Genomic DNA, 139702 nt, shown 5'->3' with positions numbered 1-139702 from the left:
AGTTTGTTGGGGAAAACGCTCCCGCATACGCTGCCATCAGTTTCCGTCCAGCCACAGTTCTCTGGCTCTGCAGAGGCTTCGTCAACCAGGGCCGGAGCCACGGTTTCTGTTGCCAATGCTCGGCTGGTCGCTGCTTTCCGAGCCCTCTTACGCCGCTCAGGAACTGCAGCAAGAGGCTGAGGCTCCTCTCCTGCGCCCTCCATAGTGGCCTCGGGAGAAATCTGTCTCTCCGGAGCCGGCTTTGGCATCGGGCCGGATGAATCCACCAACTCCTCGCGCACATCCGTCATAATGACGTCCTCTTGCTCGTCCTGCTGGACAGGTCGGGAAGCGGCCCGGCGAGCGACTCGACGTCGCTTCGGTTCTGGAGCCATAGGACGGTACTTAGGGTCCGGGATGTCCTCCCTCACCGGTTCCCTCTTCCTCTTCCCCGTTTCCTTTCTCTTTCCCCCGGCGCCGTTCAGGATCTTCTTCGCCCTGTCCAGAACTCGTTGCGATTCCGGGCCCACTTGCCAGAGGAACTTATCTCCTACCAACAACGCCTCGTCCCTCTCGGCAGTGAGTAACGTCCGGCCATATCGCACGAGTTCGTACATATAACGGGGTAACCAGGTATCACCCCGTAAAAACCCTAGGCGAGAGATTTCCCTCCCTAGCTCCCGTTGCGAGGCCTTTTGCCATCGCTTTCTCTCGTCGGCCCTGAAAAACAAGAGCGTGTCATTGGCATGAGCCTCATAGCTGTAGCCGTTTTGCAACAGCCACGCTACCTCCTCAGCCGTGAACCTCTTGCAAAAGTCCCATGGCAGTGAAACCGCCGACGGGACTTTTCCTTCCCCTCCCTGCACGCGTAAGAAGAGTTAGCTTAGCCTAAGGTACTTTGATTAAGGATATCCCCGTAACTATCAGAAGGGGAACGTTTCACGCTGTGTTGGACGTTGTAGCTTCTATAGTCCCGAGATTAATCGCTGGAGCAAAATAAACCCATAGACACGGATTGGAACAAAATATACATCTACCTTCAATCTTTAAGAGGGAATTTAGGGCCACAGGGCTGAAAACCAAGCAGAAGAAGGTAAAACAGGCAGCACAGAAGGTATGTTCCGTCTACAAGACAACTTATACGCTACAGAAAGTTCGGTGTAGAGAGGCAACGAAGCTTCGACGCGTCGAGAAGTCGAGAAACAAGCAACTGATTCTTACTTACCTTAGGGGGAGCTCTAGTCAAACGACTAGACAGGAACCGACGATGTTGCTCGAAAACGAGCTTGCTATCCCGTAGATCCGGGGCAATGGATCCGACCTCGTGCCGGAGAGCATGCTATGCTCCCCGGAGCGGGTCGTCACCAGCCACCGGGTCGGGATAGCATGGTGACTGCCTGTCAACCAAGGTTTGTGCACGCTGCCTACTCCCCTTGAGTGGCATTGTGCTTGTGGTAGCCGTCATGGTGATCGTGAAGATGGTAGTGATAGTATTGGTGGTGTTAATGGTTCGAAAGTTGACAGGGTGGTGAAGAGAAAAGGAGAAGGAGGAAATTCTAGGAGTACTTGAAGTGGAGGGGCTTTGTAGCCGTCAAATTTTTAGAAACGCAAAGCCACAATTGAGCAACTCAAGCTGGCCACCAGGCCAACCTTTGAATGTTTATTTTCTTTTGTGGCTGAGCCATGTACAAAACATCTCTTACCTAGTATGTAATACCTGAGCAAGTGTTGCAGTATTAATGTCTATTGTTGTTCCATGGGATAAACAGGAACTCGAACGTTGCTGCCCAGTTTTTTCGACAGATTATAGAGAATCATAACAGCCTGGTCTCGTATAACAGCGTTCATCATTAACTTAAAACTGCGAACATAACTACTAGCCTTAATGGCTCAATAGTTCCCACAAGTATTGATGTCGTTGAGGAGTCCGGCAACGCGACGAGACAACCGCGATCATGACCCGAGTATTTTTATTTTGGAACAATGTGTTGTTGTGAGGTTTTAAGTGTTGTAGATTGTATTGTCTAATCTTATCTTTCTTATCTAACCTAAAGAAGCTAGCGGCATAATGAGCCTCCAGATCACGTGGTAGTTTTGAAGCTCAACACACGGCTCCCTGAAATGGATCAGATTTCCCGGATTTATCTTTGCGCCAGAGAAAAATGAATCGTCTAAACCGTATGAAACCCTAGTCTTGTATTAAAACGCTTCGACACGCTGGTGATATATCTATACTGGCTATACACTGTATAACAATTTAGCACAGGTACTATTCAGTCCCCAACAATGCTATTAGATTAGTTATATAGATAGTCTTAGTGCCACCTGTTCCATCCATATAACGACAACATGCTTCCTTGATAACGTGTTTAGAAAGCATAAAGCTCAATGAAAATGCAGTGTTATATTTTCTGTTCTATGTAAAATAATCATAAAAAATGAATAGAAAACAATGAAGGATTGAAAATCCTGATACTTGGCACTCAATCCCTGGTGCGGATCGGGGCATCATATATATCTAGGTAAAAGATGCAAATAGAAAAAAATATCCTTTCATTGTATATCTTTACCGAGCACGACATTAATATGCTAGAGTCGTATTTGCCGAATCTTGCCACTCATAATCACGAAAGGGCTAGATGGCCACCTGATTCCTTTATAGGTCTCGCAATATGTCGAATGGGTTGTAGTGTTGTATTTTTATAAGCCACAACAGAGGCTTGCGTGCGGTCATGTGACAAGGGACATTTGGGGGCTAAGTTAGGTACTCAAAAGCACTTGGATGGAGGGTCGAGCCACTTGCATTAAGAGCGTCCTGCAGACTACATGATCGATCTGGGATGCCCAGCAGACCAAGTAAGTATAACGAGATCCCTCCTCGTTTCTGTTCTTCAGTCTTGGAAGATTTTCTTTGATCTAACTTATTCTTTTAGTTTGCAGACGAGCTGTTGCCAGCTAAGCCATCGCTATGGCGCTCAATCTCCAGCTTTGCATCGGCCAGCCGCAAAAGCTTCAAATTTGGCTGCTGGCAAGAGAAACCCAAAGAAAAGATGCATTCGCAACCTCATATCGAGAGTGACATGCTTGATGTCTACATCCGATAGCGAACGGCCTCTTCTTGAGGCTAAATTAAGCAGGAAGATTCCGTGACCATTCGATTTGATCAGGCCAATCCCTTCCCACCCAACCGCCCAGCTTTGTAATGACGAAAAAGAGCTGCACGAGGCCAACATCCATGCCACCCAGCCCAATCCCGATTGGGACTGGCTCGTACCTGAACAGCTTAGCTAGGGGAAGAAACATGTCAAGAACGACGAGCTACCTGTGTTTTTGAAGGAAACGCCGCTTTGTAAATGTATCCGGCTCTTCCTGACGGATGACCTTGGGTTCCCAGTTGGCCTTTTCCTTTTAGCTGTTTGATGCCCCTCTTTCGGTTTTCTTTCCTGAATTCCAATTTTCCCTCCCATACATACAATTTCCCATACCACCGCCGTCCTACCCACCCTTTTTTCCCGCCCATCAATTTTCATTGAACGAAATCGGCTGCCATAGCTTTGTTTCGTACTAACCCAGCTTACCCGCTAACACTCCTGGCCCCCTCGAACAGTCTGAAGGCTCAGCTTCCCGTCTTAAATAACCCCAATTTCTCAGACCTTCAATCCAAATCTTCGCCTATTCAACAGAAAAAAGCGGATTATTCTTAAAATAATCTTAAAGGTGTTCCATTTACATTCTGGGGAACAAGAAGCAATAATTAAATCGTTAAATCCGGACTCCCCCCCCCTTCTTTCAACATATGTAAGTGTGTTCCTGCTTGGGATTTACTGCCCCGTCTTCCACCTCCGATCTCCCGTTCCCGTCTTTATGGACAGTTTGTGTGCATTGCTTGTTGTTTGCTGCTATCTGCTTGTTCGCTCGGGTTTTTGAGCTCCACTCGCTAAAGCACCAATTTGCCGATGCCGTGTAGTACTGCTGGTCACCACCACCCTTAACCTAAACATCCTGGTTTTTTTTCTGAGCTTGGATCAAGTCGAGACGAGACAAAAAATCGAATCTAGATACTCAAGAGGAAGGGAGGATTCTATATATACAGCCACATATACCTAGAGAAAACTCGAGTATATAGTATATATACAACTCAAGCTTCCTGCTTGGATTCGTATCGTAGAAGTCGCTTCTAGTTCCTGTTTCTCCGAGTTATTCGGACAATGCTTCCTCAGAGCAACTGTTCTGCTACATCGTTTGAAACAGAAGCTCTTCCTCGTCGCTACCGTCGAACCGTCGCCTATATCAAACATCTACGCTGATACAAACCTAACCAACGTTACCGCATACTTATAATTCGCCACCACAGTCGCTAAGAAGACCGCTTAAAAGGCTCTTTTTTAACGGGCTTATAATTATATATCTGTCCGTTTAAGATCTGAGCTAGGAATCTCTTCGTGGAGATTAAATCTACTTGCTATTGAAGTAGTTAGCTATAAATCACAACTACTAGGCCTTTAGCCCTCGCTCAGTTGAAGTATAGAACAACCATCACCACAATGTCGATGCTTCTTTCAACATCGTCGTCCTCACCACTCTTCCGGTCCTCAACCTTTGGAAATGCTCCTCTTTCTCCCTCGATATCCCCCCAAAACGAGGATATGATTATGGACTGTCCTGCTTCTCCTTCATTTTTTGGACGAGATATCCCTTCCACACCCACAACCCCAGGGGCGCACCGTTCCTCTTTCAGACCTCCAAATTCAGCCAAGCGCTCCAGACGAAACACGCATGCACATAACGATCCTTACCCCTCTTTTCAAAATCCTCGTCGTCTAAGTGCCATTCCATCCGATAACGAAGTGGAAGCTGCATACCGCAATATGTCGGACTATGAAACCTCGGGCTCGATGCCCGGTAACAACAAGCGGAAGCTTCCTACGAGGAGTGTCTTCCAAGATTCCGGACTGGCACCTCCTCAATTGGCCCCGCCGCCAACTTTTCTTCGTCCACCAGTCCCTACTACTATTGTGAGGCCGAGTGAGGCTTCAGCAGCTGATTTGAACAGGTCCCTTGCACAAGCCTTCGTAAGTAATCCCATTGGTATCTATGTGCTAGGGAATGTGACTAATTCGTTACGTCATATAGCAACTACTCTGCCTCGAGAAGAAGGATGAATCTTCGGATGCTTCTTCCCAAAGCTCTCCGCATGCCTCAGTCTCGACCGCCACCTCCTATACCGAGGACTTCCCATACCACCAAATGACAAACCAATTCAACCAGCCACAATCGGCCCTACCTGATCCCGAAGAACTTTTGAAAGAGATTGTCAGGAACTCTCTCCAGAGCTTGCACGCTCTTCGGCTCGCAAAGGCAATGGAAAGAGATATCAGGTCAAGTAAAACAAGTGTTGATGATGGAATGGATATGGAGGGCCATCACCAACACCACCACCACCACCACCATAATGACCATACGGGCACCGCGATGCAAGTGGTCGCATATCTCGAGCAGAGCGTTAGTACTATAAATAGTGCCCGGCAATACATCGTAAGTTTTATATCATTTCTCCACCATTCATACTTTGTTCTTTGTTGAAGCTAATGCAATCTGTAGGAGTTTGCCGAAACAACTCTTTGCGACAGAAGAGATCAAGTCAGAGATACACTCCTTAAAGACTAAGACGACCATCGTATTCTCTCTGTTCTTGGTCCGTCTCGGGGCGTTTATCGATCTTTGATTTCGATCAGCATGCTACATAATTGTCCGACGCATATAGAATGTGTTATTATGTCCTTTTAGTGGTGGGGGTTGGAGGAGTTTGATCGTTTATTTTCGGCGCAAGATAGGCGATCGCTTTTACGGGTTTTATCGATAGCTACTGTTATCTTCTATGTTTAGTTGTGGGAAATATCGGGTCGGAGTCTTTAATATCATTTTTTTCTTTCTCGACTTGCTTGCCATGCAACTGCTTTATGAATCTCCATTCGTGCTTTTTGTCATTCTCACCCACGGCCTTGTCCTCCGTTCCCGATGTACCATCATCGCGTCGTCGTCATTTGATATACATACCTCCTGACATTTGCTTCTATGTCATCGTTTATGGAGTTTTCTTCCTTCTTCTTTTGATGCTTATTGTATCTTGGGGCCTCGAATGCTTTTCCTGGTGTAAAAAAAAAAAGTGGAGAGGATATGTTCGGTGTCTTTTTGGCTTGTGTCTTCATTTGATTCGTGGAGTTTCTTTCTGTATTAAGCGTGTACATACATATTTAAGTGTATGCGCTGGATATATACCGGCGTACAGTCATTACTCAGAGTGGTACATGCCTGATGAGTCCCTGAGGGTTTTGGTGTTCATACTATACATGTACAAGAGACAGATAACAAAAATTTATTTGAAATTATCATGATATCATAGAGGGGCAATAGCTAATATTTAGTGGGTAATAACGGATCGGAACGGTTAAAAATTGCTATCCAGAGAGCTCTATGGGTTTATTCTAGTATCGCGTATTTGGACATGTCGTGATAATATAACCATCAGATAAGTGTCGAATTTCTTTCCGCCTGAGAAACTTTACTCTTCCGTCATTGCGGGGCCGGGGTTCGCGAATTCGGGAAAAATATAATCTCCAATGCTACTCCGTATGTACTTATTAGTTACCATATCATATCAGGTGTCGATATATAGACTAAATTAACAACTACAGAGCTATAGTAAAGATATTTCTTTGTCACTTCAACAATCAAACTTCACTGCTCACTCGCTTGCGCATTCCGAAACGAGCGTCCGTCTACAGCTCAAGTACCTTCCATCCATATCCCGCAAGTATTGCATCTGCTCTAGAATTTACTCTCTAAGATGATGTCGAACGACTGCAGAAAAGTAACAAAACTGACAGGGTTCAGTCCCTTTTCTTCGGTCATTCGACAAAAAAAAACAAATAGTGGGTCGTCTACAACCAAAGGGACCCTGTTCATGCTTGAACTTTTGAGCCCGATTACCTAGAAGTACCCCACGTTTGCCGATACCAAAACTACTTAGCATTCGGTGTTCAAGACCGCGCGCCTCATGTAGATATGGTATAGATACCAGAAAGCTTGGTAGATAAAGGTACTTTTGGTAGGAAGCATAGTTTGATAGATCCTGCCTGATCTGATGGGATGTGGGGTCAAGGCCGCCCTCTCTTCCCATGCTGAATGCCTGTCGGGACCTGTTTTTATCAGCAAATAGGAACTCAGGCAAAGATCCACCGCCTGGAAAATCCCTGATTTGGATTAATATTGCAGCTTAGAATTGACATGCGTATGGTTATAACCAATTAATAACGAGCTACGTTTCTTTTGGGGGGGAAGGCTCTTTGGCCTTGTAGTATGTACATTTTATTGACGTCGGTGAAGTAACTTTTATTTCTATTCGTTCGAAAAAGCTCAGACCCTTGGAGAGGATTAACTCAGATGTTCCACAGCAGAGAACCTAGGGAATGAAAGAAGCAGGGACCGGTTCTTCTTCTTCTGATAGGGTCGCACGAGGGAGCTTGGTGGGAAGAAGTATTTAATTTGAAAATGCAGATGCAATGCAAGGAAGTCATGCAAAAGCTCATTCGATGCGCATGCGATGCCCAACATTGGGAGAAAAAAAAAAAAAAAAAAACATCCACCCTTAAGCTTCCCTTTGGAAAATCATTTGAAGTATTTAATATTTGTGGCATTCAACAAAAAACTGGAAAAATAACAGCTGTCAATATTGTGTAAAGAACTATTTGGTGACTCCAACGATGTTCGTGCGATCGAAGTATGTCTAGTTTTCGTTCTGCTTGTTTTCTTCAACTGGCCGAAAACTTAAACCAAAAAAAAGGCCTCAGAAGGCTGATGATCATGAGAGTACTTTGCGATGCTGGAAGCCCTCCATCCCGACCCGCTGGTTCCAGGTTCCTCTTTCTTCTCTGCTCCACAAGCTTAAAAAGAAGTGGTCATGTTATACATGCGTTCATCTGGAAAAATTCAACAATTAACTGAACGAAGCGAAGGTCAAACCTCGGAATTCGACCGAATTCCTCCCACGACACTATCCTCAATCTTTCCTAGTGCCCGACACAAAAGGGCCATTAAGCAGCTCTCTTTGCGGGGTTTCTAGTTAGATCGATTGGTGCTTTTTCTTCGAATGGCTTAGTTATTGAAGGAATTAATTAGAAACCCCATCACGAGGCGCATTTTATCCAAGCCCTCCGTAGGGCCCTTGTGATCTATCGGATGAGCATGCCCGTGTATGTATATGATGTACCCGTACTGTATACTAAAAGGCAAAAGAAAAGATGCGAAGGAGATGAGAGGAGGTATTCGATGGCATGCAGGAAGTTATGCAGATATTGCATGCACCGCAGAAGCAGAAGCAGCAGCAGCTCATTGCAAAAAGTGCCTACCTGCTTGACTTACGTAGATATCGAAACAGTCAACTTTAAGTTACTTATTTTTAGAGAAGAGGAAAGAATGTTGGTGACAGAATAAAACATATATGTACCGTATGTATACAATCTCCACTGGGAAGGCGCAAAGAAGTAAATATGAGCCCCCCCGAGTAGATGTATGTAATGTACGAGGTAAAGAACCCTCTTTTTTGGGTTTCTATGTGAAACGTTTGGGAAAAAGACAGGGAAGGTACTACGTAAAGTATGTAAAGCTACCCACGCCAAAGGATTGGACATGGCAAAAAAGGTGATAGATGGTCTGATGGGATGCGATAGCTTTAAAGCTCCGATTTCCGCTCTTTTTTTCTTTCTCGAAGGAAAAAGAAAGCTTAAGCTGGATATTTAAATTGGATACTCTTTTTAACAGCTTTCCACCATTCGATTTGCAATATTAATTTGAAAGTTCAGACGAATATCGAATCCCGATCGACTTTTTGTTCCAACGAATTATCTTCAACAACCTGACTTTCGTTAGCTTTCGCCAGGGCTTCCGGTTGGTGTTCGCTTTTTTCGGGTTTACGGTTCTCTTGACATTTCTTCACTTCGCGCAGCGCAATACCGTTTAAACACGTCTCGTTTGTTATCAATTCATCGTCTAAACCTTAAGGGGATTTATTTTATACTTGATATTGGGTATCGGTGTTTATTATTCTCCCACGATTATACGGGATTTTGAATCTTGTTCTAAACTACTTACTTCCTTACCTGCCGTTCCGTCGTCCGTTTTCTCCGCTCCAGAGTTTCATCTGATCCTTAAATCGCAGTTGGGGAGTCCAAGCGCTTCCTGTTACTGGTGTTTTTAACCGTAATTCTTCCTGTGGTGTTTTTTTTGGTTGAATTCAATACGTATACGCTTCGATTTCTTAATCTTCCTGCTACAGTGTCGAAGGGGTTGTTTCTTTTCTATCGACTCTTTTTTTTCGGGTTTTTGACAGGTTACATACATCCAATCCTTCGCTGTTAAGGGTCCTTTTTCTTTTTTGCCATTTTGCCCTGTGATCTTTTTGGGGTTCCCGAATTTCCCATCTCAAGCGAGATTAAGGCTTAAGACAGGAGCCGGGCCTAGGTGGGTGTTTTAAGGTTGCTTTTCGATTCTCGGCTTTACATAATGATGGGGTTGTGGCTTTGCTAGAAGAGATGGTTACGTTTCCTTTCTGAATCTTTATTTATTTATTTTTTTGCTTGAAATTGAATTAACTACGACAGAGTATCTTTTGTAAGTCTTCCACAGACAGTGCATCTTGTGGACTTTTCCTTTGGGTTTTGGTTTGGCTGTTGGTGTTTTTTATTGCAAAGAGAGAAAAGGGTCCCCGATAGTTCCAGGGGAGTTCTTTCGTAACGGAAACTCTGGGGGAAGAGGAACGTCAGCAGAAATCTACCGTGGAGTTTTGGGAAGTTATTATTTTATTCTAGATTCGAAAGAGACGAACGTCAATTTATCTTTTTTCTTCTCTTCCCTCTTTCTTCTATTATCTGTCGGATATTCTACGATCACTTTTTCCAAAATCCTGGGACGAACATATACCGAAGAGTTACACCACTATAGGGAACATGCGAGGGAGCTGCGCCGTAGTTGTCGCCGCATATCCCGATACACGATGGCCGATATTTTAACGATGACCGAGGATGTTGATGTTGGATTGAGGGGGGGAGGAGTAGTAGTAGTAAATAAAGCGCTGGAGTGTCCCGGATATCTGGATCTCTGCAATGATATGGATGATGGTTTACCCCGGTACGATGCTTTTGCAACAGTCAGTTCCAAGGTGGTGGCAGCGCTAAAGGTGAGTAACTCCTTTCTTATTGTTTTTTTTCTTCCAAAATTCTGGATTTAGAAGGTTCATAGTTGGAAATGATGTTAATGGGGGGGAACAACAGGGAAACTTCACTACCACGACCATTTGCGAGGAACCACTTCCTGCATACGATGATGTAACTTTACCGCCATACTCAAGCTTACCTGAGCACCTCGAACTCGATACCCTTCTTCTCAACCTCCCTCCACCTCCTCCATACTCACCGATATTTCCGGCGATAATTGCACCATGTCGTCCAGATTGGACACAGGAACCAACGAACGTTAGATCACACGCCAAGAAAAAGAAGGGCGGAAACAAAAACAGTGGGAATAGGAATAACTCGGTATCTGGAGGAGGAGGTGGTGGTGGTGGGAATGACCCTCCTGAGACACCTATTAGTCCAAATACCCCCGGTGGAGGGGCCGGCGACGATGGTGAGGATGAACGACGAAAGAAGGAAGAGGATGAAAGAAGAAAACAAGAGGAAGATGAAGCCGCGCTAAGGCTATTGGAGGAGATGGAAGAAGAAAATAGAAAACAGGAGGCGGCAAAACAAGCAGAGATAATGCGGAGGCATGAAGAAGCTGCGGCTGCCGAAAAAGCGGCAAGAGCGGCAGATATGGAAATGGTGCGGAAAGCTCGTGCGGAGAGGCTAAAACGGGAACAGGAGGCGATAGAAGCTAAAGAGCGGGAAGAAAGGGAACTTCTGGAAAGAGAAAAGAGGGAGAGGGCGGATAGAATGAGGTTGAGAAGAGAGCGGGAGGCAGAGGAGGCGCGAAAAGCGGAAGAGGCAAAGAAAGAAGCTGAGAAACCGTCCGGTTTGGGTCGTTGGTCGTTCTGGGGTGGTTCTAAGAAAGCGGCGGTGGTTGAAAAGCCTCCAACCCCGCCACCGCCGGAGCCAGAACCAGAACCAGAGCCAGAGCCAGCACCCCAAGTTGATCCGGTGCCTATTAAGCAGAACACCAATTCCTTCTTGACCGCAAATATGGCAATGGAAGATAATGGGGAGGACAGTTGGGGATTCTTTGGTTCGTCGCATACTTCAAAGAGAAGCTTTGGGAATTCATCTTTCAAATCGCATTCCCCAAATCCTGCGCCGGTCGAACCGCCGCCTGTCAAGCCTGAAGATGAGTTCCCCGCGTTCAAATTAAAGTCGACGAAAGACCGATTGAAGACGTTCCAACAAGAGCCGCCAAAAGCCCCCACACCGCCACCACCACCTCCTGTAGAACCCGAGCCAATTGTCGAGGAGCCAAAGGTTGAAGAGCAAAAACCAGAGAAGCCAAAGGTTGAAGAGCGACGACTAGGGATGTCCAAGTTCGAAGAGCGACGACTCGGGACCTCTAAGCTTGAAGAGCGACGACTCGGGACATCTAAGCTAGAAGAGCGACGACCCGGAACATCTAAGCTTGAAGAGCGGCGACTAGAAAAATCGAAGATTGAAGAGCGGCGACTAGAAAAATCGAAGGTTGAGGGGCGATTTGGTTATGGGAAGCCTAAAGTTGAAGAACAACCACCCGAAAAGCCCAAGGTTGACGAACGACGATTTGGTTATGGGAAACCCAAGATTGAAGAACAATCGCTCGAGAAGCCCAAGGTTGAGGAGCAACCGCCCGAGAAGCCTAAGATTGAAGAACGACGATTTGGTTTTGGAAAGCCGAAGGTTGAAGAACCGAAGGTCGAGGAGCCGACAGTCAAGGATCCGGCTCCGGCTCCGGCTCCGGCTCCAGCTCCCGTCCTGGAAAAAGCCGATGATACCCCTTGGGGAAGCCGGGTCAAGAGGAAGTCTCAGGTCCCAGCTCCAACAGAAGAAGCAAAAGCGACACCGTGGGGAAGCCAGCTGAAGCGAACAGCGAAACCTACCGTATCAAATATAGAACCATCCAGCAGGTTACCCGTCAAAAACGAGTTTCCGTTCAATACAAAACTTAAATCAACGGGTAAAGCGGCTGAGTTGATGGCGGAAGGAAGACCAAAGCTTCGGAAAGCCGTTAAGGAGCCCACTCCTGAGCCCGAACCGGCGCCCGTGGTTGAAGAGCCACCGCCACCACCACCTCCTGAGCCAGAACCGGAACCTGAGCCTGTTATACCGGAACCTGAGCCAGAACCAGAACCGATCGTAGTAGAAGAACTTACGATCGAAGATCCTACGCCGACATCTCAAAGGAGAGGATTTTGGGGGTCCTATTTTGGTGGTGGGAGCAGTCCTACATCGAAGGTAAGTCACACATATCTGCGCTTTCCCCAGCAAACTAAACCGTGCATCGATTTCCTATTTTTGAGTCTTGCGTTTGTTGAGCCCCTCCCATTGAAAGACCATCTCTCGTGCTCGTCATAAGACTTGGGCGGATTGTTTGTGGAATGAAGAGAAGTGAGGAGATAGCAGCGGCAAGAAGCGAGGAATGCCATAACCTCATATTCTCCCGCAATTGGCCTTTTCCATTAGGTTCCATAAGCCATGCAAGCGCTCGCAACATTACATCAACATTGTGATTGCAAGTGCTGCTGCTGTTGTGTGCTGCCATTGCGAGAGTGGCGTTTTTTGATAACAGAGCCGTGCAGTGGCTGGAAACGGCAATTTTACCAATCGGGGAGGCTTTGCGCGTGGCACCGCGTTGTCATGGTCAAGTCGATCCGCTTGGCAACACAGGCCCCAGCCGAGTTATATTAAGGAGAGACATGGCCACGCAATTTGCAGTCATCCCAGTCAGCCAGAACTGCAAGATTAAGATCCTGCGATCGGATCTGAGTGGGCCGTGTCTGTCATACCGTCCAGTCTGCGATTCCTTTTCTTTCCAACTATTGAATATCTCTCCGCATCCCCTCGCTCAAATGATTCCCTTCTTGCATGTACTAGCCTGATTCGGCTCCAATATACGCTTCGACTGACCACAACCTTTTCCCGTTGGTTTGAACTGTAGGAGGAACCGGCATCTCGTCGACAGTCTTTGGAGGAGTCATCGTCCGCGAAACAGCAGCTTGAAGACCCGCTTGCTTTCGAAGATCCTAATCCCGAGGAACCCGCTATCCCTGAACCTCCTCCGGCTAAGGAACCGACACCTCCGCCGGAACCTGTTCTGGAAGAGCCTCTGAAGAAAATCAAGAAGGTCGTCAAAGAAGAGAAACAGCAACCTAAGCCGACTCGCGCCCAGCTACTGAGGGAGGCAGCAGCCAAGGAGAAAGAAGAACGGGAACGTGCCGCCGCTGAAAGGGCCGCTGAAAGAGCCGCGAAAAAGGCCGCAAGAGAACTAAAACGAGCGAAGAAACAGGAGGAAAAGGTCGAACCAGCACCACCGCCACCGCCCCCTCCCGCCGAGGATCCGCCAGTTGAGGAAACGAAAGAGGAAGAAGCGCCAGTAGTAGAACCCGAACCCGAACCCGAACCCGAACCAGCACCGGAACCCGTACCAGAACCTGTATCAGAACCGGCGCCTGAAGAGCTAGCTAAAGAAGCAGTAGGGCTAAAGGTTGTCGAAGAGGTTGCGCACGAACGTGATATCCTTGAGTTCGAAATACCCGACAGTACGGCTTCAGGAGTAGACCCATGGGCGCTCTTCGGAGCGAGGCGGCGTCCAGCTGCACCCAAAGAAGAAGAGCCAGCACCACCAGAGCCAGAAGAGCCAGCACCACCAGAGCCAGAGCCAGAGCCGATAGTCGAGCCGGAACCTGAAGTAGTAGAGGTGAAGCCTAAGATCTCTAACAAGTATGTATCTTCATTACATCCCTTCCCTTATATCTCCTCCTCTATTCTCTCCTTTTATTCCTTCCTTTGGAGTGTGATTGTTGTCATTCTGTGGTTACACAAGGCTCCACTGCAATCGTTGATGGCTGACGCATAATGTGTTGTCCATTTTCAGGGCTGCCAAATTACTGGGCACGAACGATCCCCCTCCGAAGAAAAAAACGACGGCGGCAAAGACAACTTCAGCAAGTACCGCCAGGTCTGCCTCGAAAAAACAAGAGGGCCTTTCGCTCTTTGGCTCTCAGCCTGCTCCTGCTCGTAAAAAGACCGTAGTTAAGAAGAGGGAGCCCGAGAAACCACCAGTAGAGCCGGAGCCAGTCCCAGAACCGCCTGCAGAGCCGGAGCCAGCACCTGAACCCGTACCTGAACCCCCAGCAGAAGAACCGGTCGTCGAGGAGGCCCCTCCTCCTGAAGAACTTAAGAAGAAAGCCGTGGCGACACCGAAGAAGATTGAACGTAGGGCCACTGGCGGACTTTTTGGAGGACTGTTCGGTGGCCCTGCCCCTAAACCGGTGACAAAGAAGAAGAAGGTGGAAGAACCCCCACCACATCCACCTGCTGAAGAAGCCCCTGCAGAGGAACCTGCGCCGGAAGAGCCGGCACCGGAGGAGGCTGCGCCAGAGCCAGAGGCCGCTCCGCCAGACGCAGGGGATGACGAACCAAAGGAGGACCCTCCAGAAGAAGACGCCCCAGGCGAAGATGGTATGCGAATAGATGGTCTAATCCCTGGCCGAGACGTTAAATTAGTAATAGATACTGACAACATGTGTAGCCCCCGCGCCAGTGCAGGAGAAACCGAAAAAGAAGATAACGGCTGGTGAGTTGGCGAAGCGACAACGGGAAGCTCGCAAGAAAAAACAAGAAGAAGAAATCCAAAGAGCCATCGATGCAGAGCTAGAACGTCGAAAGGCGAAAGCGCAAGCCAAGGAGGAGGAAAAGGCCGCAAAAGAAGCTGCCAAAGCCGCCAAAGCCGCTGAGAAACAAGCTGCTAAAGCTGTAGAGAAACAAGCCGCCGTCAAAGCTATAGCAGAAAAACCTGCAGCAAAGACAGCGAAGTCCAAAGCGTCAGTCGCCAGCAGCAGCAAAAAATCAAAGTCAAAGTCAAAGCCAGCAGAGCCAGCAGAGCCAGAGCCAGAGCCAGCAGAACCTGAGGAGACTCCTGTCGCAGAGCCAGAATCTCCTGCTCCTGCTGACGATGATGTACCTGACGTGCCAGATGAAGCTGCAGGCGGTGACGTGGCAGCCAGCGTGCATAGCAAAGGTAGCAAAGGCAGCAAGAGGAGCAAGTCGTCAAAGAACCCATACGCCCTTCCTGAGCTTATTATCGAAGACGATGACAACGATGATGACAACGATGATGAAGACCGAGAATTCCCTCTTCCCAAGACACCCGGCGGGGGTATAAATGTCTCGCAGTTCCTCATCCCGGAGACCCCAGTCCCACCTGCCAGATTCGATACCGGAGATAAGAAACATCGCAAAAAACGCGACGAGACCGAAGAGGAAAGGAAGAAGCGACACAAGGAACATAAAGAGAAGAAGAAGGAAAAAGAAGAAAAACGGCGTAGTAAACGACACGACGGTGACGACGAAGCTGCTGCTAAAGAGAAACGTCGAGAGGAAAGGAAGCGAAGAAAGGCCGCAGAGATGCCAGAAGGAGAAGAAACAGCTCCAGAACCCGTCATCGAGGAGGAACCAGCTGCTGAGGAAGCTGCAGCAGCGGAAGAAGATGCTCCTATCGTAGCCGCTGAAAAGCCCGAAAAGCCTGATCTAGCCTTTGACGTTGGAGATGAGGACGAAGATGAGGATGAAGCCGAAGCCGAGGAGAAGGAAGAATTCGAAGATGCTGACGAGAAGAATGGCGATGAAGAAGAGGGCGAGGGAGAGAAGGAGGATGTGGAGATGAAGGAGGCAGCGGTTGTTGAAGAGGAGAAGAGCAGTGGTGATGACAATGAGGAAGCTGCCGAGGAAGAAGAAGAGGCCGTTGTTGAAGAGGCTGCCCCTCCAACCAAGCGATCCAAGTCCCACCATCACCACCATTCACATCACAAGCCATCCAAAACAGAGCGCCTTCTTGGAGAGACCACAACCGCATCAAAGCTTTCTCGCAGCAAGTCATCCAGAGATATGCCAAAATCAGACAAGCCAGATATGAAGCGATCGAAAACCTCCAAGTCTCGTAAGGAGGACGAGCTTGACCGTGAGGCTCGACATGCAGCTCGTCGACGTGAAAAGAGGGAACAAGAAGCTGCTCTTGCCGTTTCCCGCGATGAAGAGGAACGTCGTGCACGAAAAGCTGCCAAGGAGGCAGAGCGTCGAAAGGAGGAGTTGAAGCGTCAAGAGCTCGAAGAGGCCGAACGCCTCAGACAGGCGGCGTTGGATGCAGAGGCTGAAGAAGCTCGCATCAGAGAGGCTGAGTTCCAGGCTGCTGCAAAAGAGTATCAGGCGAGAGCTACCTCAGCTGGTAGTCATGCAGCCAAATCTCGTAAATCGGAGTTCCGAGAGCGTGGTGTAGGAGCCCCATCTGAAGAGAAGGACCGAGAAAAGGAAGCTCGTCGTGCTGCTCGTCGTGAAGAACGGTACAAAGATCTTTCACCCGAAGAAGCCGACGCCAAGAGAGCTCGACGGGACGCTCGTGCCGCTAGAAGGGCTTCACGTCGCATGTCTTCGCACGAAAACTCAAATGACGAGCCTCTCAATAATACAACTAACGCCGGCCATCTCTCTTCTCGCAGCAACAGTGACAAGATGGCCGACCGTCCCCTCCTGACCAAGGAGGAAGAGGAGCAAATCCGCAGAGATGCCCGCCGACAAGCCAGAAAGGAAGCTCGCGAACTTAAGGCTGCCAAGGAAGGTGTTTCTAGACACCACTCCTACCATGCCGACCGCTCTAGCCGTCGATACGGTGAATCTCCTGTTTCAGATGAAGAAGAATACGAAGCCGAGAGACGACCGGGCTTAAAGAGGTCGCATACCAACCGTCATAGCAGATACGAAGATATGGATGGGTATGCGAGGTACGATGATGACGAAGCTGATGTAAAGCCAAAAGCTGGCAGGCTCAGTTGGTTCAAGGGGAAAGTTGGGAAGCTTTTCTGAAGGAGTTACACCATCATAAACATTAACAACGGCATCTACAAGGTTACCGGCATTTGCTTTTCCGTTAATGTTTTCACTATTTTGAATTTTCACGTTTAACTGCATCTTGGAGCATATGGGGACAGGTCCTTCCTTTTTACTTCCCTTCTTATACATTCTTCTTCATCAAAGGGTTTTGGGTTCTCGGGTGGTCGGCGTGTTTTATTTACAACCGTTTTCTTTTCTTCCTTTTCTTCTTCTTCTTCTTCTTCTACTTTTCCAGTTATGGATCTCTTATACGTTTTCTTCTTCTCGCGCAAGCACATTTGATATCCAGGGGATACAAAAAGTTTCTTAATGCATAATGGTCATCCTTTCCTTTTTTTCTTCTTCTCTCTCGTGCGTATGCGGGTGTTTCTTGGCCTCTTTCCATTGTCTATACATTATTATATTACCCTGTACGCAATGTCGTTTTTATATCTGTTTCGAGATATTTCTACATGCACTGCCAGCCTGTCCGTCTGTCGCTCTGCTCTTTGCAATTGCTCTCGCATGTGAGCGTTTTGCTTTTAGTGTAGACCATAGTCTAGTGTATAGGTAGTAGTTCTAGCGGTGCTTCACAGTCAACTTAACTGGCGACCCATACACTATACCTATATATATATCTACTATCTATCTATTTACCCATTTGCCGTGCATGCATTATGGTGGTACATTATGAATGTCCTATATAAGATAACCCCGAACAAAGCGTCTGTCCACGTAGCTACTCAATGGTATATATATTAGGTATATAATGTCTCATCAATCTTCATCCTGAAGACCGACGACTAAATCTAAATTGCTATAGTCTCGCAACTTCACCTTTCCATGCCACACCCAGCTCCTTACAGATCTCCATCACACACCCTCTGATCCCATCCACCTCTTCTCTATCCGCGCCATTATTTATCGCCCCGACTAAGTGAGGCTTTAATTGTGCATTGACGTCCTGAGGGATCAATGCTGCTATTAAAACAAAACTAGTTTCTCTCGGTGTCAATACCGTGCCCTCAGAGAGTATCAAAGCGTATATCCATGTCGCAAGGATTTGTAGATCTGGAGACGACTTTTGGAGGTTTGCGAGCACTTTTTTGGAAATTGTAGGACCGTAGAGAGTGGTAAAGAAATCTGAACCACGAGCCAGGAATGGCAAAGTGGGATTTGTGGGGAACGTTGTGGGGGATGGTGGGGACGATGATATTGGAGTTGGAGATGGATCCTTATGGGCGTTTAGAGTGTTTGGCGGGAGGGAATTCGGACGAGAAGTTGGATACGGTGACGAAAGGGGGTGGAGAGATGAAGAAATCGAAGGTGAAGAGGATGATGATGAGGAAGGGGAAGAGGAAGGGGAAGAGGAAGAGTATTCTGGGAGGGGGTCGAGGAGGTGAGGTTCATGGCATTTGCGGAGGTGGTAAAGGGCGTTTATTGCCTATTCTCAACCACTCATATTATATTAGTACTCCATACTAATAGTCTCCACGCATATGATTAATGATTGCAATGCAGAAGGTAATCTCACCTTGGGAATCCCTCCGATGGCTCCACTCTTAACTAGGCCCTCTCTACACCGTCTTAATATCCTCAAGGCACTTTCCCTCCCTTCTTCATCGATCATTCCCAGTTTTCCGGGATTCCGAGCCAACCAGGCTCTTTCCTCCTTGACATACGCGGCATCGGTGCTACCGGGGATAGCGCTGTGTGTAAACGCATGTGACAGAACCGGGGCTATGAGTTCGGGTTTGTTACAGATGCTGATGGTGACGAGGGTTATGTAGTACCATGTTTGCGAGGGGAGGGATGGGTAGGTTCGGAGTTTTGTGAGGAAGGTGGTGGAGAGTCCTGTCATATTGGTCTATAAGCACTGATATATGGTACGACTTGGCTAGTATATTATAGCAGAAGACTAGACGGCGACTGCAATCACGACGAAAAAGCCGGAGATGAGTTACTGTTTCTGAGAAATATCAGCGAACAACCGGAATTAAATTAAATGTGACTGGGGGATTCAAGATATTTCTGACGGATGGATGAATGAATGAATGAATTCTATCGCATTGTATTGCATTGCATTGCAGACTCTGATTTAAGCCGAGGTTACTTCGAAGCTTTGAAGTTTTATATTGATTGAGCCTCGCTTGAAAGGAATGTTGGATTTTTGTAAGGACAACGCGCAGCTCGGGCCGGAAGGTGTCGGTGGGGGTCTTGAAATACTAATTGTCGGGTAGGTTCGGATTTCAGGCGCTATGTATAAGTGTAATCAAGTAACCCGAGTATAAGCAAGGATTCTTTCTTTACTTCAAAATTACTACTAAAAAGAATATTCTATACAAATGGGGTCAAGCGGTTAGATAACTGGCTCCAAAAAAAAGCGGAAGCAGTGCACAAAGGCAGCCCCGTAGTACCCCATGAAGCCCGAGATAATTAAATATTTCGATGTGAATGGCTTCATATGACGGAGACAATAGTATAGATATCATATACTAGTGGACACCCTTATATTCGGCTGGCTCTTTCAACATCAACGTCATAGACACGCATGGGGAAAGCCAACTCGACCACATGGGCCACGGGATCGATGCATGTTGATATCGCCTCGCCTTGAACCCAGAGTAGCCACGCTTATATATATATATAGTTATTATATTGCAATACTCTAGACATTTTACAAATTTTAATATAGGTTAATGACCATGGTCATACAGAACGGAGTCGACCTCGAATCATTTGGATTATGAGGCTAGTTGAAGATGAGTTTTATACACTGCACTCTTGCTATCGATCTCTAATTATTTATATGACTAGCCAGTCGCAATGTAGTGGCTCGGAAAGTACAGAATAGGCTTCCATCTATATATACTAATACCTACTAAGTTTGAAGACACACGTAGGCTTTGACTGGTATCGATAGCTACATGTATACACCAGCGATTAGGAAACAAGTTTGAACGCACACGGTTATGTTGTCTCGTGCCAGCTCCACACAAACAAAAATTCCAGGGTGGTCATATTATGTGAATGAGAAGATGTCTAAACTTTTCATTGAAAACTTGCAAGATAAATGGTATGATATCTTCAAACATTCCTCGACGTCTTGCCATTTAGGCTTGTGTAATTACAAAAACTCACAACCAATAAGTATTTAAGCAGTGATATCCGATATTGAGCCCTGTAAACTATTTCATTCCACTCAGTTCTTGGCAATGATTTGAACATATATAATTATAAAGGCGGTTCAAACCCGTTGGCATCTTCTAGTCTTGGGTCGACTCCTCATGAGCTGCGGTAAGAAAGACCCCCCAATTGAGGTTTTCAATTAAGCTCTATGAACTAGATATATCAATAGCAAATCGAATATAGACGTCACATTATAGCCCTCCTTCCCTCGTGTAAACAACAGTTGCGGAACAACCTGATTTAAGTGGAAAAACGCATCCGGCTAATGGACCTCAAGAACAATAAACTTTTGGACCGCGTAGTCAGATGAACACGTGTTTCTAAGCTAGTCAGAAAAGTTTTATGATATTCCGACTCAAATTTAGCCATTGTGAGCCTTGTAGCCCTGAGAGATACAGACATACGGGACGACCAATGCCCCCACGGGAAGAACGCTCCACGAGGCCCATGGACCGAGGACCGAAGCATGGCACGGGGAATGTGGTACTTTATTCAAAAGTACCTTCGGGAAGAAAAGGTACTTCTCCCACAAGTACCAGTTAGAAAAGAAAACCAAATTTGCATGGTCGGGTAATATGGCAATAGATTCCGATTGTCTGTCTGCCTCATGCCTGAGAGAACCTTCATCCAGTGGAGCCAGCTAGCCCAATGCCGCAGAGAAATCGCAATCGCAATCGCAACTTGGCTTCCGCAATGCACAGTGATATTACATCCTTAAAGTGGGCTTCTGAGAACAAGAAGCATGGGATCACACCGACAATCAGGAAATCCCCAGTCTGTGCCCTGCAGCAATGGCGGAGGTCAACTGATTCATTGGACCATTCCCTCAAAGCGGACAAAAACCCGCAGAAGAATATCAAAAATCCAGTCTACCCGAATCAAGATGTCCGCAGACGAACAACTCCCGAGTCAATGCCTTATTGGACGGCGAGTTCTCGCTTTCAAAGCTTTTTCCTTTTGGTGGAGGCTGAGTGCATGCAGCTTCTTGACCGGTCGCTGCATAATAACCTTTCGGAGTCCTCGTTTGAATCCAGTTAGCCAACCCCGTTTTACTAGCAACAACACAGTTCAAACGTAAGTTTTCCAACAAGGCTTGTGCTTTAACATCCCTGATGCCTGCCAGCCCTACGAGGACAACCGGTGAGACATTTATTTCTTGTCGAAGAATGTCGAATTGTCTGCCTTTCCTCATGCTCCATGCTCCATGCTCCATGCTTCATGCACGGACGGGATAGCTTTTCTTCAAGGGTTTTAGTGAGTTGGTCTTTATTGGGAGATCATTCGCTTGTAGTATACCTCGTTCCATTCGGTTCTTGGGAATAAGATCCCGTTCGTGCACTTGGAGCTCTCCCTGCAAGGAAAGGAAAGGATAATAGATAAGGTTCTGGAGCCAGGTAGCTTGCAAGTTGGCAATTCGGCATCTCCGATAAAACATGGACCAAGAAGCCCTAATGCTCCACCCTTCGCATCTTCATGTTTATCAACCATGACATTTTCTGGAAAACTTCCAAGTTTCAGACCTAGTTCTCGCAATATTGTGGCCCCATGTTCCCTGTAGTTGGACTCCAAGAGTTCAGACTTGCAGCTTTTGCTTATGTTTTCCATCTATGAAATCGCTTCGGATGTGCTGCACGTAATAGATATATTCGCATATATGCGTATCTTCTCTTTCTTGGCTCTTTCGCAAATTATCATGCATTTCAGCCCTACAAGACATTACTAACGGGTAAAATCATAGATAGCGAGCCAACCGAAGACTTGAGACATAGAGGAAACCGGGGTAGCATAGACTGGCTCAAAAGCTTCGGTAGTTTGAACATACATACGCTCAGCTGACTAAGTCTCGATCCTAGATCCATGGCATCTGTTAAAGAATAAGAGTGTCAGCCCACAGTTGAGGAGTCTGGCGACGAGGCAAGTGTCAGCCTTACTATTAATATTATTTGGCTAGAGCTTTTATTAAGTCAGCACACATGATAAAAGATGGTGAACATATCAGCTCTAAATAATTAACCGAAGCTAAATATTACATCAAAATATAGTCTCGTTCCCAGAATACATGTATAGGTGTTCAAAAGTTTTGTGTAATAATAGCATCAGCAAATCATAATACCTCCTTCATAACATTTCTTCTACATTTAGATTGTTTTTCGCTTTTTTAGGTCTCAATACTATTGATCATGACCTAGCCGATGGACTCAGCTCGACCAGTTGACAGTAGACCAGGGCTCTACGAGGCGGGGGTGCGCGTCCCCCAGATCTGCAGACTAAGAACTCTAACCATCAACCTGGACCCAAGGCAGACTAGCCTGCAAAAGCGGGGCCTACTGGGGCAAGTGTTAAAGGTTATACCGCCTTGCATAAGTGTAGAACAGCATGTCGGAATCAGACAAATGATTATTGTGGAATTCTAGAATTGGATCGGTTTATCAGTCAAGAAGATTGGCTAAGCTGCCGATTTGCTAGCATGTTAACAATTCTGTTTGTTGGTATTAATCTAGGGGTCGCTCACCTCTGCATATGCCTTGGTGTCTCAGCCCTATGAGTTAAATTTAAAGAAAAGAAACATCACTGTCCCCACAGTATCCACTAGTTACTTAGCTTTCGAAATAGTTATCTAGATATATTTGCTAGACATGATAAAGTCTAATTTATGAGCACATCCGATATAGCCACACCTATCACCGCCTTCTTGCTACTGCCTGCATACGCATGCTGCTGCTAGCCCTATAGAAATAAGTGGGCCAGCTGGCACCAGCTGAGTGTCCTTTATTAATATACTACTTTACACTAATTATACCAACAATAGCATGCAAAGCTAGCTGTCCATCCGAGGGAAGCCAACGTGTAGCGACGGTTGGCCCTAACATAAACCTACCTCATGTCATCTAATCCGGCCGCCATGCATGCACCCAATTGATAGTACATGTGGCTAGAGTGGAGCTTCGGGCTATCAAGGGAGCGATAGGTTCGCCGAAGTTCTGCATAACTCTCCGCCACACATACACACACACGCACGCACGCATATATGCACCCGTCTCCTTCGGGCTCCCACACCGACATTCTATCATATATATCCGAGAATACCTAATATTTCACCTAAGCGAGATGCCTGTATCTAGTCATGGCAGCCCCAGCATTTAAAATTAAAATGTGAATGCAATGACAAATACTGACACTTCGATCGGTTAGAGCGTTATAACGTTAACCGAGTGAGCGGCGTTCCAGAGACGGAGGGACCTGAGGAGGGTTGATTGAGTAGGTTGCATATGCAGCTAGTTAGGACGTGTTAGCGGGTTAGTCCTCAAACCCAAGCGATCTAGGCGTAGGTGGGGGCTGACGAGATTACTAGAGTCCTGCTCGCTTTGCGGTGCCTTCGTGCGTGGGTTTATCTATAGATCTATTCATGAAGCGACTTGTGTGTGAGATTATCTATTCACCCTCGATATCATCGATCGTACTATTCGTTCCACTAGAATAGTAGCCCAGATCACTGTGAAGTAACATATTGGCCTATTGAAGTTTCCTTCTGATGGATCTTAAATTCATTTATCTCCAAATTAAGACTTTTTATATGATGTCTGAGTTCACGGGCCCGGGTTGCGTCTAGATGTACAGATAAGAGACGAGCCCGACGTCCAAGATACATTACCTACTTAAGTACATATATATCTTGCATGTGCGTATTGCGCCACGGAATTACAACTATCGCGATATCATTATGCCCAATAGGAAATAGGCAGGTTGATCAATTTAAATCAAACGATCCCTTACCAAACAAGTTGATTCTCGTAGTCGTCGGCATGCCAGTTTTCACTGAGAAACGTTATGTACTATTTTGTTGTCAATCAATGTATTTCGTCCTAGTCTAGGAGCTGAGGTTCATCCTCAAAACAGAGAGAACCGAATAGATTTCGACATACCCGATCAAACAAATAATTTATTAACAAAGTTCTATTTCGATCTAGAAGAGAAACTATTCTCTTAGATTGCGAATACAACATTAGCTATATTCCGACGTCAGAGATTCTGGACATCGTTGACACCGTAACCCAGCCTCAAAGAATGAAGACTGCCTGGGCTGCGATAGAAGTAGATTTAACTCCTTGATCTGTATACGTGCTATTTTGATGAATATTTACAGTGTATTTAGAATACTATCCTAGTTGATCGACACCATGATACCACAGGGCACCCTAAAGCCGTATCCTATGTACTAAGATTCCCATTATAGAACGGCCAATTGATCAATTGATTAGTAACAGATCCAATCTTGTTGACGATCGATTGATTCAAGAAGGCCGGTCCTATAATCCCATGACGAGAAATTTCATATAGAATCTAGCTTGACATCAGCCGTAGATACCTTACGTTACGAGTCAGCACTCCGCAGATCTATTTGTCAGGCCAGTCAATTGATCAACAGGTCTCGGAGAATTACAACTTTCGATCGGAGGCTAGGGAGCTCAACGTATATGCCCATTGCCAGATCCAAGTTCTCGTCCGACCGTCCCTCGGCCTATGTCCGTATCTGTGCCTGCGTTTGTATACATGCCATCCCTTTAAACTTCCTAATAGCGAAGTGTCTCGGAAACAAAATTCATCGTTCGTGTAACTAGAGCTTGTTAGTTCCCTCGCGTTCGAATTTGGAACGAACCATGTTGATATGCGCCCATGCATGCGGTATTATACATGTTATTTTCATGTACCGCGAATATCAAAAAGCTAAGCCCTGTACATCTGTATGATACCGCGGAGGAGGTAGGTAGCGAAGACCCGTATTTTCGTACAAACGGCTGTAGAAACGTATCGCACCTTGTGTTATTCGAGAAATCTCCCGAGCGAGGCACATAGCCTTCTCCTAGGCTCGGTTCGAAGTCATACAGAAATATCTAATACAGTTATAATATCACGGTAAGGAGATCGTTGAATCTGCAAACAACTGTTTGATCGAAGAGTTTCACGAAGTTGAGACAAGGATCGTATATGTTGCACGTTGGAGGTTACACAAACAGGGATTTCTTATGATATGAGAATGCCAAATGGCGTTTCACAGAAGATGTTGGTGAAATTTCTGCTCGCCTGCCTGAAGTAGGAACCGTCATTGATCATTTGATTCATGCAGTCACATTAAAATTCGACGGTTTATGCATAATACCTCCTCAATGATGTATTTACTTCCCTAATTATTGAAGCTTGCATATTCTGATGTGTTTGATTATGTTCGCCTCGATCTCGTATGCCGATTCCTGGGTGAATCGGCCCTCGATACCATTATTGGAATTTGAAATGCGAGTCATTTGATCGAGTATCTGGTTAGGGTTTCGATCGGGATAATGAATTGGCCCGTGTCCGGATCCATTGATCGATCAATATTATGCATATCTCAGGGACCAGGCGCCGCGAAAAGCCTCATATGCAGAACATGGATGTAAAACCTCGATTCCAAAATTGTGCAATTGTCAGATTAGCAAAAAAACAAGAACAATAGTATTATCATTATTATCATTATTATTATTCTTTATAAAAAAATAAAAAATATAAAAAATAATTGTGAGAATATCAATGGCTGTATTGGTTCTCACATTGTAAAACCTGTAAATGACTCGCACAAAGCAGTCACGGCACTGTAGCTGTTGAGGATCAAGCACCTCCAATATACACGGCTGCTCTGTGTAACACAAATATGAAATTGATATCGATAGGTACTTGTGCTTTGACAAAACGTGCAGGCATTGCACGGATATCGCAGCCGCTTTAGCCTTTACCCGTATTTATTCAAGCATGAAAATCGAAGAAATCCAAGAGAACACTATCCCGCAAAAAAAAATACTCCATGTCCTCATGATGCTACAGTGCGCTGATCTTGATACCATTTCATCACCTATGAATATGATACGATGAAATTTCGAAAATGTAGACATCGTTTCGAACAAGGAACTATCACAGGATTGGAGTCTTTGTTGGGATCTCTGATTACAAAGCAGACTGTCACTTCAGCCTTTTCTTGCAAAATGAACCCTTTCCGAATTAATTATCCATGATGTAAAGCAACCTCAAGCGGCATGGATGTCTAGGCTGCCATGTTTTCCGTGTTGTTACTCTGCAACATCATTCTAGGAAAGCCGTGGTGCTTTTAGGTGGGCGAATCGAAGTTTTTGATTTCCAAATAGCCCAGACCGTTATGCCTAGATATAGCGAGTCATTGTAGTGGGGTCTATAGACGCAAGGCTGCTGGCTTGTGTGAGCACCTCAAAAGGAAGGCGCGAACAGCCGGGAAAAATCTTCGGAAACGTGATCGGTTCTCAGGTTCATGATGTTGATTGCTAATTGCATATTGTTACTGGGCATTGGCTTGATCCATTGAGTATTTTTTTTTTGCACCCTGCCAATCTGCCAATTTGACGCTCGTCAGGCGCTAACCCAGGCCCTCGATGTGTCCAAATTAGTTCGGCTCAAAGGATTTGCAAATTTGGTATTTGAACAAGCTCGAGTTTCGAGTTGATGTTGTTTGGATTTGTCGCAATTGCCTAAATATTTGAGTTTTCTGACATGTCATGATCTTGCGGCTCTAATATTATTAGAACTATACGAAAATTCCAAGAGAAATTTCAAAAGACAATACCTCATCCGATAAGGAGGAACCACATATCAAACAATCACATGCTGCTAGCCAAACTGTGATTGCCGATTTGCCATCTGCTGTCCCGCGTTCTTACAGATCAACTCCTTATATTAGATGAGCTATAGAGCTCCGCCACACCGCACGGTACCTGTCTAAACTTCGAGGTTCTGGATCCGGAGTTGAAGATGGAACTTCCCAGCGGATCCTCGAAGCTCCGAATTGCAACATCATCTCTGACGTTTTCCTCAACCTGTAACGTTTGAGATATCACTAGAAGGAGACTAACTTTTTCGCAAAGTAGATATGTACATACATGTCTTTCTCCTGTGCAACTGCTGCGGCAGCTCGCCAACGTAAGCCCCTTGTTCTCCAGAGTATATTTGTGGGGATCCGATGGTCGAGCCGCCTTTCCACTTGCTTAACCCTAACACTGGAATTACGGCTATTAATGATCCGATAAGGCTTGTTCGCCGAGAGTTTTAGATTTGCTTCACGCAGTAATTGAGAACGTAGCAAAGTCGAACTATGGAACTTGCCGTCCATATCAACGGCAGGATTTTAACTCTGATTCTTTCGCGCTAGCAAACATTTTGAGTTTAAGGCCTTATGGGATGGGATACAAATTGCGAGCTGACATTTGATAAATAGAGCTTGGCTGTTGATGTTCTAAAATCGAAGTGCAGATAAGCCGCGCAGATACGAGAAAGCGGCTCTTCACAATTTCTAGGAGCTTAATCCACAATGAATCCTGACTATTGGGAATGGAAGGGGCTAGAGCCATCAAAACCGATGGAAATTATACCTTTGAGGTTTGAAGGTAATATGAAAAAGAATAATAGACCCCACTTTTCAAGTCACCTGGCTCTCACCGTCGCGATTCATTTCCGTTTGATCGAACCAGATCAGACAAGATGTCCTGGTGCATTGTAGGCCGGGGTAGCCCTGGTTTCTTCGGACTATCAAAGGTCTTGCCCACATCATTAGAGGCTCTTTCGCTCTGTCCCATCGAGAGCACCATGCGTTTTGCCAATGCTGTACGAAATCCGAAAAAGTCGCTCTATGATGGACCCTTTGCTGGGGTTCAGTTATGCTATTAAAATGTCTTACTGACGGATTCTTTAGTATTCGCACATCTTTTGTTCGTTTTCGGGATTTTGTGGATCCCCGATTACGAAAAATTGTTTTCAACCTTGGGGTTCCCAATATACCTCGATTACTGATAGTTCCTTGAGCCTGAAATAAAATACCGACTCAATAAAAGCGCGAATATTGCTCTTAGCCGCCAGCTTGGAAGACTTTATGTTGACTCAACCTCAAGTCTAATGCCAAAAATCGAGCTTGATTATATCATAGGTGCAGAAAGTCACTGTGAATCGGGAAGTTTTTTAAGCCGCAAATAGGTATTCGGTTGGGTATTGTAACCGTGGGTTCCGCGGGCTTATGGTCTAGACCAGTACTGCTATCACGAGGCTCGCAAAATATCTAAACCGAAAGCTGTGACTAAAGCGTATGGCATAAGTTAGTTTATCGACAAGACTTCCTCATTCTTGTCCTATATTGCTAATCGTCAAGGGTATCCAGCCTGTTCTTCCGTCAGATCCTGAACGGTTTTATCTTGGCATTTCGTACAACCTCAACGAAAAGTGGGTCCGATGACCAAGGCTAGACATTTTACGTCGAGAAGACATCGATGCCAGTGGAAGAAAAGTGCCGTTCGTAATTGATCTGACAAAAGTTTGGAAGGTAAGAGCGAAGGGTGGTCAAAAAAATGCAAGGCCCTACAGCCTGCTCGAGAGGATAGACCGTCTACACCTACCAAACGGATTTGTGAAGTGTGACGGTGGAATGCGAGCCAATTGCGCCAAACCTCCCCCTAGTCTATCACAGTTCTCGTCCCGATGCATATATGCATGTTGTGTCTATATCAGAAAATCCTCGTAACATGATCAGAGGATGCGTGAAAGCCCTGGCATCCTAGGGAGAAGGCCAATAAGCACCGTTACCTGCAATTACGGGAGGGAAAAATCAATAAAATCAAATAAGTAGTCTGGGGGACACTCACCTCTACCTTGAGATAAATAAGATAAAATAAATAAAGAATGGCTGCCAAAATCTTCTGCTATCTCTTCCTCCCTTATCTCGAGGGAATACCTCCCTACCTAGGTTGTTTGACAACCTGCAGCACTGGCGGCTCAAACGGTCATTTTTGTGCAACCACAGCTTTGACAGGTTGGCAGTTGCGAAGGAGTTAGGTATTAGATCCAATGGGGGTACCATGATTTTCTGTTTGTTAGCATCGGCCTGTTGGTCCAGTTTTTTGAAACGTGGAGGAGCACAAGGAATATCTTCCGTTTCTGTAGCTGGCCCTTTGCCAATTTCTACAGAAGCTCCTGCAAAACAAGCCGCAGAGCCTCAGGGTGGATAGTTGTGAATGCGTATTGGTCGCAGGACCCACAAAAAGCCAATGTGCACATTTCAGAGTATCTCTAGCTGAGGGGTCGAATTCTTCCAGCCTGGCAAATATTTCGTATGCCCAAATAGGCTTGTAGACTTTTTTTACTCCGAAACCCCGCAATCTTCATGTTGCTGTGAGGTCTTGTGGTCAGTCAATGGTACGTAGTATGAAGGAACTCGACTCGACTCGTGCTGGTGTGCCTGAAGGCAAGGTTCCCTACTCTGTACAGACAACTTTGTTGCACTAAGAGATGAGAAACCCTGTGCCGTGCGGGGTGTAAAAAGGAAATGATCCTTGTCACTATCAATTGGCTAAGGTAGCTCAATATTAAGTAAATTTGGCAATCGAGACGGTGCGGCGATGAGCGAAAGCTGTTTGATCAATGGAGTGTGGGCTATTTGAGCCTCAGCCTGGAGCAAACCTTCGGTGTCACAGAAATAGAGGGCGGGAGAACCTGTATGGCTGTTTGAATGTTGTCTCTCCAGCTGCAAGCCTTCGCATCCGGAATACTGCGTCTCATCGACAAAAGTCTTCGATTTGGAGGATTTTGTGCTGCATCACTTCTGCAGGACGGTACAAGTGGTTCAAATTTTTTTTTTCTTTCAATTTTGCAATTTTGGACAATCCCGTATCAATCAATCAATCAATCAATCAAGGGAAAAAAAAAAAAAAAGAAAAAGAAAAAGAAACAGCAGCTTCAAAAACGCAACTAGCAGCGCCAGCAACAGTGACCTATTCTCTCGACATAACCAACTTTCTGTCCATTGCAAACTTGGGCTTTTTTTCTCTCTATAAGAAAAAAAAAATACGACCAAACAGCCAGTCCACGCTGCACATATGCAGGTCGAATGCATAAACAATCATTGTTGCATCAAAGCTGTCCGATATCGCTCTGGCTCTCCGGTCCCGAATTATCTTGGTCTCGACGTTTGCTGGGCCTAAACAACTAGACATCGTAAGTGAAAACTTTCTCTTCGTATTGCAACGGCGATTGATATCCATCGTCCCCCCCTCGTGCTTTTGTCAGCAATTACATAGTAGCTGGGGGCTTAAATTTGGATGGAAGTTTGCAATATTATCGACCAAGACTCTGGTATGTATATTGGCATGGAACAAGAGGCTGAGGGCATTCTGCACTCGATTTGCAGTGAACTCTTCTCCCCAATTGCAGAAGCCGCCTTGCTCAGGGAACCAATTCTGGAATCCCTGTTGACAGATGCTCGCCTCTTTCACTCGCGACATTCCCGTTTCCTCTCGGTTGCGTCCTTGTTGCTTTCCACCTTGAACATGTGAAAGGTTATTCTTGCCTTCTTTATTCCGCTACCGTTACTCGATTCTCTAGCTTCATCCTCAGTCAATCATCCTCGCATGAAGATTTTTGCGATGAAAGGGCAGTTAGTAATATGGTTCCCCATGTTGGGGCTGCTTTTATGAAACTTGAAACCTTCATCATCCTTGGCTTCCCTTGTCAGGCAATTTCATACTTGCATGAGGATCGTTTTGAGGCAGGAATTGAGAAAGGAACAATTAATTCGTCTTACACAAAGTTGCAAGCTCGATTGTTAGTAAACCTTTGGATTCTTCCTCCCCTTCTTCGTTTTATTTCTTTTTCTAAAGACTGCACATGCCCATCCTCTATACGGTGTCTACAGTTGAGACTAGCCGAGCTTTCATTTCTTTTGCCTGTTCCACCAAGAAGAAGGACCGGCAATTCCTACCATTTTTATGGCGAGGGTGTTATATCGTCTCGCTCATATTGGCTTCAATTCGCGAGTGGTATGAGACCTGACTCGAAATATGGGGCGAGATGCTGTGATGTCTCCTTATTTTTGGAAAAAGAAGTACCGTCCCGTTTGCAAGTTGGCGGTTACTCCACGTATCCACGTCACATCGGAGAAAAGGCCCCCGTTACCTAAAATAATTGGGGTATAGTCAAAAACCCCCTCGTCTTTTATTCCCTGCTCTCCGACGTCAAGCAGATATACCGGGTTCGCATCCGGGTGCTTTCCAGAAAAGTTGAAAAACTCCGAAGTCCACGGCTTGAGCCGTTGTTTCACAAGTAGACCATCATATTGTTGGTCTTGCGTGGCACTTGTAGTTGGCGTGAGTGAAGTGCTCAGATGGCCAATACAATGTCTCGAGATACTTGTTAGTTGCCACAGCTATGCAGCTCGTTTGTTACTCTTCTTTAGACACCGCCACATCGATCGTGGAGACGATGCAATGTCAATATGAAGCTGTGAACATCGTGCCTTGTTACCGGATTTGATTTCGGCTGGTACTCCCTTACTTTTCTGCTTTTCCGCTTTCCCTCATATCATCCTCTTGAGAGCCGTTATTAATTGCCATGGTGTTCGCAATTCGCCATGACGTCGGTCCCTTGCATGAGATGCTTTATTTCTGGGGATGCCCGATGTTGAAAGAACATGTTCCTGTCCAACCCTCCGAGCCAATATTTGTTACAAAGTCCTTGTGACATTTACGGTTTAGAAGCTTTCCATGAAATAACACTTCAAGGATATCGAGTGGACCGCTTTTGGAGGGACAAGGCATATTCCCTGCGCTCAAACCTCTCTCGACACAATCGAGGGCTCCAAAGGTTTTGCCAATTGCTTTTGCCAAAAAAGTGTTTCCATACATATTTCGTTCTTCGTGATCACCCTGGCTTCGAATCGCAAACGGCGGCTCCTAGCAGAGTGATACTACGGACAGAAGCACAATGAGCTAGTCTCTTCGGGGTATTTCCCTGGGGGTTTAATTACTGGCCTGAAGCCTGACAAGCCCTGCGCACGCTAAAGGTCTACCGAAGGCCATAATAATAATTGATGGCACCTTGCCTTCCTGCGGATATTAACGATTTACCAAGAGGTTCAGACCTGCGGATTTGATCACAACCTATCGAAGGCCTCCTTGACAGCCTCCTTCCCATCTACAATTTTCTTTTTTCTTTTTGGTGATTATAACAGTCTGCGGAGCCTCTTCTTCCCGTTGTTATAATACTATTGTTCCAACCTCCAGATCTTTGCGCGCATTTTCTTTGCAATCTTAAATGGTCTAGCTGTTTGGCTGGCATCAACTCACATTCCTGCTCGACTTCATGCAGGTGAAAGGCTTTGCATTGAACACATCGAACGAAAACTCCAAAATCGGACGGCGAAGAATTTAAGGTATGCAAATATTTTTCCTTTTACATTGCAACGCATGAGCATGCTTTATCCGATGAGGCTCAAATCGACCTTTTCGTATTGTCTACGTTATAGACGAGAGCCTCGAGGTTGGATCTCGAAAAGGGAGTTCGATACCAGACTTTGGCAAGCCACCATATCGCATATGCCGACGCGTAGCGGTGAGGCTCATTCTTTCTTGGGTCTTACGCTGCTTAGATATATACTCGTATCGGTCTGGTTTCGATTCAAGAAACTTCTCCCGTTATTTGATATCCTGGCTCTGCTCTCTCCGAATGTTGCTCTCGCATCCGTCTTAGCGAGCTGCATCCTGCATTTCAATTACTACAACAATTTGAACTCCTTTCGCTCTGCCCATTTGTTCTTTGACATTGTATTATTTATTTTCTACCATATCCTTTGGTGGATCACATCGATTGTTCTTTATTCATTTATTTCGCCGCTAGTTCGGCGTCTCCCATATTTATTTATAACTTTGGAGTTACATTTTTTTTTATCCCCGTCGATATCGTACTTTTGATGCTTTTGTGAGGCTTCATTGCGCGAGTTACCAATCCTTACAACTTTAATTCCTAACCTTCTTTTCGGCCTTTTCCTTTTTTTTTTTTTCTTTCTTGCTCAATACTAGCATATTTCTTATATCAGCCTCCTAGCTTTGAATCTAGTGGCCTAGTCTTTGCAACGTTGATACGCCAGAGGTATCCACTATTCTTAGACCTCGATCCCTATCCTGAGGTACTTTGAGCTCGAGACTCTCTTTCCCCCTAATCTCTGTTCTGATTCGTTCTCCGTCGCTTCTGCTATCCCTGCAGGCACAGCGCAGCGACTGCCACGAAACCTATTCAGGTGGCGTTTTTCTGCGTGGCTTCCTTTACCATTACCCGCTATCACTGTCCCAGCTGAATTTCTCGCAGCTTTTACCGAAACGAACCCAAGAGAGTTAAATGGCCGTAAGGCCTAACAAAAATTTGGGTTTGTCAACAGTTTGCCTGCAGCGGCGTCGACCCAAATCCACGCACGCACTCCGGGCTAGGCCCGCGGGTCTCACATCATCGACCGTGGGCTATGCCAACGGCATTTGTGTCATGACATTGAGCTGCTAGGGGCGTGCAACAGACCTGACCGACGGCTTTTTTCTAGCATGGGAGTTATTTTACAAATAACTGCAGCTTCTACCTACCTACTTCAATTTGAGCTTTATGAAATTTCCATATTATCAGCCGCATCCGGGGAAGGAAATCGTAATGGGGATTTGAGCTAACGTTAACAACTGGGATAGTTTAACTTGTGTAAAGACTAGCGCATCTGGTAGGCCAGAGCCGCAAAAGCAGCTTGTCTCGACTATATCATACAATATCCTCCTCCTTTCCCTGAAGGCTGGAACCAAAACCATAAATTCCACCATAGAAAAGCGGACCAACTCCTGGATCGAATAATTCTCTTTAGGTATATATTATCGAACCATTCCGACAGGCAGGTTTGTGAACTAGAGGGTACCACAATTATTTCCCCTTGGGTAAGATATCTGTCCTTGTCCTGCACGTCCTTGCAACATCAGTCTTTATTTTTTTTTTTCATTTTTTTCATTTTTTTTATAATTTTTGTGGCAACGGTTTCCTAATCCGATGGAGGAGTTGATAGAGCCCCAATTATCGATCGATCTTTCCGAGCTGCCGCGTCTTCCGTTCGATCCAAGCACGAATATATTAATCAGCTGCCTTCGAAATCTACATATCTTCCCTCCATTCAAATAGTTGCTATACTTCCTTTGGGTGTTGGCCGGAAAACAATTGATAGATGGAAAATCGATAACAACGCAAATATATACCAAAGGAAGTCAGCCATGTTGCAATTGGATACTCGACCGTCGAGTACTTGGACATCGTCCTCGACATATAGTAAGTTGTATATACCACAATGATTCTTTCTTCGTTATTGTTTTTTTTTTTTTTTAACGTCCCTACTTCCCATACTTTCCCTCAAGAACGATGATGCCCTGAAGGCATCTCGGACCGGGTATTCCCATTGGTGACGAACAAGAAACAAGGCCACCTGATTTGATTTTGGAAACCCTTTTTTTTTTTTCTCTTTCCCTTCTAATGGTCGGGAGATGCCACGGTTTAAAAATCCATACAGGAGCTTTGACAAAGCTGCAAGATGCAGGTAGAGTCGAGCAACCTGGCCAAGCGTAACTCGGAAAACCAATCCAATCCTGGCTGGGATCCTGTGGGAAGGGATTAATCCCCCCAAAATCTACCAAAAGTTTTCCCGGTATTTTTTTTTTTTTTTTTTTAGAGTTTATGTCATCCAAGATATCGCCATTGGATTCATCGAAACCCAAGGCATGGCTATTCCCTTTAAGCCTCTTTTTCCGATACCCTTGAAGCTACCAGATCTGAGGACAAAAAGTTGCACTTTTGGCTCTGGCCGAAAGGTTCGTTCGCTTTGCGTGCAGATTTTAGCGAACTGACCAGGCCTTGACATGACGCCTGTGCCCCCCCTAACTAGCATTTTGGCTGTTCGTCATCCTGTATCAGCCCTGCTACCCTGCTTTTTACAGAGCCGCCTCTTTTGTCTTTCCGTTTGTTCGTTTTCTTTTGTCCCTAACGAGCCTTCCTAAACGAAGATCTGAGGAAAATTCCGGTGTGGGTTTGCAGATTGCAGACTTGCATACGTTTGGTCTTCCATTGCATGCTCGCTGGCCCATCATACCTCATGATCAATCTCTTACGAGATTGATTGCATTTAATATTGCAAGTACCACATCACACAACCACAGTTGTGGGCCAAGACCCTGCCCATATGATGAGGATGTATGGGAAGAGGCTCGCGCTTTTTTACCCCGTCGCAGCTCGCATCGATTCTTATGGCTTGCCAGAGGAATTGCAGCGGGGGTATCCTTCTCTAGGACTTGAGTTCTCTATCTGTGACTCCAACTCTAAACGGGGGGGTGTTTTTTTCGCTCTCTTTCTCTTTCTCTTTCTCTTTTTGACAACTGAAGCATAAAGGAACAGGAAAAAGAAGAAAGAAAGAGAGAAAGAGAGAAAGAAAGATAGAAAGAAAGAAAGAAAGAAGAAGGGACCTTTAATTTTTTGTTCCCCGCTTCTTCTCTCATTTTTTCCTATCATGAAAGTTTTCCCCAAGGTGGTGTCCTGCTGCCATCCATTTCACCCACCCACCTACTTTCTATAAAACTTACACCATACTTACATACTTGCATACATCCATACCTTTTGCTGGCCTTTTGCTTATCGTGCTTTTCTTTCCTTCTTTTTTCCTTCCTATTCTCTTCCCCCCCGATGGCTATCTTGGCAATTGGCCGAATAAGATCATAAAAACTGGTTCCAAATGGCCCGGCCAAGTTAAGTCGATTTGATTTGGCTTGACTTGGAAGCACGAGCTTTATTAATATCAGTGAACATAGTATACTACACTATACTGTTTGCCTAGTTTGGTATATAAAATATAGAACTAAGTCAGCCAGGAAGTAACTTGACTAACGCTAAGCCAAACTCTGATAGATGCAGACGGTAGAAGTTTGCCGGCGGAATTTTCCTTGTCGACGACATTGCAGAAGAATATCAATAGTGGAGTCTTCGATTTATCGAGACTGTTGGCTAGGAGTCGTCCCCCGACCACTACCATCAGCGATAGTATGCATCATCATCATCATCAGCTATATCAACATCATAACGATAGTATAGCTGGAGGGAATAATAATAGTAATAAGTACAATACGAGTGAACATGAACGCCGACCATTGACGGAGCAGAAGACGTATAACAATAATAAGAAAGAAAGAGAAGAAGAGGAAGAGGAAGAAGACGCAGAGCTTAATAAGATTATTATCAGCCGCAGAATTCTTAGTCTCGAGAGGGAAAGGGAAAGGGAAAGGGAATTAATCGCCAAGCCCGTTCAGCCCACCCGAAATCCAGCGACTCCGCTCGAAACTGAGCCTGAGACTTTAAACCTGCCTCCAATCCGCCTAGCCTCCTCCAGAACTAGCAGAAGCAGAAGCAGAAGTAGCAGCAGCAGAAGCAGCAGCAGAAGCTTTAGAGCCTCCTCTTCTCCTTCATCTTCCCCGTCTCCGTCCCCTTCCCCGTCAATATCGCCATCCTTGCTGCCTAGCATCGAAGAGCCTCATCTGCCTTCCCTTCGTGGCAGACTGCATTCGGCTTCGACTTCGGCTTCGACTCCGACCGACAACACAAGTCCAAGTCCAACACAGTCTTCTTCTTCCAAATCTAACTTTGATCTGGTTAATCCCGCAGGTCTAATAGGTCTAACATCGCTGCCGCTGCACCTGCCGTCTTCGGATCGGATCGGTATCGATAACGACGCTACTATTGCTGCTACTGTTGCTGCTGCTCTTGTTGACGTTGACGTTGGCTGTCGCTTGCCTCCCATTCTTTCCGGCGCTTCGACCACTAATCCTGCTCCTACTGGTGGTAGTCGAAGTAGACATATTGCAGATTCTTCGGACGGACGTACAAGCAAGAAACGTACTTTGGAAGAGTACCAAGGCCATTCCGATCATTTCTCATCGAGACGTGCTCCTGCTAGCATCGTCCATCCTCTATCGCAGTCGTTGACTGCGGATAGCATTGCGAATCCCTCCTCGTCAGGCCTTCCCATCAGCCTTGCTCCGATAGATTCTATTTCCGTCTCTGAGAGCCAGCTGCAGCCTTCTCGCTCTTCTCCCCCTAATCCTTCAGGTATATACCTACCCACCTATCTACACACTTATCTACCTAGATATACATATATCTATCCATCTATGCCAATATCTCATAAGTAGTATATTCTAACATTTCTATTCTTCAGCAGTAAAACCCGTCTCACGTCGGCTTCACGAAAGCGACCTTCCAAACAGAACCGACACCGATAATTCTGTCGAATCAACCATCGTCCTGGCCCATCGAGCTGTTACAGCAATTAAAAACCAATCATTGCCCCGCCCTAAAACAATTGGTCCGACTTTTACCATAGGGAAACAACCTTCTCACCCTTTTGGGGTTGCCGGTAGACCGCATGATGGGGTTATGGAATCAGAGGACGAGTCAGATTCCGCATCTACAACTACAACTACGACTTCGACTCCCTCTCCTCTCAACAAACCTAGAATGATGCCTTGGGACAGAAAGAAACCCCCTCGCGAGGAGAGTCCTGCTTTAGATCAAAACTTCTTCCCTGACTTGGACCCGGCTCCTCTTTCTGGCTCTATTATACGCCCAAATTCGAGCCCAAAACGTGGACCCGGCCAACCTGGAATAGCATCTTTGATCAATCTTATGGGGGGGAGCACCGAGAGGTCTCGTATGATTGCAGCAGATGTCCGGACCGATCAGCCTTTGCAACCAGTCGACTCGGAAAGTGAAAGCCAAAGCCCAGAAGATACCACTGGCGATGCCGGAGAAGCTTCGAATGATTCCACCGGACAGGAGGCCCCGTCGACAACCACAAATACTACGAATACTGTCTCACAAACTATTCCTCCAATCAACAGATCTATTGACGGGCACCCGGGGGATGGAGATGGTGGGGAAGATCCGAATGACAAGCGGTCGCGAAAACTCAGCGAGCATGAGCAGGATAACGGCAGTGAAAGTATAAGTTCGGGCCGTGAAAAGAGAAGGAAGTTGGAAGAGCTGGCGGATGGTGTACCAACTGAGCCGCAGATTCCCGGTAAATCTGACCAGGATGCAACTGTAAGCAGCCCCTTTGGGCTTTCAAAAGGACCCTCACCCCCACCTGTCCCATCTGGGCCTCCTACTGTCGAATCCGTCCCTTCTACGACTGCAACATTGGATAGTGGGCCCGCATACAGTGAAAGCGAAACACCTGCCACAATGTGTGGAGCATCTGATTACTATAAGTCCCCAGTAGAGACATCATCCAATAACACGTTACCACCCATTCACTCTCCTTCGAACCATTCGCCAGGTAGGCAAAATATGTCGCCGAGGTCCACACATACGACGCTTCCCAGCGTAGATAACCTTTTCACAGTCGCATCTGCCGCTGAAAAACATTCTATGGATCACCAGCAAATACAACAAAATCACACATCTCACAATGGCAAATATTCCAAATCAGTCGTCATTCAGCATCTTAAAATTGTCCCAAACTCTAGCCCGAATCCAACACCGAATACCCGCGCCTATGTCGACGGGTTTACCAGGGGTATCGCATTTAATGATCCTGCACAGAATTTTAGGACAATGGTGCCTCGGCCGCGACAATCCCCTACCGTCTCGCCCATAGAAGGCAGAAATGCTCCAATTGCGCCTGCGCCTGCGAATAACTTTTCAGGGCAAGCTTCTACCAGCCCTTTAAATCAGTTTACACCTACACCGTACTTCCCTCCCAAAAACTTGAATCGACCGGAGCACCCTGCAAATCACGCGACTCTGCCGCCACTTCAAACCGATTGGTCCGGCTCACTTCCCCCATCTGAACCAGGATCAGCAAGAACGCCAACCTCCAAGAAGAGGGCACGAAATGGAACCCCAAAGAATGGGTCTATCGATTCGTCTCAGAACTCTCCGACAGTTGCTGGCGGTTTCAAATGCAACAAAGAAGGGTGCACGGCCGCCCCGTTCTCAACCCAGTATCTACTTAACTCGCATGCCAACGTCCACTCGGAGGATCGTCCCCATTTCTGCCCTGTCGCCGGATGCTCACGCGCTGAGGGAGGGAAAGGTTTCAAACGAAAGAACGAAATGATACGCCACGGCCTTGTTCATCAAAGCCCTGGTTACGTTTGCCCATTCTGCCCAGACAAGGAACACAGATACCCTCGGCCTGATAACCTTCAAAGGCATGTGAAAGCTCACCATAAGGATAAAAGTGGAGATGACCCACTCTTGAGGGAGGTATTGGCTGTTCGACCGGAGGGTGGCCAAAGAGGGAGAAGAAGAAGGCTGGGTCCTAATCCTTAAGGGTCTCATACTAAATCAGCGCCACGACTTTTTTGAATGACTCGTTTTATAGCATTAAGCCTGTTTCGAAATTTATACGCCATTTTAATTCTTGCGTTCTATCGACAAAAAAAACCGTCTCTTATTTTTTTGCCGCTGCAAAAAAAAAGCATTGGATTGTTTCATCTATATTTTTTTTTCTATCTGGCAGAACTCTTTTCATGAGGACACGAACTTTTGATCTTGCTACTTGTGTGTCGCATTGCTCCCGCTGGCCCCTTTCTATTTTTGATACATATATATACCTATTCCTTGGTTTATTTCTTCTCTCGCTTGGATTCAAAATAGTGTCTTGTGTTCTTTCCCCTCGAAAAAATACCCTCGCTTTTTTTTATATATACAGGGATTTACTTTCATTCTACTGCCTGCTTTTGCGATCATATATAGGAGAAGTTGGTTCTATGGGGAGTGCTTTTTGTCTCTTAGTTCTGTTAAATGCTGTTTGATACCACTTGAGATTTAGTTTTGATTTTTGTCCTATTGCTCCCTTTTGTGAATATCTCGTTTGGATATCTTTTCTCAACTACATGGAAATTTTTATAGCGATGGAAATTTTTGCTGCCCTCGATAGAGGGTCTAGTCTATGTTATTTACAAAAAATTTATCTTCTCTCTCGTAATCCTTACATTTGCCTCCCGCTTTCTATTCTTGGTAGGATTTTTTGTCCAATTGCGTAGGCAAGCGGAAGTACCTCGTCAGATTATGTGTCATTTTTTATTTTATTTGTTCTATTTTATTTTTATTTTTTTATGGAAAAATTCTTCACGGATCCGGATCAATGTCGCGATTGTGAGAATTGAAGTACCAAGTAAGCACAAGCTTTTTTTCTTTCTTTTTCTTTTCTTTTCTTCGATGAATTAGCCAGAATATCGATACATCAGTCGCAGCTCGTTTTTTTTTTTTCAATTGAGCTCGCTTCCATTCATTCGCATGCAATTTGATCGTAATAGCGATTGGGTAGTGTATGCGGCTCTGGCAGATTTTGAATGGGTTGGATAACGTTATCAGTACTTTGACTTAGCCTGGCCTGCATGTACGCGAGGTGTCTCTCGCGCTCAGATGGATGTATGTATGTCAGATTAATATATTCGGATTTTTGTGGAACTGGAGCGCTCGAGCTCGGGATGCTTCTTGAAGCGAGCGCTCGAGCTCTTGTTTTATCTTGTTTGTTTTCTGACTTCTTAGTGAGGATCTAATATATCTTTTTTTCTAAAAAAAAATAAAAAAAATAACGATAATAATAAAAAGAAGCCGCAAGGGGGGCCGATATGTCTAGCTGTGGGAATAGTACTTCTAGAGATAAGATGTTCGGTTATGACGAGGTTGCATACTGAATACGCACAATTATGTATTGATGTGCAGATATATATGGGGAACTTTGGGTTTGCTATAATGGATGTACTGGTACTTCTTTTTAGTATGACGGTCTTGTGGCTGTTTGTATTGATACCTATGGGATTACTACACTGCATCTTCCTTTTTTTTTTTTTTTCCCCTCAAGTTCGCGGAACATAAGCTTACTATATGTATAGACAGCTCTGATAACTGTAAGGATATGTAATATAAAGATAATCACGTGGGGTTCTTCAAACTTCAAGATCTATCTAGGACGGTTTTGGGGGAGTGGATATGTATGATAGGATTGGTGATTATGGGCACATGTGATGTGTCCCAATAGCTGATATAATGCGTGAAGATGACATTAAGGCTGGTAGCGGACGACAGTCAGGCTTTCAAGAGCGCAGGGATGGTCGAGCATGATCAGATCTATGCTTGGTAGTCTGGTATTTATTTTCATAAGTACTTATATATATCGTATATACAATTGTACAAGTAGATGTTGCAATTGTGTAGCTTGGTCCTCGTATCAATATTCAAATTTACACAGACTGTGGGGTCTGGGTTCGTCTTACGAGGTTGGTCAATTGAACAAATGTTAAATTCGGCGGAGCCCTCGAATTGATAGATTGGGATTTCGGATCTAGCATTGATGCAATAGTACTTCTTGTGTCCGAGTACTATAGTTTGGTTTGGGGATATACTATAAATGATGTATTCTACCGTCGCTTGTGATTATGATTGTGTCAATCTTCGCGCTGGTAAGTTTAAATTTCATTAAGCCTTAAATCAAATATCATATTTGACATCAAAATTATTAGTAATCCCGTGATACTATGCCGTCTAAATATAAATTCCCAATCCTAAATATAAATGTCACTTAGAAGTTATTCTATTTCCAACTGGCCCAGTTCAAGCGTATATATGGTAGAAGCCTAGACTTTTGACGGTAAGGCAAATCCAGGTTTTACATAGTCAAGATTTATATATATGAATATTATATTGAGTGTTTTTCACAAAACTTAAAGTGAATTCGAAGTTTTAACTACGCATTGACTGGTGATCGAACAGCAGACCCATCATCTACATAGTCAACTAACTAGTACAATTGGAGACTAGGCCCCAAGCTCGTTTTGCTCCATCGTTGTTAGTTGACCAAGAGTCACACTAGAACGGCCCATAACCTCACGCACTGCAAGGTCGTTGTCACGTAATGAACATGGAAACGTTATGATAATACCGGATAACGGGGTCTAAAATGGGTTTGGATTGGTTTTAGCTAGATCCTTGGGTCACGTCAGACGATATTGCAATATCTTAACATTAAATTAGTAATCCTGTTCGATTAGAGAGACATAATGTAAGCTAGTGATCAATTGAACTTTTCCGAACTCGCGGTTGGAGAACCGAAAATCCTCAAAATAAAACGTTATAACGTTATGATATTTTCGTTCTCCCTGGACAATACAGCAAAGAAGGCCATCAATACCAGGAAACGACGGATAATGTGTTTATTTTATAGTTCGAATTTGACTTAAACTACATGGGTCTGGGCTGACGATATAAATTATGCCTTACTGTTATCATGCTTATGATCGATCTTGGGAGAGTTAGTATGAAGATATTATCGTAGAGGCCTCGCGCAGCTTCGATGTTGACTTCAATTTTATCGCTATTACAACCCCACCATGCTGGCTAGAATGTCACAGAAAGACTCAAATTTTCGCTCCAAGGCGTTCATGGGCCCATCGCAGTGACTATAGAATTTCGGGCCTGGTATGCATATGTAGGTGCTCACACAGGCTATGGCAACTTTTGATTCGCTTGGATTTTGTCAGGAGACCAATTTGTGCACTCATAATGATATATTGACAGGGACCGGTAGTGGATAGGGCAAACCAAGCCCCGAACTGGTAGTGTCCTCAGCTGCCGAAAGTTCCGATATGATCCTGATTTGCTACAGCTGCGATATCCTACATAGGGAATTATATGGGTCTAGCGGTGTCTCGGTGCCCCGAAAATTGGGTTACGGGCTTATGATAAACGCTAAACGTCCCGTGATACGGGCCCGATAACGACATTTGATGCAAGAAGGTTTACAATAACGTTAGCTGAGACTCGTTGGCGAAGTTTGCTTAGTCCGTCGTCCCAACTAATCGCAAATATCGAATCGAGCCTAATAGTGGAGCCTGTCATAGAGGCATCCTATTCATTCGTGTCTAACGCCATTTGGATATTCTCGGCTCTATATTTTCCTCCAGGTATCGTAAAGAATTAGGCATCGAAATCCGCTGCTATTGAACTCTCGATATACTGAACAGCAACGTTAAGTCACGATTCCACTTTCAACCATCTTAACCCCCCACCCTTTCCCCAGAGCGATAGCAAACACGACTACCGACAGAAGCGCAAATATTCCCGAAATCCTAACTCCCAACATTGCTATACTATCCCACTTCTTCCCATCCCCCTTTGAATTCCACGGATCTGTTTTGGCATCTTCAATCAGTCGGTTCAGCGGAACATCAATTATCTTCCCATCGATTCCAATACCCCTGATGGTTTCAATGGTTTGGTCAAAATCATAGAGTACTCGTAACGCTGACTCCTCCAATGGACATAAATCATATATATCCGCATTCTCGAGCATATGCTTCACCTGTCTCATATCCCTATCTCCCATGCAACTTCGAAAAATTCCCATTCGTCGTCGTAGAGTCACGATGGATCCATTCCATTGCCAATTCGCCACGCCTTCGATATCCCTTAGTCGGGAAGCTAATCTAACCCGAGCCGATGTGTTACTGTTACCCGCTCGATGAGACTGTGGAGATAGAGTCATAGATTCGTCGGAGAGGAGATCGGCGATACTATTTGAAAGGGAGGTGTGGCGGTTGTATCTAGGTACATTCCCATAGCAGGTACACAATGCTCTAGGGCGTTTTCCTTTGAAGCTCCATTTCCAGGTTGTCAAAATAGTTCGGAGTTTCTCCATTAGGTTGCTATTTTCTGAGGTTATATGCTCTGGGTGCAAAAAAAAGGTTGATCAGAATAACCTCATTTGTAGGGTACACCAGTATGGAGATGTCATATGATTTCATACCTCTGACAGAATCCGGCCAGCCGCTGGCATCAATATACCTTCCACCTCTCGTAAAACCCACCCCTCCTGGTCCAGCCTCGATGGCTTCCTTGCCTGAAAGATTCTGCCCAGCCTCAACAATCAACCTAGCAGTCAACTCCACATACCCTTCCCCTTCCCCGAAAGTCTTCCCAATAAACAACCACCCTTCATACCCAACCCCATTCATAACCTTCTGAAAATACTTCAACCATGGTGGCGCGATGAGATTGCTAATATCATATTTGTCCCATATAATCGCAATATCATAGAAAGTATTCCATGATATCTCGTTAATAGAAGGTAGAGATTTGGTGTTTAAGTGTAAGAGGTTCAGAACTATTGATAGTGCATGGGGACAGTCATCTTCTAGAGTGATTGATTTACACTCTACCCCCAAGTAGACAATCTTTGAAGGTTGTTTGAAGTGAGGAGAAGGGGAGATTATTCGTGAGAAGATTGGTGATGCTTGTTGTAGGGACCAGGCTGTTACGTAGTACTTTATTATATCGGAAGGTGAAGAACTACCATAGTCGTTGGAATCAGTGTGCTCGTTTGGCGAAGGGGGTGGAGACGATGAATTGTAGAGATGGATTATCAAGTCTATATTTGATGATATCTGGTATTCAGTCGGCATGGCCGGTAGCTATATTTTTGGTTAGAAGGGGAGAATTCAAAAATTGCGTTGCTGGTGTTGGATATTTTGCCCGGACGTTCAATGGGAGAAGATCGTTAATGTACTGGACCGTGATATCCGGTGCCGTTAATCATGCCGTTTAAGCGGTTTAGACGAAGCTTAGATGATATAGAACCTGCCTTTAATATTTGGTGGATACTGTTGAGGAATGCGACGGGATTCAAAACGCCTCTAACAGATCGCGCGTTTCCACATCAGAGGGTGGTATCATGGTAAGGTTACGAATCAAAAGAAAGGCTGTAAATTTAAGGAGGAAATTTAAATCGTGTTCAAGAATTAACCATCATGGAAAATGAGAAAATTGTATGAAATTTCTAAGGGAAAAAAAGAGAAGAAAAAAAAAATCCCAGGTTTCTAATAACGCCCAGAACACACAGGTTGAACGCTTTCCCTTCCGAACAATTAAAAGTTAAGAGTGACCATGGAAAGCCCCCGTTAGAAGATACAAATGCCGAATGAGAAAATACTAAAAAAGATCCGAGTAGATACAATTGATTCCAGCCACAGAGCCAGCCCTGTGAAATTTAAAGCCAGGACTGGGTGGGATAATACGAACTAATGGGCACAGTTATGACCAAGCGCCACTTGCATGTTCCCGCGAAAACTTGAAAAGAAAAACAAAGCAAAAACTGCTATAGGAAAGCAGTGGTCCGGCCGGGTATCTAGCGCCTTCCCAGGGAGTAGCGTCCATTTCATCTATTTTCTCTTGCCCGCTGCTGCTCTACTTGTCGATCTTCTGGTTGGTGTTGTCTCGGGTTCAAGTACTCGTCGACTTCTAGTTGTCATTGGTAGTGGGGTGTAGTTTATAGGATCTTTGCCTTTCCCGGTAACGGGAGGCGATTTTTTTGGCGTTGACCTTGTTGTGCCATTCCTGCTAACCGGTCGTTGTTCTCCATTCGATTTGATTTCTTCAGGAGGGCTTAGAGCGCTGGATGCATCGGATATGCTTTGGTTATCCTTTTGCTTCGGTGAACTCCTTGTGCTCCGTTTGCTGGGAGAACTCTCTGTTTCTGGCTGTAAGGGTTCGGCTTCTTGAGATGCTACAGCCGCAGCTAGTTCCTTCGAAAGTTGATCAGTCGCTCCTTGTGAATCTATCGCCATCGATATTGCGGGTTTGATTTCATCACTGTTCGATACTGCATTACCACTTTCTAAAGGCGTATGGAACTCCGTATCTGTGTTTTCGGTTTCCATATTGTCTTCATTGGTGGGCTGTCCGTTCACTTCCTCCTCCTCCTCCTCCTCCTCCTCCTCTTCCCCTTCCCCTTCTGCCACCTCGGCAGTAGCCTCTTCGTCGGCGTTTGCTAGCGCGTCAAGGTCTAGACTATCCAGACTCAGGCGGTCCTCTTGGTCGAGGTCATCATCAGGAATCGAGGTTAATGGGCTATCAATGCTCACGGCTCGATCATCGACTGGATCCACCACTTCATTGACACCTTCTTCTAGCTTCGGTTCTGTTGTGGCTGGAACTTCACTATCGATATCCATTGCATCAGGGTCATCCGTCACTGCAGACTGGGGAATATTCGCGTTATATTCCGCGGCTGTTCCTTCCTCCTCATCCTCAACTTCAACCCAAACATATCCTCGTCCCCTCCTCTGGGCTTTATTCATCGCCTGCTTGGTCTGGCTCCTCGTGCTCCCTATCACGACTACCTGCTGCAGGTCGACCTCTCGGGCAATACTAGCTCTACCATTCGGTTTAGGTTTCGGTGTTTCTGGTTGCTGGATCGGCTGCTGTGGCTGTGATTCCACATATGGGATCTTTTTTGTGCCTTTCGTCGTTCTCAGGCTCACCCTTGTCCCTGGAATCCATGCCCCAGCATCGATAGGACCCCGATTTCCACTCCTCGGCTTTGTTGCATGATTTATACCATTGCCAAAACTGATAGCAGACCCAAATTCTTCTGCGAACGGGCTGACAGCCTCGGAAGTCTCAGATGGTTGAAGCATTTCTATGGCATCCTCGTCAAGCTCACTAAGGGGCGACATATCCCGTACGACATCCATCCCCATCCAGCGCTCCTCAGAGAGTAGAGTTGCGCCCAGAGGGCTAAACGGTTTGGTGTACCACGGGATACCTACCAGCCCCTCTCTTTCATCATCCTTATGGTGAGCCTGGGACAGCGAAGCGGTAGCTGATTCTAGTGCCTCCTCGGCTGCTCGGTCATTCGCTTCCTGTTGTTCGTTTGCCTTTGGATTATCAATATCCATCTTGTCACCATCGTCGGCATTGGCAATTTCCCCCGCGGCCGCAGCGTTTGCGGCTGCTAACTGAGCTTGAAGTTCGTCATCACGCTTCTTTCGTTCTAGAAGAATTTCCTGATATCTTTCATCAACTTCGCCGGCCATACGCTCGTTCGGATCCTCCCTCATAGCGAGTTCTTGAAGTTTTGCATTCTCTAACATAGGTTGGATGACCCGTAAAATCCTTCCAGCAGTTTTACCAGCAGTGTCACCCAAGGCTTTTGGTTGTTTCGGCACCGCCGGGGTTGTAGGAGCCGGTGTAGAGGCCAGGTTTTCCAAAGGGTTCGCGACATTCACGGCAGCAGGAGTAGCTGCCGCCGTGGATGTCCCCGGAGCGAATTCGGCTAAAAAATGTTCGTTTACCTCTGGAATAGGCATAACCGCGAACTTCGACCGACTAGTAACGGATGATGTCAGGAGAGATAGAATGTCCCTTGAGAACTGATTTACAGTGTTGTATTCACGGTCAACGAGCTTTAACTTGATGTGTCCAAATTCTGTCTTAAAGAAATCTTTGCTATCAAGCCTATGGTAAAAATGACCTATAAGTATTGGATTCTAGTAGGGCTTTATTGGGGGTCCGACTTACTGTTGGGCTCTATCCAATATTGGCGTCAGTATTGGAATGACCGGGAAGTATACAGCATCAATCATCTCTTTAAGGCACTCTGCCTGTCGCAGCTTTTCTTTTTCGCGTTTCTTGATGTCATCCGCCAGCAGCCTGATTCTTTCCAAGTCATGCCGTAGTTTAATAGCGAAATCAAGTCTTCTTTTGAGCTTCTCTTCTCCATCATGATAAGCCGAATAGTCTTTCTTTGTGACCTCGTCGCTAGTAAAATTCGAGGACACAGAGACTTGCAGCCGTTTGAGGAGGGATGCATCGCGACGGGCCTCCCGTTTCAGCGTCCAGTACTTGCAAATCTCAGCAACATATTCCTTCGGCTTTCGGATAGCAAAACGAGATATAGCCTCAATTATTGTGTTATATAAAACCTGGGGAACAATAGGTGCTCCCGAGGGTAGTCTCCAAACAGTTTTTGCCCCGCCCGTACCCGCGGAGGGTCGTTTTCGCTTGCCACCGACAGTGAGTGTCAACTTCGGAATCGTTCCATGACTCTCGTAGCCAGGTGTAAGAGCCTTTATTTGCGAATCGCCCCACTCTTTCTCGTAGAAGAGGTCTTCGTAATAATGCTGAACATTTCGGATAGCAATGTCCGTCTATCCACTTGATTAGCTAAGGTTAGTAACCATATCAGGCAGCTAGCACTTACTCGAAACTCTTTACGCCACTCGCTCGGTACATGCTTATCGCAAAATGCCTTCAGTTGACTTCCGTCAAATATGAGACTCCGCTCTGCTCCAACAGCGGTGCCCCCGGACGGATCTGTTGGAACTTGTTGCCGCATCGAGAGGAATAGCTTGGCTTTGCGCGCGCACGTCACATGGAAAGCTAAGTAGCAATTTTTATTGCTACACTGAATGCAGGCTCCCATCCTTTGTTTGCAAATATAGCAATGCTATGATACATTAGATTGACAAACTTCCAAGAAAGGAGCCCCGGAACATACCAATTTCCACCTTGATTTGGGTACTAGCTCGACTCCCTCGACTGGTTCCATGTAAACCATATTGCTAATTGTGACCTCAGGTATCCAGATCGCGCACAGGAGATGCGACCAAAGTGAGGAATCCGTCATTTTAAAAGCCCCATCTGTATTCGGGCAGAATATACAACTCTAAACCTTATAAGTATACTATTTTACCATAGAGCTAGGGGGTTCGACATACCACTTCGCGACGGGGCGCAAGCAGAGAGCACCGTCGACACAGCCATTGACCTTCCGGAATAAAAGGCACACCGTAACAATCTATTCACTCCAAGTATTAATACCACATACAAGTGAAACACTACCGCCGAATACGAACCTTGGTGGACAGCAATGTTACAGCCATCACAGAAAACTATCGCATTGCTATTCTCGCATTCTCCATCATCGCAAATCTGACACCTTGAGTCTTCTGAAGTATCTTCGTCATCGTCGTCGTTCCCTCGTTTCACATGTGCCGCATGGGCCGACTGCTTTGGAATCATTTTTTCCAAAGCATACCATTCTCGTTCTATCTTGGTGATCGTGATCTCAAAAATCTCGCGCGTGATTGTTGGGACATCCTGTGACCTTCGTAGATTGTTGAATTGAGCCAGCCATTTATCATCTTGTTCGTCCATGTCATATTCTACCATTCCAGGCGTTACTGTATGGGGAGCGGCATTGTTCTCTTCTTTTTCGTCAATAGCACTTACTATCCTTGCCTCTCCCTCGTTAATGCTATCCTGGATACCAATGTTTCTTACCATGGTATGGGGCCTCTGCCAGTAGTCAGACTCCTGGAACCCAACCCCTGCCATGGCTCGATCTACATAAGTTTCGGCAAGCTGGAAAGGTGTTATGATTTTATAAGAGGGGACGGGAAGGGAGAGTCGCTCATTATGGTGGATGTTGCTCATCGGGAGGATGGGCCTTTGAGAAGGCTTGGGTGTAAAATTGGCTTTCTCCTTCTCCTTCTCCTTATTATCCTTCTGACGGGAAGATCTTCTAGTAGGCGTATTCATGATTGGATTTGCGAGGTGTTCCTGGGAAATATGACATGAGGATGCTTGAGATTCATCGTCTTCCTTGGTGTTCTTCTGCCCGGTCGTCTCTAGAGGGATAGATCCGCTTGTTTCAGCTGCAGGTCCGGCTTCAGATGGCCCGTTTGTCGGAATCACCAGTATAGAATCTTCCGACATCTTCTCCTGTACCTCCTGTACCGCCATCCGAACGCCATTAGACCTCCCGGGGGTGGCAGCTGGTTGGCCGAACGGGAACTGGCCATTTGGGGCTGCATCGATGTCCCTGCTATCGTATGCTTGAATATCGGCATTGATATCGAAATCCGGATGGAACTCAAGATAGCTTCTTTCTTCACGAGGCTTATAAGCTCCTTGATCAGCGACTGCAGCTTGATGCGAACGACCGGAACGATTCGTTCTCTGGGTAGTAGCAGTCGATCGGACTCTTTGAACAGTGGCCGGAGTAGCGAACGAGTGCCGGGTTCTACTGCCTCGTGGTCTACCTCTAGGCCGACCAGTCCCAGGAGTCCGCTGAGGTGTCGAATTGGAGGCCATCGCAAGATGGGAAAGGGGGGGGGTTGTAGTTGTGATTTAAGATGATCTAGTTGTCCTCACGAGGAGCGCAAGCTGAAGCGTGTGTTTCGAATGCTACCGCGATGGAACAGGGGGTGATAACGAGGAAACCAAAGGCGTAGATGATCGTAAAGGCGTCATATGAAGCCGTAGATGCCTTGCTGGGGATCCAGCGGTTGAACTGGAGAAACTGGCGTCGCTGATGGGACTGGAAGGCTTGCTACTCATCATGCTGCGGGACGCGATCGCGACTTTTGTGCCAAGTAGATTTCCAACATCTGCGCAACACAACAACACCAAAGCGGGCCGGTCAACGAGATGTGACTGGCTGGTTGGCTGGCTGGCATTGCCCGCTTCCCATCCCGCTTCGCTTGTTCCTTGCATAGCCGTCAGCCCTATCCCGAAAGACCAGGCCAGGAAATGGAATTCGAGGAAAGGAAGCTGGCTCTGAAGAAGGGCAAGTGGAGGGTAGTTAGTTAATATATACGGGGGTCTGGCGATAGGTGGAAAGGCTACCATGCCTGATTCCGATCCCGAATCCTGCCGTATATGGTTAGTCGCACAGTCATAGCTCAATCCAATCCAATCCAATACCTCATGGCATGCTTTATGTTCATGGACATACGAACCTTTAGGACTTATGGCTTTTATATAGCTGGCCGGGCAGGCATGTAGTCACGCACACCATGAGGATCGCAGCAGTCCAGGGAGGTGCCTAGGTGTTCTTATGGGACAAGTAAATCCCATATAAGATACCAGAATCAACCGATGGCTTGCATATTCCCCATTGTCCTTCTGTCATGATCAAACCGACATTCATTCTGCAGCTGTGGTCATAATAATTTTTGACGAAGTTCCGAAGATGGCGAAATGGATATTTTCCATTGGCCAATGCATAACCAGAAACCATGACAAATCCTTGCGTCTTTTGCAGGAAGGGATAACTCGATATCGACCTCCCTGGCAGTAAGATAAGAGATCTTTCTCTCTCTCCGAACGGGGGGCCCTTTCGGGAGGTGCAAACATAGCCTGTTGGCAACTATTGTTCTCGTTTCAAATTGAATTCGCGATGTTGATTTGTCGAGGTTGCTCGTTGCTGGGTGTGTGATATTTCGGCCTTGGAAACATTTCGAGGAAAGGTTTTGGGCCAACAGACGAGTGCGGCAAACTGCAAATATAGCTCTGCTTCCTTGCCCCACAGCCCGCCAGCCTGCATACAGGCTAATCCTGAAACTGCAAACACCATGCCATGCCTGGGTTGACTGACTGACCTTCAACTATCCCAGGGACCTTTTTCCGAATCGGCTTTGTGAAGTTGTAATTTTATCAAGTCGTGTATATTGCGGAATCGGTACATTGACAGTACATACTGCCATTTATAAATATATAAAAAGGACTGCTTTTGTACACAGTATATCGTGGCCTATATCTATATACACATCGATCCTATCTTGGACAATCAGCTATGAAAATTGATATTACTTATAGGGTAGAAGGGCGAAGACCTCTGCAATTAACTAATCTTATAGTTTGATACATAAAAAGTTCTGCCCGAATGGCAAATCCACGAACATATATATACTTATATATATATCAGGGGATTGGGGATCTAGACAATTTGCTGCGCATGCACTAATCATATAATACTCTCGTAGCCGTAAGATGGTCGACTGTGTACGACAGTCACAATAAAATAGCTATCACTTGCACTTAGCATATTAGCATATTTAGTAAGTATTCTAGGAGAACGCAATGTGGTTTCGGTTGACGGCCGACTTCCTAGATTTACGGACATCTTGGAGGCCACGTGGACCCCCACAGTTCATTTTTTCTAATGACAAATTTACAACGCTGGCGGAAGGGCCTAAGCTAAGTCCATGAACCCCAATATAATTTGATGCGATTGACTTCTTGACGTTTATATGATCCTGCGATATATACCTAGGCATGTATCCGCGCTACATCTTCGCGGTCGTTCTCATGTTGTCGCAAAGTTCGTCAATGCATTGACCAAATATAAATATATCACCAGTAGAAATATATGTTGTACTTACACCAATATCACATGTTCACACGTCCAAAAAAATGTACATACGTATTGAAAAGATAATTGTAATGGGATCAGCTTGAAGGTGACATGCAATCGGTGATGGCTTTTTTTGAAGACATCAGAAATTAAAAGAAAGAAAGAAAGCTGAACGGTGAGAGTGCACAACTACTACGAAAAGATGGAGGAAAACCCATCTTCATTAATATTTCTTGCATAAACGCGATCTCGTGGGTAGGCATAAGAAACCACCCCAGCAATAGACGACTATTGTCGTCGGCACACTTATATTCGAGCTCTCTCCCCTTTGCCATCACGAAGCATATAGCCGGCAGCTCCAGGGATAGTCAGAATAATGATTGTGTGGCTGGAGTAGAAATGAAACGAAGAAATGAAAAGCAGTTAAAAACATTAAATAAAAACAAAAGGAAACCGGGGCGAGGTATACATGTGAATAGAACGCGGAAGGGGTGTTCTCGACGTTACTTCCATGATGCATGACGCATGATGATGACGACGAATGAATGCAAAACAAAACCGTAGCTATGCATGATAAAAGAAACTATTCCCATATTAAAAGAAGGAAAGAAGGAAAGAAGGAAAGACGAGGAAAATGAAGAAACCCTCAAAGAAATATCAATCATCCATCAGAATCCGGGGAACTGATATTTGACTGTAACTCTTTAACGACGTCCTCCACGCGGCCGACAGGTTCGGCAGCCTTTGACAGTGCACTCGAATGAACACTCCGAGCAAGAATCGAAATCGTCACATTCAGAGTCAAAGCAAACATGTGGGTGTTTGTGCTTGCTTTCGACATTCCTGTTCTTGCCCTTGCGATTGTCACCAGAATCATCACCGTCTTTGGCTTTGCCTTTCTCCTTAGATGGTGACTTCTTGTGATGATGATGCTTCTCGCTGGTGGCAAGAGGGACCTGGATTTCAACGACAGGGGTTTTGGAACGAGGAGCTCCCGAGGCCTTACCGCCTTTCTTCTTAAGTTCTTGAACGTCTTTGTCAAGGTCGCGGAGACGACTCGAAAGGTAATCACGAGCAGTGTTGTCATTGTTACGCATGGAACGCTCACGTTTGATCTTATCCTTGAGGTGACTCTTCTCATGGCGAAGCCTAGCATTTTCTTCCTCAAGGTCATCAACATAGTGACTAGGGCCGGCGTGAAGTGGTTGAAGATGAATTGGAGTCGCTTGAAGCCACTGATTAGTATATAACGCCAGAAAAAAAGGAAACATGAGATACGATAGATCTACATGATTCAACGGTAAAAGAAAAAAGGAGGATACTTACTTTCACCTGGATGGAACCCCATGATTGGGATCGAACTAGTGGGAACAATGGGGATGCCGAACCACTCGTAGTCTCCCTCGGGCTCAGGGTACATGTGATGACACATGGGAGGTTCTTCGAAAGTAACATTCTTGCCACCAGTCTTCTTGGCACGGTACATACCCTCGAGTTTGGCTTCACGATCCTCACGATCGACACGCTTCTTCATTTTGATAAACTCTTGAGCATCCTTGTACTCACGCTCGTTCTTGCGCTCTTCTTGGATACGCTCCATCTCGATGGCCATTCGCCTAGCCCTACAGGTTGGACATTCGCAGTTAACGGAGTAGTGGTAGCTGGAAGAACTTGGTTTTTTGTCATGATGCTTATGACCACTTGGATGATTATCACTAGGTCCGCCAGCACCTTTTTCGCAGTGATGGGATGGACAACCACTTGGAACAAAGTAAGGGATGAAAGTAGTTGTCTGTTGAGTAGTAGTAGCAGCGGGTGGTGGTGGTGGTGGTGGTGGCCCGAAGAATTGAGGGGAGATGAAATGCCCTGGAGGAGGAGGTGGTGGTGGCATTGGAGCACCTTGTGTGGGGCCACGAGGAGCAGCTTTGCCAGCATGTTTTTTTTCTTCAATGCACTCAGGGCAAGCGCACTATGCGAAAAGTTAAACACATAGCTCGCAAGCTTGCCAGTACAAACGCCAGGATATATTTGAACTCACCTTCTCGTCATCTTCCTCACTACTTTCCTTGGTGCGGCGCCGGTGATGATTCTTGCCAGAGGTACCCTGAGGAGGTGGAACACCTGGGAAAGTGGCACCTGGGGGAAAGCCACCTACTGGGACAGCACCATGGGGAGCAGCGTTCGAAGGAACGGGGTAATAAGCATATTGTGGGTTGCTTGAAGTCCCTCCTTTAAAATAGACTGGCCAGCCATAAGTGCCATCGGGTCCTAGGCCTTGCATGACGGTTGCAGTTGGTGGAAGGGGGTATCCTTGGGCGGGATAGCCCCAAACGTAGCCTGGTTTGGGATTGGTGGGTGCTTGGGAGAATACCTGAGGGATCGGAGCCCCTGGTGGAACTGCAGATGTAAAGAAAGGAAGGAAGGAATCTTAGCTTCGATCAATTACCTCAGAAAAGGGTATCAAAGAGATGTAGAAAAGTAAAGGGGATTCGCAGAATCGGGGGTGAGGATGTTTGTGAGAGGTGTTTGTTGGGAGAAAGAAGAACTTAGGAAAGTGAGGAAGTTGCTGAGGTCCTTTAATAGTCTGGGAAAGGGCGGAGGAGGGAAAGAAAACACTTATATGTGGTTGGAAGGTACCTACTTTGGACATAGAATGGCACTGATATGGGAGCGTGCATCGGCATCGTATAAACCTTTGGATTGGACATTTTGACGACACTTTCTAAACATTACCACCACCACCGTACCTGCAATTTAGCCCACCACCTTCCTCGCCAGAACAAGCTATCGCGAAGGGGAAAACACTGGGATTAGGAGATGCCCTCTTACCTGGATAGCCACAAACGATACAAGCGATAAGGGCCAGAATCAAGTGAAGCCTTGGTTGATGGAACTCGAAATCGGGATAGATGGTAAGCACGAATTCACACCTTTTCACCTTAAATCATGCATCGATTAATTAGGCAATATGACCATGTTAGCTGTCCATGACGCGTCGACGCGTAAATTTTCAAGAACTACAGTCTACATACCTATCTGGACTTCGCCACAAAGTTGTAGATACCGATGGGATTGAGGGTACCGAAGATACCGGGGGTGGAGATGAGATGAAGTAGGGGATGGTCAACCGGGGTTGATGGGAATGGGTGAGGGTGAGAGAGGAAAAGAGGGAGAGGGGGGTGGAGGAAGCCATGCCGGATCCAGAACCGAAGAAAACGGCTTCGCATCACAATTGTTCCCTTCGAGGCCATCTGTGGAGGCAATTGGATTCGAGGCTAGGAGGCAATATAGGCACGAGGCTGGGAGCGAGAGTATACAAATTCAAGGTTGAATTGTGACTGCTCTTCCCGGTTTGGACCATAAAGTCGTTCTTTGCATCATACAATTGAATGGATTCAGCGTCTTAGAGAGTTGCTTGTGACGGTTTTCACTATTCTGATCATACGGACACGACATGTCATGATGTCACTTCACCAGGTGGTGTTGAGCTAGTCTCATGCCCTCAGTACCCTCGACCATGGCCATTGTCTAGCGGGTGTCTCGTTTGGGGGCTAAGGGTAGCCTCGAATTCAGGCGCTCGAGGCGGACGGCTAAGGGTTACAATAATGTACATTTGGGACTACATGTACTTTGCGGATTATAATAATAGGTATTCATATGCATGTGAATCCAATACACTGGCGCTATCAACCATGGATCACGAAGATACTAGGTTCCGAAAGCGGAAGAGGTGTAAGAACCTCAAACTCTAGCTTTATATTACTTTAATAACTCATTTAACTACGATTCAATGCTCACTTACGAATCGCCAAAAGCATATATCTGCCATGTTAGCATATATACTTGTCTTTTCGTCGGACCTGGATCTTCAAAATACCACACGATAGTTGTGTTGTTAGCCTGTATGTGGGCTTGTTCGGTATACATCCCGGCCCGACATGCTCAAGATATCTTAAATTCGATTCGGCCGGATCGATTCACCATCCTACAACCTATAGACAGGCCGAGTATCCCGCTTTGCATGTTATATCGAACTATAGCGGTAGGTCCCAATCTCATGATCATATGATATCTGAAGATACCCTAAAACGTCGGTTCCGTTTCGTGAACACTGCCCTATAGGGCTGATACCGCCTACATACCCTGTTGGTTTCGAAATTCGACTTGAAGGTAGCGAGCCCACAATGCGTCAGTATATCTCTCAATACACTAGTAACTTAGCTGATTCGAGACATTGGTCATGTTCCTATCTGTTTTGCTGATTTGGTGGACCTATTGGATTGCGACGTTACTAATCAGCTTACTCTGCCTCCGCATGGACATCCGTATGCAGAGCCCACATCACCGAAGCGAACAGGAAGCCCATCGTCAGCAGTACGAAGACATTACATGGCCAAGAACCTAAATTTTGATGAGAACATAATAAATTAGCAGTTTTCTTTATGAAATTTAGTATCAGGTTATATCACCCCACGACATTTCAGACAAAGATTCCTTCGGTCCGAGTCTTCGGCATTAACTCATGTACAGCAGCTCGTTTCCAGAATATGCTCTCAAGTTTATGCGACGCTTGATGGAGCTTGAAAAGTTTGAATTCTTCGCATAGAGCATCGTGACATATCAAGTTTTACGACTTCAAGGGGTCGCCTATACTGGCTTGGAAGTTCCACTTGCAGTTTCCCGAACTTTGATTCTGTAATGGCTTCTACAGCATGAAGGTGAATACGAGCTAGAGCGATTCAAGGGACCGGAATGGAACCTGCATCCGTAGCTGTCAACCTTGCTATACCCTTCTTACATCTGCTGTCTCAGGGAGCTATTCTAAGGTACCTACTACCCTACTTGGTTTGGATGACGGCTCACGATCGTGCATCCCCATGGTACACTCGCATCATTCTTTGATTCGAGATAATATCTTACTTTCTACATGCCACAGAGGATTCACGAACAGGACAGGATATGTTGATCCCCTGGTATACCGTGGTCGGTCGGTCGGGTAGCTCCAGTCTCTCGCATCAAGGACCACGAGGCCCGGTGACGGTCTTAAGATCTTTCATGAGAAGCATGACTTCAGGGCAGAGTTCATTGCTTACTGGTTCTGAGATCGATCCAGGATGTGACTTCTAACCTTCACCCGTATTATGACCAACGCCTGTCGTTGAACTCTAGGCCTCTAATGATCTTAGCAGCCTACAGTCGAATCCTATCCATTTTATATGCTACTTTCGCAATTATTATATTAAATCCTGATACTGATCTTCAAGGGACCATGCTCATTGCCCCCAATAGCGTCGACGACTACGCCTTCTAATACAAAGTTAAAGAACGAAAGAAAATTTTTTTTTTTTCAAGCTTAGGTTGCAGTATATATCGAGGGCCCATAACGATATGAAGCTCCACATTATCCTGCGACCTCTCCCATCAATTGCCAAAAAGTCTGTAGCTTTTCCAGGTACCCATCTCCAACTTGCATATCCGCTTCGGTTTCGCCGTCAGCACTAATGCCGAAAAACCCTCGGATCATTGCCTTGTAAACAACGCATCGTGTCATATTTGCTGCACAAAGACTGCGACAAACGATATCCTTGTTCATCTCTCCTCTCAAGAAAAGAGATATGGGAGGGGGTGTTCTAGTACGACGAGGGAAATGCTGACAGGACCCACATCGGTAGTACTTTTGGATAAGCAAACCCGGATCCACACAACATTACTGACAGACTCTTTTACCTGAGTACTTAGGCGGACCCGAAACTTAAGTTATCGGTTACCGAATTATTGTTTGAGGTCTTGCGTTTTAGGCGACTAGGCTTCCCTTCTAATTCAAACAGGTTCAACATTTGACAGTTGAGCATTAATTAGTATCCGAAAGTTATAGCCATTATGGCGTATTTCGACTTATATGACGGGAAATTATCAGTCCCTTGGCTGGTTAGACTCTAACTTCGAGCAGGAGAAGTATAAACGAAAATCGCATGCAATAGGAAAAGCGGTGACGATTCTTGATCAATTGAGTGCGAGTACGTGCATTGCATATGAATATGCTAAATTTGACTTGCTTGCCAATTTACACACACATCACACATGTACCGATTGATATATCTCAATCTTGCTTAGGAAATGGTATCTCGGTTAATTAATCTAAAGCATACTGCCGATGTCCACCACGTATCGGGTTGGGTATGGCACAGATTGAAGTTCGCAATTGCGAGGTAAATTCAATACGCATCGATACGGCATGTCAGAAAACGGAGCTTAAGCATTTCCCGAGGGCGAATATGAGAATTTAATTTAGGGACGGGTAGATTCAAAGGAACATATCGGATCTTACATGTGTAGATCTTTCGTACAAGGTTGTAGCACTTAAGTGGGGGCAGGGATCCGGAATTTAGACTGACTTCGAACGTGTCCGGTCTGGTCGCCAGGTTGTAGTATTGTAGTTGGTACTCAGGCTAGGAGAGATATCATGCTGGCCAGCCGAAAGTTACACGAATGTTTTCCTGTCTCTATACAATATGCATAAATGACTAATCGAGGGCCGCATCTGTGCATCCGCGGTTATCTCGATAACAAGCAGACAACCGAATTGTAGTTATTAGGACTTCATATCTGGACGTATATCTAAATTTGTCATCGGCGCATTGTGGGTTGGGAGTATAGTTCGGTATTCGGTGCCCTAGCTATAGCTTGAGCTTTGTTACATAATGGAGCTCTGTATCGTTTCGTCGGTCCTGGTAGCGTACATCTTCAAGATATCCCCAATAGTGGACCCTTTCTGTGCCCAGATACATGTTTCATAAGGAGCCTCATGATCACTTGAAAAGTTGTGTGAGTATTGGTCCACTAACATCATGACTTTTCGCGGGATCATATCGGGCGCCGTGCATATGCAACTTCCAACCGAATGTTCCCTTTGACAAATACATTGATTCTGCCTTCTAGGCGTTTTGGACCCTTTCTTTCTTCTTCTTCTTCTTCTTCTTCTTCTTCTTAATGACGCAAAGGAAACGAGCGAAAAACAAAAGCGTTCTCCACACTCGAATGTTCCCTGATTGCGCCCGCCTTCCACTATCGATTCTGTGCAGACGGGAACGACCCAACCTCTTGGTTGTACGGAGGCGGTGCAAATTCGAGGGAAAGATACTCGATTTAGCAAAAGACACAGGGCGCTAGCCTTAAACGAACCAACAACGTGGTCGGGGGCAGAGTCCGGAGGGACTCCGCCACACCGTTCCTGCTTTGATCCACCTGGTGGAATCACCAGAGATTCTATATTTGTTAACCAATGATATTTGAGCCTTTGGGAGTTCCCGGAGCTGCTTCTCAAAGCTTCCCAGAGCAACTTTCTCCGTCAACATCTGCGTATCGCCGGTGGGTACTTGTTGGCAATAACCCCGCTTTTTATCGAAGGTGAGGGATGTTCGAATATTCTCTTGCGCATGCTCTTCCCAAGCAAGAACTGCTGAGCTAAGAGGGTTTTGTGAGGGAGCCAATGAATTGATCTTTTCACTCAACGCCATGCCGCTTTTCACAAAGTACTTACATGTAGTGGCAAACTCACAATACATCTAAGTGGGTCTGTTGGCATATTGATGAACATGTTGGAGCTTGAGGGTTTTGGTACAAGATCGCACTCGGGTTATGTATAGTCAACGAACTGGGAAGCTCACACATGCGCACGGCTACGTGGAGCTGATAGCTTGGACAGAACATGCCGCTACCACCATTTTCTGATGACTAGTCCATTTCCCACAGTTTCCCCTCCAACTTGATGATTCGGAAAATAACAGTTTAGACGTCTTAGTGGCCCGTTAAGTGTAAGCTTATTGTGTTTCTCGGTCGCTTACATCTCAGCTTGTAGGGAAGATCAACTGAGCTTAATTCCTCACAGGGCTGAAGCCATGACCAGTCCGCCGTGGTCTCATGGTAGCGAGCTCGACAAAACAAGGCCAAACGAGCCGGAAATGATGAGGCACTTGCCGCGGACAATGTGCTAATTAAACTTGGACGGTATTAGGAAAGACGGCGCCGCGATTTGTGATCCTTTCGACGGAACTTCCCAGCGAATCGGTGGCAATTGGTGGTCTGACCCTTTCAGAAACTTAATGATTGGATCGTAGAGCTTCTTCGACTAGCGACCAATCCTATCTCGTCGGAATGTGCAAGAAAATGGACTAGAATGTCCGATTGTGTGCTGTGCAGAGATTACTGCATCTATATCGACATGGATTATTTGAACAGTCTATCAACCTCTAAAGGCTCTGGTAAACCTTGCTTGCATATCCACAAGGCTGATGCTCTATTTAGTAAATTTCAAGCTTGACATTGACGGGTTGTTTTGCCAGTTCAGAGAATCGAGTCCAGAGGGTCGGCCTGTTTTTCCATGCACATGCGGTGTGATTGTCTCATGCAGAAAAAGAGAGACCTGCAGGCGAGACATATTTTTATTTATTTTTTTATTTAGTTTATTTTTCGTTGGGACAAAGATGGGTGTTCTAGGATTCCAGGGGAAAGCGCGATTAGCCCAAGCTTTCCTAACCGTTTGTTCGTGGGCGAAAAGCACTGACCCCGCGCAGAACAGGGTCGTATAGAAATCTAGAGTTTTTGTGCGCGGAAATCTCCATGGAACAATGCGCTATATTGACGGCCACGTAAGGTCCAAAATGGCTAGAGCATAGCAGCTGCGTGCTGGTAAGAAACTAAGCAACTTTGAGGCTTCACAATCGATCTTCTGGTTAGCTAGTAATAGACAGCAGGTATTCCATAGTTCTGGTCAAAGGTTCCTGCTGGAACTAACAGGTAACCAAATGACGATGTTATGTTCTTGAGGTAGCACCGAAGGAAATGAGTGAAATCTGTTCCCCCTCAACAGCCCTATGAGAAGCGACCGGATGGTAATCCGTGGAATTGGGATTCCACGGAAATCGAGTAGAAATTTGATTGCATTGTCGTAGCTAAGTCGAAGCATTTCCCTTGGATGGACCAGGGGAAATATCCCTCACTTCATAAGTACTCCTGCACAGAACACTGCATGGGGGGTTTTGTGGAAGGGTATGGATAAGGCAGAAGTCACAAGTTGGGATTTGGGTTCGACTATTTTCGGCATATCCGAACTTCTGTTAGACACGACAGAGCGTTAGCCGGACAAACTCTCTTCATTTCGACGCTTTGCAATTCCCTGTGTGCGCGATTCTGCATCTGCAGTCTGCATTATGGTCACTTGGACCAACCTTTTTGATTATTTATTCAAGGCCGCCTAATTTACTCTTTCGATGTCCGGAGGTGGCATTGCAGAAAAATGTCTTTCGCTTTTGGATGCACGACCGGCTCGAGAGGCGAGTTTCATGCAGGCCCTACGGCCTACATACGATTGTGATACCGACTGATATGATACATACCATTTAGCTTGTACCTCCAGAGGATTTAGGCATCGGCTCAATTGATCAAACTGTAGGCGTGGCAAATCTTCATATGATCGGGCAGCGCATCTTGATATCTCTTTGATTAGCCCTCAGACCATGAGCTCGCTGGATGTGGCATTCAACGGTTCGGTACATTCTAACGGTAATGCTAGTATGGAATAAGAGGAGGGCAACTGGTTAGCGGGATCGGTGTAATAGCGCGATTGTAACTTCCGACACACCTTCGAACAAGCTCTAATGATAGCAAAATTTGCTGTTCTGGTGGTGGCAGAAGCTTAATCTCCTGGCGTTATACACGTGGAAGTTGGAAGTTGGGATTGAGCTTGCCAGCCATGTATTCATTGCCTCTTCTAAGCCTGCCTGCCTGCTTACTTGCTTGTTGGCTCCCCCACTTTGACTTTGACTTTGACCTCTTCCAACATCAACCAACCGACCAACATAGTGTCAACATCAATATTGTCGACGAACAAAGCCAGGAACATACACACACTGACCGAATGAATTTAGTTTTATGAGCAAACGAAGGTAGCCCTTGAGGCGATGCTGCTTTTGATTGTGAAGTTGACGCTTTGCCTTCCCACGGAGCGATTGGTTGGTCTAGACGCTTGTGAGGAACAAGTTCCGACCTTTCTCACTGTGGGCTCCTCCTGGTCACACAAAATTTGCCAAATATACTTGAGGTAAGCACCTACGGCTCCAAATTGAAGTCATCTGAACCATCAAAATTACTGGTCCCGATACCTTTTGATTCTTCCGTGATGGTGTCTGCAAAGTTCGTTTTCAACCAGCAAGGCTGCATGGAACCCGTGAGCTCGAGCAGGGAAGCTTCTCCCCGAAGTTGCGACGGGTTGGAGCAGGAAGGCTCGCCAAACCCTCGGTGTGATCGAGATTTCTCCTCTGCTCATTGGCTAAATTGACCAACTGAGACATTTTAATGACTGACATCGTTCCGATTCTCTGGACTGTTGTTAGATGTGAGACATACCAGCCGAGAACGAGCAAGGGATCATGGCCTTTGTAATCCCACGGGATTTTCCAATGCATAATATGAACATGGGCCCTGGGCGGGTCTATCAAGGCCAGACATCCCTACACTAATATTTCGGGACGGCATAGAATGTATCGAATGTATCAAAATCCCGACGGACCAATCCAAAGTCTATAAATATTGGTTTTGAATGAATCCGCAACCGATCATGAAACCTCTTTTGAGGAGAAAGGACAAAGTTCATCGACGGGACGGGTAACGTCTGGGATTCAATTTCAGAAAGGAAGGTTCCGGGCCTATGTATACGGGGCTGTCTTTCCTTCTGATTCCTGATTGCTAGCCTGAATATGGTTAGTATTTCACACAAGTTGAAAGTCTAGGAACAGTAAGGTGTGCTGGCTGCAGAGATGATTTGGGTGATACGAGGGTTCGATCGCCGAATTCTATTGCCTGGACAAGGTCTAGCGAGCCCAAAATGGTTTGAGGGCAAGGGCCATACGCCAATGAAATCGCCCGTTATCTCGCTAGACGCCTCTAGTTGCGCGAAAGGTAGGGGCTAGCTAGAAATGGGAATCACTCAAGGTTCCACAAGATCATATGAAAGCTAAAAGTCAAAATCTCGCCCATCAGATACAAAACGCCATAAAACCGTAGAGAAAAGAGCTTAAAACTCAGGAGCCATGGAGCCAACCAAATCAGAATGCGGAGTCCAGCGCGCGCGTTTTGCCTCCTCCTCTCCGAATCGCATATACTTTAGGCTTCTCCACAAGAAGAGGAAGCGGAAGAGGAATGATCATGGAAAACCCCGTTGCCGCTTCCCAAATCTGTCGCATATATATGGACAATGACTGGAGAATGTAGTTGGGACGTGCATTTGCCACTTAGAAATCTATCCCAAAGAGGATCCATTCTGCGAAGTGCATAATATGAACTCTATCAAACGGTTCACTATTTGGCTGGAAAGGTTTGAAAGCCTCGTGATTCATGAATTAGGATCGAACCCGAACGTTTGCCCGGACCGACCGGAGTTTGCACAAAATATCTGCATTTGGACTTTTTTGATAATACGATGGTTAAGCTGCAGGTAAAAAGCAAAACGGTTAATTCGCTTGGAAGGGGTCATAAAAAAACGCAAGGCTTGCTAATCACCTTGGATCGATCGCATTCGGAGCTGCAATAGGATATTGGAGTGAATTGGTTATTGATTGGAGGTTCTTGGGTACATTTCTCGCATAATGCCTCAGTCAATATCACGATTCTTCTTGATTTTTGGTTCCGCTCTCGCCTGTCCCATATTTCAGGGATAAGGTGAACCTCATTTCTGGGATGTTGGTGAGAGGACAAAGGCAAGAGAAACCCCCAAAAACGTGGCGACGATCTCTACTACGTGGAGCGGGACGGTTGAACCTGACCCCTCACCTGGCCACTAAATTCCTCAAAAATCGTGGCCTTTCAGGTGCTATGCTGTGATTGAACGGAACGAAGGAAAAGTGGACGCATGAAGCCTTCACATCTCCTCGCTCCCCACTAACCAGGAACGCAGGACAATATGGAGAATGTCTTGGCCACGTAAACTACTCCACGCACCCTCAGTCCGACAGAAACGTGGGCAGGAATGGAATGCGGAAAAAAAGCATCAAAATGTCAACCCATCAACTGGCGAGCTGCGAATTCCTGTCGGTATCTTCGCAAACCCCTAGGCTACTTCGCAAGTGCCCGACCAGATACCGCAACGGGAGAGTCCGAATGAAGCTGCCAATAGTTCTGGACTGGTCCTTTCATTGAGGCCTCTCGGTTATTTTGTGCAACCTGAATTCAATTTCCCCTCCTGATCGGGCGGTCTTGCATTTTGAGATTGTTGCGGAAGGGATCGACCGCTATTTCCAATTTCGTTTTCGAGGGCACTCTCTTTCATCGACGGAATCTAAGATACGGCCGGGTGGAAGAATATGGCCGGTTGATCTCGGGGCGAGAAAACCAGCAAAATGGTCATGTGTTTCCGCAGCTCCACTTCCACGATATTGTTCTCGCCTGAAATACGGAACATCTGCAGGGAAATTCGATATTAACAGAAATTGTTGTTTCTTTCGGGGAGTTTTTTCGGGTTGCCGCAATATCAATGGATCATATAGCCGTTCCAGACCCCTGGTGTCTTCCCTTGCTTCATGGGGGCTATGGTCCCGGATTGACCACGTTTTTTTTGCCTTATATCACGGCCAGTAAACACTTATCAACCAGATTTGATATCGATACAATGGCAGTACTATCGAGAATCGTGTCGGATTCCGCAAGCCAACCTCCCCGTTAGTGGCAAGGTGAAGCAAGCCATGCTTAAAGCCTCGATACTAAGATTTTGATTCAGTTTCTGTTTTAAATCCACAAAACAAGCCAGTGTGACACAAAACAGGTCGTTGCTATAAGATGGTTTCAATTGCGGCGTCTATGATACGAGAAGATATGGATTTCTACCAACAGGACGGTCGCGCACATAGGGATATGACGCCACCGAAAACGGAATGTGATATGGCGGGTTTTCCCATCGAAAAGGAGATTGTGATAAGCGAAGGCGAAGGCGCCTCGGGCACGCCTCCTGTTATGTCTGCCCTGTTACATACAGATTGGTCAGAGAGCCTACATTCACGGGGTCAGTGGACACGGCACTAGCAAAACGTGGGTTGTCAAAACCCAGCCCGTCGGGAGAAAGCTTGATCGGGATAATTGAAAGGCGGGACGGATTAAAGCGATTCACATTCCAGTGGAATTGCAATCTGGTGATAGTTATAGGAGGAGGCCGAGATATCTCCAACAGCATGGCACCTTTCATGTCCTCTCTCGCAAACGATCTCCTGTGCTGATGGATTAACCCGTCTTTGAAAAAGAATGCAAACATTTAATGCGGCACACAAAGCAAGGGACGTTCTTTTGAAAACAACATTTTCTCGGGTAATTTATTATGGGCATGCAGTCAAAAACGGCGTGATTCTTCGACTGGCAAGGGACAATAGCATGGGACCCAATCTAGCCAATAGAAAGACAAGCTTAGCGAGTCTTCTATTGTCCCCTGAACTGGCCCCGGGGTCGCCTTGATCCCCCAGGGGTGATAGTTCTTCTCAGGGTCCATGTTGGGGTTTATCCCATGGATTCGAGTATAGCTTCATAATATCGACGACAAACAGGATAAGCTCTTCATGATCACATTCCTGGATTGAACAGCTGAAACTGATCACCGGAAACGTTAAACAGAAAACAGTTCTAAAAGAGATACTAGAAAGCAAGCCATTCTGGACGAAACAATTGAACGCAGTGGGGCCGAGTGGGGCCTCTTTTGGCCGGTTAAGGCCTAAAGGCGTTGCATCCACAAGTTCAAGCTTTTTTGAGGATTCAACCTGAACCAGACGGTTAGAGATGGCTGGCTATTGCCGCTATCACGAATGCGTCGACGTTTTTCCGACTATTGGGGACTAACAGCTAACGGCCAAAGCAGTGTGAGTTGTGCAGCTCGGGCCTTTTTTTGTATGCAACGAACAGAACAGATAAGCGGAACAAACGTACTAGCAGCATGCAATACAAAATTCAACCAACATGAGCATGGGGCCACTCAACAATCTTAATTGAAATGATATTGCGTTTACAATCCAAGGAGTTTTCCACCGCACTATGGTTTATAGTTAATATCTTTTCGGATTGGTCCAAAGTATAATGCAAAGATCGAGGTCGTTGACAAGGTTCGGAAGTCTTCGTTGGCATAAAAGTCAAACACAAACACTTGTCTTTTGCGGTATAGTTACTTTCTAGCAAGGTAGCAGGTGGATAATGATTACGTCGAGATCTGATGATATTGCCGTGCAATACATATTTGACTAGGGGTGGGGAAGTGGGAAGGGGGGCAGCGTCGAGAATCTATTGGGTTCCCTAGGATTCTCGGGCGTCTCAAGGACCATTTGTGGTTTCAGGGAAAGAAATCAAGACCAGATCGGAATTCTCAGGGTTGCGGGATCAAGAAAAGCGAAACAAACATCTAGGACGCGATGACAAATTCTCTCGACGGTACGGTGCGGTGAAGCGTCATGTTAATTAGGTGCATGATCGATGCTTTAGCGATATGAATCAAGCGAAAAACCTAATCGTCTGATTCATCAGTGACGATGAAACCACGATTGAAGTTGTCACTGGATTATACATAAATACTTTTGGTCTGGGGGATTTTGTGACCTTCCGTTGACAGTAAATCGCCTTGTGAGGTTGACTGCTAACGAGAAGCCTTCTAACTAGGACTTTAAAAAGGAAGACCCCACCACCACGACGAATTTAGCGACAGGGCTGTGGTCTTGGAAGAAGCTTGGCCTCCAGAAATTGCGCTAGACACAGATCGGGAAAGGGTTCCCACCCATCGTCATGAGGAGGACCTTGTTAAGGTTGCTGCTATTCCTGGAATACGGCGACTTAAACCCAACCTGGGGATGTGGTCATACTAATCTCTGATAAAAGAGGGAGTTGGGTGTGTGTGGCCCGGATGTGCTGGCACTGGACATGGAGGTACATACACTGTGCTAGTAGTCCTGGTCATGGATGGGTCTGTTAGTGTGAGTTTCCTGGTGGAGGCGGTGGTGAAAGATGATGTCTGGACCTCACTAGCTGGTACTAATGCACTCTCGGACGATATGGAGAATTGGGATCCCAACTAAAAGGTAATATTGATAGGCGTTTGCAGACGAAGAGCTGGGGGAGGGGATATGTTTAGTATGACCGGCAGCTACCAGATGCATGTATGTATGTATGTACTTACATCCAACCCTCGTCAACGGCCAGGGAGAATGTGTTTACGGAGTATGTACATCGGAGCTTTGTACTGCTCCAGAAGGCATCCTCTCCACTGGTACCTCCACCGTTGCATTAGGCTGGACATTGGTGTAATGGTGTCTGCCTCCGGGTATCCGAATATTGCGACCCGTGTAGCAGTAGCTATACCATAGACGCCCTCTACGACACGACTATGTGACGATGCTCGGATCAATTGATCAAGAAGATCCTTGCGGGGAGTTTTTTTTCTTCTTCTTCTTTTTTCTATGACAGCGATGTGAGGCATGATTCAATTCTCGCAATGTGAGAGCCAACGACTAACCGCACAGAGCTTCGAGAGAGGTAGAATCTGGACCCTCGAGATTAAAATTTTCATCACGGCGTTAACGAGCTCCCCTCCTTCCTCTCCCCTCCCCGTATCGAGAATCGCCAGAGGGAGATTGTCATCGAACCTCCTACCCTCCCTTGCAATTGGTCTGTTTGTTACGATAATCTCGCCAAAGAAAAAATTTGATTACCCAATGTTTCTCGGGCGACAAATTTGGGAGAGGGGAATGCAATCCACGTTGGACGAACGAACAGGGGTAAACGAACAATTCGAGACCCAAAACAGAAAAGGCCGTTCTAGCATCGCTTTCACCGACGCTTCAGGAGCAATCCAGCTTGACCTCCGGGGGCCGTGCCCGGAGTATGCCCTGCAGGTCTCCCAAACGAGAGCCAACCCCAACTGGAACCACCACACCATCCGTCATTGCTCAGAAATTCAAATCATATCAGTCGAATCCCGCAAGCACGCAGGCAAGGAGCCCTGCCACTCTGCGCACTCACGCTTGGTCGAATTCAGCAACATCACCCACCGCATTCCTGGTCATCCATGGCCTGGTCTTTTGCTTTTTTGGTTCATCCGGACCCACCACAGAACCAACCCCCGTCCCCTCTTCGATGAACCACGACAACGGGTTTGGTGCTAAATGGGAGGGCTCGAGGGGGGAACTTTTTCCCCAGCTGTTTCTTTGTCACTTGTCATCGATAACCGCAGCACAGGAAGAAAAAACGGAAAAAAGTAAAAAAAAGAAAAGGAAAGATGAAAAACAAAAAAAAAATCCCACACCCAGGCTTCTCTCAAAAAGGAGTCTCTGGAGAAAAAGCAATAGTCAAAATGCAAGGTTCTTGCTGCGCAACAAGTTCAAGTTTGACTATTTTTCTTTTTCGCTGCTTGCACAGAGTTGGGGCTCGCTCGCTGCCCTATGGCAATATTCCCAAACCTTCGACTCTTAATTGGGCTTGGGGGAGCAGACACTCGAGATGCATATATTCCTCCTCATCTGCCCTTCGGTCTATGCCCTACCTTTTCATAAGCAGCACCGAATCTCACGAAAGGCACGCCAATCTTCCTTAACGATTACCAAGCTTCCTCTTGAATCTTCAGAGACTCTTCTTATTCGCTTAAGCAGGAGTTCCGCTCATATAATAAAGTGAACCCGTCCCTTAACTTCACCGACGCATATCAATCACCTACACAATCATCTGCTATAATACGCATATATATATATTTTGCAGACAGACAACATCAAAAGGCGTAGTCAGAATTCGATAATATCATCGTGAACATATAAAATCAGCTTGATATCCTGGTTTTTCCTTGCAGTTCGCTCGACAAAGTCAGCCTGAGGAAAACAAGCACAGCAGTGACCAAACAAGGTTAACTACACCGCCTCACTCCAGCCATTTCCCCACCCAAAGTCGCATTCGCACCACCACACAACCATATTAAATACCAACGATGGCCGCCTACGAGTCCATGGACTTCTTACAGTTTGAAGACGGTGACAGACAAGACACCTTCCATAAGATGCTTGCTGCTACTGGCGCATCAATCAGCCCATTGAATACCACATCTTCATTTGACTCTTCGATATATTCCAAGCCAGAATTCGACTTCTTCACAACCTCAGAGACCTCCACACTTCCACCTTCCTTTTTCTCTGTTGAAGACCCTCAGTATACTGGATACCCATTATACCCATTCACAGAAGTTCCACGCGCTGCATACCCATACTACGGCGAGGAATCCACACTTTTCGTCCAGCCACCCCCTTTACCTTCCAACTACCTCGCCAACGAGCTTTACAGAGGACCAACCTCACCCTCTGTAGCTTCTTCTGCTGCTGAAGGTTTCGATTTCGCTTCTGGCCAGAGCAGCATCGCCTCTGGCGCTTCTACTTCCTCATCCGATCACGGCTCGCCTTACATGGCTACTCAGGAGTGGACCATGAACACCGAAGACATGTCGACTTGGACTGGTGTTGCTTGGGAGCAGCAACCCGAGCTTAAGGATACCTGCGTCAGTAAGTATTACGAATGTAACCCACCGAGAGCTACCGGGGCTTTAATTAACTTTCAAAGTAGACCCATCTTTGATCAACAATGGCTCGAGACAGTCCTCAGTCGAGGCTTCGTCAGTTATTCCAACATCGCCAAAGCACACAAAGAGAAACTCAACATTCCGTGTTTCCCCATATCCAACACCTTCCGCTACATCTAAGGGACATAGGAGGTCGCCGTCCAATCACTCTGCTGAAGATTACTTCCCCCACACCCCAGCCATGAGCCGTGAGGTATCTGCCACCTCTAAGGGAGCTGCCAGTCCCGAGAGAACTACCTCTAGCAATGGCGCCAGCCACAGCGACAACTTCTGCAATGCTTGCGGGAAAGTTTTTAGGGACCTAAAGGCCCACCAGATCACCCATATGGATGAAAGGCCCGAGAAGTGCCCAATCCCAACTTGCGAATACGCTAAGAAGGGGTTCGCGCGCAAGTACGACTGTCAGCGACACACTCTTACGCATTATAAGGGAACCATGGTCTGTGGTTTCTGCCCAGGATCTGGCCTTCCCTCCGAGAAGACCTTCAACAGAGCTGATGTTTTCAAGCGCCACTTGATGTCTGTTCACAATGTCGAGCAGACCGCTCCCAATGGCAAGCCAAAGAAAATTAATGGTCGTGGCGGTTCTGTTTCTTCTTCTGGGTCTCCCCGCGCTCCATCATTCCAAGCCGCATACAAGGATGTCACTGGCAAGTGCTCTACTTGCAATGCCACCTTCGCCAATGCCCAACAGTTCTACGAACATCTTGACGACTGCGTTCTTTCCAAGGTTGTCAAGCCAGAGCCAGAAGGTGATATCAATAGTCACAACCTTGGATCTGTCAATGATCTCGAGGAAGTGCAAGAGTCTTTGGCCGCTCACGGTCTTTTGAACTCCGATGGCGCTGAAGTCAATGAGGCTGAGATCTCTGAGGAAGAGGAGGAAGAATCCGAGGATGAGGATGACAAGACTGATCCATCCTTCGGTTCCAGGAAGTCCAAGAAGCAGCGCAAGAGTCTCACCGGTACTGGGGTTGCGGGTCGGTGACAATTAACACGCACTCGGGGTGTCGATTCGCACGCCGGGAGCGGTAACTCTAAAGGCGGTGTTGTTTTGGGAGCCAACAGCAAAATCTCAAAGAAGCAAATGATGGCTGCTGGTGGTCGCAAGAGGAGAAGGAACCTTCCTTCTGGTTGGGGGGTCCAACCAGATCGCATGGTCACAAAGAGACGGTGTCTCCAAGTCTACGATGGTAGCAAGCTTCTCTGTAGAGATGAGATGATGATGTCCTCCGCTTGGGAGGTCAAGGCTAACCTCGCTGGTGGAGACGCCGAGGTCAGCGACTTAGACTACTGGACTGTAGTCCGTGCCAACGCCTTTCACGATGCAGCAAAGGAGGCCAGAGATGCTCAGAAGGAGCAACAACATTAGATTACTACCTAATTCACATTGGATGCCTTGGTGTTTCCTTCGTAATAATCATTCCTTTCCTGTATCATTCTATACTTTTTTTACGACGTTGCACTTGTGTAACTGGCTTTTTTTTCTTTCTCATGTGGGTTTGCAATCACTGGGTCTTCTTTAGGAAGTTCTCTGGTTATGTCTTTGGAGGCTAGCGATTCTATCTTTTTTCCTATTCCCCTCTCTCCTGTATAACAATACCTACTTTTGCTTTTAACGGTCAGGATTCCTACTCATTCTTGTTTGCTTTCAACGGTGTTCAGGGCTATTGGGAAATAAAATTGGGGAGTTCTTTTTTTTTTTTTTTTTTTTTTCTTTCTGCGTCCTTTCTGCGTCCTTTTCCTTTTCTTCAGAGGACAAATCCAATCTAATAGTAATGGACAATCCATTTTTACTATTCTTATAAAAAGAATCTTCCATTTGGCTGCCTTAAAAGTTCGTAGATTCCAAAAGACCGCCGGCGACAGAACCCACCATGCATCCATCCAACAGTTTGAATCTTCTGCCAGCCACCTCGCTTAAAAGCACTGTCCGTCAATTAGTTTAATACTGGCGAGAACAGGCATGACCTGACAGCTAACACAGCGGATTAATTGGGACCACATCGGTGTCTCTGGGTGCAAGACGGTGTGTCTGTCTGTGTGACCCAGAATCCTGAATGCGAAAAAAAAAAGACTCACCCGAGTATTACCGGTCTAATGGTTGGGCTACAATATAAATCGGGTTTAGAGGTAAGTGTAAGTAATAATTCGCGAAATAGATTATTAAATATAACAGGATCGCCCAACCAATCGATCTCTGGATGTACCCATGCAGCTAGAGATTTGGAATAGGAATGACCCGTTCCGAATACTTAATTATCCTTGTGTGTGTCTAACTACTAGGTATATTGAGATAGACAGACGGCACAAAAATCGTCACAGGCAAGTCAGAGAAAAAAAATAAAGGAAAGAAAAAAGGGGTGCATGGCTAGCTTCTTAACCAGAAGCGACGTTGGATTTTCAATATCGTCTTGCACTTCTGGATATTGATTACTAGGTTACCCATGGCCTGAGAGAAAATTTTATCAAGGTGGGAATGATTTCGCTTCAACCCTCCCGTCCTGTCGGCCAGAACTTGACGCAGTCGGATCGATTCTACTTGAATACTTGCATTCTGTATACTTTTTACTTCAACTTTAATTTATAATTTGTTTATAATTTGGGTGTGCCCGGGTCTGCTTATTAACTTTTCAGGTAAGCGGCGTGCTACTCACGCCTCGCCTCCCAGGGCTACTAAAATGAGATTTGGATCTTGTGTGACACGAGGAAGATAAGGCTCTGATATGATTGACCTCGCCTCCTTCCAAACAGACGGGTTGGTTGAACCCGCCTCCCCTTTTTTGCGCATCCTTGGGAAGATGAGCATTTCCCCAATCACCTAGGTTCACAGTAGAAAACGTCGATGCTAAGTTAGAGTTAAGGAATTTGTGGCTTGCATGCTAGCTGCGTTGTGAAATGATATGGAAAACTCTCGAAATGAGGCCGTTTTAGTCTCCTTAGCTCTTTCTCCTGCTTGTTTCCGTGATTCGACTTTTGTTTGTTGGTTTACGATAGCCGACGAGGGGTTCAAAGGTTAGCCAGAAGGCAAATGAGGCGTTCGAACGGGATTTTCCGTTTCAGTGACCTGCCACAAAAGAATGAAAACATTGTATCTTTTCTTTCTAACTACCTGCTTATTCCACTTTATCAAGTGGTCACGTTTTCCCTATAGCATTGAAGATGCCATTTGAAGGATAGCGATATGCGGCCCCATGGTTTCAATGAATAACAGTTTGCGGTATTGTATTGGCGGTAAGGATTGATTATTCGATTCCCCACGATAGGAATGAAGTCGTGATTAATTGGATATGGGTGTATATTTGGTAAAGTTTATTGTAGAAGCTTAATTCCTCTTGCCCCTCGGCGCCTATGTAACATGGGCCTTATTTTGACAACTTCTACAGACAGACCCCTTTCCCCCCCGTTTCTTTCCTTCAAAGGTAGGTTAAATTCTGCAGAACATATGTTGAACCTTCGTGATCAATTGCAAGGGTATGTGGGTATATCTGTACCTAACGGCGGCTGGAAGGGGTATTTACGGGGTTTACGGGGTCCTTGCATATGCACAAACAACGGATGGAGAATGTAATTTCGTCTCAAATTTGGTTCACGGGATCTTTATTTATTGTTGGGTTTAAAGTAGGATTATGAAGTATAACCTTTCTCTTGATCCTAGTTTGATGAGCTAGTTTTTCTTCTTTTCTTCTTCTTCTTCTTCTTTCTTTCTTTATGTCGAGGTACAGACACATCCTCCCCGGAGACCTAAAAGTATCTTCTTGTATCTCGGAATCTTTGGAGGACCTTGATAATGTTAGTCCGGAGTCTAGGAGGGGTCCCCGGTGCAGGACATATGCTGTTTGAAATAGGAATTCAAGATACATGTACATGCATGTATACAACTTAGCTTTGCAGTTTCGTCAATATTGTAATGTAGTCAGACAATATTTTAATGGCAAAGACTAACCATGCAGGTCATTTTAAGGCTCAAGATACCGACGTACATATCTCGGGGTTTCCTTAAAATAACACATGTAAGCCAATATACACCTTCCCATGCAATATGCACAAAAATACCCCAAGAAACCTCGGGTAACTTTCTTCCAGCTAAAAGCTTAGCCCTGAGGGGGCTTTAGTGGACCAAAAGTGCGATTTATTATTGGTCTGTGATATCTGACAGGCCTGAACAATGGAGGGGTTAACTCTCGAGGGGCCATCAGTGATATAATGATGACACAGTTTCTCGTTCGCCTAGGCATAGGGATTTCATGAATTCAGGCCCATGATGAAGTAAGGAGGCTAGTGGGCATATGACATCCAATAAGTGTGGAAAATGCGAGACTTGTAAAAATGTATGGCTAGTTTTACGTAATTCTTGTGAAAGGAATATGTGCAGCAAGGCGATACAGCTGCAGATTGGCGAAGTATATTCGGGGCCGTTGAAAACTCGTCTCTAGTAAAATATGATGGCTTATTAAATTTAGATATTACGGAGATAAATTTACAACATTTAAGTAAGTCCAGCTAAAGCATACGCGATGCAACCAATGGTTATATAAAAAGTTTCTTCATAGGAAGCCGCGGAATGAAGGTATATAGACAAGGAGCTGTATGTATATAGGGCACACCTGCAGCGGTGGATTCTGCATGACGGGTGGTAGTTTCTTGAATACTTGGTCAAAGGAACGATCTTTTCCCTACACGGCCGGGCTACTAAGTATAGTGCTAGCGATGTATACGTCTGGCTATAGCCTCTTTTTGGATACGCTTTTGGCTTCTGAATTACTGTGCTTACGCGGATAACTTGTACATGGACACGTAGATGTACTAGATGGTGAAGATATATATTCGATTGGTGAAAGAGGGATTAGAGTTTTACGGAACTGGATTATAAGCAGTTCTTACAGATTGTGTACTTGATGCGGGTTTGGACGGGGCGGTTCGGAGGATTTTGCTGACTTTGAATATATAGTAAGGCCGAAATATGATTCCTGGATCCTGCTTGAGTGGTACCGTTTTATTGTTTCGTTTTTTTTCTTATGCTCTCAAAGAGACCGATTGACGAGAATGATAACTAGTGCATGCTTATGACAATATTTGGGTATTTGGGCCCTGAGCTGGACATGTGCTTCGGGCATATGGTTGCAAGTAGGTAAGACCATGATGCTTGAAACACTCAAATATGTACTTCAGTATGTATAAAAAATGACTATTATAAGGCCTTGGAGAGTTGTGATTGGAGTGTAATGCGAATAACCAGCTGATTATTATATTCTTGTGAAACTTCTGGGAAGTTATCTAAAAAAGAAGTGCTAGACTTTATACATCTTCGCGTTTAAGGCCACCATTCAGGCTTCCGTATTGCGGACCAGCTTGCTGGCCGGCATACTGATTCCCACCCTGAGGGCCAATGACCATGGAGTTATTTTCTTTCCATTTCTTGCCGGCATTTATCACCGCTTCAAGGCATTTATCATCGTTCATGGCTAAGTATTGTTTCCGAACACGTATTAATCGCTCGATCTCTGCGGTATATATATCAGTGTGCTCTATATCAGGATCCGCTGCCATAATGGCTAGAGTTTCTTGTATCGTTTTCCCAGTGCCCGCAAGGATCTTCCCTACGTTATCGAGGTAGGGGTTGAGTAATTTACGGTTTACTGATTCGGCGTACCGGAGGCGGTTGTTTTCTAGTGCTGGGCCGATATCGAATGGGTATGTCCTAGCTTGGGATGGTCGGCGAGGTGGGGGCATTTCGATCTCGGTTTCTGGGACCCGTTGGTTATTTATTGTTGGTTGGTCCCCCTGAGGCTGAACGTTCTCTTGAAGCTGGGCTTGGGATCCCGTGCCTTGGTTTTGAACGGGTTCTTCGCTGATTTGGTCTTGGGCTTCTGGGTTCTCTTCGGTTTCTTCCCTTTGGGAATTAGCTTCCGGTTCCACTTGTTGATTACTCTCAACTGGCTCTTCTTGAATCCGTGATGATTCACCCTCTTCTACTTCCTGTGTTTGTGACTCTGGAATGGTATTCGCAAATAAATTATCGTCCGGATCTTGAAACTGAAAGCTAAAACTTCCCTGGCGTGATAAAGGGGGTATAAACATTCTGTCAAGGTATTGAGCTCCAGAATTTGATCGTTCAAGGTTCAAGAAATCTTGGTCGTAGTTATTCTGTCCTTGGTCTTCGTTGGTCATGCTAAAGAATTGGTTAATGTCGCCATAGTTGGGTTGCTATTGGTCAGTTCTCTGGTTAGCTATAGCTAGGGGCTTAAATGCGAGAAGCTATAGGGACTTAGATCTTATAGTGTGTACTCACGTGACTAGGATCCTGCTGACCGCCGAACCTGGGGCTTACAATTAAGTCATCGGATTGAGTGGGCTTATTGGGATTCTAGTATTTAGTTTGCTGGGCTTATACATTAGAATCGATTGTGGCTAGTTTACCTCAATATAGTCTTCCTTTTGTTCTTCCTATTAGATTATAATTTGATTAGGACTTCTGGCACGTCTATATCAATGCATTATGATGTGGGGGTCCATGATATATACATACGAATATTTCATCGGTGGGGTCGGGATTGTTCCGCGCATTCTGCCTCTATATATAGTGCGTCGGTATCGTTACATTTAGTTGAACTGAAGGAGGTCTAGTTGGGGGGGGGGGGGGGGGGGCGGGGATATTTACCTCAGCTAACATATTATTAAAAAGCCTCTGGAGGTTTTCTACTTGAATTGTAAGCTGCTGGAGTCGTGCATTTCTTGGACTCATTACTTCCTCTTCCTCTTCTTCTTCCTCTAGGTCTTCTCTAATGATTTCGCCGAAGGTTAGTTGTTCCCTCGGGTCGGGATTTCTCTGCTGTTGTATTTGGCCGGCTTGGTTCCGATATCCTCTGTTTCGGCTCCCTTGGCCCCTTTGATTCCCTCTGTTTCGGCTCCCTTGGTTTCTTTGATTTCCTTGATTCCTTTGATTCCCTTGGTTTCCTTGATTCCGGTTTGGGTTCCCATTTCTCTGGTTTTCGATTTGTTGGCGTGTACCAGGTTGGATCCGTGTAAGCCCTGGCAGTTCTTGCTGCTGGGTTTGAGGCTCTATATTTATTAGGTTCTGCTGGGTTTGTTGCTGTTGGTTCATTACTGGATCTTGCCGCTCTTGCCGAAGACCCTGATTGATTAAAGGAAATTGCTGTTGTACGATTCGCTCTAGATCTCGAGGGGGTGGGAATAACCTAAAGTCTCCGGGATCTATCTTCGATAAACTATCGGAGTAACCATCTTGGCCATACAGCCACATGGGCCTCCAGCTGCCTAGTCTCAACGAGGGTGTCATAGGCGTAGATGTAAGAAAAAGGTGGCTCTGAGGTGTGTAAGTATCCCGAAGACGGAAGATTACTCGAGTCGTCAATGGCTCACAATGCGCCCCTTCGAAGAAAACGATACCCCTGACACTGTATTTTAGATTCTCATTGGCAGTTTTCAATGGATCCCATACAGCGGGGGGGTCTCTGGCAAGAGAGAAGAAGTTGATTTTGGTGTTATCGTTTAGGTTACCCCAGTTTATTGTTATACAAGACTGGAAGGTTAAAGGTTCGTCACTAGATTGGGAGAGATAGGCGGGTTCGGAGCCGGTTCGACGGCCGTCGCGGTAGTGTGGCACGCTTTGGGTGGTGGCTTGTTGCATATACCATGCTGTAATCTGAAGGGGAAGTAAGGCGAGGAGGAGGATAGCCTGTATGGCTTTTTGAGGGACTCCTGAGTTCAGCATGATTATGGGATTGACATACTAGGGGCCGCCTGTTGAAAGTAATGATCGGAATTCGTGATATACACGTTCGGCACGACGTTCAAAGGGGGTGCTCATAGATGGCATGGCCATTGTGGCCACACCTCTGCAGATCTGTACATGATAGTATAGTATGCATGGGGCTGAGGAAGATTGAGAAAGATATCTTCGGATGACTGGGGCATGTTAAGTTAAAACATTCTCAAACTCTGAGGATTCTTTGATGGTTCTGAGCGTAAACTACCTCTTCTCGATTACATTCTATAACTGCGACAACTTTCGATCATATGTATAATTTTGTTGTATTTTGTTGTATTTTGTGTGTTGTATATCCACTGTAGTCACTTCGTGGTTATGAGATTGGGCGCTTTGGATGGAATTACAAAACGGATTATTTCTTTTTTGGAAGTTAGAATCATATCTTATAGTCCTCTAGGGACTTTAATTTTATAATCTCTAGCAACATTAAGGTAGTTTACATACTGATATCAATGACATTATAATAAAAAGAAGAAGAGAAACGACTTGGATTCAAACTGCAAATTTCAGATTGATCCCCAAGCCAGGGCGAGGAATGTCAATCCAAATACTGCGGAGACTGTAATCGAGCTGGCACTATTTGGAGTCGGTGAGCTTGTACCAGATGCTCCCGTGGGTGTGCTTGTTTCTCCCCCTTCTGTGCCTGATGGCGACGGCGAAGAAGCAGAATCCGAAAATCCGGCACCGACACATCGTCCATTAATTATCTCAGTATATTTGTCCTTAAGGGGTACGGATGGTTCCAAGAAAGTAGCATTCTGAGCTTCGACTTCAATGATGATATCGCTACCGGGAGGGCAACACGCGAAGCCTTCGGTTTTATAGTCGTAGGTCGTTCCCACCGTACCCTGGGGGCATCTTTTGGCATAAACGGCTTCGGTGCCGGATGTATCGAGGTTGAAGCTGTTGAGTAGGAAATCTCCTGCTAGATCGGCGCAGGTGGTGCTATTGTCGGTATAGCAGCATACGTTCTGTCTTCCACCCCAATTGCCGCAGGATTCGCGTCTATGGCAGAATCCATCTCTACCGCACTCTTGGAAACCGGTGCAGTATTCATTGCCCTCGCATCCAGTTATTGGGGCTTGTATTGTGATTTTGTCGGCGTTTACGGCTGTCGCTGATAGGAGAGATAAAAGGACGAAGATGAACTTTTGCTGCATTTTGTCTTAATTGTTTCTTTCTTTCTTTTTTTCTTTCTTTCTTTCTTTCTTTCTTTCTTTCTTTCTTTCTTTCTTTCTTTCTTTCTTTCTTTCTTTCTTGAATATAGTAGGGGAGGTTTAACCGAAAACTTAAGGATCTATATAAGGAAGGGAGGAAGGAAAAAGAAGATCTTAAGAAGAAGAAGAAGAATGATCTGAGTTCTGAGTGAGTTGATCCGGTACTATATCACTTTGATGAGGATATAAGGTGATTAAGTAAGTACTTAAGCGGTGGAAGGATCCGCAATAATGCTTCCAGAAGCCTAGATATTTATACGAAGCCTTTTTCATGAAAGCTTGTTATCGGACATTCCGTTTTGTCAAATCAATCAAATGCATTCTCAGCCGCTCGCTAGTTTAAGTTCGATGTTTGATCCCACGGGATTTCATGGCATATAAGCTTCGTTATCTGCAAGGGAGAAAAGCTAGTTGGAGCAAAAGGATCTCACTGGATGTGAACTATACCAATCGCGGGATTTAAGCGAGTAAACGCCAAGGTTGCCGAGACGTTCCTGTTGGGTCCGGATCGCGATCGCGATGGTGGCAATTGCATTAATTGATATCAGTGACTCGGTTCTTGTGATAATGGTTTAAATTGGTCGGTACCGTGTGTGAGGCTGGCCAATGTTGGCTAACTCCTGACGCCGATATGAAACGAGCCTGTCTGTACCGTGTATGAGCACGTGTTAGTATTTCAAAAATACTTTTTTGCGCACAGTTTTCTAGAGCGATGATTCGATCCTTCCGAATTTTTCTTTTTTCGAGAACTCAGATCATGATCAGTTCCTTTCCTTTCGAAGTCTCAAATTCATCGCAACAGCCTCTGTGGTGTGTGTGACCTGAGAAGACTGACAAAGCGGAGATCCTTCTTGGGTAGCCTTTTGTGTTGTTGAAACCTCAGCACTGTGTTGTGTGCATGTGGTATATTCTGCAAACCTCAACACAAATCTACAAGATGTGTTGTGTTTGTCTCCGTTTGTCTGGTGTATAAATCAAACAACACAACACAATACTACTACTACTGCTTACTAGTACCAGTTAGTACTACCAGCTAGCTGACAGCTGTTATGAAGGCTGGAGGGGTAAATAAGTAGGTACCTATTTGCTGGAGTTTTTATGGCCTGGTATTCAAGATAGTAAGTGGTATAATTTAAATCCTAGAATCAAGATGATATTATATTCTATCAGTGTATGGGCCTAGAATTAGAGGTTGAGCGGGGGTTCAGTTCGTTGAAGACATATTAGCTTGTAAACTTGATTTCGGCCTGCAGCCTATCTGAGGAAAGTCAATGCAAAGCTGCTACTTCAGTACGAAGTATATAGTAAGTAGCCCCACAGTACCAACCTCCACACTCTAACTAGTCGGGTAACCTGCAGAGAACCTGCTTCTGCTTACAAGACGACCATTCAGTAATTGATAACTTAGTGAGTTCAGGAATATCCTGCGTCATCGCATCGTGGGACCCGAGACTTAGGTCCCCGAATCGGTCAAGGATCCGTAGCTGCTTTAGCTGCAACATGCGCTGCCATGCAACGTGCGACGACAAGCTTGCAAGATGGTCCCTTAGGACAACACACACCTGAGGCGAACCGGTCCATCCTTTTTCTCTTTTCTTGTCGTTCTTGTCTTCCTCGAGTCAACTGACTGCCGCCTTGTCCTTGTCCTAAGGCTCTGGGAAATTTCCTGATTTTTTTATTTTCCTGATTTTTTTTTTTGACGTATGTGAGTAAGGACGGTGCAGACGGGAGACCGGAACGAAGGTGGTATAATTATCCGGTCCACACCCTCTAGACTTAGCTTTGAATGCCGACGACGTTTTTTTTTCTAAATTCTGGACTAGACTTGATATTACGTATACTTCTGAGGATCAAATAGTTCAAGTTCACGCCGATTTCGACTTGTTAACGTCGGGACCCCCCCTTTGATTTGGAGTTTTACCTATCTTCTTACGCTTTCTGAGATATCTAAATCTTTTATCATCCTTCGTTTCTCCATCATGGGACGCAGAGACCGAGACCGAGACCGAGACCGAGACCGAGACCGTAGCTATGGTTATGCCAAGGAGGAGCCTCCGGACAGCTATCAGAAGTACCACGAACAAACATACTGGCCAGGGGAGTCTTCGGCATCGAGGGCGTCTAGCGATAGAATTAGTCATGAAGAACCTTACGAGAAATATAACCCACGACCCTCGAAGAGACGTTCGCGAAGGCGCTCAAGAGATTATGATGGACCTGGGAATAGTGTTCGGCCGGGCAATAAAAGATTAATTATTGCCTGTGACGGTATGAAAGGTCCCTAATATCCGTTTTGATAATTGTCTATTACCAACCAGTGGGTACTGGGTTATGGTTATAGGAGTAAAGCGACTGACACGGAGGGTAAAGGAACATGGCAGGATTCCAACGGCGAGCTACAAGACGGCAAACTGAAGCCTCCAACCAACGTAACCAGAATATGTAGGGCGATCAAATCCTTGTCCGGTTCAAATGTCCCCCAAATCGTCTATTACCAAGCAGGTCCGGGTTCCTCGAATAACCCACTTGACAAGATAATAGGCGGTGCACTTGGTGAAGGTGTCGCTCAAAATATGAGAGAGTGTTTCTCTTTTCTATCAAACAACTATGCCCCCGGGGACGAAATATTCTTTATCGGCTTCTCGAGAGGGGCTTTTACGGCTCGTAGTGTGGCAAGTATGGTAGCTGGGTTAGGAGTCTTGACGAAAAAGGGGCTGGAAGCCTTCGCTGTTATCATGAAGGATTATCAGCATAGATATGAGAAGGGCTATAAATCACCACAACCGGATTGCCCGTTTCCGAATAAACCTTCCGCGGCGGATCCGGGGTATGTCGAGCAATTATATAGAATGGGCATGACGATTCCGAATGTTAGGATTAGAGCTATCGGGGTCTGGGATACTGTCGGTGCTTTGGGCATTCCAAAAATTGGTTGGTTACAAAAGTTGGGCGTACAACCGAAGAAAACGGATGAAATGATGTTCTATGATACTAGTCTCAGTCCTATGGTCGACTTTGCGTTTCAGGCTTTGGCGTTGGACGAAAGGCGGGCGACTTTTCCACCGACGGTATGGGAGTTACCGAAGGGTTCGCCTACAGTCTTGAGGCAGACTTGGATGGTATGTACTTCAGAGTCCTTGTTCTTGAATTTTTTTTTTATTGGAATGTAAGTTGCTGATAGTGATGTAAAAGCCTGGAGAACATAGTAACGTCGGTGGTGGCTGGGAAGATCAAAACCTCAGTAACGTCAGCCTCGCTTGGATGATATCTAATTTCACCCCGTTCATCGATTTCGACGACACCTACATTTTCACCGAATTTGAACAAAACTTTCTTTACTATCGTCAAAAGAAACTAAAACCTCGAGCCTGGGGTTTCGGAAAGATTTACGATAGTATGGAAGGAATATACGCCCTCGGAGGGAGCGAAGCTAGAACCCCAGGCGACTATACACGATGCGACCCATGTACTGCTGAAAGAACGGGTAAATTTTTGAAGAATACACGGGAGACGGTACATGTTAGCGTTCGGGTCCGTGTAGCATTAGGAGGATATGGAATTGATGATGAAGGGTCTTATCATCCGAAAGCACTTAGAGGGTGGAAGTTTTACTATGATGATGGGATTGGAGGGTATAAATGGGTAAATAAAGTGACTGGGGTCGAGTTGTATGAAATGGATTTGGGGCCCGTGGAGAGGAAATTGTTGGAAATGTATCCGGATGTTTACAGTTATGTGTTTGATGATGGAGGGGAGGGAAATTGGGTCGAAAAGCCAAGGGTTAAGAGAAGGAGTTTGGGGGATGGGGTTGGGGATGGGGTGCACCAGATTACTGGGGCCATCAAGGGGTTGTTGAAGTGAATATGATATATACTTGCGCAGCGTGACTACGTTGGAATTTTTGGATATTTTGACGGCTATGGGTTTTTGGTATTTGATTTATGAGGTAAAGTTTATATAGCGAGCGTAATATAGGTTTAGGTTTCGAGTTTGCATGGTTAGTTATGGGGAATGGCCATCTGGATACAAATTGTTATATAAGGGGTTAGCCTGCTGGCGGGATTCATATTAAGTCTAATGACGGGATATTAGTATTCGCAGCTGTCAAGTAGTCAGTATACTCAAGTAATGAGAGCCAATTTGCTATTATTAATAGAAACAGACCATTCTTCATGATTTTATTTTATATCAGAGTTCTCGCATACCCGGGGAGTTGACGTAGGAGTCTTTCGATCACGAAGTACACCAATATATCGTGAGCCGAGCTATCTTTTAGCCTCGATATGCCACCCAAATCTTTTTCGGACTAAATCTGTAGGCCTGAGTATAATATCTGACATTTTGATGGTAATTTTGAAGGGTTTGCCATTTGATGAGGTTGGCAGGTGCCGTTTTTCTTCAGGTGAACCTTTCCAATATCCTAGATCCTAGCTCCTCTGAAGCTCCTGTACTAATTACTTCTAGGACTAGGAATTCTAGCACTTTTGTTTGTATATACTGGAGACTGTTCCTAGATCTGCTCGCTTTTTCGCTTTTCTGCCAATTGTCGCCCTTTTTATATATTGGCGTCATATGCCATGGAGGCATTTGGGTCCGGATTTGGGTGGATTTGTTGGCAGACTACAGGAGAACTTATCTTGAGGAAATGAAAGGCAATCAAGAAGCGTTAGAAAAAAAAATAATGGTAATTATATATTTAGGTAAGGATGGCATATATATGCACATGCGCATACATGGGAACTTAATTGGATGTATACCTAGGTATCAATATCGTCAACTGAGGTTGTTGCGATTGAGTGTGTTGATATCATGATAGTGTTGGATATTTATTTTCAGCAAGCGGAACTGGGCTGGTATCGTACCATGGATTTTGAGTCATAGAACCCTTCTTTCCTTCAGCCTTGTCCGCAGTTTTGCATGGATCTGTGTTATGTAATCTTAAAATTGTTAGGCTTCTCTTTGAAACCGTGATCGATTGCATTGTTGAGCCACGTAGCTTATGTAAGAGTCATTTGGGGCGGAGAATGCTACCAATTGTGGGAGCCTGGTTGTGATTGGCCAATTGGCAAACAACAGGTATGTAACAAAAGTTGAAATTGGACGTGTGAATCATGGTTCCATGATTCAGAAATTGGAATTGGAATTGCGCAGTCAAGTGATTTCGAGTTCGTGTTCAGCCGTGGCACTGGATTACCTATTTATTTGGGGACTTGCACCGCAACCACTTTCATTCATTTTTATTGATTATATAATCCTTTACGTATATGTTTTGCTATATGAAAGCGTTAATATATAGGGCATCTATAGTTTTCAAGCATATCGTGAATCCATATTCCTTTTATCGCACACAAACAGCCACAAACCCATATATCTGAATACTTCAAGATGGTATTGAAGAGAAAGCATTCGTCGGCGGAAGAGTTGCTCGAATCCCCGAAGCGGTCGAGGCCGGTTGTCGAAGAGACGACGACACCGGTTTCATCTCACGGAGATATATTCTCCTTTTGTCCAGCCGAGATCAAAATTCAGGTCTTCAGTTTACTCGATGAGGCAGATACTGCAAATCTGTCGCGGTGTTCGAGGTCCTTCTATGCGTTCTCATGGGGACTGCGTTTTAAATCCGTTATTTTGGATGAGAAATCAATCAAAATATTCCAAACTGGGGGATTGGGTGAGCATGGCTGCCATCATATAAGGTATAAAAGCCTGTCTTCTGATATTGTATAGTGGATTCGGTGAATTAATATAGTTCATATGAAAATAGCTCCGTGCGTCTTGGGAAGAAATATAAATGGTCCAAGAATGCATCTAAGCTAGGGGCCTATTTCTGTGGCGATAAAATCGACACGAACGGTGCTTTAGATCAGATGCGAGCGGTTTTGGCTCTGTTCCCGAATCTTCAACGATTGTCACTATCCTATCATATATCTACTGCAGCCGAAAATAATACCTATGTTGCTATTTTCAACGAAATCTCTCGCCATCCGACAATGTGGAGTAGTCTTGAATATTTGGGAATTGAAGCTGTTAAGGTACCAGAAATGGATCCTAAGGGGTGTTATCAAAAATCGGGCGAGCTATACGGAAAGCTTTACTCGGAACTATCGGTTGAGAACCAGAGGTTTCTTGGAGATAAAGTGGCGGATGGCGAGGTTGGGAAACTATTGAAAGAAAGATTAGAGACTCAGGGTTTTCCGAACTTGAGAAAGGTTAAAATAGCAGCCAATTGCCTTGCTGGACCTATGTCAGATCCTAAATCCGCCTATATGAAGCGGACGGGGTTTTATTATATTCCGCTGTTGTTTGCACCTCAATTGCAGACCCTCACTGTCGAGACAACAGATTCATGTCATATTTTTGATATATATGGGTTCACCGTGCGCGACGACATGAAAGGTCGAGCAAAGGCAGACTTCGAAGCGGGACTTCTTGACGTATTCTCGAAGATCAAAAAGCTTTCACTCACCACATATGACTCGCCAAAACCGAAAGATATTCAAAGAATTGCGTACAGGTTTCCCAATTTGACAACTTTAAAGATCAAAATGTTTAATGACAGACCTTGCGACGGATACACCAACAACCGTATACCATATACGTCGATTAAAGACCTAAAGCACCTGGAGACTTTAAACCTACCATGGCCTAGAAGTGAGGAAGGATGTTTTAAGATAACGAGGTTACAAGGACAGGTAAAAACCTGGAAGCAATCTGGGTTGGATTCTTTGGAGATTATTGACTTTCGGGGCAAAAAGGATAAGGCGACAGGATTTGCGAGGGTGTGGTCTGATACTCATGCCGGTTATCGAATTCGGTTTGGGGCTGTATATCCGTGTGGTAATACGTCTGGGTATGAGGATAATCATAGGAGAAAACTAGCAGCAGCTTGAAGACGCTGGTTGTGCCTGGAAACCTGATTTTCTTTTTATATATTTCCGCCAAAGTTATCGATAATTAACGTGTATTAATTTGTGGTTTGTTAGCGATTTGGTTTAGCCTTTGTTTTCTCACGAAGCAAATGATGCATTCTCAGGTTCGGATATATGTCTTTGGGGGAAAGTTTTAGCATACTAGAATCTGTGCTGCTAGTTTAACAATAGATGGTGATGTTGATTTTGTCGAATAATATTGGCTTTCTAGGCAGCGTTCTTAGGTTATCCAGTGAACGAAATGTTCATATGAGTCCGTGTGTACATGAAAATTGGCCTCCCGGCTACCGTTAGCCGCTGGAATAGAAAACCTAGTAGTTTGAAAGTTCATGAAACGGCGGCTACAGCCTCAAGAGCTCTGGATATTTCAGCTCTTCGGTATCACACATTAAACACGCCCCCGCTGCTTGTGATCAAAGACTAGGCACTTCGTTTTAGCCCTTAGGCCCCAAACTAGCATTACGGGACTACTTGTAAGACTTCTGAGCTCCTTGCGAAGTACTAAGCTTCTCGTTTTGTCAGTTTATGTAGTTGGTGTTTTAGGATTCTGGGGTAAAGACCGAAGGCTGTGCAAGGGCAATGTTTTGTTTTGGCGGGTATTGTGATATGTGTGGTGTATGTGGGAAGCCCGGGTGCTATCGGCAGGGTAAAACAGTTTTAGTGTGTGTAACAATAAGGATCAGATGGAAAGATTTGGTAGTGTGTGTCCGGAGACGGCGAATATGGACCTGGGGTGGTCGATCCGATGGAGTTCTTTGCCGCTGGATCGAGGAATTTAGGGAATAGGGTTTTAAATTTTCCGGCCGAGAAAAAGAATTTCATTCATAGTTGGGTTCTATGCTAGATCTAGGAAATATATTTATAATGTGGGCTGCAGGTTCCTGTTCAGACGATAATTCAACAACGAAGTGGAACTTCTGTGTAACCAGATCGTAGAAGACACATGTTTCACATGCATAAGTTGATTAATCAAAAGTAACGTGGTTTATTCGAACTTAATTTGGAGGTTGGTGTTCCTTTGCACAAATGCGATGTTAGGGTGTATATATTTTTTATATATTCTCTTTCTAATGTTAAACCGTGACTCGAAATTTATGGACAAGACGGGATCGGATGGGATCAGATGGGATCGGAAAATATTTTTTTCCTTTTCGCTGTAGTTTGGTCAAAATGCGCACTATATTGCCAGAATAGTCATCAAAGTCTTTCTCGTGGAATGATGTGATATCGGTGTGAAGCCTAAGCCTCAGGATTGATCATGCTGGGGGTATCGCGATCTTGCAGTTTCAATCTTGCTTCGGTTTTCAAAGTTTTTGCAGGAGGTAACCTGGATGGTTCTAGGGTCTGTCTCAAGACATGGTCGATTTTCATCTCTAGGAGTCTCGAAACCGGAATATAGCGTATAATCATGTTTGATTTGCCGTATTACTAGCTCGCTGAATTTAACGGAATTTCTTTTTTTATTTTTATACGCGTACTAACATGATAGATTATAGGAGACATCGGTGGTAGACAGCGCGGATCAAGGCTACGAACTGGGAACTCTATAACTTGAAGGTATGTAGTCATGTTCTGGTTTGAGAGGTTCATGAAACTGGACTTTGGTTCCAATTCTAGGATGAATGTTAATTGGTCGAATAGGAATTATAGCGAAGTTTAAAAACTGGGAGCGGTTCTAGGGTGAAAAACTATTTAATTGAGTATTCGAGTTACCATTTGGGCTATATAATGCATTCTAACTATGAGAGATGACTGAGTATATGGCGACATGGGCTTCGGAGCAGCGTAACCAGCGCCTATAGCTTAAAAAAAGAAAATGCAACAAAGTGTGCGTTGCTCACGACGGCATATGGAAGTAAATGGAGCAAGCAATGGAGAACATAAATAATAGGATAGGCGGCAGAAGTCAAATTTGCAGAGTCATGTAAAAAATCCGACTAAAATACAACAATAAGCATAAAACTCCAGAACAGCACAAGGCTGGTATACAACACCGCTTCATTTGGGATATTAGGTTCTGCAAGGTTGATTTGCTGTGAAATAACTGTTGGTTGTGGAGTGGTGAAGAAGTAAGTAGCAGTGGCGTCCCCATTGCTATTATCTTGTGTAGTTATATAAACGTGAAACCCGTTGGGGTCATCAGAGTAGATTGTTTGGGTTGCAGTGGTGGCGGCTGTATTACTGTCATAGGTAGTTGTATAGTATGATGTCGTCGTCGGGTTCATGGAAATCACGTAGGCAAGAGTCACAGTGCAGAGGGTGGTCGTGTCTGTACATGTTGCGGGGATTGCAGTCGCAAGTGGTGCCGTGGTCTTGGGAGAATATGTTAGAGAAGTGCCTATGGTAGTGGATCATGGCGGCTGAACGTTAGGGATAGAATGGCTTACATGGGTTTCAGGTGGGATGCATGTTGTTTGTGAGGATGTAACCCATGTTGTTAAAACCCCTGGAGTGGCAGTGGTGGAGGGTTCCCAGGTGGTAGATGTTGAAGTGGTTGTTCCTGTTATAGATGTCCAACTTGTCGTAGTAGTCGTAGTTGTCCCACTGGTGAGGGTTGTCGATGTACTCTCTGTTGTAGTGCTTGATGAAGTTGTCGTGGTATCTGTAGTCGTGGTGTCGACTACTTGCTGGAAAACAGGGACAACTTGCGGCTGGACAAAGCCTTCGCCAGCCTATATATTTAGAGAAGTCGAAAGTAATTAGCTTATGATATTCGTTATTTAACATACTGAGGGGGTCGGCAATTCAAGAAAATGAGAAAGAGTCAAGAAGGAAAGCTCAAGTAATTGAGGTATGGGCTAGAGAGGGGGAGGGGGATTATTTACATGGGTTTGGAAAGTAATTGAGTCGCTATCTCCCATGTTTTCCGCCGCCAACTGTCTTTTCATTTTCCTTCCAATGATGATGGGGATAGAACTATTCCCTAGGATTGGGACAGTCCCTGTGGGTTCTACATCATCGACTTCGTCATCCGTGTCCTCTCCTCCAAGGATTGCGATTATGGATGAATTTGAACCTGTGTATGGAGTTGTGTCATTGCCGCCGAGAATGGCTACGAGCGGGTAGTCTGGGTTTGAAGAATTGGAGGTGATGGAAGTCGTGGAATTGATGTTTACAGGGACTGGTTCGTTACTGCCAACGGCTTCAGAAGCTGCAACTTCTGCGCTAGTGTCCACAGGGGGTATCGCGCCGACGGCAACGGTTTCTGTAGCAGTGACACCTACCGTGGCGACTGCAATTTCTATGGCGGTTGTAGTAGAAGGCGCAATATCTACAACCATTGGAGTTGATTCCGTGAGATGTGCAGCGACACTTTCCAAACCAGTATCGCTGATAGGAACTGGTTTAGGGCCTTCTGTATTCCCCATCGTAACGACTGTCCCGTCACTAGGTGTAGTAATCAACTGTGCAGAATTTCCATCGGATGTTATCACAGGTCCATTTGGTAAAGTGGTTTCTTGCCTATCAGCTACATGTGATTGCACTGCTTCAACTCCTAGATTCTGTCCCACATTTACTACTCCAGCTGGACTGGCGTTCACAGAATATGCCAGTGGCATAATCGCTACCAACCCTCGCAACACTTGCATTTTTTCACCACCGATAATGTCAGGTTCGGGTTGAGAGCACGTTCCGAGATGATTGACTTAGCGTGTAAAATCTATCGAGCCCCTCGTGGATGTCGATCTCGACCGCGAAAGGGCGTTGGGGAAAGTCTCGTGGTGGACAAGAGTGGAAAAATAAAGTGAGCTAAGGAGTTTGGAGGTATAATCTCCCCATGGTGAGGGCGGATCATGTACGAACGCAAGAAAGGATATTCATGGCCTAGGCACGATCTGGAAATGGTGGTCAAAAACGGGTATTTGAGGTTGATACATGTCGGTTCGGAATAGGTGTAGGTTAGTGAGTCGGTGTTTTGAGGCGGTTGGGTCAGGGGTTAATAATTGCACACAAATGGGAGCTACTAGCTTGTATTAAAGATTCCGTTAACTCATATGATTTTATTTGAGGTTGATATTGGGTCACTGAGAGGGATCGCGGGGTTAAGCTTTCTGGTGTTCTTCATATTTTGAAACGTTGCGTTTTAGACATCGGTTGTGTTGCTCGTGGGGAAAGAATGGATTTTGTTTTTTGACTCAATCAAACAGTTATTAGGTACATTATAACGTTGCCCACATATGGGTTCTCTAGGTAATCCGTTTTCTATTTATACATTAGTTGCTTTCGATCGAAAGATTAACCAGCAGCCAAGGGCAATCTCGATTGTGAAGAAGACCGCGAGTAAATCGAATGCAAACCCACTGTTCACATGATCTGCTCCCCATCCTCCGAATTGTGTCAAAAGTAAGATACCGGCTGCTCCGCAAAGAGAATAAACTCCGGAGATTGCGCCTTTGAATGCTAGGCGATGTGGTTTGGTACCATTTCTGGCGGGTGTCGCAGTGGGGTTCAATGAGGTTGATTCGTCTATTACTGGAGGGGTGGCGGCGTTCGCTTCAATCTGCTGCAGAGACGGCGAATGTGATGGGTCTTGTATAGCATTTCCGATCAATGCTAGGGAGGACACTATAGCTCCTATTTGTCCAATTCCCATCATAGCGCAGTGTAAATAAGCCCAACTGCGGTCCGCTCCGACGGATAGGGATTGTAGAGCGCTGAAAGCGGCGCATGAGAAGAAGCCTAGAACGGCTGTCGCCAGTAAAGGATATTGGGGTTCGTATCTATCTGAAAAATATCCGACGATTGGTGCGAAGACGAGTGCAGATAGTTGCGATGTCCCTGTGAGCATGGCGGCAAGGATATAGGCTTCGCGACATGACTTTTTATAATTTGGGTCAGAAGGGAGGACAGGAGGGCACATCCCGCGTGCTCGCATCCACTGATTAACGTAAAGTGGAATGAATAGCGATATCCCAACTGACATTGACCTAATTTCGGAGTTGGATTAGCTTGTATGAAATGGAGATAACGAGGTTGTCCGGAGATATAGCGTACCTTGCCACAAACCCGCCGAGGTAACCTAGGCCGATCCGCCAGTCTTCCTTGCCTGCTTTTAGAGCAAGCCACAACCCTTGGAAATAGGTTCTAGTGGACCCTTTCCAATTGTCAGAATCGCCGGGGGTCCCCGAATTCCAGATGGAATCATATCCTCCTGTTCTTGACCTTGAAGACCCTCCGCTCTGGATGCTCCTGGTGTCTGGTAACAAAGATGATCTTTCGTGCGATCGTCCGTCGTTTGCCCCTCTTGCATCTTCAGGAGCCTCTTCGTCGCCACCGGAGCTGGACGCATCATTACTCGAGGCTCTCCAATTCTTCCATAGTCTCAAAAGGTTTCCGATCTTCCAAAACTCTCCATGCTTGCCACCAACACCTCCACCTCGTAGTCCTATGAAGACTGTGAGGGCCACAATCCATGACACACAGGCAACAATATAGAATGTATGCTTCAAAGCACTTTCCCGAGTCATATGCTTGTCCTCAGCTAACTTTGTAGGAAGTGGTAAAAAGAAAATTAATGCAACGAGGGCTCCGCAGCCTGTCATGAATCCAACAATCCCACTAAGTTTGCCAGTAATAGGTTTAGGAGTGAGCTTTGCTTGTTCTTTTTGTTGTTGGCGTGACCGGCTTCTACTTGGTGGCCGCCATTTGGCTGGTCGAGCTCCTGATGTAACTAATGTGGAAGCAGTGGATGTAGAAGACGAGGATCCCGCCTGTGCAGGGCGATGGGCAGAACTTGCACGATCTCTGTTCGACGCTGAAGAAGACGACGGATCGGAAGCGACAGGGAAGTTGGGGTAGCTGGAATGTCGTGTGTGTGTAAACCTCGGTTCATTTGTTGATCTCGAACTGGGAGAATCTGGCAATGGAGCAGAGATTTCTGGGAGTACGGCTGTGACTGAAACAACCGTAGCGGATGCACCCATAGAAAACAAGATCCGGGCCAGCGCCAGGCCTGGATAGACAGATTTAACTTGTACTACCACCACTAAGGAGACTCCCACAAGAATATATCCGGAAACGGCAATCTGTGTGCGTGAACAACGTGCACAACATTAGTAAAAATGTACATTTTCAGGCTTGGAAAGTCAAATGCAAGATATCGGATGCACGATAAACTACGGTGCCAGATAATCGATACTGTACATGCATACAGGCATGCGAAGGGATATTGAAACTAACCATTCGTGTTCCTATTCTGTCACTCAAGGCACCCCAAAAGATCACCATAAAAACGGCGACTAGCTCGTCCACGAAGCCCAGAGTGCCCACGATACTCCCAACGCCATCTTGAATGCCGAATAAGTCTGTAACCACAAAGCTAAGAGCGGAATTCAGAAAAACCAGGAAGGATATCGAGAATAAACATATTGCGAAAAGATATGTGAGAGATGCATGGAGTGGAATATGTGATGCAAACGGCAGCCTTTCGCGTAGACGTTGGGCAAGAGGCTTCGAAGTCGAAGGCTTCGGGAGTTTTGAAGCCAGGAGGTCCACTGCTCGTGACATCGACTATGGTTTGTAACAGCAAGCTCGCTCTTTCGAGGGATGCTGGTGTCGGATAAAGACTGTATACAAATTCGAATCAGATTGTGGTCATGAGGACGGGTACTGTAATGCAGCGAAGGTAAGATCTGTGAGATGGCGGGGTGAGCGGTTCTGTTTATGGTGGTTCCGGTTCTGGTTCTGGCAATCCGGCCAAGGGCGTGCGCGGCGCTTCAAGTTTCGGACCGCCCAAACATGCACAAGGCTGCGGAGGGCCGGAGACTGGTTTTCTCATAGCAAGCAAGCTTGAGCAATCAGAAAAGGAAAGGAAGTTGGAAAGGAAGTTCGCGCGGGTTCACGCGGAGCCCGGAAAGCCTGAACCAACCACTTCGAGCATACCATTACGTTTATGTCGTCTGTTAGCGTGGTGGTGGTCAGCAGGCATGGTGCATTCGGCTTGTAGCCCTGTGGCTGGAGCCATTGTTAGTTGTGGCGGTGAAACTGCAGCAGGTGTGGCACTGACAACGCAGAATAATCCAACAGTTGAGGTTGTATTCAATTCATGTCGTCGAAATAAAGCTTGATCATGAGGGGAAATTTAAAAATTAAAAAAAAAAAATTAAAAAAGTGAGCGGCTGTTCGGTATCAGCAGCAAATTACCCTAATGCACATGTTAGGTCTCTATTCAAGTTTACTGTTCTGCTGTTGTGCCGAATTGAACCATACGTGTTTTTTTCGCCATTCAACACTACTGGCATTACATTGCAGTGCATTCATGTAATGCCTGGAGATCAACAAGATCCCAGTCGGTGACCCGTAGCACAACAGCACGATCGATCCCAGAGAATGCTCTTCTGTACTTGTCCTTGCATTTTCTGCAAGTCATTTAATTTCTCCGGAAGGCGAACCTTCCTATTACTGCGCTGGGGGCCCGTTTGTAATGCAGTTTGCCTGGCGTGATTCATGAATCCCGGATATCGATATCCCTAACTGATCAAGGTATAGACTACTCTACAAGGAATAAGGACCCTGCGACTTACAGCGCTAATGTTGAGCTAAACATCCTCTATTAAAGATATATGACCGCGGTAAGTTTGTAACCACATGGCTTCCTTGGCTGGTAATATATCAACCCCGTCATAAGCTCAAAACCAGGTAGAACTCCTTGTCCCTAGGCTTCCAGGGTCGGGGTCCCTGTAGCTCTATAGTCCCCAATGAGTCCATGGTTCCGTTTGAACTATCATGCTATATTTAATTACTTAGGCAAACAGTTAACTAGTTCCAATTCGGACTTCAGTCGGACTGTCGCTTTACTATTAGGCCGAGGAGCTAACTCCGGTACTTCTGTATCGTAAACAGTTATAATCATTGAACTACCCTATTATCGAAGAAATCTCTGTTCTATTGTCGTGCGTAGGCGTCTCAGACGATTCCTCTTTCTGTGGATTTTCCTTTCCATTCACTTAGGATACAGGCAATGACATTAACTGGACTCCAAAAAAAAGGTATTTAAAATTATTGCATCGTGCTTGAATGCAACAGATTCAACTCGACTTGGAAAACCTTTTTGGTGGTTACACAGTAGAATTTATAGACTAGAATGCATATGGTGTACTAAAACTTCTGCTCAATATAGTAAGCAAAAAAAGCTGCAATTTGTTCTCGCACGCACCTTCCCCCACGTGTGTACAAGTACCATGGATACACAAAAATGACAGCTGCGACCTTCCCGACACCCTACGCATATTTGACGCCATACCAACCTTTTCTAAAGTTTGGTGGTAGCAAGAAACGGCGGAAGAAGCCAAAGCTCCTGGCTAGTACTATAGTTTGGGAACTACTTAGGTGCTTGGGAAAAAAGCAAAAGTCAAGGTAGGCAAGAGATAGCTGTAACATTCGCTTTATGATTGCGATAGCATGTTTTCCATTATCCTGGCTATGGAAACTATCCGCCCGAAGCCGTAACGATCTCGTAAATCTCAGCAAGCTTTGATTTTGGGTCAGTGTTTTCCCTAAATCGACGTGGATATGATGTATTGTCGACTCTTCATCAAGGGCACGAAGCAGCCTTACCGCCCGTTATTTTTCTGTAAGGGGTGCGCACCATATTGATACATTCATTATCGAGAATGTGGCCACCCGCACGGGCCCGTTTTTGCCGTTGTGTCCCAGAGTCAGTTCCCATGCTTGCTCGGATGTTTCCTACTACTCTGATCAACTTGGGGCGGTCGGAATTAATAATTGTAATATTCCTGCTGGTTGAAGATTCAGTATCGATGGGGGAAGCTTGTACACAGCGTTTTTATGGTGGGTGCCATCGATCTAGAACACGAAGATTGTGTCATTCGGATGTTTGGGAACCCCTCTTCCCCTTCACATCTCATCCCGTTGCGTCAGAAGACACATGAAAACTATTATGGACCGTTTTGCAGTGAAGCCGAGCTTGACGATCATCTTGAGCGACCTCTGAGAACGTGAAAATCTCGTTTGCGAAGTTTGTTTGTCGGGGTCACTGAGGCTATAAAATCACCGGCGATCCAGAGTCGAATATCAAACCATTCCTCAAAATTATCATAAACACTTTTGACACACCTTACGATAAATTATTATCGCCACTTCATATAAAAAAGCTCTTTATAGTAGCATTCCATTACTACCACTGCTGTTGCGCCTATCCACGTAGTAGCATTCCATCACTACCACGGCTGTTGCGCCTCCTTCTTATTTTCAATTATCCCCTTTACTACTGTCTAATATCAATTACTTTCCCTCTTAAACAATTACGATGACTGCAGTATCATCAGAAGAGCCGAAGGAAGTAGTTTCAGATACTTCGCTGGCGAGTAGCTCGAAAGAAAATCTTCATGGTGGCTTGGAAACCTTTGAGGCCCCGGTAGTTGGCCATGGCATTCCAATTGTGGATTTCCAGAGTCTAGACCCGATTTTCGAGGCTAAGAGCCGTGCCATAAGCAATGCGATCCAGCACATAGGGTGGGGTCGCTACCAATGGAAACTGTTTCTGCTATCCGGCTTCGGTTGGTTTGTCGACAATATGTGAGTTCTATATCGTTCCTCTGGACGAATAGGATATGACTATAAAAAGACTGACTTTTGAGTAAAGGTTCATGGCAGCGGTATCTGCTACCCTTCCTACAATTCGTATCGAATTCAACCCCCCAAACAAGGGTGTATTCTTATGCCTTGGTCAACAGATGGGGCTGCTAGTGTGAGATATGCTCGATTCTATATATTATTCTAATTCTGTGAAGCTAAAACTAAGATCAATATTTTGCGTTAGTGGTGCTTTTGTATTCGGACTAGTAAGATACCTCTCTCAGAAACTATACTTTATTGTTGTCCCAGTTATTAACGTATAATTGGTACATATCAGGGATCCGATGCTATCGGCCGTACTCTATCATTCAACATGACCTTACTCCTCGCCGGTATTTTCGGGTTCGCTGTGGCCGGCGGGCCTAACTATATCGGTGTCGCATTTCTTATGGCTGTGGTTGGCCTCGGCGCTGGAGGTAATATGCCCATCAACTCCGCCCTTTTTCTTGAATTTTGTCCCCAAGAGCAACAGTGGGTTCTTGCGGTTTTATCCGTTTGGGTTAGTTTCTCGTCCCCGATAACTTGAACCACCCCTTGTGGCGATTATATGTTAATATTTTATCGTAGTGGTCTCTAAGTTCTGCATTCTTGGCTCTACTTGCATGGCCCTTCCTTATGAATTTCTCTTGCCCATTGGACACGGAGTGGGGGCAATGTCCCCGCTCAAAAAACATGGGCTGGAGATACTTGTACATCACCATTGCAACTTTCACTCTAACCCTTTGGATGGTCCGATTCTTTTTCTTTAAGCTACACGAGTCTCCGAAATACCTCCTAGCCCAAGGACGGGACGCAGAAGCCATCGCTGTTGTTGACGCAATTGCTAAACAAAACGGCAAGGAAAATATTTTATCAGTCCACCAGCTTGAGGAAATAGAAGCGAATGTTCGCCTTGTAAGGGGTTTGCCGCCGAAAGCGGAGATTGGAGAAGAAAAAGAGGCGCCCGAGAGGAAAGGAGCAATGGCTGAGACTGCGCAGATGTTTGTGAGGAGTTGCTCTGTCTTGAGTGGGAAGCAGATCAGGAGCCTCTTCGCTACAAAGAAGCTTGCTATCAGCACTTCTATGGTTATGTTGCTTTGGATGACACTTTGTAAGGTTTCTTCCGTTAGCAGGGTTGAGAAGCTTTAAGAAACTCTACTAACTCTCTATAGCGATCTCCTGGAATACTTACAATCTCTTCCTACCAGTCTTCATTGCCCAGCAGGGTATTGAGAACGGCAATCCATCTTTGAATACCACCTATAGAAACTATGCTCTGATTGGAATTTGTCAGATACCTGGTTCTTTCATTGGTGGATGGCTGATTGAGCAGAAGGCTCTAGGGCGTCGTGGGACTCTCGCCCTAGCATCCCTACTCTCCGGGGGCTTCTTGTTTGGATATACTCAAGCAAAATCACAGGATGTTAGCTTGGGCTTTCAGTGTGCATCAGGTAAGTTGTAAAATATCTCATCGCGCCTTGGGAGAAAATTAGTGAGCTTTGGTTGTTACTGATACGTACATATAATTATCTAGCTGTTATGCAGAATATAATTTGGGGAATTCTTTATACATACACACCGGAAATCTTTCCTTCGCCACAGAGAGGCACTGGAGTCGGACTTTGTAGTTGTCTTAGTAATCTAGCTTCATGCTTCGCTCCAGTGCTTGGATATTACTCTAACGTGGGAAAGACGACGATTTACGTTTGTGGCAGTCTTTTTGTCTTCGCGAGTGGCCTTGTTAGTGCCTTGCCGTACGAAAGTCGGGGAGTTGCCGCTTTGTAGGATGAAATGGTGGAATAACTTGGTATATGTGAGGTACTTTCTATCCAGCTTCCCAGAGATCATTATTTGATCCATTGGATGTTCTGAAATGAAGAGAATGGTTTATGTTGGAATGGTAGGTACTGTTAGCCTATCTTAACGGGTCTATGAACAATAGCAAAACAGGTTGAGAATGGTACCGAGACTACAAAGAGGTACTGAACTCATGAATTGTTTGGGTCCTGTTTTATTTTCTGAATCTTAACCATAGCACTCTCGCCCTTTATTGGTTAATTCATCAGAGGTGTCCGTCTTTGAAACATTTTCTTTGCCTTCCTTTCTTCTTTGTTATATCAGCACTGATGAGTGCTGTATTTCCTCAAATTTCTAAGATTTTGCATTGCGCATGCATGCATGCACTGCATTTTACCATGTTTCGACTTTTCTCTGAAATTTTCTTTTCATAACCTTGAACCAAAAAGTATTAAACTGTACTTAAACACGAAATGTGGTTGGCTGGCTGGTTTGTGTATCATCTACCCCTCGGTCTCTCCTGCTGCTGTTATATTACTACTACTGTGTATTTAAATATTTATTCCACAAAATTTTCTTTGATGACTTTTGCATTTTATTACTCCAAAGTTGTCCTTTGCCATTACATGTAAATGTGAATCTATTTTCCCATAATATATGACCCACTGCACAATCGCACAAAGCTGTGCACTGTGGCGGACACGACAAACTGGAAAAGCTAATATATTCCCAGGCAGGGCATGCCATTCATATATTGTTTCATGTTTTTATGTTGGCCTACATGCATCAGGCTTTATCAAGGTAACTCACCTGATGTCAAATTTGAGGCTACCTGACGTCTAGATCTTTGGCCTCGAAACCGGTCAGTGCTGCCTAGGCGCTGCAGTTAGGGCCATAATGTTGGAGTTTTGCATACAACACAGTATCCTCGAAGGTGGTTTCTTTGTTTGAATTGGAGTCGGCGCTGTAGAATGTTTCATTCGGCGAAAGCGAAGGAGACGTGGACGCGACTTGGAGGCGCGGTCATCGAAATGAGAGTTATCAACAGTATGTTTCCTAGTCTAAGGAAGTTTTCGGGCAAGATTTGATCTTTCGCACAGAATAATTCTACTCCCTCGATCCTAGTACGTATACTCTGAGTGAGGAATCAACGCATATCGACAGAATCGAGAACATCTACATGCATGCATGGCGTTCCGAATTTTCAAAGGACTTGGACAGATTAATCGACCTTCGGCTGCTGATATCCGTAGACGAACGCACCGTGTTACGAACCGCATTGGTCTCAAACCTTGGACCCTACCTATCCTTCTAACCGTTATCAAATCCTTGTGGTTGAGGGAACAACAATTTTTAGAAGGAGGTGAATCTGAAAACATTCCTCCTTTCCCTTCTTTTGATTCAACTCGCTCTCTGATTGATTCTGCATTTATTTCTACATATCCGTTTGGCTGTTCGCCCATTTTATATTTTGACCGGCTTTGGTCTCTTACCTTGACCTGGTTAGGGCTAGCTACAAATTTGGGCTTGAACTTGAACGACAAGGCTTCAAATATTACGATCCCTACTCCACAAGCTGAGATGAATAACTCTGCCATAGGGCCCGTAGTTATGATACTTACACTTCTAAATCAATACATCGATGCAATAACCCACGGTATCCTCGACATATTATACTCATTCACCTCCGCAATCCCACTTCTCAACACCGTCATTTGGCCCATCAGTCTTCTACTACGTCTCAGGATCCATCTTGCACCGCAAAAATCATTTTTTGGGGGGATACTTGCTCCGTTGAAGCTGGGTGGGTGTGAAAATGTCACTAGTGCTGTTGTTGCTGGAGCTGGGGCTTGGTGGTTGTATGGGAATTGTAGGCCGTTTAGGAGGGTGGTGATAAATATTAAAAAGAGGGGAAGAAGGGTTTTGGGGGCTTTGAAGAGGTTTGATCTGGCGGGCATCGTGAAGGCGGTGATTATGGATCCAGATGCTGTGGCGAAGAATAGTAATGGGTTTAGACGCTAAAGAGTCTCAGGGGCTCAGGACGGTTTGGTGGGTTGAAGTTACGTTATTTTAGGGCGCAAGCACAGCCGGAGTGGGAGGGGTTTCTAATTAATCACGAGGGTTCGAATAAAGCGGATTGAGAGGTACGAGACAAATCAATTGGGGATTCGTGATTATTGGCATACTGAGATATATGCACACGACACTTGAGTTTCTTTGGTACTGTTTCACAAAAGAAAACGAGCTTCAGTGAAGCTTTACTATCTAGAATTATACTTTTTCTTTCTTGTTTGTGGAGTAAACGTAACACTGCAGCTTGGGTTTAAATGATTTGTTTGGAAGAGCTTGTTGGAGACAGTCTCCTTTTCTCTCTCTCGATATTGTCTCGGAATCAGTTCTTGATTATGCTGTTGTATTTGGTTCAGAATCTCAAAATTGTGTAGTAGTATGAATTTAGTCTCCCGGATTCTGTACCCCTTCCGTGTCTTTTTTTAGTGGAATGTAAATCTTGAGTTAGCCTATGTATGCAGACGAAATGCGCACTCTGTTTGTACAACCTTAAGTGGCTGCTGCGTGCACGCTCTGTGGAACCATCTTCGCGGCTTTCCGAAAAAAAACCAGCTGTTTTTCTCACATATGCATATATGCATGCGAGTTGCCTCGATACTGTATGCATATATTATAATACTTATGACATAGTTCGTCATGCAACACTCGGGTATATGCTGACGAACTGAAAATGAGGAAGCGTTTAGTTATATCAGAAAAGAGTACAGAGGTGACCGGGGCAAGGTCCTGATTCAGTGGAAATGGTTGGTGGTATGGGTATGACTTTCCGCTAATCTAGTTCGCAGCTTTGACAGCGGTGATCGTAATGTATGTGTGTCCCTTTCGGAACGGACTTCAGCAGGATTCGCTCATAGTAGATTGAAAATAGGATATTTGGGATTTGTGGGCAAGGGTAGTTCAACTGAGGTGCATATGCATAGGTTTATGATCGCTCAGGAACCGCGCGACATTCATTGAAGCGCAAGAGATGTCGAGACAAGGGTCGGGATTGAGGCGAAGCGATGGTGATATCTGACATCATAGAAATGTTACGACATTGTATGGGGATGTATATTTGAATGCCTTATGACGTCTTATCTTCCCCTTTTTTAAGCCAGTCGCAGAGATATATAGGAACCAGCCCTTTGGGAAAGATGAAATGGCTATAGTTGTATCAACGGGTATTTGCGCATGGGTCTATCTTGAATGCGAGCGAGATGAAGCTAGCTGGATAGTTGAAACCCCAGAATTTCTAGCCCGCGGTAGAGGCGACGTATTCCTTTGATTTTCCAGCGCCGATAGTATCATGTTACCCGACGGAGCCAAGTCCCGTGAGGTCCGGGGTATTTGGATAGAAAAACCCCATAAATACAGGCGAAGATTACTAATCATGAGCCCGGATCCACGAAGTTCCGAAGATGTTGAAGGAGCTTCCTTTGGCGAGCGCTAACTTGAACCAAGGCTGAATTAAAGAATGCTTTTGGTAGTAGTTTGAGAAGTTTGACTGGCTACTGCGTTAAAAAATCATGGTTGATATGGTTAATAGACGCAGGCGCGCTAGTACATGGGAAATGTGGGTAAGGAAGATAAGAGATTGATCCAGTGTTGGATATGTCATTCTTTTGATTTCTATTGACAAAATTATTAGCGTGTCATGGTTTTGTGAGTATTTTACTTCATTTCCAGATGAGCCCAGCGTTCTTGAGAACTTAAAGCTATGAACCAGACTGGATGGCTGTTCATAGTTATCTGGTATATCGACCGGGGTCGAGGCTTTGGATATTAGCACTACTTATCCTTCCCTCACAAATGAGCTCTGTGAGAAGCTTTCCGGTCCCTGGAGCATTGCAAATACCCCAGCAGCTATGGCCGGCAGCTACTGCCACATTTCTCATCCCAGGAACCCAGCCTACTGACGGGCCGGGTCCAATTTCGCTATATGGAAGGTAACAACTGGGTATGGTAAGTCAGCCCCAACAGGAAGAAGCAAGGTCATAAAAATCGAATCGGTATCCTTACGCTTGCATAGCTGTAATTTCACCATACTCTAATATTTCGCTTACTACGCTGATGTTCTTCATGATCTGTCTGCACCTTCCTTCATCTACCTTCACATCTCTGGCGAATTTGGGTAAAGGAGCGTGCTTGTCCACGTCACCACAGGCGTATATTTCGTCCGTACGAGGGTAAATCTCTGGAGTAGCCAAGCTGCCATTTTTGAGTTTTATATTCGTGAATAACGCGTGTGGAGATACTGGGGTCTGTGTAGATATGGTGATACTGTGGGCCCTTTGGGTCGAAACGGGTATGTTTGGAAGAAGCCTTGATGTCCAGGGTCCTGCTGCCACTACTACGACGTCTGCTTCTATAATTTTCGTTTCTCGGATACCGTCGAATTCCACTTCTACCCCTTTAACCTTCTTGTCGTCGTAGAGGACAACTTTGGAGGCATGGCCCATTATGACTTCTAGATTCTTGGACTCTTTGACTATTGCCTCGCAAAACCGTCGAGGGTGAACTTGGGCTGTCGATTGGGTAGTTCCCAAGTTCCCGACCTTGCTGATAACCCCTTCACGCAACCAATCCGGAACACCAGCTACATGGCGACTGGGTGCTTTTCCTTCCGTGCAGCTAATTTCCAGAGTAGTGAGTTCTCGGTAGCCCCATCGTTCACGTCCATTGAATTGTTCGGCCAAAGATGCATGAAGTTGATAACTAAGCCGTGCGAGAGAAGCAGTATCGTTTCCGTGCCAGTCGAGAGCGAGAAGGCCGCCAGCCTTGCCTGATGCGCCAGAGGCGATCGAAGAAGCCTCGATCAACGTAACGGACGGATTGGATTCATGATGAGACAAGTACTAGGAGTCATGACAAAGGAGTCAATGGCGACTGGATAATTTCTTATAGGAATGAGTATATCTCCAGGTTCTTGCCTACATAGGCTGTCGAGACACCAACGATCCCGCCTCCGATAATCACGACCTTTTGGGGCATTGAAGTGAGATTTGCTGGGTACTATCGCAACTGGCTTTGCAGGCCTCGCAGACCTTGCAGACTTTGGCGATTTATTTTCGGGGCGAAGCGATGGCGATGGCCTGCTAAAGTTGGCGATGAGTAAGAAAGGTGAAGAATCTGCGTTATGCGAACGGACGTCATAAACTCTGTTCTGGCGAAGAAATTCCAAAGTGGATCTCCAAGGAACCCACCGAAGCGCGCTGCCGGACATCAATCGGTAGGCAGCCAGGCTGGACCTGGGCGCGGGAAATTATATCACCGACAACAGCAAAATATGCGCATCCGCTCCCGACATTGTTTACGGCTGCCATTCCTCTTTTTCTCTTTGTCTGGAAGTATATAATATATCAGGACGGGGCGTCGACGATTGACTAGTCGGTGAAGACATCTCGGACAATCGGCTGGGTAGAACAACGGCCAGCTCCGTCCCGCAAAATTCTGGTGGCAGCCAACCAATCAACGCAGATTTGGGATGTGGCGGTTCCGGAATTCCAAATGCATTGCTTCTCGCCTTGAACAAACTACTCTAAACAACATCCGCCAACGTTCCAACAGTCAACAATAAGGTGAGGCCAGCATTGGGCCTGGAAAATCTAACAGTGATGAGGGTTTAACAGAAAGTTGTCATCTTTAGGTTTTCGATCAGAAAGTTGGACTGGATGGATGTCAAGGAATGTGGCCTTTGACGCTGGATTACATGTCCAGATTACATAACGGCGAGCCGAATCGGCCTCAATACCTCGGGCCGACCACATTGGTATCTGATAAAGCTGCACCTGCTCCATATATGTTGCTGGTGAAATCCGATTGCAAAGATCTTACGAATGTAAAATTCTCGTATTCGATGACTCCCTGCGCTCTCGCACATGCACATGAGCATAATGCTATGAAGTGAAATATAATATCCGACAAAATCGCGCGCATTATCGCGGCACAGTATTGTCGTGCAGAAGCACCTATATCTGCCATACGCCAAGGCTTATGTCCAAAAGCGAAGCTGGCGGGTCAACATGCCTGAATTATCACTGCTTGCAAAGGTTTTGTGCAGTGCCTTCAATGTTTGGAAACATTGTTTGCTTCTGAAAGACTTTTCTTTCTTACTGCTGCACAACGAGCTTGCGTGGATGTCAGCCGCCCATGCTACCACCCAAATACTACATGTAATACATCATTCCAGTTACACCTTAGTTGCAAAGTTGAGGCAGGGGCATGCCCAGACGTCAAGCCTTTGAGCCTAGTCTACCAAGCACTAACTAACAGCAATTCAACCAACATTCGAGAACCCAGTTTATCCTCTCGAATACGAATGGCTGCGGACTTGTGTTATAGACTCAACTTCCTTTTCCGTTCCGATCTTCTGAGAGAAGGATCTGTCATCATGGCACCAGCAATAACCCGGGTTGTGGTTGGATTACGCGAGGCGTTGTTTATAATTAGGAAACTCCAGTCTCTAACTACATCTTAGGAGATCTTTTTGGAGTAGATGCACATCTTGAGAATGCCTTGAGCCTTTGTGCTAGAAACTCTGTCGTTTCTAAATGTTTTAAATTTAGGTTCCGGTTTGCGAGGAAGGCTGGTTGGAGGTACCTTCCTCTGCTCCGTGATTCAGAACGATTTTCCTGTTGCCTTCGAAAGGGTTCTTTCCTCTCCGCTAAAGCCCCCTACATCTGTTCTAGATCATTTTCCCCCTTTCGACCTTTTTTCCCTTATTCAGGCTTTATCTTATGTGGAATTTCTTGTCCCGTGGAGCCTTTTCATGTTTTCATGAAAACGTCGAAAATATCCAGGGCTGAACTGAGGCCAATATCATTTATTGACATTGGCAGGATCTCTTGGCAGTTAGTAGCAACTCCTGCTAAGCCTACCAAAATACGGACCCAACACACGCGGCGGCAAGAAATGATGTTGGCGAAAAGCAGCAGCTTTGTTCGTGAGATCATTTTCTAGCATGGTAGGGTGACTAAGGGGGCAAGGGTTTTCAAATACCTTGTGCGGAACCCTTTGATATAGGCAAGGATTACGCATCTATAACGCCTCGAAGGTAGAAAGGTTTTTCCTTTTCTCCCACATAACCAGGACTAGAAATAGAGTGGTACATACAATGGGTGCTATGAAACTCGGCTGTTTCTTCTGTTAGTCAATGTACGTGCCAGATGACTTCGAGGAAGAGGCTGTGATTGTTTGCAATTTAGGGTAGACTAGACCAGATGAGACTTACGTACACCTGAACTACTGTACATGCTGCATGGTGGCCGTTGGATGTTGGATGTTACACATATGAATCGAGCTCCCTTACAACCCTAGCGAATTAGCCTTGATCCATTAAATGGGATTAAAGAATATGGATTGCCTTAAATATATTGTTCCCGCTTACTTTTTGTCTGATGGGTTAATTTCTTGTTTTTTGGGTCCGATTTAGTGTTTTTCCTTTCATTTCGACTTCCATTTTATGATCCATATCCCTTTTGTTTCAATCGGTACCGAGATATTCCCTATTGTCTTGAAGTTTCAAAACATCGATATCCGATAAATTTCTTAGATTCTCGAACTTGATTACAAGAGGAGGAGCTACTGGGCAGCTTGGTATCGACGTCGTGGCTGTTTTATCTTATTATTTTCTCAGAAGCCGGTCATGGTTTACTCGCGCCAATGCGTTTTTCAGATGTATGAGCGAATCTCTCCGGTCAATTTCGCCGATGCGAGCATTGTGTATATATACATATGCAATTAGATAATAACGTATGGCTAACAGGAACCATCTCTGTTCTAGATTTCGTTATGGCGTTATCCTTTCGCAGGTAGTTGGGATAGAAATTCTATTTGATCAAGATATACGTATGTTGCTTTCCCTATACAGCCTCTTCAGCGCGGGTGAATTACCAAAGATTTACTAATTTTTGAGCTTGATAGTATATCGTAAGTGATATCTTACAACAATTTAGCAATGTCATTCGTCGATATCGATTGAACGCCTCTGGGATCCTTAGAAAACTTAGCATTTAACAATCTTTTCTCTCTTTAGCGTTGTCTCTATTATGGATTCAAAATTTTATTACTCTCTTTACAACACTCCTCACCTATTTGACAATAAAATCGATACGTACAAATAATTCTTCTCGATCTACTTCGAATTCCGCCACAGCACTTTCGCAATGTGATAAAATATCAAGAGTTGTCACCAGTGTCCTGGAAGTTATCACGGAAATTTGCGTTGTTCAAGCCCTTTTCCAATCGCGCAGCATAACGTTGCCGATGCTTTTTTATGTAAGTTCCGAATTGCGAATCCGTCGATAAATAAAGCCTTGGACCATGAAAATGCTGGGATCTTGTCCACATTGATTCCAAAGCACCTTGCTGACCTAAATTTCCGAATATTCGAATAGTACCTCGCCGAGGCTTTCATTCATGTGCTTCAACTGGCCTATCTACGTTTTCGACCAACCTCAGTACGCGGTGCTGTATATATTTGTCTCACACTACTCCTTCTCACCAGCCCTTCCATTATCTTAATAATTTTGGCAGAAAGGAAGTTGAATCCTTTGGCATTGGTGTTTTTGCTGATTGGCGCCGCAACTCATATTGCAAAATCGTCGATAATTTTTTACCAAGGATATGCTCCTAAGAAGGCAGCTAAAACGAGAATCCTACAATGGCCTCTATGGATAACACTCGTCCTTTCATTGGTTACAACTTCGGTGTTTATTCTATGCGGTTTAGAGGGATTGATTCTGTCATCTCGAGGCGGGTTAGATAAGCTTAGAGCAGATTTACACCCCATCTTTTTGATTCCTAGCATCATCTTAGGCATTTTGAATGCCCTGGAATATTCTGAATCTAATCAGAAGAAGGGCAGCAATGCGGGAGATTTTAAATCTACGGACTCGCAAGCAGACTACGCAACCTCAAGAGGCGCAATGGATGCTGTCGCGATGTTCGTTTGCACATTCCTTCTTTTTTTGCAGACACCGACATGGGTCCAATTGATCTCCTATGGTAGTATCGCTATTGCGAGTACACTCGCCGTATTCAAACTTTGCAGTACTATCAATATCAAAGCCGATCTACCACAAGTGGAGATTACGGAGGACGACAATCACGAACTCGAAGATTATAGTGCGACGAGGAAGCTACTGGATAATGAGGAAATCAGCATTAGGAGGAAGAAATCGCGCCTGCAAGGGAGCTACTACAGCTTTACATTGAAGCTGTGGATTCTATTTGCCAGCCTACTCGGGACAAAGTTACTGTTGGAACGGCCTTCGCATAATACACAGATCGACCAAATAACCGCCAACATCCATTCCGATACGGCCCTTCCTAAAAACGCGAGTATGGACATTGTTGTCAGTTACTTTAAGGAAAATGTCAACGGTGTCGAAAAGTTACTTCAGGAACTTAGAGAAATCGAACAGCTTCGAGTCCTGGAACCTAATGTCATCATCTACACCAAGAACAATGAAAGCGATGTACAAGAATTACAAAGACGCTTTGCAGCTCACGAGGTCAGAATACTACCAAACGAAGGTAGAGAAGGAGGAACCTATCTGCGCCACATCATAGATCGATACGACACTCTCGCAACTCACACACTTTTCATCCAAGCCGAACCACATTCTAAGTCCCGGCTAATTAGTCGTATCAAGCTTTATTTCGACCCATCCCGGACTGGCATGCTAGACCTCGGTTATCGGGAGCTCAGGGGGTGTAAGTGTCTAGATTGTCGAGACGAATACAGTTGGAGGGATGTTACGGGGCTCGTTCCGGACCTTATGGCGCAAGCACATCATATCAAGTGTGATGAGAACACGCAAGTGGCCACATCATACAAAGGGCAATTCATAGTTTCTTCTAAGAGGATTCGGGCAGCCAAGAAAGCGCTCTATGAGAATCTCAACGAAAAGCTTGTTGGGGAGAATAGAGTGGTAATCGGTAACCCACTGGAAGATAGGATAGACGCACCCTTTTTTGGGTATAGTCTTGAGAGGAGTTGGGCCGTTCTTTTCCAATGCGCTGATTTAACAGCAATGAGGGATATGTGTCCCGGTCTCACCCTACTACCGAAGGGATTTGGAGATTTTCAGAAGGCACAGCCAGAAGATTGTGGATGTTTAGATATCTGAGTCATGTCTTTACTTGCATGCGTGTCCCTTTCGCAAGTTCGGCTGGGCGTGCAGATTGCAAATTGCTTTTAATTTATAAACAGAGATACCTTATATGCATATGCATCGGCTAGATTATGGGAACGGGGTTTCAGGAGTTTTTGTTTATTTTTATTTTACGGTTTTTTAGTCATTTCTTCTCCGTTTTGGGTTTTATTCTGTTAATTACTTGGTTATCGGGGCTTACGTATATACACCCGCTTATATAATTGGTTCCTGACTCGGGGTCCGATTTAAGTCTATTTAAACTTTTTGATTCACATATTCTTTAATTTTCGCACGGGACCGATGAGAGCCCCAGTCGTCTCCAGGCTTTGTAAGAATAGCTTAATCTCGATTGACTACTCATTAGGACCCACTTTTATGCCTCGGCCCATGTTTCTGGTCTTGGGTAAGTGCTTATGTCAACATCGAGATGACGAGGCTCCTCGGGTTTCCCCCATATTATGTACTGTACAAATTTCCGTACAGAGGAGTTCGAGGTTACATTGGTGGCTTGCCAAGGTGCTGTGATTTGAAGATGTCGTTGATATTCTCTGCGAGTATTTATTTATTTAATTGTTTACCTACCTATATACCTTTCCGCCTTCCTGGGTGGGAGAGTCTTGGATATCATGCGATGGATCATGATATTAGGGGCTATTTAGTTAGGTATCATGGTATGATCTGCGCACGTATATGGTACCGTACCTAGCTTCGCCGCTTTAATATATTTTGGTTTAGTTCTATCCGCCAGATTGCTAGAGACTGCACTTTTGGGATGACTTGGTGTACAGGAGATTTTTTTCTCGTATTAGCTTACGTAGACAGATGTCGGCTACCGCTCCACTTTGAAATTGACTAATGGATGACCCTTGTAGGCATGTGAGTGGGTCGAGGGCCTTGCATGATATGCTAAACAACGCAGATTTTGCAACAGTTTTGATAAGCTGGGTGACTATCAGTTACAATTATATTAGGGGAAGTTTTGTCACCTGAGAAGAGGTATCAGTGCTGCGAAGTTGATTGTATGCACGTTTATCTTCGCGCGATTCAAGTCCATGAGCGGGCGTCGATGCATCTGCAGCCGATTAATTGTAAGTCTTACACTATACTAGGCACTTATGTATTCATCCATGTGGGAACCGGCCCAAGCTATTGATAGTGTCTAGGTAATAGTAGACTTGGTTCCGTTTCCGGTTGCATCGATGTGAAAGCGATTTCTCAGCCTTCAAGCTTCATTCAGGCAGCAGCTGATTGTGCGGATAATTGAATAGCCTATTTTATTGTCACACAAGTGTTCTCAACACATGATCTTCCAAAATGTAACACACGACTTTTTTGTTGCACTAACTGAAGGATCATGGCCGGGGGTTGCTCAGCCTCAACAATTCCATTCTCCGTTCCGACATTTGGGATATGGAGTCTCCCTAACCTGATTTACATGGAGTGAATATCCTCACGACCGCATTGTCATCGCAAGGCTTCCCCGCTTCCCGACAAGCCCAAGATCTAGGCGTTTTGGGTGAATAGAAATTTGGAGTCACCGCCCTTTCAAAAGCAAGGGCCGGTCGCCGACTTGCCCGTATTACACGCATTGCATTTTAACTTCACATATTCGCCAAGATCCACACTTCAAAATCATGACTATCGAACCAACGATACGTGTTCTTACTGCTCTATCAATTTTCCCTCTCCAAGCCACCCGGTTCATCTTCAAACCTTCGTCGATACGGGAAAAGCAGTATCTTGCCCTCTTGGCTGTCCAAATTGCGATTGTGTACAACCTGAGGTCAGATGAGCCAGATCCGGCATTTCTATGCGGATTCCTAACAACTTTGATGACGTTGAGATTATTGCCGACGTTGATATGGGAGAACTCACCTGATACTACGGACCGTAGAGATACTGATCCGGATGGCTGGCATGTTATGGAGCAATCTAGTGTGAAGAAGTTCTTTTGGGGCTTTTCTTGGATTACAACTTTGAGAGGAATACCATGGAACTGGAGAGTAAGGAATATACCTCCGCAGCCCTCATATGCTTCTCGTTGGGAATACCTTCTTAAAAATGTTCCCGTGGTTTTCGTGTATGGTTGTGTTTTGGATGTTTTGTGGAAGATGAGGGCTTTATTCGAATTTACGAAATACCATGGGAGTCTCGAGGGATATGGAAGCTCTGCTAGTCGGGGAGTGGGGGAGATGGCTTTGAATAGTATATTTGCGATGGTGTCGATGTATGTGACTACAGTGTTCAATTATCAGATGATGGCAGTGGCCGCGGTTCTTATTGGGATCAGTAGGCCGGAGGTGAGTTTTTCATTTGAATCAATCGTTATGTAAAAAGTTTGGACTAACTAATCGTTAATTATTTGCTTATTTCGTAGGATTGGCCGCCGGTTTTAGGTCCAGTCCAAGAGGCTTATAGTCTGCGAAGGTTCTGGGCTAAGACATGGCACCAATTGTTCAGAAATGTAAGGCAATTTTGTCCATACTCTGGAAGATCCCATTCAATCTTTTCAGACCGAACAATTAATTAATTTAATAGATCTTCGAAAAATACGGGCTAGGTTTGGTTGATCTACTTGGCTTAGAGCCCCGGAGCGTAAAGGCGCATAATATAACACGTTTCCTCGCATTTTTCATTTCAGGGCTGATTCATGCAATACCAATCTCTGGTATGCCTTTTCCTCGAGGCCTTCCAAAGGATAAAAATACACCCTATCGAGGGAGTGACCAGATGGTATTTTTCGTTCTCCATGCGATTTTATGCTTTGTGGAAGAGCAGTTTTCGATATTTTACCGGACCTTGAGGGGGGACGGTCCGTCGAGAAACTTTGAGCGTGTTTTAGGGTATGTTTGGGTGGCTACTTGTTTGATTTTTACAACGAGATATCTGTTTGATGAGATGGAGTTGAGCGGGATTAATGATAAGAAAGAAGTGGTTCCCTGGAGTTCTGTGACGATTTTGGAGGCGCTGCTGGGGAGGAAGTTGTTCGGCGATGGTGAAGCGCTTGATAAGGAATGAGGTAGATGGTATGCATGCATACGTGCTATCTCTCTCGTCTTTCTCGAGCTTATTTGCTCGTTCCCGTTCGTTGATAACGTGGGACCGCGTTTTGTAGATAGGTAACATGGTTTTTTCTAGCTCAAACCATTCTAATTTCCACTCACATCTTGTATCCATATCGGCTCAATCCCACTTGCCATATACCATGAAGTCCTTGAATTTAAAGGTAACGGTAGGGTAAATAAAGGAGGCCACTTGTTATTCTTGCTCTTATTGTTCCTGCGACCATTCGAGGCCTCCTCAACTCGTAATTTCAGAGAAAGAATTTACCGACGACCTTTGACTTGCACAGAGAAAACGTGTCGTCCATCCTTCGAGAGATCATTGTCGATCCCTCACGCAACATGGAAGAGCCTGCGTAAAGGGCTCTTCCTATACGATGAAAATGTCAACACAGAAGAGAGTTCTTGTCCCTGCTAGTCAAGAGAATATACTACAATCTCATGTCGGAGTGATTCTTATCACCCTTTGCGGAGTAGCAGGGCTTCTGGGGACATTGGGGATTTGTATGTATGGCTATGTTAAATTTCGACGAGCAAAGATGGTTAAACTTGAGAAAAAGTTGGAACATGAAAGAATTAAAGATTCCATTGTTCATCTTCCTAAGATAACAACCGATGAGACTTCGAGAAGGAGTAAAAGTTCGGATGATACTCTACCTAAGAGACCGACTAGCCTTGGGAATGATTATGGAATGATTGGATTCGGGAATTGTCGAACTTCTTATTTGGAGTCTATCGCCGGAAGCTCGAAGGGCGTTTTACCAGGTGATGTCGTTTTACCAGAGAATGGAGCTTCAACAGCTAGGAATATCAGAGATACTTCTGCAGTTTTGACGCCACCGATGACGCCGGATAGATTCAGGCTTCCGACTATACAGCATTGGAACCTGCCAGAGGGCTGTCCAGGACTACCGGAGCCCTTGACGATTGGGAATACGACTCTGATGGAGGTACCTATTCCGCCCCCTTTGGCAATCAGGAAGGAGGAGAAAGAGTTGCCGAGCCCACCGACAACTAGGGGGAGAAAAGTGCAAAGATGGGAAGAGGCTGATCCACCTTTATTTGGAGCAGTTAAGAGGGCCTCTATGAGACGGAGAGCTAGGAGTAAAAGCGAGGGCATTGAAACATCAAGCCTAAGAAGGTTTGGAGAACTTGAAGCAAGAAGAGGGAATGCCCGAGCGAAGAAGGGAAAGTATAAGAGAGGTAGATCTACGGATAGTAGTAAAATCATCGAAGGATTCCCTTTTTCACAGAGTTTGAGTTATGAAACTGTGCAACCAGGGTCTGAGATGACAGTGGAGGTTGTTGAGCAAGATGCAATGAATTTGGGACATGAAGGGTACAGAGCTTCAATTATCGAGGCTTATGGGAGAGAAGAGACTGACGAGGGAAGCGAGTATGGTGATGAAGAGGGGTATCTGTGGAAGCCGCTACCGAAGCCGCCGATAGAGAGTGGGTGGCCAGTAGGGAGAGCTGAGATGCCGTGAGACTACTTGTGTATATCTGGTACATATCTGTTCATATCCATGTAGCCTTAAGCACCTGGGCTTGAGGCTAATGTAATATTCACATACCTCTCTGTATATAAAATGGGGTATCTAAGTAACTGGCAATAACGCTGATGCGAGCCTGTAGCAGAAATGCAGTATAACTATCGCAACGTATTATTCTAGCAGATATCAGACTTAATATTTATTTTGATTTCAGAGATTCATAAACAAAATGGGCCCTTTCAGGCATAGAGATTATGATTTCGAATACGTATTAAGCTATATATATATCTAAGACTAATTTTCATTCCCAACAATGTGAGCTGGCGACTCTGGGTCCATCTGGCCGAATCGATGTCGCCAAGGTCCGCGCTGGGGACCTGGCGAAAGAGACCGAAGGGAGCGCACCAAAGATGACAATACCTCACTCACGATTGCAATCATCTTCGTATCTCTTGATCTGAACAGGGCTTAGAAAAGTGCTAAGAGGTGGAAATGGGGGAGCAGGTGGAGGAGGAGGCATATATTTCCAACCAAGCTCCCAGTGATTTATCGTAGAGCCGAGTAGATGGGCTTGGGATGCATCAGATGCCTTTCTTCTACGCTGTGGGCGGGATACTAAGCGATTGGCTAGGGCAGGGGGAGGGGGTGAATATCTTTCGCATATTGCACCCCTTGGAAACGCTTGAGACAGTGGGGATGACCTAGGCAGTGGAACCAGAAGTGGTTGATTTATTATTCTCTCCCAACTATTGTTCCCGATGACAGCATGTCTAGAAAATGGTTGATTCTGGTGCTTCAGTAAGTTGACGCACGAGAGGCTGCCGTGATATCCATAGCTATTCCGGATTCCAACCCCGAAATCTTCAGAATCAGAGTCTTCAAGGGGTAGTCGTGTATTATTTGTAGGCAAAATACTCCTGTGAGATCTTGGAACTGCCGTAGACATCCGTGGGGTCTCCAATTCTTGGAGAATGAGATTGAAGACATCTTCAGGTAACAAACCTAACCCACTTTTACGAAGCACCTGTTCATATGCACCTGGCTGTTGTGGAATGATATCCCGCGTGGTTGGTAACTGATGTAGTGGAGTTTTTGTTAGCTTGTGAATTCAACGGTAGCGGCAAAGTAAGATAACACTTACATCAGCATTGGGGTCACAAAGGTGAAAAACAAGCAATTTCAAACTGCCCGGTTTTGTTCTGTCAACTAGATTGAAGGGCGCGATCCGGCTTTCGTAAATATTTGTATACACAATAGCGTCGTTTTCCTATTACGCCGATACAACCGTGCAAAATTAGCGCCAGAGTCCCGGAGATATTTGACAGTTATCGGATCCTTATATCCCAAGAGTGACTGGTATTACCTTGACTGAAATGGGTTCTATTTCTTGGATGGAATTCACGATTAATGAATGTTTTTTGCGTCGTAAGGCTAGGTGAGTTTCCGTTATGTTTTCTCGGGAATAGCAATATATTCCATTGGCAACAATTCGTTCGTTCTAAAGAGGAGGGTGTTAGTTTGCAATTAGTGAAATCTAAAACGATATTAATTATGTGATCGAGGGTACCATACGATCCAGCCAGCCAGACTCCACTTTCCGCCACCCCATTCAGGCCTCTCCGGTATCAGTTCGATATGAGCTATCCTTACAAATACTTTTACCCTCTTTCCTTTTAAAGTCATATCGGAGGAAAGGGTAGGAGGAGCCCACATTCTCTCGGGCGGCAAATCCCAAGGATTAGCCACTAGAACTTGATCCTCTTGCTTTTGGAGATCGTCTCCATCCCAGTTTATCTTTCCTTGCCATTTAACGATATCAAATGACATATTTTCGCCAGATCTAAACTGATGGAGTAGCTTTCTGTATGTCTCGAGGTACTCCAGTTTTGGTGTATATAATTTTGGTCGGTACCAACCATGGGGGGAAAATTTAAGATTCCAATCTGTGGAGTTATCACTCCTATCTTTGGTAAGATGTCTATAGACCTTGCATCTTGATTGGTGCCAAATTCCCTCTGCCATCTCAGCCAAACAATGATCGAAAAGTGGTATAAAATTTGTGAATATGGTCTGGAGGAGAGGATAGAACAACTCTTCCTCTTCTGGTTTCGATAAGTTATTGATGTATGAGACGATCTTGGTTCTTTTACCATCTTTTGAAATGTCAAGTTCTGAAGGCAACCAGCAGTATGCATGGTCGTAATCCTTTACTCGGTACCCGTCTGGAGGGGATATCTTTGTGAATTCACCATTTTTGAAAGTGAGTGTTTGGTTGTAAGCTATAGGATACATCGACGGCTCAAGTAGACAGCTTATCCCTGCCCACTGATGGGTTGGGGGTGATAGGGGTGGAAACGGAGGCCTTGGAGGTGGAGGGGATGTTTTGGCCCATGATGGCAGCCATGTTGGTGGAAATGGAACTTCGGCAATTGCGAGTTCCAGTGTCTTCGTGGCTATTTAATAAGAAATGGTTCAATACTCGAGTACTTTCATATAGTGTGGTTTAACCTTAGGTCGATATTCTACCCTAGGGCGTACTTACCGTCAATTAAGGCTTGTCTTAGATTTTCATCCATCAGCCCATGGCTTTTCCATACCCCATCGGTGGCAGGTTCGACAGAAACCCCCTCCTCTCGTATGGTCTCAATATAATTTTTATATTTTTTTAGTTCGCCAAACCAGTATGTTATATCTTCCCGATTCCAGACAGGCGATCGTAGACTATCTTCGATATTGGACTCCAATCTTTCGCGGAGCCATTCGGCGACAAAATTTCGATCTTCGAGCTTTTCGGTCCAATCGAGTAGCTCACGGAATGCAATTGATGCCTTTTGAATGGAGAGTTCTCGACTTTTAAGCCTTTCAAATTTGAAAGATTCTTCTAAAACGTGAGGATACCGGATTGTTGGAAACGCAAATTCAGGTTGGTGTGCTGGCAAGCCTGGACAGCATGGACTGGGCCCAAACATTTCGATATATCTACCTTTGAATATCGATCTAGTTTCTAGGTTGTGTTTACGGACGCTGCCACAGTTGCATTAGATAACTATGGAGGAACTAGGTTCGATGTTATAAACTAATTTAGCGTGTATTACAAAAAATGGGACGAGTTCTGCAATCGCGGGTCTAGTTAATATACTTGAATCGAATCTCCATGAGTCGTTGTTATCCCCAAAATATGATATCGAGCAATTTGCAAGCAAACAAATGCTCCGTCTTGGCAAGGGGTACTGGGTGCCAAAAGTGCTATTGAGTCTAACAAGTCATGATGCAGGCCCGAAAAAGTCGCCTTGGGAATGCCTTGGCTGTAGTGCCTAGTGATACATATTGACCACTAATATGTTGCATGTATTGAAGTTTGGTGGTATATACTTATAAGTATATACCTATATACATAAACCAGCGAATCATCAAAAGCAGGGAAGCTGGCGTGTGTCTTTACGTTTTCTACGCGATCTGCTGTGTCGCATGAAAATCGAGCCGGGTACCTAATATGAAGGGCCCAGCCGCTGATGTTAGTTCGACTCAATATGTATATACGGAGAAGTTAACGCCTAGTTAGTAGAACACCAAATTCGTTCTAGGCATAGAAACTATGTGTATATACATTGCAAGTGCAGTAAATCCATCATAAGGTATAATTAAAGCGTGGGTCAGATCAGCCAAGGTATCTAAGTAGATATCTGGACACGAATTTGACCCTCAACTTGACATTAAGGCATAAAGGATAAGCAAAAATCAAATAAAACCCAAGATTAATCGTCTTCTTTCCGTCTGAGACTTTGCACTCTCTCATGAGGACTCTTCCCTTCTTCCATCTTCCAGCTTACCATTACCCCTAAGACAGCAATCACAGTCAGGTAAGTCCACCAGACACAACCTACCATTCCTATTTCCATGCCCTTTGCACTGATCCACCCCCCAAGGGCAGGTCCGACCGCCCGAGCAAGTGAAGATAGCATGTTTCCGATTCCGTGTAATGTTCCAAGAAGTTTTGGAGATGGAGCTGCATTTGTGAGTAGGATCACAGAACTAGGAATAGCGAGGGTTCGGGCTATGACTTGGAGAAACAATACGAAGGCAATGGCTGTTCCTCGGGCTGTGGGCCCTTCGAGAAGAAGAACATATGGAGTAAGGATGTAACTCAGTGGAAACATTACAAAGGCGAATTGGAAAATCTTGAGAGTACCGAATTTCGCTTGGAGGGTCGGGTATATGAACATCTGTAGAAAAATTCCGGAGCAACCGAATGCAGATAGATAGAGGCCGACGGTTGAGGAGTCGTAGCCTAGTCCACCGGTGAAGAAAAGCCCATGTGCTTCATGGTTGGCGTTGTTCTTGTTAAATGGCGTGGACATGAAAATAGGAAATAGTTGCATAAAGGCAGCATTGTGGAATGGGAGAAATGTGAATCCAGCCAGCGTTACCGCAATGGCTTTCGTCTTGAGAGTGACCGGCGGGGAGATTACGCCCGGGGTAGCTGGCGCGGGTTGTCGCGACGAAGAAAATGAACTGAGCTCTGTCTTCGATTCTTCATCGTCGTTTAGTGTCTGATAGCCGTGAGCCCGTAGTCGTAGTATCAAGCGTGTAAACCGCCTCCCGAGTTCAAGCCCTAAATCTCTTTGTCCAATTTTCGAAGGAAGGGTCTCCTTTAGTCCTCCGATTGCGAGGATCAAAGCGAAGCTCAGAACCATAGCGTTGACCATCGTCGGTAAGGCAAAGGGGTATTTCTCCATCCATTTCACACCACCAAATAGCCAGGGGAGACTTTTTGTGGGCGTCGCAAGTAGGCCGCCCAAAGCCAAGCCGGCGATATTACCGCTGTTGAAGACCAATGGGAGTAACAAAAAAGCTCGTGACTGGTATTTCCTTTCTTTCACGATTTCGGCGGTCATGGTCCTCATAACTCCGATGTTTCCGTTAGCAACTCCAGCGATCAACCTCCAGAACATCACCCTAGGTATCGTGGTCCCAAACCCGAAGCCCAAGTTCGCGATAATTGAAGCAAGCAATGGGTAAACGATAACGACCTTTCGGCCATATCTATCTGCCAGGCGCGCCCAAATCATACTGGTTGCAAATTGGGCCAGTGCGAACGCTGCCACGAGCAAGCCCGCCCTTCGAGATATTGAGGAGTTGGAGGATTTATGTCCATCCTTGCCGTCACCAGTGTCAAGCGACCGTATTAGATAATACAGATATGGGAGAAGGCATGTATTACTGAGGGGCTCGGAAAGGCGGCATGCTGCGAGAATTAAAAGTTGCGATTTATGCGGCAAGGACGACCATGTAACAGGCGGCTCCTTTGGAGTTTGAGAGTCCGTCGCTTTAGTCGAAGAAGGTAGGTCGAGTGAATGACGCGCCATGATGGCGAACTAGTAGAAAGATTCTCGGTATAATTTTACACGAGTCCTGGAGGAAATGTTTTTGTTGAACGAGTGACTGTAAATATAATTTCGATATCCCTTTGTCCGATGCTCAACCGGTCATATTTGGCATACTCGAAGGAAAGACGGGTCGTTATCCGGAAGAATTCTATAATCGAACGAGGGTGTATACACGGTACAACTTCGAATGTCAAATCGAATGTCAAACGCCAATCCGCAACCACATCCAATTGCAATCAGTGGGTATCGATTTGCGGATTTTGTATAAGATTGGCCGAGGACGCTGGGGTAAAAAGAGCGACGTGGACCTGGACAAAGCCAGATAACAATGGATAACAAGCAGCTGAAGGGCTGGGTTCCTTTTAAGAACACAACCAGCAGACCGCCTGAAATTGATCTTGAGATTAAGATTAAGATGAACACAATTAATGCGGCTGACAGGGGCAAAATTCCCGACTAGCCCGATTCTTCAGCCTAGCGAAGTCCAAGGCGCCGCGCTGCATCGAATGTGAACACCCCACGTCGACTCGGGTCGACAACTCGCATCCAGCGAATAAAATCATCGGAACTGAATACTTAGGTACTTACTTAAGTACTTACTTACCTTAGTAGTAAAGAAGTGAGTACCAAGTATTGTAAAGGCCTACGAGAAGTTGATGTCATCAATATGGCGTTCCTTGGGACGTCCGCTGCGTTGGAGTGGGGTAATTTGGCCGGGCCATTCTACCACGCAGAAAGACCATCCCCAACCAAACTACCCCGCTTGAGAGTTGAAGCTAGGTTGAGGGTTCGACGTTTAATTAATTTGCGATTGCCGGAATTCGCGACAACGGGTATATCCATAGCAATTTGCTCTTAAATTTCGAGGTACGATCTTGACACTTGATATTATCCCGCGGTGTGATGTTAGAAGTGCTTTCGAATGCATCGATCACATCTAGCATTGCATTGCAGCCAACACGTACTGTATACGTGATCGATATTACGCTCAGAAGACGAACCGTAATTTTACGATATAACAGGCTCTTTCACCTTTTGGCGGGATGCATTCGAAATCTTGGGCGACCGCTAATTTTCGAATACGAGCCGACATAGAATATCAATATTGAATAACTACAATGTCGGACATCAAAAACGTTGTCGTTGTCGGTGTATGTCAATATACCAGGAATCCTGCCAACTTACATGAATACCTCAACCACAAATATAACACCAATTGACATGATATTTTTAGGGTACTGGCAACTTAGGGGCTCCCATAGTCCAGGCTCTCGCAGCCTCAGGGGCTTTCACCGTATCCATTCTAACTCGCAGCGGCTCGGCAAGTCGCGCGTTCCCAGATGGCTTTCGTATACTCGACACAGATTACTCTCCGTCTTCACTCGAAGAGGCTTTCAATGGCCAAGACGCTGTCGTCAGCGCCGTCGCAGGTGCCGCTCTGGGAGAACAAAAAAAATTGATTGATGCAGCCGTCGCGGCTGGGGTGAAACGGTTCATTCCAAGCGAATTTGGAAGCAATACCGATAACAAGGAAGCCCAAGAACTCGTTCCTATCTTCTCTCGAAAGGTTGAAATAAAAAATTACCTTGAGAGCCAAACTAGCAATGGGTTGACATGGACTGGGATTGTCACCGGTCCAGTTTTTGATAGGGTATATAGAGTAGCCTCCTGGCTGTATGAAACATTCCAGTGCTGATAGTTGGACAATCGCGTCCGCAGAGCTTAAAGCTAGGCGTTCTAGGTTTCGACATATCAGCCCGCCGTGCAACTATATACGACTCAGGAGACCGTCCATTCACCGCCTCAACTGTTGCCCAAGTCTCATCGGCCGTCATTGGAGTTCTACAAAACCCAGACAAAACTGAAAACAAATACGTATATGTTGGATCCTTCACAACCGCTCAAAACGAGATCTTAGCGACTCTGGAAGCGGTGACAGGCGATAGCTGGATCGTTGACAAAACAAGCAGCACTGAGAAAGTTGAAGCTGGCAAAGAGCAGGTGTTGAGAAGAAGGGACAGCACTGCTATCAGGCCTTTGATCACGGCGGCGATGTACCACGAACGAAGTGGAAGCGATTTTGAGACTGAGCTTGGACTTTCTAATGAGGTGCTAGGATTGAGCAAGGAGGATCTCGCGACAGTCATTAAGCAGGTTATTAGTGAGCTATAATGCTGTCTGGTTAAGAAAAACCGCGCATTTGGTCCATAATGGAATCTCATATCTTCCCCTAGTGCGAGTACTAGCTTGATTTCCAAATAATTCTTTCATCTCGAACCACCTAAGCACCTAACTAATTTCTAAGTAACTGTGTCCACAATTGAATTGCCTCATCCTCTGCATGACCTTCAAAAGACTATATCATTCCTGTTTTTCCAACAAAGCCGGCCGGTTTACAGATGCGTGCTCATATCCAAGATCAAGACCATGCACCTCGTATCTCACGCAGATATGGTCATGTGCTGCGGGCCACCTGAGATTACGTGATTGAATAGCAAAGCTTTGAACATAAATTCGAGGGTCTCCCGTCATGTTAATATCGAGGAAGTGTCTGAAGCTGGCCGAGTTTTGCTGTCGCTTGGTTAATCGTTCCCAGCGCGTTCTCGTGAGAGCTCACCCCTGCAGGTTGCGCCAAGATGGACCATTCGCCAACTTCGTGGGTGAAACAAGAAACTTCATTGGTCGCCGGTTCAACATCCATCGCGATGAACCTTATGTCTCTCAACCTCAGCCATGTCGGACTTTTGTCTTCACGGAAACCTTGAACTCGACCAAACCTCGCCTCTTCAACGGCCTTTGTATCAAAAAGGATAGCGGACTAAGCAATTTTCGTCCGATCTACGTTTGAGAATATTCTCGCGCGAATTTCGGTGACCGCAGCACATGTCAAAAACGAGTGGCTCTCAGAAAGCGATGGCCCCAAGCGTGGATGGAATAGAGCTGCAGCTAGAATACTGCTTCGACCGGGATCCTCTGCCTGTCTTTCTAGCATGCAATACTTTGAAGCGGAAGTCGCTGTTATCGATAACGTAGTATGCTCTCCGGCCTTCCCCCACTACTCTACCATACCCGCCATCTTGAGTAGCTTATCAGGCACGAGTCCCAACCTTGATCTCTTTCTCAATGCAGGGCCCAACAACCCCCATCCCGCTCTCAACTTTCATGCTGGGTTAGTGCACAGCAGAGTAAGCTCTGAGCTTCGGGTTGACATGTGGCCTAAATGATTGGTCGATACTAGTATATCGCCAATTACCTCTCCAAGCGCGACCTATTGTAGACAATTCAAGCTCTTATAAGGGTTCTTGACTACCCCTCGTTCGAAAGGAAAGGGACCCACATGGGTGTTCATATGATAGATATAGCAGATTTCCCCACGGGTTATATTCGGTGCAGTCGCCTGTCTTGAAGCCGCCACGCAAGTTGCTTGAAGCCCTTCTCTAATATAGCCATTGCGCCTTTGGAGGACTATATATATCGACTTCCTCCAGAGGGTCACCACCCACACGTCGCTCATACTTTTTTCTCTTCCGTCAGGTCCTTTCCCCCTCCTTTCCCTCCTATCCGTCAACCGGATACCTTTTCAAGATGGAATTTCAACTTCTATCAAATGTTTTTCAAGACCAATTTCTCCGTGTGTCGCTTGCTGGGACAGCTGTTCTCGCGGTTGTGCTGTTTGTCGTCTACCGGGCCATGCACACCAAAAAAGCAGAGACAGGGATTCTCGCCAACATCAAGAATTTAATTTTGTTCGTTTACTCATGTTTCCTAAAACCGCACTCCGGCGACGGAACCGGAAACCAGCAAGATGCCCTTGAAAGCTTCTACAGCTCCCAGGCTAGTGTTTATGATGCGACTCGCACTAAGCTACTTTCTGGACGAGAGGATATGTTGGGACTTGTGGCAGCGCAACTCAAGTATAAGATTGAAACTCGCAAGATCAGGCGCAAGCCTGTTTGGGTTGATGTAAGTTGAAATTGCAAATATTAATTATATACCTTCCACACTTTCCTTCGGGGTGTCACAAAGTATATTGTTCTTTCTCCAAACCTCTTTTCTAACATGCGGTCGCCTTTCTTTGTTCTTTGTAGGTCGGTGGGGGAACCGGTTACAACATCGAGAAGATGGCTGAATTTGTGGATGTACCCAATTTTTTCGAAACTGTCTATCTTGTCGATCTCTCCCCATCTCTTTGCAAAGTAGCCGTTGCGCGCTTTGAACGATTAGGCTGGAAAAACATCAAGGTGCTTTGCCAGGATGCTAGGTTTTTCCGTCTAGAAACATTCGAAGGGCGAAACGATATCGCATTGTCAACCATGACCACCAACAGCAGTGCATCGTCGTCTCGCCCAACTTCACCAAACGCTGAGACTGAACGTTACAGCGCTGACTTGATCACACTCTCTTATTCACTCTCTATGATCCCCGACTTTCACTGCGCCATCGACAACATGTCTGAAGTCCTATCCACTCACGGCCTCATCGGTGTCGCCGATTTTTATGTGCAAAACCAAAGTGACTTCATCTCGCGCAATTACCTTGGGGGCTCTCTCGATCGTCATTGCATGTGGATCTCTCGAGTGTTCTGGAGAACATGGTTTGAGATGGATCGTGTCAACTTGGATGCTGCTAGGCGCGATTACCTCGAATACCGTTTTGGCACTGTCCATAATACCAACTCGCGGTGCAAACTTCTCGGTTTCAGAATCCCATACTACATCTGGGTCGGATGCAGGAAGAACTCTGGGTACTTTGAAGCCAAGCAGGCCACTGCTTCAACTGTCCTTTCCCCCACCACTAGCTCCCCCTTCATCAAGGCTTTGGATCTACACAACCGCGCTGTTGCAAACCTCAATTCTATCAACTTCAATGATGTTGAGTCTAAAGCTTACGAATGTGCTGTCATCAATATGTCTGCCAGTCTTCCTCTTCCGCCTTCATGGTACCAAAATCACAGATGGAGGGTCTACTATGATGATCAACTACAAAAGCATCGTCAATTTGGCGATGAATACATCTACGCCTTCACATGGGAGGATGTCAATGAAGACCTTAGAATCCTCAACATTAACTCCGAGGACGAAATCTTGGCTATCACTAGTGCTGGTGACAATATCTTGGGCTACGTTTTGGAAAATCCTAAGCGGATTCATGCGGTTGATCTTAAGTAAGTCAAACTTGTTTCTGTTGTTGCTTATCGATCGAAATTGCTGAGTAGGTTGAATTAATAATTTCTTTTTATCAGCCCCAATCAAAACCACCTTCTCGAACTCAAGCTTGCAGCTTTCTCTGCTCTTCCATACCGTGACGTTTGGAGATTATTTGGAAAAGGCAAACATCATAACTTCAGGGAACTCTTGATTACCAAACTCGCACCCCATCTTTCTTCACTTGCCTTCCAATATTGGATGCATCACGGCCCTGCTGCTTTTGACGAGAAAAACGGCGGGCTTTATCATACCGGCGGCTCTCGGCACGCTTTGATCCTTCTCGCCCGTATCTGCCAGGTTCTTGGGCTTTCCGGTGAACTTGAAAAACTTGCCTCCGCCACCACCCTTGAAGAACAAGTCAAGCTTTGGAAACGCGGTCTGAGAAGGATCTTGCTGAACAGAGTTCTTAACTACACCATTATCAGCTCTGAAAAGTGGCTATGGAAGGCCTTGGGTGTTCCACAAAACCAACGTGCTATCATCGATCAAGATTTCTTGGCCCGTCAACAAGGACCAAACCCTGTCGCATCGTCGCTTGATTCCGGTGTTCGACAGTATTTGATTGAAACTTTTGATCCTGTCATTGAGACAACCCTTCTTTCAACTGAAAACCCCTACTACCTCCTTTGCCTTCTATCTCGCTATACACGCACATGTCACCCGCTCTACCTCACACCAAAAGCACACATTCACTATGCCCAGGCTGGTGCATTTGATAATTTAAGAATACACACCGATGAAATTTCTGAGGTCCTCAATAGAATGGCTGATGAGAGCTTGACTATTGCTGTCGTTATGGACAGCATGGACTGGTTCGATCCCCATGCCAATGGTGCTCGGGAACAGATCCAAACTTTCCATCGTGTTCTCAAAGTTGGTGGAAGAGTTATGATCCGAAGCGCCGGCATTGAGCCTTGGTATGCGCAGATCTTTGAGAGCGAAGGATTCAAAGCGACAAGGATTGGGTCTAGAGATAAGACACCTTGCATCGATCGGTAAGTTCGCTAATCTGAGTCGATATAATTACAAGCAGGGCAAAGGTTAATCGTTGTGTTCTCTAGGGTGAATATGTATGCATCAACTTGGATATTTACCAAGCAAGAAACTAAGTCCTGACAGATACGGGACACATCGTACGAGATGTTTTATCATAAAATATTTCCCTTCGAGCTTGAGCCGAGGGTAGCCCCTAACCAAAGAAAGAACTCGTTGAAACATAGACGCTGAGCATATCTGGAAGCCCGCTTTCCATTCATTTGCCCACATACATTCACGTTCATCGTTTTTCTATCTCCAATAAAACCTATGATCTGTTTTGCCCGATTAAATAGTTAGAAGATGGAAAGATTTGTGAGGGATTCTCTTTTGTCACATCAAAGTCTTTGCGTTTAAGCTGGATACCACTTTAGAAAGTTATGATTCGTGTATCTAGGCTATATTGTACAAAATCCATTCCCTTCTATTTTGGAGTTTCACAACTGGCTTACATTGACTACATCACTTGTTTAAACCCGTTATCCTACCTCGCGAGACTATGCATTATGGCTAGCATAATAAATTCTGATATCGATACATCTAGATCTAACCTGATATACAGGTGTATATCCTTAACTATTGTCCACAAGCGTTGAGTTCGACTACGTATACTCGAAATCTAAGACTCTGATCCTGAGTAAATCTGAATTAGTTGAATAGAGCAAGTGCCGGTTCATTACCTAGAAGATAATCTTGGGGGTATTGTTTATTGCCGTTGAAATGGGGTATCTCCAATGCTATAGCGCTAGATCTAAAAAAATAAATAAATATTATGATTGCAATAGATGAAGATGATGAAGAAGGTATAAAAATAGTCTGTTCGAGATTGTGATGGATGGTAAAATTTTAAGCTTGTTGCCAAACGCCAACCCAATCAACTTGCATTCCGACGCTGTCGCCATCGATAGTCGTGGAGAATGGCGTGAGAGCATTGCCCGGCTCGACGCCATTAGGGAAACCACCACCGACTGCAACATTGAGTAGAATAAACATCTTCTTGTGGGTAAGAAATTCCCTGTGGATTCATGGGTATGCTTAGCCGATGTGTTCACGCAACAGCTCCAAAGGCAATGTATCTTTGGGTCGAAATTTAGGACTCACCATGCAGTAGAATTGTTAATTTGAGAGCCGGTAATAGAATGGCGACGGACACCGTTGATGATCCAGGTGACCTTCTCAGTCTTCCAATTCTTTGTGGTTCTGTCGATCTCGATTCCATAGGTGTGCCAGAGACCACGACCTATTCCTTTCACGGATCCACCTCTTCCGTCGGGTTCGTTACATGGCCCTCTGATGGGGATTTGACCGTCGTAGACACCGCAGTGAAGAAGACCCCAGGCCTCGCGCTTGCCATTGACTGATTCCATGATATCTAGTTCGCCTATTATAAACTTGAGCAGCCATTCTTATGGGACAGTAAAAGTAATTTGAGATGTCATCGATCACATACCGACTTCTGGCCATCCTTTATATCCTTGGGCACGGAAAACATCTCCAAGCATCCAAAATGCAGGCCTAGTAGTTTTTCATTTAGTTAATCGTGATTATTAATTTTTCATCGGACAGATAGAGCATCTTGCGCTCGCTCGTTTCCGGAATTCCTGAGATCATTTCCCTTACCATATTCCCTTTTGCTGGGCCTCTCCGGCGCTACCAAGCTTGATCGATGCCTCTACAAGCATCTTCTTGCCATTTGCGCAAGCCCATTGACTGCCTCTTTTACTTTCAAGGCGGCCGGATGTCCAAGTGATCTTTCCCTTCGCATCTTTCCCTTTCTTTGGAGTGATATAAAGGACCTTGTTGACAATTCTGATGTTTTCAGTCTTGTTTGTGTACGTTTGGATTTCACCAGTGCCCCACTGAGCGACTTGGCCAGGATAAGAAGTTCCCAGATTGAAATTCCAGTTGTGTGTGATGCCGTTTTTATGACCCCAATCATCGTACCAGACCCTATTGAACCCTGGCTTGGCGGCTGGCTCCGCACGTCTTTCAATCGGCGTTGAGATTACGAGAGTTGTAAATACCGAAGAGAGAAATGGGAGGAGCGAGATGTAAGAAGAAATAGCTCCAGTCATTTTGTATGATTATATATTACTTGTTAAGTGCGAAAGTCTCCGATTCTGAATGATTATTGTTGTATTTTGCTTAAAGTATTAATGTAATGCGGGAAGAGCAAAAGGCCTCCGCGCGACTATTGGAAGTGAATCGAGCGAACTGCTAGGAACGAGTGACAGAGCTAGATGAGCCCGAATATGAAGCGTAGATACTCAAATTCAAAGAAAAGGCTAGGAAGAGCCGTCATATCAACGTCGGGAGGGGCGCTCTATTTATCCGAGCGTGAATATCATCCTCCTTCTCCTCTCAATTGTTAGAGCCCCATTGAAGGATGCTCTTTGGGCGCCATGTCAATACTCCGGAACCCAGCGTGGTGGCGTGGTCTTGGAGAAGGTGCGCCCGCCCAAATTCGCTAGTGGACCATCTCCCGCCCCCCTGGTCTTGATTCAGGATTACGAGGCCGCATGGCGAGACCCTGCAGACTTGAATGTGGGGCATTTGCCTGGAGTTGACCGGATTGCCGTCCTTTTCTGGGTTAGTTTTCTTTGGGCGGGCAAACGGTGAAGGTAACAAGGTCGGCAAAACCGGCATCGATAACAACGTGGTTACTAGGTTTGATAGGGGTAATCTATCGATAGTAATCACAATTTCTCTACTCAGTTGCAGTCGTGTTTTTTCTCAATTTGCCCGCTTTGAAAAGGCTGCAGTCTACCCAAATGGGGGTCCACAGATTTTTCGACGTTGCATTCTGAGGTCCCCGTGTTGCAGTCGAGACGATGAAAAGGATGGAGCGGATGGGTCCTAGGGGCGCATGGGAGCTCAGTTTATGGGAATTTTGTGAATACTGATCAATCCGATGCATATTTACGGGATATATTGACCTTCAAAGAAGAACCATCACGTTATTGCAATCTGTTTTCGTTGACGCGGATACCACCCAAGAAAGTCTTGGAAGTCACTCGATCCCTGTTGGTGCGTTTCCCAGAAATTGATACGAAGTCCCGGTTCCTGAATTAAAACCGTTGGCATGGGATAATGTTCGTGGTAAATTTGCGCTTTGGGTTTTTGTATGTTTGAGCCAATACAACCCTGCAAGACGACGGCGAGGAGGCTCTGGAAGTTTTTTCCTCGGGATAATTACCTACCTATACGACCCAAGTATCCTCGTACGAGGACATGCCAGCATCCCTCCGGGTGGGAAGTTCACAAAGAGGCGTTTGTCAACAAGCTCGAACTTTCTATTGAGCCAGAAGAATTAGAAGAGCCATCTGCGTCATTGTCGCGATTCGGGGCTTGCATAGGCTGGTGAATAAATTGATCTGGCACGAAGATAGTTAGTCAGATATTTATAGTTTTGACATCAAATTAAAGCTGTAGCTGGAGAGTACGTGTTCTATATAAAGGGGAGATTATATGTGGGGAGGAATTTAAGTTTATAAGATGCCCGGCTCCCGGCTCACGTTTTTAGTTGACCGATTTTGGACCGAGGTTTCGGAAAATTGAGGCCAAATAGCTCCTCCTACCGATAAACTCGCAATCGGAATGGGGAGAACGAGATTGGTGCTCGAGATGGCTTAATATGATATGAAGCATAAAAATTTTGCCATAGGTACTTAAGTTGGTAATCAAGATACCTCGTGGTATCCGTTTCATGCATCGGCAATCTGAGTCAGGCCTCGCCTAATCCGTCAAGGAATAAAGGTATGTACTGTACTTACATAAGTACTTACGTTGAACTGACGGCAGCCGTTATAATCAAATTCCTCAATTGAGGCTTAAGGAATTATGGTAAAGTTCGCTCCTAAACTCGAGGCTGGTGGCATCGATTTCTTTGGATGAAAAGGTTTCTGCTGCAGCGCTGCAGCCCCAGCTAGACTAAAAGAAATCGGGCATAGAATCAACCGGCTCATCAAACCGGCCTGGTGGAGGCCTCTCCTGTATACGAGTTCGAATTTCAATGCAGACAGTACTTCGGTGTAGTATTATAGCATTATTTATAGCAATATCGACAACGAGAATAGCAGCGCTGTATGTGAGAACATGATTCTTCTTCTTCCCAAAGCCGTGTTGGGGGCCCTAGGCCTAGGGCCCGACATCGACTTCTCCAGTTCAACCTCACCTCGCACCATCTCCATCTCTCATATGTCAAGAACCCTCCTCAAGCATATTCGGCATCCACTAGTACGGTGGCAAAATAGAAATCTTGGTGAGTTTAACCTATGCATTAAAACAGCTTCCAATACTTGTTCATGACGTTCAACCTGTCGGCTCGTGGAGGCTACTCGAACTCCGGTTTCTGAGCGGTTGCTAACAATTAGGTGCGTAAAATGCCGTGAAGAATCAAATCGCGAAGCATCGCTAAGAATATATCCTAACCTCCACTGTTTCAACATTCCGCAATGTTATTTGGCTTCTTAATCTTCCTCGTCCTCGTTTTGGGGCAAGAAGTTGCTGAACTCGCGCCGAAAAATCACAAGCGAGGTATAGTCTTCTTGTTCAACAGTACTTATCCTACCGATTATCAGCAGTTTACGGGATCCGGTAATACCATCACCTGGTATTACAACTACGGGCAATCACCTAGCTCTCAGCTTGCATCTTCGCAATGGGAATTCGTTCCGATGGTCTGGGGGAAAGACCAGGCTAAGTCGATCCAAGGAAACATTAATAAAATAAAATCAGCGGGCGGAAGAGTTAGGTACTTGTCTTTTGGATACATCTACCCTCTTGGAAATTAAAAAAAACGAACTGAACTGACTTGTGAATAATCCTAGTCACATTCTCGGATTTAATGAGCCTGACATCCCCCGTAAATGGGGTGGATCAGACATGTCACCTATCGATGCAGCAACACTTTGGAAGCAATACATTCAGCCTTTTTCTTCTCAAGGGATTAAACTGTGCACCCCTGGTGTATCTTCTAGTCCAGATGGATTTACTTGGATGTCTAAGTAAGCCCGTGGCCTGCATCCTGGGAGATTCAAAGTCACCTCTAGCTCTGTTGTGTTGGGTTTGTGGTATTTTACTAACCTCCTAATCTGGGCACGTTGTAGCTTCTTCTCTGCCTGTTCCGGCTGTACCTTCGACCTCCTCTGCCTCCACCACTACGGGAGACCAGCCTCAAGCCTCAAGGCCCACTTAGAAAAATATCACAGGATATATCCATCCTTGCCAATTTGGCTTACTGAGTTCGCTGACTCTAAAGATACTGCCGACAATACCAGACAGTATATTAGCCAAGTTCTTCCACAACTCGACTCTACACCTTACATCGAACGATACTCGTACTTTGGAGCTTCCAGGGAGTTGGTTAGTAATGTCGGACCGAATGCTGCTCTTCTGGATAACGACGGTAAATTGAAGCCGATCGGAAGGGCGTATTTCTTTGCAGAAAACCTTCAGGCCTGACGCAAAATATTTGCTTGTTTCGCCTTTTTTCTGACGCCTAGAAAACCCGGTATATGGATGCCTCGACAGTGTATTTAATTGCTGTAAGGAAATACATATCGTTAATTTCTAGAAGTTCCTCTAGCCCTGCCTCTCGGCAATTGCAAATTCTTGTCAGCTTTAAGGGATTGGCTACCAGGCCCAAGCCTTTTGCCGTTCAATGCTACAACCCTGTTCCATGTCGTAGATGTGTCTATCTGGGCCTACATCCGACAATGATTGGATATCAAATAATTTGTCCCCCCTTCGGTACCGGGTAGTGTGAGTGCCAAGATCCGATGTGCTGGATTTTGAGAAGATTTATAAGCCAGACGCAAGCTCTCGATGATTTAGCCTGGGATATAAAAGTATCCGACATGTAACCGATGAGAGCGGGGTGTTAGTTAGTATGAGTGGCTTCATGGGGTTTGTATAGGCGTATGACGCGTTCACCGCTTCGAGTGCTGATTATAAAAAGGATGGAGCTGGGCTGTATTAAAGCTAGAGAATCGAGTGTAAGACCCGTGCATTAGTGATTGTCACCTATCTAAGATCTTCACACTTATTACTTTCCCAGAAGCCAATAGAGCTGCAAGCTTCTTCTCAATATCTGCACATATTTGGAGGGCATACGCTCATCCATTATCTTTAGCAACAACCATTTCTCCGACCGAAATTACTTCTATACAAGTCCAAATCTTCAGTGTTGTATAAAAGACAAAAAAAATGGCGGCTACTCAACCCGAGAAGAAGATCAGTCTTCCCTCTAAAATCTTTGATGAGATGGCAAAGAAGTATGAGAATGGACTTGGCGGTGCGCAGAATGATATTGTTAGAGCCTTGCTGTCACATTCAAAGGAGAACCACCCCATCGATTCTAATTCAGTCATTCACGATAATGCCTGTGGACCGGCCGTGGCTACTAGCGAAATACTAAACCAGAGCATAGCTCCGCCACCAAAAATCTTTGCGACAGATTACGCCCAGGGGATGATCGATATCACAAACTCCTACAAGGAGCGAAGGGGATGGGATACTGTTACCGTCCAACAGATGGATGGGCAAGCGCTATCCTTTGAGGATGCGAAGTTTACGCACTCTATCAGTTCTCTCGGTGTTTTTATGTTTCCGGACGAAAAGAAGGGACTCTCGGAGATGTATAGAACTTTGAAGCCCGGTGGGTGGATAGGAGTCACATCCTGGAAGGATGTTCGGTGGCCCACGGCTGCTATTGCGGCCTATGAGAAACTTTTCCCGGCTGCCGAGGAGCCCTTGATTTTGCCCATCCTAAAGAACTGGATGGACCCGGAAAGTTGCGAGAGGAACCTTCGCCAGGCAGGATTTCATGATGTTAAAGCGGAAGTTGTGCCTTGTGTGAATCGACAACTAAGCAAAGAGATTGGTGCAAGCGCTTTTGTTGAGTTTCTCAGACATGTTAGTCCAACAATTACATCTTGGGATGAGAGCACCCAAGAAAGATTTCTAGCTTACTATAGCAACTTAGTGGAGGATATGTTCTCGCCTGCGATCAACGGAAACGGCGTAGAACTTACGCTTTATGCTATCGTGGCATCAGGCAGAAAGTAGGATAGGGAATAAATTGGTATACTAGCTCGCTAAAGTACATGTATGTATTTATAAACCCGAAATGGAAACTCCACGATATAATCGATCCACGCTTTAGTATATGTACAGAATTCATTAAAAGATATATGTATAGTCCATACAAGGCGGCCGGCCTGATAGAAATTGATAAAGGTACAAAGCTCGTTTCGTTGGCCAAGGGGCCGCTTCAAACGTGGCAGCTAGCGGAATGACCAACTTCTGCCCCATGACTAGCAACTGGTATCGTTTCTTCAGAGTTAGTATTCCGCGAGGTTAGTCGAATGGCTTTACTGTTGCTTCGCTTAGGTGAGTCGAATTCGGTTCTTATTGAAAATTCTACCTCGATACCGTTTGCATTTGAAGATGGGGCAGGGCCTGTCCCCCCATTAGCTCTGCTACGACTCCTATCGCTATTTGTTGAAGTGGCTCTCGAGTATGTCAGCTTGGAAGCAAGGATATCAACGATCATGACCATTGGAAATAGACACTCCAAAGTATAAACGAAGCGGTCTAGTTGGCTCGCGGTATTGGTGGCAGACTGGGCGGTGGCCTGGAATGAATATGTTATAGCCCGAGTAATACCGATCGGACACAATGTCGCAAGTCGGATCTCGGCGCTCCTCGATAGCAACTCGAATAATCCTTTGGCTGTCCATGATTGAATGGCGACACTAGCGCGCTTGGCTTTGGCGAATGTCCGGAGGAGGAAAAAGGCGCTGATGGTTTCTACCACGGCAATCATAACGAAATACGCCATGTGAAGTTGGTTTATCCTTCTTTGGAGAGAATTTTCTGGATTTTGGATTTCTTCGATTCTTGATATCAGGATACCGAGCCGACAGCCAAATATGACAGCTATACATGTCCAAAACAATAGCATGAAAACGGTTTTTTGACGCCTTTGGAGGACTTTAGCCAGAATTTGGTAAGAGTACATCGACAGGCCTGCTTCTTGGATGAACCAAAATATATCTGCAAATCCTGCTGCTACCGCTCTCGATTGTACCGGATATGAAGCATAGAAAGCGTAGTAGCACAGACCATTTGCTACAGCGCATGCTCCAGACACTACGATTGGTATCATGGTAATAGTCGTAAGATGAACGATTCCGGCAACCATCCACGCGATCAAGAATGTAACAAGGCCTATTGTGCTCAGAATGGACCAGCTGAGCTCGAAATATACCGGTAACGACATGTTTACCTGCCGAATAGAGTGGCAAAAGCCACTGGGTCGTAGCGTTAGCCGGCGATTGAGGGACGGATTGGCTCTAACGTTGTGCAAAGTTGTCGTCTGCTTTGGCCTGCCAGAAACGCCGAGAATATTTTTTTGAAAGGAACCACCGCTGGGCTTCCTTCTCTCCCTCTCGAGTATATATATCTTCGCATGTGGAATGGGTGCTTGGACATTCAGCCTACGTCCCCTCTAACCGAACTGATCCTGACTTGCAACGTGTGATGGCGGATAAAGCGCATGGCTTGAAAGCACGGGTTGAGAAAAGAAAGTTCATACCTCAGAAACAGCAGGAAATCTACTGTAGGACTCTGTACCCCGGCTCGGTGGCTAAAGTTCTGGAACTCGAATGAGAGTTCTAGGTCGACTATTTCACACTTATGCTTTTTAACAAAAGTTTACCCCAAGGCCAACTATTACGTATCGGTAAATGTACATGTACCAGTGCCAGCACTGATCATGTCTGGCATCTGGTTTTCTTTGCAATATGTTTAAGTTTCTTCCCCGAAACTTTGAGACCGGATTCGTTCTAGCGAAACGGAAAAGAGACCCGTGCAAGTAATTTTCGATGTACAGCTGAGGTTTGCTATCGCTATAAATGTCCCAAAACCCATCAATGTTTGCCATGCCCGGCTTGTGATATGTCCTTGAGCAGGGATTATGGCGGTCGGGTACGCCAGAATTACTAAAGAAAACGGACCGTTCGAGCTAGATCGCGGTCAAAGCTGCACCCTGTGGCGGCCGCCTTTACAAATCTGCAACATTTTCAACACACCTTTTGGCCAGGCATCGAACAGTTTAGGCTGTCCCTGTCTTGTGTTGTGACCCTGGCCCGGCTTTTCGGATCTACAAATGCATGGTTGTCCAGCCCGTTTAACACGTTGCTGAATCAAACTTTCACATGGCTCTAGTGTGACACGGGCCTGTGTTTCGAATTGATATTTTGATGTTAACTCCAGGTCAAGTATTTCGGCTGGTTATGATCTCACGTGGCTTAGTTTTAGCGCACGAGCCCAAGCGACGGAAAGCGGCACAGGAGGATTCGTATATTAATTTGATTTATAAACTTAGGGCATGCTGCCACGGGTCATTGCATTTTTTTAACGATCTCGTAGTCTTGCACTGGGGGGTACGTAAAGTGTGGATTACACTTAAAAAAAGTGTAAATACACTCAAAAGGTGTGAATACCCTTTTCTACACTTTTTCAGATTTAATAAAAAGCGAATACACTTTTCAGACGAAATTATAAAATATATAAATTGAGATTGATACACAGTTAATCAACGTCGATTTGTGTAACTGTTATCAAAACAACTATACTGATTTCAATATCAACAATACAAAATTAATAGTTTCAGATTTGATCGATTTGACAAAAGTTATCATTTGTATATATTTTACTAGTTTGTTTGTAAGACTGTTGTATTGATACCTTCTACTAATATAATAGACTCGCGCCCGGGTCAGCCGCTATTAAAAAAAATATATATATATATTTCATAATTCAAATTATACACTTTTTGAACACTTTTTTTACACTTTTAATACACCTTTTATACACCTTTTAAACACTATTTTTACGCTTTTGATATTTAACCATGGTTACACCTTTTTTACACCTTTTCAAAAAAGTGTATGAATACCCCCCAGTGTCTTGACGCGTCGACGACGCCCACAAAGAAACGCAAGTTATACTAACATCATAACGTCAACTACGCGAGCTACACTTTGTGTTTGAAATAAATATTAAATTGGATTGGGATTGCGTCGAAGGTGCCTTATTTCCGAAGGGAGACACCCTTGATTCCCCTTAAAGTTAGCACTAAGAGGCCATAGACCATGCTATCCTATTGAGGTTTGAGCCAGAAATTGACGGGCGGCCTGTATCGAATTTAGGTTCTTCCATTTTGTAGAAGCGTAACTATAAGCGATATAACGGCTTTAGAAATTACGATAGAAATGTGAATTGATATAAACCGGACCTGCGTTACGTGCTATTAGAGACCGTTTATACATCAGCGTATCACCATAACATGGAATACATAAGGCGATTAAAGAAAATTATCAGCAAGGCGCTGGCAAGGCAAATATTTGAGTATGAATGCTGGCCGGCTGGCAATTAATTGCGGTAGTCTACCATTATCACCTTCGCATACGTAGAGGTAGTGTGCCGAAGCGTTTTAATACAAGACTACGTAGAGGTACCCGCTTCTTTTGGCCACCCCGCATACCTATAAATAAAAGCGCCGTGTTTGTCTATTGCTCCATATAGAAGTTTTAAACAGGGAGAACGGCAGGGTAAGTATCATGTTAAATTATGAACACAGGTCAGCATCTATGGAACATGTACATGGCATTCCTTCGGTACAGAATTCAGAATAATGTGTTATTTTTGTTGGCAAATTTCCTCTTGCTGCTTCAACCGACAGTGAAAACGGTGCACTGGACTAAACCGACAGTTGACCGAGGTCGTCTTAACTTGGTTAGAAGGCACTACCCCGCGGTTCGCGGCAGGTAGTAAGGGTAGGTGCCGGTCTCGAATGATTATATTGCTTCACTGTGGAAAGAAAGCGTATCTAGAGTTTAGAACAGTATCTTTAATTGTTTTTAGATAGGACTTTTACTATACTAGAAGACAAAACTAAAACAAACAATAGAAAATGAAATATAATACTCTTCTGCTTATGCATTGGCGGCATACATGCATTCTAGGCCATCGACAACTCGAAATAATGTTACCCTGTCTAATGGTCGTTGAAGTCCTCATCCCGGCCTGGGTAGAGGATGTCTTGCCGCCACACTGCTTTAACCTGAGACTGTATCACTACGAAATACAGAACAAAGACAATTGCCGACATGACGGTTCCTAGTATCTTAAGGCCTTGATTGTCAAATTGTTTTGCGACGGAAATCGTAGCGAGACAGAAACCGGTATTCGGGAAAACCATGGCCCACCAGCCGAGATGAAAAAACTTGGGAGGAGAGAGGATAACAGAAATGGCGGCAATGAAGAACCACCAAAGGGAAAGGGCCCACATAAATCCTCCAACAATCAGGGCTGTTGTCCTCACATCCTTAACGTCGAGAAAGTTGTCGTCGACCTCGAGTGCAAGGTTATCAGGCAGAGAATGAGCCATTCCGATAAGAGCAAGTACTGTGAAAGCTGGAGGCCCGACACACATGAAGAGACCAGGTCTGTGCTCTCTATTTGGGAGTCCTACGGACATAAGGCGGCCGACCATATGTGCGTACATCATGAATGCGACCGACAACCCGAGACCTTGACAGGTCAGACCAGCAACAAGAATCGGAATTCTTCCGATCTCCGGCTGTGTCTCAGCGATAACAGAAGCGATAGTACCCGTCAACATAATAGGAAAGATAGGTAGAATCCATGTTGGCATCATTGTACCAAGTCCGAAGTTGTGGGCTGAGAAGACAAAGCAATACTGTCCTACGGCAAGCGCAAATGTACAGATAGCATATCCCCAAAATACGGTTTGGATTGCCCAGAGAAGATTTGAGTCGTGAGGTTGAATGACATAACGCTGGGTGCTCGTGATCAGTGTAGCAACCGAGAGCCAAAAAGTTGGAAAGAAAAATCCCTCTCGTTCATGTTTCAGGGACGCCGAAAATGTGCCCTTATGGAACATGAACCTCATGAGCATTGCAGCAGTGATGCAAGTGAAGATGATCAAATTTGCAATATAAAATATCCATCCGATGACACTAAGACCTGTGAACTGAAATGGCAGGGCGAAAATGAGAAGGGAAATTCCACCAGTACTCATGGATAGAGTGTACCAGGCCCACGTGAAATGCTGCAACCGTTGTCGAATGGTAAGTTTGTGCCTCCTCCACGGGAATGGTTGCCCATCATCGTACTGGTGACCATGATGTGGGGTATTGTCGCTGTGAGAAGCCGAAGTCGATGTAGGCGATTGACTTCGGCTGTCGTGCTTCTCATCGCCGTTAAGCTCGATATCGGTGTATAATCTTGAGTTTCTTGGGGTTTCATCCGGGGACCAAGTTCCCTGTTGTCTTTCGTTTCCCTGCATCCTGAATTAAATGTTTTTGCTAAGAATATACTAGATGGTATCCAGACCACTGTTGTAAAAGAGTGATATATATATAGTAAATAGTGTGAAGCTTTTAACGAACTGCCTGACAGAAATTCACGGCAAATTCGACAGTTAGGAGTGAGAAGCGGAAAAAAGAAAAAAGAAAAAAAAAGAACGAGATATATAATATTAAGATCGACGAAGAGGAAAAAAGGCCCAGCCTTGGTAAAAACGAATAAAGACGAAAAAAAAAGTGGAGAAGAGAAATGAAGAATTGAGGAGACCGCAAGGAGCAAACGAAATTTGCGTCTGTCATTCCAAGAATTACGTCGACGCGGGAGCCTTTATAGCCCTTTGTGGCCAAATATTGCGAGCTAAAGTTAACATCTTCATTTCGTGCTTTGGAGTATCAAAAACTGCATAAAGAAATAAGACAGGAAGAGCGTCAACCCCCTTTGGAGAGAATGCTGCGGTTACAGAACCTCGAATCTGCGTTGGTCGGTCTGATTAATTCGGCTAGGTCACTTAGAATCCCAGTTGCTCGTGGCTGATCGCAGCTACAGAGAGCAGTCCCAAGATGATATCGAACATATAGGCAACGAGGAGTTCTAACCTTTCTCGCCGCACCCATCGGAGAGTTTTATTTTGACTTGACTCGCTTCGACTTTTAAGCTATTTTTGACAGGGACTACATACGTCCTGGTACCCAGTTGGTTGGGTTCTCGCTGCTAAAAATTTCCTTCTGTGCAGTACAGTGTCTTCAAATCTGCTGTGGTACAGACAAAGCCAAGCCTCGACCGGCACGAGCCAAGCTGGCTCCGTGAGACCTTGGACCTCCCGAAACCAGGCCCCTGAAATCAATTTTCGATCAAGCTTTTCACGATTCCATTAGGATTCCTGAACCCGTTGCTTATCTTCCCTGGCATCTAAAATTAGTTGTTGCTAATCTCTCAACCTTTCGATTCCTTTCGCCGCCTTCAAATTGATTGATCTTATCGTTTCTCAGCGATGTATATTGCACGCGTAAGCTCCTAAGCATCGAAATACCAATCATAGAGTTACGCCTAAAATGGCCAAACCCCTGTATAAAGTGGTGATTTAGGTCGCTATCGCCGATGCACCCCTTCTGTAAATAGTCACTGATGCCCTCCTTTCAAAACTGTCTCACACCTTTCGTATGATTTCTCAGAAACAATAAACCATTCTAATGATAAAACAATTAATACTCCTCACAAGCTAGTTAAGTCGCGGGAAAAACAGATTTCAAGATCGGGTTGTCGCAGGTATAGGTACATTAAGTTCCGATCTTTGACATAAGAATAGGATTTGTAACTGCAACCGATCCCGATCGACCACGATTCAGTTCAGTGGTTGGACAAAATTTTGATTTTTTTTTACTTCCCCGCTTGGCGTCGCACCAGTGCCTGGGCGCCCTTGCTGGTACATAGATCTGGCACCGCCCCGAAATTCAACAGTGCCTGGTAATGGTCTTCAGTGGCGCCAAATCTAGGAGGGAGATTGCGTATTCAATGCACGCCAAGTTGGTAAAACTTTCTGTCCACGATTCGACTTACCTCCCGGAGTTGAGCTTATCAGACAGCTGCATAAGCAGTCAGTCTTGTCATGGAGCCATCTTATTATGGGCAGTAGTATTCACTTAAGTAAGCACCTGTCATTGCCGTTGCCATTTACCGATATCACGCCTCAGGTCCTATACACCAAATTTGCGAACTGAAGTCGAGGATATAATCTATTGCTGGCATGATCACATCGAAATTGGATAGTGGCTTGGCTTTATAAACTCCAGTTTTTGGCCTATTGCTCTCAAAATCCCTGAGACGGGCCGAATGGCCGTTCTCATTCAAGGAAGTTGTGATCTCCACCAAGATGTCCAATAAAGCGATCTGATCCGATCCGAGGTGATCTACCAAAGAATACACCCATGATTGTACATAGGTACCCATGCATTGTGCGAAACTTGAGCGTGCGTCGACTAGAACTTCTCCGGTGAAACGGGTGTTGATCTCTCTACATGCAAGGTTCGTACCTTTCAGAGCCCGAAGAAAAATTCTTCCGTCATGACACAATTTTGCTGTCGACTTATAAGAGCGACAGTTCTAATAGACCTGTTGATTGTCAAGACAACAAAATATTTCGGTCGCTCGAATTATAGCACCATATATCCATGAACCTCTTATATGCCGATAGAGTAATGGAGAAACTTTAGATTGGCGCGTATCAAGGCAAGAGCATTGAATTTCTCAGGCCGCTGTTTCCCTCATTCTCGAGCCATGTTGTATATATTGCCGGCCTTTGAATCAAGCCATAATCTAGAACTGGATAGGGAACAGCAGGGGAATACAAGAAACTCTAACAGTTTTGTCGTGAGTTTCATCCATCTAAAGTTATAAAAACTCGAACCTTGCTATCACTCTCCACGATGCGTATTGGGCCTGAAACTTTTGCTTGGGCGTTTTAATTGCTCTCTCTAGCTCGACTACTATAGCCAGTACCCTTGCTAAAAGGGCTACACTAGGAGATATTGCGGCGACCGGTTATGCAAGACTAAATAGGGGCACAACAGGCGGAATGGGAGGTCAGATCGTTGAAGTAGATACGTTTGACGCCTATGTTGCCGCTGTTGGTGACGACAACCCCCGCATCGTAGTCATCACTGGGCCTATCACGGCGTTAGCCTAAGTTTCTGTTGGATCGGACAAAAAGTATCATCGGAAAAAATAAGGATGCTAAACTCACGGGTGTCGGGATGCATATCTTTTTGAAGTCGAATGTAAGGTGACTTCACCAAATATACGGATTAAAAAATGTGTACCAATTTCGCGCCGATTTCTCTAGGTCATTGTTCGGGATCTCATAATATCTAAAGTCTTTGCTGCCAATGGCGACGGTATTTGGATTCAGGAGTCGACTAATGTGCGGGTTGGCCGCTGCGAGATATTCAATGACCAAGAACAGAACAAAGATTTCTGTGATAGCTTGGTGAATGTTCCCTGGGCTTCAGATTGGGTCACTCTATCCCATGATTATCTCCGTGATCATGATAAAGGGTCCCTGGTTGGCCACTCTGATAATAACGGCGCACAAGACACGGGGCACCTTCATGTCACCTACCACAACAATCATTGGAAAAATGTTTATAGGCATGGCCCTAGCCTTCGCTTTGGCACTGGTCATATTTATAATTCCCACTTCGACCACATGTTTGAGTGTGTCAGGCCGCGAAAGGCGCACAGGTTATGGTTAAAGGAAACTATTTTGTGGGCGCATCGAAGCCGATATTTGGAGCTGATGGGTATGCGTTGGCAAGAGATAATGATTATACAGACTCTACAAACCACAGCACTACACCCTTAGGAGATCTTACAGCTGTTCCGTATCAATAAAGTTTATTAGGTTCGGTCTTCTAGGGATAGATAGCCTAGTCTCCATGCTGGCATGCCCCAGTCGACTACAATTGCAATCGGGAATAAGAGTCCATTATACATGTATATACGTAGTACTTATCAATACGGTAGTTATGGTTGCAAGGGTAGAATATATACTAACTATGCCCTGTATGCGCAACCCGGTTATTGCCTCTTTCGATTGTATTTTCCGTCCCTAGGCCTGGGTCACTTAATGGACCGTGCTGAAATGGTACGATTAGTGTGGTTTTGGTGTCATGTGGGTGCTGTTGTATTTTTGTCGCTTAATGTGTTGTTGACTTCTTTAAGAAGAGCAAGCTCGCCACCTTGAGTCTAAGGCAGCTACGCCTCTTGAATTTATGGGTAAGGAATCCCAGTCCGCAAGGGTTTAAGTGATCTGGGGTCTCCTTCCACAAGAAGTTCGAACTCCGGGGTTCC

The 139702-nt window shown here is 45.4% G+C and overlaps 30 protein-coding genes across 30 annotated transcripts in view; 14 read left to right on the top strand and 16 right to left on the bottom strand.

Moving 5' to 3' along the window:
- AOL_s00097g37 (uncharacterized protein) overlaps positions 1-1444 on the bottom strand; it is a gene marked incomplete at both ends in the record, with an annotated part of 1808 nt that extends 364 nt beyond the window's left edge. Inside the window, 3 exons of the mRNA XM_011125870.1 lie at positions 1-839; positions 1205-1318; positions 1352-1444. The exon at positions 1-839 is cut by the window's left edge and continues 364 nt beyond it. Coding sequence (XP_011124172.1) covers positions 1-839; positions 1205-1318; positions 1352-1444 — 1046 coding nt within the window. The remainder of the gene's footprint in view (positions 840-1204; positions 1319-1351) is intronic.
- Positions 1445-4523: 3079 nt separating this feature from the next.
- Positions 4524-5646, top strand: AOL_s00097g36 (uncharacterized protein; the record flags this gene model as incomplete). The annotated part of the gene is made up of 3 exons (XM_011125869.1): positions 4524-5051; positions 5113-5514; positions 5581-5646. 3 exons carry the CDS (start codon positions 4524-4526, stop codon positions 5644-5646), a joined length of 996 nt encoding a protein of 331 aa, XP_011124171.1.
- A 4384-nt stretch (positions 5647-10030) lies between these two features.
- Positions 10031-17069, top strand: AOL_s00097g35 (uncharacterized protein; the record flags this gene model as incomplete). The annotated part of the gene is made up of 5 exons (XM_011125868.1): positions 10031-10213; positions 10308-12446; positions 13150-13931; positions 14086-14672; positions 14743-17069. 5 exons carry the CDS (start codon positions 10031-10033, stop codon positions 17067-17069), a joined length of 6018 nt encoding a protein of 2005 aa, XP_011124170.1.
- Positions 17070-17892: 823 nt separating this feature from the next.
- Positions 17893-18936, bottom strand: AOL_s00097g34 (uncharacterized protein; the record flags this gene model as incomplete). The annotated part of the gene is made up of 2 exons (XM_011125867.1): positions 17893-18519; positions 18610-18936. The coding sequence occupies 2 exons, from the start codon at positions 18934-18936 to the stop codon at positions 17893-17895; spliced, it is 954 nt and encodes a 317-aa protein (XP_011124169.1).
- Positions 18937-35877: 16941 nt separating this feature from the next.
- Positions 35878-39470, top strand: AOL_s00097g33 (uncharacterized protein; the record flags this gene model as incomplete). Its single annotated transcript, XM_011125866.1, has 3 exons — positions 35878-35890; positions 36051-37244; positions 37354-39470. 3 exons carry the CDS (start codon positions 35878-35880, stop codon positions 39468-39470), a joined length of 3324 nt encoding a protein of 1107 aa, XP_011124168.1.
- A 3703-nt stretch (positions 39471-43173) lies between these two features.
- On the bottom strand, positions 43174-44605 carry AOL_s00097g32 (uncharacterized protein; the record flags this gene model as incomplete). The annotated part of the gene is made up of 2 exons (XM_011125865.1): positions 43174-43871; positions 43951-44605. 2 exons carry the CDS (start codon positions 44603-44605, stop codon positions 43174-43176), a joined length of 1353 nt encoding a protein of 450 aa, XP_011124167.1.
- Positions 44606-45361: 756 nt separating this feature from the next.
- On the bottom strand, positions 45362-50078 carry AOL_s00097g31 (uncharacterized protein; the record flags this gene model as incomplete). The annotated part of the gene is made up of 6 exons (XM_011125864.1): positions 45362-47438; positions 47502-48130; positions 48184-48429; positions 48481-48648; positions 48701-48780; positions 48839-50078. 6 exons carry the CDS (start codon positions 50076-50078, stop codon positions 45362-45364), a joined length of 4440 nt encoding a protein of 1479 aa, XP_011124166.1.
- A 2748-nt stretch (positions 50079-52826) lies between these two features.
- AOL_s00097g30 (uncharacterized protein) lies at positions 52827-54830 on the bottom strand (the record flags this gene model as incomplete). The annotated part of the gene is made up of 4 exons (XM_011125863.1): positions 52827-53347; positions 53449-54091; positions 54161-54519; positions 54764-54830. 4 exons carry the CDS (start codon positions 54828-54830, stop codon positions 52827-52829), a joined length of 1590 nt encoding a protein of 529 aa, XP_011124165.1.
- Positions 54831-59294: 4464 nt separating this feature from the next.
- Positions 59295-59639, bottom strand: AOL_s00097g29 (uncharacterized protein; the record flags this gene model as incomplete). The annotated part of the gene is made up of 1 exon (XM_011125862.1): positions 59295-59639. The coding sequence occupies one exon, from the start codon at positions 59637-59639 to the stop codon at positions 59295-59297; it is 345 nt and encodes a 114-aa protein (XP_011124164.1).
- A 9473-nt stretch (positions 59640-69112) lies between these two features.
- AOL_s00097g28 (uncharacterized protein) lies at positions 69113-71126 on the top strand (the record flags this gene model as incomplete). The annotated part of the gene is made up of 3 exons (XM_011125861.1): positions 69113-69677; positions 69739-70734; positions 70798-71126. 3 exons carry the CDS (start codon positions 69113-69115, stop codon positions 71124-71126), a joined length of 1890 nt encoding a protein of 629 aa, XP_011124163.1.
- A 3926-nt stretch (positions 71127-75052) lies between these two features.
- Positions 75053-77489, bottom strand: AOL_s00097g27 (uncharacterized protein; the record flags this gene model as incomplete). The annotated part of the gene is made up of 5 exons (XM_011125860.1): positions 75053-75961; positions 76047-76109; positions 76175-76201; positions 76284-76328; positions 76416-77489. The coding sequence occupies 5 exons, from the start codon at positions 77487-77489 to the stop codon at positions 75053-75055; spliced, it is 2118 nt and encodes a 705-aa protein (XP_011124162.1).
- Positions 77490-78052: 563 nt separating this feature from the next.
- AOL_s00097g26 (uncharacterized protein) lies at positions 78053-78706 on the bottom strand (the record flags this gene model as incomplete). Its single annotated transcript, XM_011125859.1, has 1 exon — positions 78053-78706. The coding sequence occupies one exon, from the start codon at positions 78704-78706 to the stop codon at positions 78053-78055; it is 654 nt and encodes a 217-aa protein (XP_011124161.1).
- A 2036-nt stretch (positions 78707-80742) lies between these two features.
- AOL_s00097g25 (uncharacterized protein) lies at positions 80743-82624 on the top strand (the record flags this gene model as incomplete). Its single annotated transcript, XM_011125858.1, has 3 exons — positions 80743-81031; positions 81113-81882; positions 81956-82624. 3 exons carry the CDS (start codon positions 80743-80745, stop codon positions 82622-82624), a joined length of 1728 nt encoding a protein of 575 aa, XP_011124160.1.
- A 1524-nt stretch (positions 82625-84148) lies between these two features.
- On the top strand, positions 84149-85653 carry AOL_s00097g24 (uncharacterized protein; the record flags this gene model as incomplete). The annotated part of the gene is made up of 2 exons (XM_011125857.1): positions 84149-84459; positions 84528-85653. The coding sequence occupies 2 exons, from the start codon at positions 84149-84151 to the stop codon at positions 85651-85653; spliced, it is 1437 nt and encodes a 478-aa protein (XP_011124159.1).
- Positions 85654-87629: 1976 nt separating this feature from the next.
- On the bottom strand, positions 87630-89282 carry AOL_s00097g23 (uncharacterized protein; the record flags this gene model as incomplete). Its single annotated transcript, XM_011125856.1, has 3 exons — positions 87630-88004; positions 88080-88364; positions 88518-89282. The coding sequence occupies 3 exons, from the start codon at positions 89280-89282 to the stop codon at positions 87630-87632; spliced, it is 1425 nt and encodes a 474-aa protein (XP_011124158.1).
- Positions 89283-89899: 617 nt separating this feature from the next.
- Positions 89900-91616, bottom strand: AOL_s00097g22 (uncharacterized protein; the record flags this gene model as incomplete). Its single annotated transcript, XM_011125855.1, has 2 exons — positions 89900-90620; positions 90688-91616. The coding sequence occupies 2 exons, from the start codon at positions 91614-91616 to the stop codon at positions 89900-89902; spliced, it is 1650 nt and encodes a 549-aa protein (XP_011124157.1).
- Positions 91617-94960: 3344 nt separating this feature from the next.
- Positions 94961-97053, top strand: AOL_s00097g21 (uncharacterized protein; the record flags this gene model as incomplete). Its single annotated transcript, XM_011125854.1, has 7 exons — positions 94961-95229; positions 95297-95401; positions 95474-95495; positions 95567-95788; positions 95857-96379; positions 96441-96719; positions 96803-97053. The coding sequence occupies 7 exons, from the start codon at positions 94961-94963 to the stop codon at positions 97051-97053; spliced, it is 1671 nt and encodes a 556-aa protein (XP_011124156.1).
- A 3806-nt stretch (positions 97054-100859) lies between these two features.
- AOL_s00097g20 (uncharacterized protein) lies at positions 100860-102105 on the bottom strand (the record flags this gene model as incomplete). The annotated part of the gene is made up of 3 exons (XM_011125853.1): positions 100860-101049; positions 101134-101969; positions 102049-102105. The coding sequence occupies 3 exons, from the start codon at positions 102103-102105 to the stop codon at positions 100860-100862; spliced, it is 1083 nt and encodes a 360-aa protein (XP_011124155.1).
- A 3670-nt stretch (positions 102106-105775) lies between these two features.
- Positions 105776-107246, top strand: AOL_s00097g19 (uncharacterized protein; the record flags this gene model as incomplete). Its single annotated transcript, XM_011125852.1, has 2 exons — positions 105776-105871; positions 105969-107246. 2 exons carry the CDS (start codon positions 105776-105778, stop codon positions 107244-107246), a joined length of 1374 nt encoding a protein of 457 aa, XP_011124154.1.
- A 1661-nt stretch (positions 107247-108907) lies between these two features.
- Positions 108908-110291, top strand: AOL_s00097g18 (uncharacterized protein; the record flags this gene model as incomplete). Its single annotated transcript, XM_011125851.1, has 3 exons — positions 108908-109573; positions 109651-109737; positions 109812-110291. The coding sequence occupies 3 exons, from the start codon at positions 108908-108910 to the stop codon at positions 110289-110291; spliced, it is 1233 nt and encodes a 410-aa protein (XP_011124153.1).
- Positions 110292-110718: 427 nt separating this feature from the next.
- AOL_s00097g17 (uncharacterized protein) lies at positions 110719-111822 on the top strand (the record flags this gene model as incomplete). The annotated part of the gene is made up of 1 exon (XM_011125850.1): positions 110719-111822. One exon carries the CDS (start codon positions 110719-110721, stop codon positions 111820-111822), a length of 1104 nt encoding a protein of 367 aa, XP_011124152.1.
- A 1519-nt stretch (positions 111823-113341) lies between these two features.
- AOL_s00097g16 (uncharacterized protein) lies at positions 113342-114797 on the bottom strand (the record flags this gene model as incomplete). Its single annotated transcript, XM_011125849.1, has 3 exons — positions 113342-113362; positions 113401-114281; positions 114371-114797. 3 exons carry the CDS (start codon positions 114795-114797, stop codon positions 113342-113344), a joined length of 1329 nt encoding a protein of 442 aa, XP_011124151.1.
- Positions 114798-115583: 786 nt separating this feature from the next.
- Positions 115584-117194, bottom strand: AOL_s00097g15 (uncharacterized protein; the record flags this gene model as incomplete). Its single annotated transcript, XM_011125848.1, has 1 exon — positions 115584-117194. One exon carries the CDS (start codon positions 117192-117194, stop codon positions 115584-115586), a length of 1611 nt encoding a protein of 536 aa, XP_011124150.1.
- A 1139-nt stretch (positions 117195-118333) lies between these two features.
- AOL_s00097g14 (uncharacterized protein) lies at positions 118334-119387 on the top strand (the record flags this gene model as incomplete). The annotated part of the gene is made up of 3 exons (XM_011125847.1): positions 118334-118366; positions 118450-118866; positions 118935-119387. 3 exons carry the CDS (start codon positions 118334-118336, stop codon positions 119385-119387), a joined length of 903 nt encoding a protein of 300 aa, XP_011124149.1.
- A 1413-nt stretch (positions 119388-120800) lies between these two features.
- On the top strand, positions 120801-123421 carry AOL_s00097g13 (uncharacterized protein; the record flags this gene model as incomplete). Its single annotated transcript, XM_011125846.1, has 3 exons — positions 120801-121178; positions 121304-122379; positions 122458-123421. The coding sequence occupies 3 exons, from the start codon at positions 120801-120803 to the stop codon at positions 123419-123421; spliced, it is 2418 nt and encodes an 805-aa protein (XP_011124148.1).
- An 882-nt stretch (positions 123422-124303) lies between these two features.
- Positions 124304-125532, bottom strand: AOL_s00097g12 (uncharacterized protein; the record flags this gene model as incomplete). Its single annotated transcript, XM_011125845.1, has 4 exons — positions 124304-124472; positions 124559-124838; positions 124908-124972; positions 125078-125532. 4 exons carry the CDS (start codon positions 125530-125532, stop codon positions 124304-124306), a joined length of 969 nt encoding a protein of 322 aa, XP_011124147.1.
- A 2379-nt stretch (positions 125533-127911) lies between these two features.
- On the top strand, positions 127912-128920 carry AOL_s00097g11 (uncharacterized protein; the record flags this gene model as incomplete). Its single annotated transcript, XM_011125844.1, has 3 exons — positions 127912-128210; positions 128287-128463; positions 128566-128920. The coding sequence occupies 3 exons, from the start codon at positions 127912-127914 to the stop codon at positions 128918-128920; spliced, it is 831 nt and encodes a 276-aa protein (XP_011124146.1).
- A 744-nt stretch (positions 128921-129664) lies between these two features.
- Positions 129665-130525, top strand: AOL_s00097g10 (uncharacterized protein; the record flags this gene model as incomplete). Its single annotated transcript, XM_011125843.1, has 1 exon — positions 129665-130525. One exon carries the CDS (start codon positions 129665-129667, stop codon positions 130523-130525), a length of 861 nt encoding a protein of 286 aa, XP_011124145.1.
- Positions 130526-130730: 205 nt separating this feature from the next.
- On the bottom strand, positions 130731-131741 carry AOL_s00097g9 (uncharacterized protein; the record flags this gene model as incomplete). Its single annotated transcript, XM_011125842.1, has 1 exon — positions 130731-131741. The coding sequence occupies one exon, from the start codon at positions 131739-131741 to the stop codon at positions 130731-130733; it is 1011 nt and encodes a 336-aa protein (XP_011124144.1).
- A 2781-nt stretch (positions 131742-134522) lies between these two features.
- On the bottom strand, positions 134523-135836 carry AOL_s00097g8 (uncharacterized protein; the record flags this gene model as incomplete). The annotated part of the gene is made up of 1 exon (XM_011125841.1): positions 134523-135836. The coding sequence occupies one exon, from the start codon at positions 135834-135836 to the stop codon at positions 134523-134525; it is 1314 nt and encodes a 437-aa protein (XP_011124143.1).
- Positions 135837-139702: the final 3866 nt, after the last annotated feature.

Source organism: Orbilia oligospora, assembly GCF_000225545.1.
Source record: "Orbilia oligospora ATCC 24927 unplaced genomic scaffold scaffold00097, whole genome shotgun sequence".
Lineage (NCBI taxonomy): Eukaryota > Fungi > Ascomycota > Orbiliomycetes > Orbiliales > Orbiliaceae > Orbilia > Orbilia oligospora.
The sequence above is the reverse complement of the archived record's forward strand: the minus strand, read 5'-3'. Positions and strand labels throughout refer to the sequence as shown.